General features: G+C 48.3%; 1 protein-coding gene across 2 annotated transcripts; it reads right to left on the bottom strand.

Moving 5' to 3' along the window:
* Window positions 1-1,231: 1,231 nt before the first annotated feature.
* On the bottom strand, window positions 1,232-120,441 carry emc2 (ER membrane protein complex subunit 2). 2 transcript variants are annotated; one of them, XM_038810362.1, is made up of 11 exons: window positions 120,312-120,441; window positions 107,853-107,966; window positions 82,711-82,775; window positions 76,274-76,359; window positions 75,876-75,933; window positions 56,419-56,504; window positions 56,226-56,285; window positions 46,234-46,315; window positions 40,415-40,525; window positions 39,147-39,251; window positions 1,232-1,642 (listed from the first exon to the last, which is right to left on the bottom strand). In XM_038810362.1, the coding sequence occupies exons 1-11, from the start codon at window positions 120,349-120,351 to the stop codon at window positions 1,556-1,558; spliced, it is 894 nt and encodes a 297-aa protein (XP_038666290.1). In that variant the 5' UTR covers window positions 120,352-120,441; the 3' UTR covers window positions 1,232-1,555. The 2 variants fall into 2 exon arrangements, with proteins under 2 accessions (XP_038666290.1, XP_038666289.1); XM_038810361.1 differs by lacking the exon at window positions 1,232-1,642 and adding an exon at window positions 34,351-34,557.
* Window positions 120,442-144,179: the final 23,738 nt, after the last annotated feature.

Consider the following 144,179-nt stretch of genomic DNA (forward strand, 5'->3'; position numbering starts at 1 on the left):
CTCTGGGTCACTGTCCGTGTAGAGTTTGCACATTCTCCCCGTGTTTGCGTGGGTCTCACCCCCCCACAACCCAAAGATGGGCAGGGTAGATGGATTGGCCATGCTAAATTGCCCCTTAATTGGAAAAAAAATAATTGGGTACTCTAAATTTAAAAAAAATAATTACTACTGCAACAGATCAGACTTACGATCGCTACCCATTGCAATTTAAGAGGATAGGGAGTGCAAGCAAGTGACTTCTTATACAATCAGGACATCCAGAAGCTTTACAAGCGGTAACTCTGAACCTGTATCTTTGCTGGAGTACATTAGGATTCACATTCAAGCCTGGAAAATGAAACACTGGGATCGATATATATTCACAAGAGTGGCACTGACAACCTTGTTACGTGCACTGGGCTGCTGTGGGTGACTCACAATGGCCTGAGTCTCGGGACTAGAGAGGAGCTCCGGCTTATCCAGTGAGGAACACATCATCTCCTCAAATGTCCCCCCCGCACTCAAAGTTCTGGCCAGGAAACAGGGTCACCTGGTGAATGTGGCCCCAGTTCAGGCACCCATAGACATAGAACATACAGTGCAGAAGGTGGGCATTCAGCCCATCTAGTCTGCACCGACCCACTTAAGCCCTCACTTCCACCCTATCTCCGTAACCCAATAACCCCCCTAACTTTTTTTTTTGGACACTAAGGGCAATTGATCACGGCCAATCCACCTAACCTGCACGTCTTTTGGGCTGTGGGAGGAAACCGGAGCACCCGGAGGAAACCCACGCAGACACGGGGAGAACGTGCAGACTTGGCACAGACAGTGACCCAGCGGGGAATCGAACCTGGGACCCTGGCGCTGTGAAGCCACAGTGCTAACCACTGTGCGACCGTGCTGCCCATGCAAACTATATATCAGAGGGGACTGTGGGACATGCTGGCTGCAGTGGGGGGGTGGGGAAGGAGACGGCAGGGGAGACATTGCTGAGGGACGGCACACTCCAGCACTATGGCACAGCAGAGAAGCATTTCCACAGTCATATCGAGAGGTAATGGCAATGTTCTAGCCTGGGAGTGCTGTCTTCCGAATTATATCACTGGCCTCGGCAAGTTCCAGTGCGATAGGTGTAAAACGCAGTCTGCAAAGTTCTCAAAGCTACATTCTCAGACTCGGGAATAACTGTCCTCTCAACTGCAACACTGGGTCTGGTATTTCTGTCAATGAGGGAGGTCTCCAAGTCAGAGATCGTCAGGCGTTCACCAGCGACTGGTGAAACACTTTTATTTTGTCAATGTGCTTTTCCATAAAATCATAAATATTTATTTTAACAATTACTCAAACATTACAAGTCTGGAATTGAATGTCAGCTAATTGCCCCCGATGTGAAGGAGCAGTCCCACACGCAGTCAGACACTGAGTTACATAAAGTCCGTCAGCCAAGTTGGCACCATGCTGATGACGGGGGTTGGGTGGGTAGAGGAGAGAGAGAGAGAAAGATGTTCGAGATCCCAAGCGTGCGCCGAAGTGGCCGGTTGAATTGTGGTTGATCCAGACTCGTGCAATGACATCATGACTGCGTGATCTGCAATGCTTCCAGCATATCTTCCACAACTTTGAGCGAGTATTTGGTCTCCTTTCTGCTGCGGCCTGCAAGCTGGAAATCAAGAGGAGGAATTGGGTTTAGCTCCAGGGTGGCACTTAAACTCGAGATCATGGCGTTGAGCTGTTAAACGCAATCACCAAAATCACTCCGTTCCGACCACTGAAATAACTTCTAATGCAGCTTTTAAAAAAAACAATTAAACTTGAGAGTTTGCTTGAACCCGAGTCACACCTTCTGAACACACCTTGCTACAAACTTCCATGTAATTGGGTCCTGGATTTTCACTCAAACTTCGAAGCAACTGTTTTCTATCCACTTGAGAATGGAGGTATTTAATGGGGAGTGCTGGGGGGGGGCAAGGTTAATGTTAATTCCAGAAGTATACATCCATTCTGACAATAAGGTGAAGAGGAACACATTGACACTGCTGACAGCAATCACACAACAATTTGCTCTCACTCCAACTGGGTTTGACTGCCTCACTGAACAGAAGCAGAAAGAGAGATAAAGAAAAGGCTGTGGTTAACTAAAGCTCATCACTTTGTTTGGAAGCACTTGCCATCCATCAACGTGTCATCAAATTTAATTCCAGATTGTACTCAAATGCTAAGCACCCATGGACCACAGGAGTGGATTTTTAATTAAATTTCCCCAAGTTTGGCAGCTCTCTGAATGGGTGAAGTGACACTAGCAAGCACCTCTATCACCCTCTTGCCGTCGAAAGTGGTCACTGGGTTTAAAATACCGTTCAGATGACTGTCCCCCAAAATCACAGGCATTCAAATCCCCAAGCTCATTCAAAGATTTGAAGCTTGGGAAAGCACTGGAGGGGCAGAGGGAGAGAAAACCGCAGTGGATTTAGCCAGCAAGCTTGCTCTGCCGTCAGTTCAAAAAAAAAAACAATCTTGGCTGCGCTCCTAAACTTAATCCATTGGTATTAAATGTGTGTGTTGACAGAGATACTTGACATTCTGTGTTAAGAGATTTATATTTTTTTTTGCAGAGTATGGTGAACTGAGTAGTTAAAAAGCTCTGGATAATGTGATTTAATAACAAACATGAATTAAATTAAAACAATTCACAGCAAAGTTAAAACTTCCAAAACATTTGCGTCTCTTCTGCTTGTATTTACATCCGGTATATTAAATATGCATGATTATAACTGACCTATCACAAGCTTGCGGTGCAGAATGATTAAGTATATTAAAAATGTTTGGTTGTTCACAGAAACCCGTCTTATTTACATCGGTCCCTTTCCAGTTGTTTATTCTATAAATTTGGAACATTTTCCATCGGCCTCCAATTTTGTCTTTTTCTACACATTCTTTCCAAGGTTCATGTCTGGGAAATCCAGCATCTTTACCTGGTTTCCCTCCGCCTGTGATTCCACCTACACACCCTCTTAATTACCTACTGAAGCGTATTAGCGAAAAATTCAGTTATATCAAAGCTGCCACCAGCGAGAGGAGGTCGACAACCAGGGACAGGCAACAAATGTCAGACTTGCCACACTGGCGTCAACATCTCAGCAACCAATAAAAAGACAGCAAATATTTTTACAGAAAATCGCTCTGCTGTTGAATGGATTGAAAACTAGTGTGTAAACTACTTGGGGCGTTGAAGGGAGGAATGTATAATGGCCTAGTGTAGTGAAGACAAACTACCTGCTAAAAGGTGTTAATGCTGCCTTTCATTGTAACTGAGACAGTAATTATTCCTTTATCGCAAGGAGCACCTGGTAGGTTGAGCACTTAAGGTTTCTACTCGAAGGTTCCTTGCTATTTACGAGCATAATCAGTTCCCAGGTTTTTCTCCTCACAGGACCAAAATACTGACTGCTGCCTAAACTACTGCACCCTAAATTCAACAGAACCACCCCCATCCTCACACTAGAAACTGCGACAGGGTATCCACAAAATCACAGCTCACAAGGGCTCAGTACACTTCTCCTTATTTACCAAGAGAGAAAATAAGAGAATTCCTTGTATTGGGCAGCACGGTAGCATACTGGTTAGCAGAGTTGCTTCACAGCTCCAGGGTCAATTCCGGCTTGGGTCACTGTCTGTGCGGAGTCTGCACGTTCTCCCCGTGTCTGCGTGGGTTTCCTCCGGATGCTCCAGTTTCCACCCACAGTCCAAAGATCTGCAAGTTAGGTGGCTTGGCTTTGCTAAATTGCCCTCACTGTCCACAAGAAAATGGTTAGGCGGGGTCACTGGGTTACTGGGATAGAGTGGAAGTGTGGGGTTAAATAGGGTGCTCTTTCCAAGGGCCGGTGCAGACTCGATGGATCGAATGGCCTCCTTCTGCACTGTAAATTCTATGGAATAAGGAGACCAATTCTATCCCACACCTGGAATGTTAACTCTGTTCCTCTCTGCAGATCTTGCCAGGTCTTTCAGTACCACTGGCATTTTCTATTTGTATTTCAGATTTTCCAAGTGTTTTATCTTTTATAACTGTTTCTATTGGTGAAAGTGTAGGAAACAAAGGGCACAGATTTTTGATAGTGAGCAAAGATTTAACACACCGAGTTGTGAAAGAAAAGGGCACGCAATAGTATGTTTCACAGAATCTCACAGTGCAGCAAAGGCCCTTTGAAACATGAAAACACCTGCCCTGCCTACCTAATCCCATTTGCCAACACGGCCCATAGCCTTGAATGTTATGACTTGCCAAGTGCCCATCCAGGTACTTTTTAAAGGATGTGAGGCCTCTACCAACCCCCCCCCCCCCCCCCCCCCCCCCCCCCCCCCGGTCACCACCCTCTGGGTAAAACATTTTTTCTTCACATCCCCCCTAAACCTCCCACCCCTCACCCTGAACTTCTGTCCACTTGTGACTGACCCTTCAACTAAGGGGAGCAGCTGCTCTCTGTCCACCCTGTCCATGCCCCTCATAATCTTGTCCACCTCAATCAGGTCGCCCCTCAGTCTTCTCTGCTCCAGTGAAAACAACCCAAGCCTATCCAACTTTTCTTCATAACTTAAATGTTCCATCCCAGGCAACATCCTGGTGAATCTCTTCTGCACCCCCTTCAGTGCAATCACATCCTTCCTATAATGTGGCGACCAGAATTGCACACAGTATTCACCAAAGTTCTGTACAACTCTCAACATGACCTCCCTGCTTTTGTAATCTATGTCCCAATTGATAAAAATGAGTGACCCATATGCCTTTTTCACCACCCTATTAACCTGCCCTTCTGCCTTCAGAGATCAATGGACAAACATGCCAATGTCCCTTTGTTGCTCAGTACTTCCTAGTGTCATGCCGTTCATTCAACCCTTCCTTGTCACATTACTCCTTCCAAAGTGCATCATCTCACACTTTTCAGGGTCAACTTCCATCTGCCACTTTTCTGCCCATTCGACCATCCCGTTGATATCCTCCTGTAACCCAAGACACACAATCTCACTGTTAACCACCCGACCAGTCTTTGTGTCATCCTCAACCTTACTGATCCTACCCCCATTATAGTCATCTATGTCATTTATATAAATGTCATTGTGGTTAGCATCAATGCTTCACAGCTCCAGGGTCCCAGGTTCGATTCCCGGCTGGGTCACTGTCTGTGTGGAGTCTGCACGTCCTCCCCGTGTGTGCGTGGGTTTCCTCCGGGTGCTCCGGTTTCCTCCCACAGTCCAAAGATGTGCGGGTTAGGTGGATTGGCCATGCTAAATTGCCCGTAGTGTAAGGTTAATGGGGGGGATTGTTGGGTTACGGGGTTACGTGGGTTTAAGTGGGGTGATCATGGCTCGGCACAACATTGAGGGCCGAAGGGCCTGTTCTGTGCTGTACTGTTCTATGTATAAGAATCGTTTATATAAACCAAAAGAGAACTGGACAAATAAATGAAAAGGAAAGAAATGCCAATGGAGAAAGGGTAGAGAACCGGGACTAATTGGAAAGATCTAGCACAGTACAATGGGCTGAAGGGTTGCCTATTGTGCTGAGGTTTCTAGGATTTGTAAGTTGGAGGAGGACAGATGGTGAACATTGTTGCCAGTTAGAAGGTGCTTCCAAAATGACAATTGTTCAATAACACCTCTGGCACTTAATAAATTGAAACTGAAGGTAATGGCTGCAGCAGATTCTTAATAATCACTTTACAAAAAAAAAATGTTTTGCCCATTATTTTGCTTCCCTACAATTACTGGAAGAACACCAGACTTTGCCTGACGTTCTGTACCTTTATCTAATTGAATTATAGATCGACAAGATAGAATTCTACCTGCAGGCATTAGCACTGAGCCCTTGTACCACTGACATACCCAGCTTTACACACACACACTGCTGTTAGAAAAGTTACTCCACACATCATGACATCACTGAGGCTTAATTTAGAACAGAAAGTATTTACAATTTACAAATGCTGTTATACCATAGTTGGCTGGGTGCCAAGTATTCAATTTGCAACCAGAAACAGTGAGCTTTTCTTCCCTAAAATATGTCTACAATTTGACCAATTTGGAAAAATGCATCACAATTTATTAGCTCAAAAGAATATTCGAATCACATGAGCGAGATGAAGCAATTCATGAACATAACCTGACTCCCAATATCTGGATCTTTGTATCACCATAGATTCACACCTGCGTGCAATTCATGCAACCTTTTCGGCGTAACTATGGCTCAGTCGACAGCATTCTCGCTTCTGAGTCAGTGCTTGGCGTTTGAGCCCCATTACACAGACTCAGAGCTCAAAAATCTAGGCTGATGTCCCAGTGCATCGCTGAGAGAGTGCTGGACTCTGGGCTCCAGTGCATCACTGAGGGAGTGCTGCACTCTGGGCTCCAGTGCATCACTGAGGGAGTGCTGCACTCTGGGCTCCAGTGCATCACTGAGGGAGTGCTGCACTCTGGGCTCCAGTGCATCACTGAGGGAGTGCTGCACTCTGGGCTCCAGTGCATCACTGAGGGAGTACTGGACTCTGGGCTCCAGTGCATCACTGAGGGAGTGCTGGACTCTGAGCTCCAGTGCATCACTGAGGGAGTGCTGGACTCTGGGCTCCAGTGCATCACTGAGGGAGTGCTGGACTCTGGGCTCCAGTGCATCACTGAGGGAGTGCTGGACTCTGGGCTCCAGTGCATCACTGAGGGAGTGCTGGACTCTGGGCTCCAGTGCATCACTGAGGGAGTGCTGGACTCTGGGCTCCAGTGCATCACTGAGGGAGTGCTGGACTCTGGGCTCCAGTGCAGTATTTCCTATCCCTGTGATGCCACCTAACTTTCACATCTTTTGGACACTAAGGGGCAATTTATCATGGCTAATCCACCTAACCCGCACATCTTTGGACTGTGGGAGGAAACCGGAGCACCCGGAGGAAACCAACGCAGACATGGGGAGAACGTGCAGACTCCGCACAGTCAACCAAGGTTGGAATCAAACAAGAGTTCCTGGCGCTGTGAGGCAGCAGTGCCCCCCCCCCCCCCCCCCCCCCCACACCGGGACCTGGGATAATATTTATCCATCAACCAACATCTAAAATCAGATTATTATGTTTATTAGTGTGCTTTTTTGGGGCAATTAAGTCTTCCTGAAGCATGAAGGTGCAGCAAACAGTTAGGCAGGCAAATGGTATGGTGACCTTCACTGCAAGAGTACTTGAGTACAGGAGTAAGAATGTCTTATTGCAGCTGGACAGGGCCTTGGTGAGACCAGACCTGGAGTACTGTGTGCCATTTTGGTCTCCATATCTAAGAAAGGATATACTTTCCATACAGGGAATGCAGTGAATGTTCACCAGACTGATTCCTGGGGTGGCAGAAGTGTTACATGAGGAGAGATTGGGGGTCGATTGGGCTGGAATTTAGAAGAATGAGAGGGGAATCTGATTGAACCTCTGACAGGGCTGGACAGGACGTTGCCGGCGGGGACGTTGTCTCCTCTGGATGAGGAGAAGCGGGGAGGTTCTGGAACAAGGGCCCACGGTCGCAGGATATGGAGTAGAACATTTAGGACCGAGATGGAGAAACCCCTTCACTGAGGGTGGCGAACCTGTGGAATTCTCTCCCACAGAAGGCTATGGAGGCCAAGTCACTGAAAATATACTTTTCTAAAATAAATTTAGGAGTGCCCAATTATTGATTTATTTATTTTTCCAATTAAGGGGTAATTTAGCGTGGCCAATCCACCTACCCTGCACATCTTTGGGTTGTGGGGGTGAAACCCACGCAGACACGGGGAGAATGTGCAAACTCCACACGGACAGTGACCCAGGGCCGGGATTCGAATCCAGATCCTCAGCGCCGCAGTCCCAGTGCTAACCACTGCGCCACATGCCGCCCCTCACTGAAAATAGTTAAGAAGGAAATAGATACATTTCTAGACTTTAAAGGTCAAGGGTTATGGGGCGAGCGCGGGCGTACGGTGCTGAGATACAGGGTCAGCTATGATCATATTGAATGGTGGAGTAGGTTCAAAAGGCCGAGTGACCTCCTCCTGCCCCTAGTTTCTATATTTCTGAAGAGTAATAAGTGTTGGAAAGTAAGGTACCCAGCAGCCAATTTGCAGATAGCAAGCTCCCACAAACAGCAATGCGGTAATGACAGGATTATTTAGCGATGTTGGTTGAACGATAAACATTGGCCAGGACATTGTTACAGCATTTAATGTCAGGATTTCATGCAGAGTCAAGAGGCTAATTGCAATAGGAACCCTGACACTTGCCATTGCCGAGGAGCAGAGAGGCTGTGAGATCTTTGTGCCCTGGGCCCCAACATTCTTCACCTGGCTCTGTGCAAGACGCAGAGTAACATTTTTACACTCAGCAAGACTCCAGTGCAAAGCAATAGGCTGGCAGCCCAGAGATGGTCAACCAAATGGCGCTGACAGGAGTTGAGACTCTCACTCTGCAACAACCGAATGAGATCTCAGGTCAGTGAATTCCAATGACTACCAACTTTGGAATAAAACAAGTAACTTCGCATGCTCTGAAATTGCTAGCGTGACCGTGTGAATGCAGAAACTGAAGGGAAGCATGAAATAATATTGTGGTGATATCACTGGATTAGTAAACCAAAGACCAAGGCTGATGCTCCGGAGACATGGGTTCAAATCCCACCATGGCAACTGGAGGAATTTTAATTAATTTAATAAATCTGGAATATGAAGCTAGTCTTACTAATGGCGACCACAAAACTACCATTGATTGTAATAAAAACCCATCTGGTTCACTAATGTCCTTCAGGGAAGGAAATCTGCTGTCCTTACCCGGTCTGGCCTACATGTCACTCCAGACCCACAGCAACGTGGTTGGCTCTTAACTGGCCCCTGAAATAGCCAAACGGGACACTCAGTTCAAGGGCAATTAGGTATGGGCAACAAATGCTGGCATTGCCAGCGATGCCCACAACCCAGGAAAGGAAAAAGAGAAAAGGTTTTCAAAAGGATAAATGCTTGAAAATGAAAGTTTTGGAGGGCGATGGTAAAGATTAGAGGGAGTGCGATTTATTTAAATGAATTAATTTCAAAGAATCTCTCCAGACACAATGGGCCGAATGCTTCCTCCAGTTGATTGAATGGCTTTCTGCTCAGCTTATCTCAGAGTGCCTTTCAAACACAAACAATGAGAAAACCAGCTCCAGGGCCGCTGCAACACTCCAAACTATTGTCATTCGCACCTCTGCAGCACTGTGGGCCCACACTCACTTGCCTCACACCCAACCATGGCTGGAGATTTTACAGTGGCAAGTGAAGACTTCTCCGGACAAGGACTTTAAAAGCACCAGGAAATATTTAACCCACTGCACAGCAAGAGGTCCAACCAATTAAACACTGAACATGTGGGCACGGCCAAATGCTGTGTTAATTTGCAGCAAAGCAAAATATAATTTGTACCACAATTCCCCCAACATTGTACAAACAATCAGCTGCTGTATAATGCAGAATTTGACAGTCCATTTATTACCTTTGACAGACTGTCTTTAGAGCAATTACTGCAAGAGCACTGATCACTCACTTCAATTATACTTTTGTTTATTTGGGCTAAGTAGATCAATCACAAGGCGAAGAATAAATTTAAACAGTCTGACTCAATGCTCAGAAACTTAGTATTTTCCATAATTATGACCGAAAACCGTTGCTCATTTCTATTTTTGCCAATTTTTTGAGCCTGAGCTTGCTGCTTTTCCAATTATTTCTTTCCAACATTTTGTCTTTGGTCATCTCTCATGACGATGCCCTCACGCAGATCACTGGCCCTCACGCAGATCACTGGCCCTCACGCAGATCACTGGCCCTCACGCAGATCACTGGCCCCACGCAGATCACTGGCCCTCACGCAGATCACTGGCCCTCACGCAGATCACTGGCCCCAGACAGATCACTGGCCCCCACGCAGATCACTGGCCCCACGCAGATCACTGGCCCCACGCAGATCACTGGCCCCCACGCAGATCACTGGCCCCCACGCAGATCACTGGCCCCCACGCAGATCACTGGCCCCCACGCAGATCACTGGCCCCCACGCAGATCACTGGCCCCCACGCAGATCACTGGCCCCCACGCAGATCACTGGCCCCCACGCAGATCACTGGCCCCCACGCAGATCACTGGCCCCCACGCAGATCACTGGCCCCCACGCAGATCACTGGCCCCCACGCAGATCACTGGCCCCCACGCAGATCACTGGCCCCCACGCAGATCACTGGCCCTCACGCAGATCACTGGCCCTCACGCAGATCACTGGCCCTCACGCAGATCACTGGCCCCCACGCAGATCACTGGCCCTCACGCAGATCACTGGCCCTCACGCAGATCACTGGCCCTCACGCAGATCACTGGCCCTCACGCAGATCACTGGCCCTCACGCAGATCACTGGCCCTCACGCAGATCACTGGCCCTCACGCAGATCACTGGCCCTCACGCAGATCACTGGCCCCAGACAGATCACTGGCCCTCACGCAGATCACTGGCCCTCACGCAGATCACTGGCCCCACGCAGATCACTGGCCCCCACGCAGATCACTGGCCCCCACGCAGATCACTGGCCCCCACGCAGATCACTGGCCCCACGCAGATCACTGGCCCCACGCAGATCACTGGCCCCACGCAGATCACTGGCCCCCACGCAGATCACTGGCCCCCACGCAGATCACTGGCCCCCACGCAGATCACTGGCCCCCACGCAGATCACTGGCCCCACGCAGATCACTGGCCCTCACGCAGATCACTGGCCCTCACGCAGATCACTGGCCCCACGCAGATCACTGGCCCCACGCAGATCACTGGCCCCAGGCAGATCACTGGCCCCAGGCAGATCACTGGCCCCAGGCAGATCACTGGCCCCAGGCAGATCACTGGCCCCAGGCAGATCACTGGCCCCAGGCAGATCACTGGCCCCAGGCAGATCACTGGCCCCAGGCAGATCACTGGCCCCAGGCAGATCACTGGCCCCAGGCAGATCACTGGCCCCAGGCAGATCACTGGCCCCAGGCAGATCACTGGCCCCAGGCAGATCACTGGCCCCAGGCAGATCACTGGCCCCAGGCAGATCACTGGCCCCAGGCAGATCACTGGCCCCAGGCAGATCACTGGCCCCAGGCAGATCACTGGCCCCAGGCAGATCACTGGCCCCAGGCAGATCACTGGCCCCAGGCAGATCACTGGCCCCAGGCAGATCACTGGCCCCAGGCAGATCACTGGCCCCAGGCAGATCACTGGCCCCAGGCAGATCACTGGCCCCAGGCAGATCACTGGCCCCAGGCAGATCACTGGCCCCAGGCAGATCACTGGCCCCAGGCAGATCACTGCCCCCAGACAGATCACTGCCCCCAGACAGATCACTGGCCCATGTTCTCCAGTATACCACTGGAGAGGTAGCTCATGTTTTCTTTAAAAATTTATTCATGCGATGTAACTATTGCTGACAAGGCCAACATTAATTGTCCATACCGAATTGCAATTAAGGTGGTGCTGCAATTTGTGTTTCAGGTACACCCACAGTGCTATTAGGGAGGGTGTTCTAAGATTTTGATCCAGTGCCAGTGAAGGAACAGCGGTATAGACCCAAGTCAGAGTGGTGAGTGATATACTCGTGCTTCAATTGCTTCTTGGTGGTAAAGATCACTGGTTTGGAAGGTACTTATGAAGAAGCCTAGGTGAGTTGCTGCAGCAGATCTTGTAGCTGGTACACACTGCTGCCTCTGTCCGTCAGCTGTGCAGGTAATTATTTAAGGTGGTGGATGAGATGTCAATCAAGCGGACTGCTGTGCTCTCGATGGTGCTGGGGTTCTCGGGTGATTGAACTGGGTGCATCCAGGCAAGTGGAGAGTATTCCAACGCACTCCTGGCTTGTGCATTGTACATGGTGGACAGGTTTTGGGAGTCAGGTGATGAGTTACCTGCTGCAGAATTCCCAGCCTCTTTTTTGGTTATGTAGCCATAACCCTACGCTGTCCAGGGCAACCCTACGCTGTCCAGGGCAACCCTACGCTGTCCAGGGCAACCCTACGCTGTCCAGGGCAACCCTACGCTGTCCAGGGCAACCCTACGCTGTCCAGGGCAACCCTACGCTGTCCAGGGCAACCCTACGCTGTCCAGGGCAACCCTACGCTGTCCAGGGCAACCCTACGCTGTCCAGGGCAACCCTACGCTGTCCAGGGCAACCCTACGCTGTCCAGGTAACCCTACGCTGTCCAGGATCTCACAGAAAGAACCAGTGGAAGCATCGAAATTAAGTGATGTTGGCTATGTGATAGAAATTTCACTCCAGTCCCACACCTGGGACCTGAATCCATAATGCAGGCTGATGTAATGCAGGGTTGGAGATGCGATCACTCTGATGGCAGAGCAAACTGAGGCCCTGTCTGCCCTTTCAGAAAATGAAAACCACCCCAGAGCAGTACATCAAAGGAGAGCAGAAAACTCCTCTCCAGTGTCCTCACCAATATTTATCCAACACTTTAAAACAAGCCATTTGATCATTAACATATTGCTGTTAATGGGAGCTTGCTTGGTACAAATTGGCTGCCACATTGTCCTACATTACAACAGCGTGGGTTTCCTCCGGGTGCTCTGGTTTCCTCCCACAAGTCCTGAAAGACGTGCTTGTTAGGTGAATTGGACATTCTGAATTCTCCCTCAAGTGTACCCAAACAGGCGCTGGAATGTGGCGACTAGGGGATTTTCACAGTAACTTCATTGCAGTGTTAATGTAAGCCTACTTGTGGCAATAAAGATTATTATTTTACTCTCAGCTGTGGTTTTAGCAATTTCTTTCCCCTGTTTAAGCTTTATTTTCCCCTTGAGCCTTATACCTTTTCCTGGTTTAAACGGAGGGTCAGTGACCCACTGACAAACCTCAACCAAAGTCAGCTTTTTTAGCTGCAAACAGGGAACCCATGTGGACAGGTGCCCAGTGTCTACACCTGTAATCACCACACAAATTTACATCTGGGTGCTGCCTCTTAAACCTGATGTTCATTTTCCTGATTTCCTAGTAAAATCAGAACTTACACACTATGGTACAAGACACATTGTGCTTGATGTGCTTAAACAAGAGTTGACTACTTCTTGCAAATCCACAGTCTGATCGGAGCCGCTCACCTTTGGCCCAATTAATAGGTTCGATATTAGAAGCAGCTCTTTCCTAGTAACTACGACTACTTCTTTTTAAGAACTAAATATGCAAAGTCTACTTCCTGTCGCACCAATGCCAATTTTTAATACTAGTTTCGAGTGAGAGCAAAGTCATGCCTCTCTTCAATCCTAATCAGATTAACAAAGACGTAATGAGTTCTCTTTCAAAAACACTCAAGTAAACATTCAAGAACTATTCAAATCATGGCTCCTTAACGACCACCTTATTAAGCTTTCTGAAATTGTTTCCTTCCCTGTGCAGAGAAGGACCGTGACATTTTAAAAAAATGTAAAATTTCAAATTCTATTAGCTGCATATAAATATGCGGAATAAGAAAAGCTTTAATGATTCTACCCAGCAGTACCTCTGTCATTTTTGACGCCATGTTCGGTGGCGGTCGTCTTTAAACTATAATTTCCTGACTAGATCAATGTTACAGTACCACAGGGTGGTGGTGTTTGGGGGGGGGGGGGTGTGATGATGTTCCTGTCGGGACCCACATCGGTGCATGAGAACCAGCTGTTGGCCTGCAGCTGAACTCTGGGTCCAGCTCTGACCCTTTGCTCCAAGCTCCCACCGTCACATGCCTGAGTACCTTAAAGTGTGCACCTCCCTGAAATGGTGAGGATAATCACCAGGTAGCACTGGCACTGATGTTCTAATGACCAAACGTTGCAGAGGAGGCAACTCTTTGTCACAATCAATCAGCACACCCTGTCCAGCTGTGTCTTTAAGCCAAAGATGACGGCTGTTTCAAAGAAACAGAGCATTTAGAGTAGGCCCAAAGGGCAAAGAAACATGTCCTTTAATTTTCCTTTGCCAGTAGGTGCAGGCACCTTTCACACACTTGGTTCCCACAATGGGTCAGCGTGATAAAAGCTTTCAAGTTGGGCTAGAAGCAGCAGAGGAGATTGCCTGTTACTTCCTTTCCCCAGCTGATAAAGAAAGTTACATTTGTGCTGGAGGAGAACAGAAGCCCTTTCTTCACTGGCCTCCCATTCCCAGGCAAGCCGCAAAAGCCCTAATCAGATGCCAGGGGAGTTACAGTCGCTCCAGGAAGAGCTTTGATGCAGAGTGCGTTTTAACTTGGCTGCAGATGTCAGTTCTTGGGAACCTAGAGATAAAAATCAGACCAACTAGAACATAACTAGGGCTGCTGACCTAGAAACCCAGCATTAGGAGTGAGGAGAGTTTCAGTGGAAGCAGAAACCGTATGATGAGTAAAACATTGCCAGATTTCTAACATTATAAAGCAGCTAATTTCCAAAAGATCATTACTTCACTGAACAGCAAGCTAATTTGAACAACATTGTATCGTTGAGAGATTAAATAAGAACACAAGATTTAGGAATAGGAATAAGCCATTAGGCTCTTCGAGCCTGCGCCGCCATTTGATAAGATCATGGCTGACCTGATTGTGGTCTTAACTCCAGTTCCCTGTCTGCCCCCAATAACCCTCAACTCTATTATCTATCAAAAATTATTCCGGCTTGGCTTGAAAAAAAATCAATGACCCAGCCTCCACTGCTTTCGGGAAGGAGAATTCCACAGACGTAAGTTCCTCCGAGAAAAGACATTTCTCCCCATAGTCAATGTATGTTTAAAACTGTATTCCATCTCCCCCGACAAGAGGAATCATCCTCCTGGTAACCATCCTAATCAAGTCCCCTCAGGATCTTTATGTGTTTCAATGAGATCACCTCTCACTCCAATGGGTATAGGTCCAACCTGCTTAAACTTTCATTCAACGTCAGATCTGACTTGGGGAAAGATGATCAAGTGTCCTTTTCTGAAGCTGGATTCTATACTGAGCAACACAAATCTCCAGCCAAGCACCAGATCCAAAATGTTCCAACACCGTCACCGTGGAAGGGTGCCCAGGCTAGTTATGGGACATTTATTTGGTCTGGATAGGCAGACGAGTGATCATGGTTTTTCTGTGGTGCTCTTAATGCTAAACAGGTGTCCATTTATTTATTTATTTATTAATTAAATTTAGAGTACCCAATTATTTTTTCCAATTAAGGGGCAATTTAGCATGGCCAATCCACCTATCCTGCACATCTTTTGGGTTGTGGGGGTGAAACCCACGCAGACACAGGGAGAATGTGCAAACTCCACACGGACAGTGACCCAGGGCCGGGATTCGAACCCGGGTCCTCAGCGCCGTAGGCAGCGATGCTAACCACTGTGCCACCGTGCTGCCCTAGGTGTCCATTTATAATCAACTCCCTTCAACCAGAACACAGCTCAACTCACCAAAGCAGAACTGCTCGGAAATAAATTGTTTTGTCTTTGGCTAAATTAATTTCTTTAAATTAAACAATGAGGGGGGTGGGCAAACCATAAGCTTTCTCGATTTATTAATACCAGATAACAGTAAAACAAAATCTAACACTGAAAATATGCATGCAGTTTAAACATTGTGCAAAGACTACCCACAATGTTTTAAAAAATGGAAATAGTTGACTATAGTTCCCTTAATTGCAGCAGCAACTGGATTTAACAATGTTGTTTTGACACTTCGAAGTTATCAATCCATTTTAAACTGGTAATACCTTTACCATAGCTCATTGAAGAAAGAAATGCAATAATAAATAACACCATTTTCACCAAGAGAATGCAGCGGCACAAAGCATACTTAACTATGGTGTCTTGTGCTGCAAATTATTCTTAATGCTCTCCAGCTGAAGACATGCTAGTGTGGCAGACAAAACATAACAACTAGCTGCCAAATCACACAAGAAACAGATGACAAATCTCGATTTAGTTTTAGTTAGTTCAGTTTTAGTGAAATGGCAGCATTGCGTGGAGTGATCCTGCTTCCTCTGTTCATATATTAAATTCTGGGGAATGTATTAAAAAGCAGAATTCCTAACTGCGTGGAGGATTCTCCAATTGCATGGGGAAAGCAGAATGTCCGAAAATGGCTGAAGGAAAAGGCAGACGTGTTGTTGCAACTAGACATGGCTCTGAGCTCCGTCATTTCGTTGATAAACTTTTCTGCCACTCTCCGACTTTAAGACAATCTTTGTTACCTATCTCTCCGCCCAAGCTTTCAATCGCTTATTCTAACATCTCCTGTGACTTGGTGGCAAATATTGTTGGGTAATGTTCCTGTGAAGCACGTTGGAATATTTTACGACGTTAAAGGCGAGATAGATACGCCAGCTGTTGTTACTGAAAACTTTCAATAAATCACTACGGTTATCATTCCATTCATACAATTAAAAAAAAATCAGAGGGCCCAATTATTTTTTTCCCTAATTAAGGGGCAATTTAGCGTGGCCAATCCATCTAACCTTGCACATCTTTGGGTTGTTGGGGTGAGACACATGCAAACACGGGGAGAATGTGCAAACTCCACATGGGCAGTGACCCGAGGCCGGGATTGAACCCGAGTCCTCGGCGCCCTGAGGCAGCAGTGCTAACCACTAGGCCACCGTGCAACCCCCCACTATTCATTGAAAATTGTGAAGATTTCGGTTTTCCCTTCACTCCAATGACCACGTGAATTCGGAGCACATATCTGAATTCATCCTTTCCCCTCAGATGTTTGAATGTAATTTAGAAGCTTGGCCAATTATTCATCTTAGAATAATTTTTCTCATAATCAGGACTAGATGACTTGAGCACAAATAATTAAAACTAGGACCAAGGATCATTTAGCTGAGAAATGACCATCAGTGTAGCTGATATTAACAAGATGAAATGCATTTATCAAAGCTGACTGCTCAAAATGTACGAGGGAAATGTTACGCTGGACTGGTGAATTGTGAAGGATGGGGAAACCTTTGCCAGAACTGTACACTGAGTGTAGAAGACATACTGCACGCTTACTGAAGAGTGGAGTATCTTGAATTCAGATTACCCAGAGCGTGCAAACTGCTCATTTGAGTGGTTAGCACAACCGATACCAATAAAACCTATTTTTTCTTTTTAAATTGGAGAAAATACAAGGCCAAGGGAGACTTTTATTATTAAAGTATCATTTTCTTATCAAAACAGACAGCAAGACATTAACCCATCAGCTAAAGGCACGATCTCTCCAATGGGCTTGTAAGACTTAAAATCACACAATAAGTCGCAAAAAGAATCTGACAGTGCTGACGATTTTTCTAATGATCAGATTTTGCCTGGTGATACTTCTCTGAAGCATCCTGTGATGTTTTACTGTCTTAAAGGCAATGTACTTCTGTTGTATGATGACAAGACTTGTTCAGCCTGTTGAAACATTTTCCCCTTGTCTCGCACAGCTTTCTTCAGTTGAGCGGGCGTCCGAGTGAACTGTGCATGCACTCTGCTGACCGTGGTCTTGAGGTGGCCATGTCAGAATGACTGAATTTTCAACATCTTATAACACCTCTATCCTGGCACTTGCTCTTTCACTTGAGGTCAGGGGTTTGCACCCACCCCAACTAATGGCCCACAGTTCCACGGCCTACCTTATCAAAGTGCCAATCTTTCTGCAGCATTTCATTCTAACACAACGTAAAGAGTGGATTAGGAGTTTGATAACTGTCTAGACAACGGCTGAAAGATCTATAATTCTGAGATGACCTGAATTCCAAACATCCATTCAGCCTATGGCTCGCTGTGTAGCCCCAATAAACCCCACACAACTGCCAACGTTTTGCCTGTTTGAAATACATGAAATGCTAGATGCACGGCAGGTTGGTTGGCTTCTGAAACAGAGGGCTAAAGTAAGTCGACAATCTGAAATGCTTCCTTTCTGATCCTCAACAAAACCCACCCGCATTTGGTTTCCATTTCCAGCATTTACACTTAATTTAAGATCAATTTGAAAAACTTGTGTTTAATTTACCCTCGTAGTCCAGCTACATGGTACTATTGCGGTTCGCTTTCTGGGAAACACCTGCAATTTTTTTTCATGGCTATTAATTTTTAAAGGGGCATCGGAAACTACTTGAAAAGGAAAAATTAGAGTGCTATTGGGGAAAGAGCAGCAGGCAGTGAGACGGATTCAACGGCTCTTCCAAAGTATTATCACAAGCACCAACGGCCTTCCTCCTTGTCGGTGTAATTTGATGATTTCAAGTGAACAGAAAAACAAGTGGATTCACTTAAAGTGCATGCACTCATATGACTGATGACTATTTGAGTATATACCGTGGGAACACGGTCCACTCACTGTTCAAAAGCCAACCTTCAACTAACCTCAAGTCGTTCCTGAACACTTGCTGCCAGTTTGAATAGTTTAATTTTGAAAAGAAACTTGTAGAAACAAATCCCATCATCTTTTCCTTGAAAGAGAACTGCAGGGCCCCAGATGGTCCTCGGTAAATTTTATTCCTTCAAGTAGCCGTGCCCAAAGTTGAACCCCGGATCTGTGGCTAAGTGAGCTCATCTCAGTCGAGACGGAGGCTGAATAGTTGGCATCAGCCAATAGGAGTGTGAAGGTCAAACCATAGTAACAGATGCTGACAGCTTCCTAGCAATCTTGTGCTGCAACTCCACACGGACGCACGTCAGGAAAGGCGAGAACCAGAAAGAAAACTGCGGAATTTTGAAAATGTAGTAAAAATCCCAGAAAATGTCATAAACATTCAGCGGTTCAGGCAGCATTGATGGACAGAAGGGAGACCAGGCCAACGTTTCAGGTTAATTACCCGTTATCAGAAACAAATGGTCAACGTCCTCAAATGTGACCCCAACCTTCAGCTCTCCAGGAGGAGAGAGGGTCAGGCACAGCTGCATAACTGCCTAGGTCAAATTGTCCTCTGGTCCTCAGGAGTTGCCACAGGGGCAAAGTGTCTTAGCAAGGAGACAACAGCTTTGTGGAGACGAAAAAAGAAGAATTACATCGTATTTATAACACAGAAACCAGCCATTTGGTCCATCAGATCTGAACTAGGGCTCAAGCTCCACACATGACTCCTCCTATTCTCTACTTCTCACCCAGCCAACATTTATTTTAATTTAGAGTACCCAATTAATTTTTTTCCAATTAAGGGGCAATTTAGCGTGGCCAATCCACCTACCCTGCACATCTTTGGGCTGTGGGGGTGAAGCCCACGCAGACACGGGGAGAATGTGCAAACTCCACACGGACAGCGACCCAGGGCCGGGATCGAACCAGGGACCTTGGCGCCGTGAGGCAGCCGTGCTAACCACTGCACCACGTGCTGCTCTCACCCAACCAACATAATCTTTTATTCCTTTCTCCCGTGTTCATCTAGCTTCTCCTTAACTGCATCTATACTATTCACCTCAATAACTCTATGAATTCTATATTCTCACCATTCTCTGGGGAAAGAAGTTTCTCCTGAATTCCCAATTGGATTTTAGTCACTGCGGCATAAATAGTCCCTAGTTTCAGAGAATAGAATGGAATCCCTAAAGTGCAGAAGCGTATCCCCGCAACCCCACCTAACGATTTGGATATTAAGGGACAATTGAACATGGCCAATGTCCCTAACTTGCACACCGTTGGACTGTGGGAAGAAACCGGAGCACTGGGTGGAAATCCAAAGACACAGGGAGAACGTGTAGACTCCACACAGTCCCCCGAGGGCAGAATTGAGCCTGGGTCCCTGGAGCTGTGAGTCAGCAATGCTAACCACTTTGCCACTGTATCTCACACAAAACATCTTCTGTATGTCTACCCTATCAAACCCGTTTATAATGTTAACGGACTCTGATTTCCAGTGGAAAACTTTATAACCTGTTAAGTTTTTCCTGATAATTCACTCACTTGCCGGGCAAAACACTATTGCAAAAGCCATCGATACACAAGTGCCACACGACTGCCCGGCTAAATTCAGCTGTCATGTACAAGATTTAAATGTCATCACATTGCTAATTCTGGGTGATGAATATAAAAGCGAAGTTTTATTATGTACCTATCAGCTGCGCTCCTGGGAGAGGAGGGTGTACAACGGGCAGCCCACGGATCAATGAGCTTTGTTCTTTAGGCACTATCCTAACAGCCAGCCCTCAGGTTTCCTGGGCATGACAGTTTCTCATGCGTTGGGCGGTTACATACCCTCAGTTTACAAGATATGGTAAAAATGTAGTGAACCTCCCACCCACTGGACCATGATATTTTGTTGAAACTCATTTCCTTCAGATGGGCGAGATCATCAAATCCTTTTAGATAAATTCAGTCTCCCACATAACAGAAGACAATTTGACAAACAGTGCAGCAAATCAATTTTGTGTTCTAGTTCTTGCCAATATATTAAAGACCTGCCTCCATAAAGGTGGGGATTGAGCGGTTTGGAGACTTATCCATTGGGGGCAGCTTCTCGAGCTTGGAGGGGTTGGTAAAGTAATTTGAGCTGTCAGCGGGAATGGGTTCCAGTATTTGGAGGTGAGGGATTATGTTAGGAAGCATTTGTTGTCCTTTCCCGTCCTGCCACCCCCGGGTCTGCAGGACAAGGTGGTGTCGAAAACTGGGGTGGGAGAGGGCAGGGTGTCGGAAATCTATAAAGAGCTAATGGATTGGGAGGGTGTCCCAATAGGAATAGTTTTTTAAAAAAAATACTTTAAAAAAAATTTAAATTACCCAATTCATTTTTTTCAATTAAGGGGCAATTTAGCGTGGCCAATCTACCTACCCTGCACATCTTTTGGGTTGTGGGTGCGAAACCCACGCAAACACGGGCAGAATGTGCAAACTCCATATGGACAGTGATCCAGAGCCGGGATCGAACTTGGGAACACAGCGCCGTGAGACAGCGGTGCTAACCACTGCGCCACCGTGCTGCCCCCCCGATAGGAATAGTTAAGCATAAGTGGGAGGAAGAGCTGGGAGCGAGTTGGTGGCTGGGTTGTGGGAGGAGGCTGAATGCATCCTCATCACGTGCAAAGTTAGCCTTATTCAGTTCAAGGTGGTCCACGGAGCACACACGACAGTGGCCAGGATGGTTAGGTTTTTTGAGAGGGTGGAGGATGGGTGCGGGTGGTGCGTGGGTAGGCCTGCGAACCATGTCCACATGTTTTGGGCCTGTCCGAAGTTGGAGGGATTCTGGCAGGGTTTCGATGATGTGATGTCTGAGGTGTTGAGGGTGAAGGTGGTCCCGAGTCCGGAAGTGGCGATTTTTGGAGTGTCGGAGGATCCGGGAGTCCAGGGGGCGAGAGAGGTCGACGCTTCGGCCATTGCCTCCCTGGTAGCCCGGAGACGGATCCTTCTTGGATGGAGGGACTCGGGGCCCCTGAAACCAGGTGGGCGGCCTCGTGAAATTCCTCAGGCTGGAAAAGATCAAGTTCTGTGGGTGGAGAGTGTTTCAAAAACATTCTTTGGTATTCAGTGATCTATTCTTGACCTCATTCCTATTTCTCATCTAAATTTGGTCCCTTAGTAATATCATTTCGAAACAGGCCATCAGGTTCCAATCTCATCACTTGACTGAACCTCTCCGCTGTCTGTCTCGGAGATTAAACGCAGGGAGAGCTGCATTTTCCTCCGGTTAAATATTGGCAGAATCTTGTCACCAATCCCATTCCCTCACCACGGATCCCAACCATACCTCCCCCACCGGCCACCGTCTCTGGCAGGACAAGGTTGTTCTCAACCTCGGTGTCCAGTTTAATCCTGAGCGGAGGTTCCAACCCCACATGCGCTCCATCACCAAGACCGTCTACCTCCACCTCTCTACTGTCACACCCTCCGCCTCCTAGTCAAAGCCCCTCCCTCAGCTCATGGGCTGCTAAAAGCACATGTGGAGGGTGGGATGACTCTAAACCCACATGAATGGGGTGGGACAAAGAGTAGAGACTATTCTCTACTCACCCACTATGGAAAAACTGAACAATTCGAAAGAAAAATATCAAATTTTCCCAAATTGTCTTCTAATCACACCAGCAACTTACTGCCATGTTCCCAATAACTGGGCCACTCACCAGTACCAAGTCTGCAATTTTGTTTTATTATATAAAGATATATAAAGATATGAACCAATCTGCTCCCAGCTTTGAGCATTTGAAACGAGGATCAACCTGAGCTTTGGAAATGCTGCTAAATAACCAGAACACATTTTCGAGTGTAAGTGTAAAATCATGGAAGTTCTGTCAATGGCAGCACGGTAGAACAGTGGTTAGCACTGTTGCTTCAGTGCCAGGTCCCAGGTTCGATTCCAGGCTTGAATCTGCACGTTATCCCCGTGTCTGCGTCGGTTCCCTCCGGGTGCTCCGGTTTCCTCCCACAAATCCCGAAAGACATGCTGTTAGCTGAATTGGACATTCTGAATTCTCCCTCAGTGTACCCAAACAGGCGCCGGAATGTGGCGATTAGGGGATTTCCCCAGTAACTTCATTGCAGTGTTAATGTAAGCCTACTTGTGACAATAAAGATTCATGTATGTATTTGATTTTAAATCCCCATAAAATACTCTGTAAAGGAATTAATTCTTGGCCTGGGCTGAAAACATAGGTGATCAAATGACAAAGCTTTGACCAACGTTCCCGCTGAGCTACTGGGGTGCGTGACCGTGTAACAGCTGGAAGCTACTGCACAGGCACTATGTGTTAAACACTCCGCACCGTGGATGTGTAATAACTTACAAGCTTTTTAAAAAGTGTGTACAAAAACAACTTTTTGAAAGGGCACACTGGCTTTCTGCACTTCATATTCCTTGATATACTTTAAAAATGCAGAAATATACATCTGATATCTTCAGCTAAATGGCAGCTCACCGGGTCATCCAGATGATAGCAGCAGCAAAGCAAGATCTCACCCATCCATAAATTAGCCCCATTTGAAAACTATTACAATCCTGTGAGCTACTGACACTCGTATATTCTCATCCTCCATGGAGCACCCACTAATCCCCTGATTTACAGTCATGAGCATGGAGTTAATTTAATATATCAGTAATAATGAAGTCCTTATGTTGATAGAACAGATTGGTTTGTGATGAGTTTAATCATTACGTTTATACAACAGCTGACAAAGGACGTGCCCTGCTGTACTTTAAATGATCTATTGTGATTAGTGCAGCTACCTGACAAATACTAAATCTTTTCTGGTCTTCGAACCGGAATGTGGAGGAAACAATCGCCAATTTGGTCAAACAGCTGCCTTGCGGTTAATATAGGGTTGCATCTTCACAAATCACTGTTGCCGCATTATAATTTATCCAGCTGACATTGCATCAAAGCACACATGATACCATTTTGCTGCCCCTTAGGTCCCCACAATGAGTGAAAAGGGATCAGATGTTAACATGATCTCTTTTCAAGTAGCATGGAGAACTTTGGCATCGCATTCGGAAATAAATCACAACTTGGTAGAATGCAAACTTTTCTCAAGAAGCGAGATCCAAAACATGACAATCCAGGCAGATCGTTAAAGTCGCTGAAATGACCAGATTTCAGATGCAATCATCACCCACAAGACCACCTTGCACAGGATCTTCAAATTAATCTGTGGCAGTCAGTGGAGTGCCCGCTTCACTAAAACGTTCAACACAACAGGGAGGGGGCAAATATTTGGGGCCAATTAAATTGCGAGCACCCTCGTGGACTCTGGAATGAATCATTAAAAAGACAAAAGTTCTGTTATTTTCATGAAGGATTTCAGTTTTCTTGGAGCAGTCGAATTGGTGCCATGAACATCTTGTCACAGCAATAAGCCTGTACCACTGCCAAAGCGAGTTCAACTTGAAAACTAAACAAACTAACAACCACTGGAGACAAATGCAACTTATCTTCACATGCGTGCGCCCGTTTTGCTGGTTTGACAGCCCGACCTCACACAGCTGGCAAGGTACAACCAAAAGATTCTGTTCAGGGTGCATTCTTTCAACCGGTTTCACTAATTCTGGCTGTTTCCTTATCTACGGTTTTCATTGAACTGGTTTCAGCTGCTTACACCTCAAACCCTCAAGAATGCCCTCCCTTAACCTCTCTCTCGGACAGCACGGTGGCACAGTGGTTAGCATTGCTGCCTCATGACGCCGAGGTCCCAGATTGATCCCGGCTCTGGGTCACTGTCCGTGTGGAGTTTGCACATTCTCCCAGTGTTTGCGTGGGTTTCGCCCCCACAACCCAAAGATGTGCAGGGTAGGTGGATTGGTCACACTAAATTGCCCCTTAATTGGAAAAAATTAATTGGGTACTCTAAATTTATTGCAAAAAAAAACCTCTCTCTCTTCCTATAAGCTGTTCCTCAAAAACAGGTCCACTTCACCAAGCTTTAGATCGCCTAATATCTCGATGGGGCATGGTATCAGATCGTAACATTGGCGCGAAGCACCTTGGATCTTTTTACCCGTGTAAATGCTGCTATTTTAATGCAAGCTAATGTTGTCCGTTGAATCAGAGAACCTTATGGCACAAATGAAAATCATTCAACTCATCATGTATATGCCGCCTCTTTGAAAGAGCTGTCCGATTAGTCCCACTCTCCTGTTCTTTTCACAGGCCCTGCCAAATTGCTGTTTTCAAGCATTTATTCAATTCTCTTCTGAAAGTCACTATTGAACCAGTTTCCACTGACCTTTCAGGCATCACAACAACTTGCTCCCTTAAATCACTCTCAATTCTTTTGCCAATTATCTTACATCTGTATCCTCATGTTACTGACAGGAAACAGTTTTGTCCTCATTTGCACTATCAAAATCCTTCAGAATATTGAACACCTAATTAAGTCTCCCTTTTGTTTGCACTGGCGTGCTGAACTTGGTGCATTTGAGTGCTACAGTGAGAGTTTGGTGACTGAGGGAGTGCTGAACTTGGTGCATTTGAGTGCTACAGTGAGAGTTTGGGGACTGAGGGAGTGCTGAACTTGGTGCATTTGAGTGCTACAGTGAGAGTTTGGTGACTGAGGGAGTGCTGAACTTGGTGCATTTGAGTGCTACAATGAGTTTGGTGACTGAGGGAGTACTGAACTTGGTGCATTTGAGTGCTACAGTGAGAGTTTGGTGACTGAGGGAGTGCTGAACTTGGTGCATTTGAGTGCTACAGTGAGAGTTTGGTGACTGAGGGAGTGCTGAACTTGGTGCATTTGAGTGCTACAATGAGAGTTTGGTGACTGAGGGAGTACTGAACTTGGTGCATTTGAGTGCTACAGTGAGAGTTTGGTGACTGAGGGAGTGCTGAACTTGGTGCATTTGAGTGCTATAGTGAGAGTTTGGTGACTGTGGGAGTTAGGTGAGGAGGGAGCAAGGTGCTCCTTTCATTTCATTTCCGTAAAGAGCGAGAAGGAAGCCAGGAGTTTACAGAGTGCAGCCGACTGGGAGCAGAGTCGGAGGACGGAGGTCCAGTTGGCCTACAGGGCAGCTATATTCTGTAACGTAAGAGGGGATGGAGGCTAGGGCAGTTGCATGCTCCTCCTGTAGGATGTGGGTGGTGAGGAATACCACCGGTGTCTCCGCTGACGATACCTGCGGGAAGTGCACCCAACTCCAGCTCCTCAGAGACCGTGTTAGGGAACTGGAGCTGGAGGAACTTCGGATCATCCGGGAGGCAGAGGGGGTTATCGAGAAGTTACAGGGAGGTAGCCACACCCAAGGTACTGGACAAGAGTAGCTGGTTACAGTCAGGGGAGAGAAAACTAACAGGCAGACAGTGCAGGGGTCCCTCGTGGATGTTCCCCTTCAAAACAAGTATACCGTTTTGGATGCTGTTGCGGGGGGGGGGGGGGGGGGGGGGGGGGATGACCTACCGGGGGAAGGCCCTAGCGGCCAGGTCTCTGGCACTGAGTCTGGCTCTGGGGCTCAGAAGGGAAGGGGGGAGCATAGAAAAGCAATAGTAATAGGAGATTCAATGTTTAGGGGAATAGATAGGAGATTCTGTGGTCGCGAGCGGGACTCCCGGAAGGTATGTTGCCTCCCGGGTGCTAGGGCCAGGGATGTCTCGGATCGTGTCATCAGGATCCTGAAGGGGGAGAGTGAGCAGCCAGAAGTCGTGGTGCACATTGGTACCAACGACATAGGTAGGAAAAGGGGTGTGGAGGTAATAAACAAGTTTAGGGAGTTAGGCTGGAAGTTAAAGGCCAGGACAGAGAGTTGTCATCTCTGGTTTGTTGCCGGTGCCACGTGACAGCGAGGCTAGGAATAGGGAGAGAGTGCAGTTGAACACGTGGCTGCAGGAATGGTGTAGGAGGGAGGGCTTCAGGTATTTCGATAATTGGAGCGCATTCTGGGGAAGGTGGGACCTGTACAAGCAGGACGGGTTGCATCTGAACCAGAGGGGCACCAATATCCTGGGGGGGGAGGTTTACTAGTACTCTTCGGGAGGGTTTAAACTAATTTGGCAGGGGAATGGGAACTGGATTTGTAGTCCAGCAACTACGGAAGCCGATATTCAGGACGCCAAAGCGTGCAGTGACGCAGTGGGGAAGGTAACACTGACAAAGGAGAGTACTTGCAGGCAAGGAGATGGGTTGAAGTGTGTATACTTCAACGCAAGAAGCATCAGGAATAAGGTAGGTGAACCTAAGGCATGGATCGGTACTTGGGACTACGATGTGGTGGCCATCACGGAAACTTGGATAGAAGAGGGGCAGAAATGGTTGTTGGAGGCCCCTGGTTATAGATGTTTCAACAAGATTAGGGAGGATGGTAAAAGAGGTGGGGGGGGGGGGGGGGGGTGGCATTGTTAATTAGAGATAGTATAACAGCTGCAGAAAGGCAGTTCGAGGGGGATCTGCCTACTGAGATAGTATGGGTTGAAGTCAGAAATAGGAAAGGAGCAGTCACCTTGTTGGGAGTTTTCTATAGGCCCCCCAATAGCAGCAGAGATGTGGAGGAACAGATTGGGAAACAGATTTTGGAAAGGTGCCGAAGCCACAAGGTAGTAGTCATGGGTAACTTCAACTTCCCAAATATTGAGTGGAAACTCTTTAGATCAAATAGTTTGGATGGGGTGGTGTTTGTGCAGTGTGTCCAGGAAGCTTTTCTAACACAGTACGTAGATTGTCCTACCAGAGGGGAGGCCATATTGGATTTGGTACTTGGTAATGAACCAGGGCAAGTGATAGATTTGTTAGTGGGGAAGCATTTTGGAGGTAGTGACCACAATTCTGTGGCTTTCACTTTAGTAATGGAGAGGGATGGGTGCGTGCAACAGGGCAAGGTTTACAATTGGGGGAAGGGTAAATACAATGCTGTCAGACAAGAATTGAAGTGCATAAGTTGGGAACATAGGCTGTCAGGGAAAGACACAAGTGAAATATGGAACTTGTTCAAGGAACAGGTACTGTGTGTCTTTGATATGTATGTCCCTGTCAGGCAGGGAAGAGATGGTCGAGTGAGGGAACCATGGTTTACAAGAGAGGTTGAATGTCTTGTTAAGAGGAAGGAGACAACCTATGTAAGGCTGAGGAAGCAAGGTTCAGACAGTGCGCTGGAGGGATACAAGATAGCCAGGAGGGAATTGAAGAAAGGGATAAGGAGAGCTAAGAGAGGGCATGAAAAATCTTTGGCGGGTAGGATCGAGGAAAACCCCACGGCCTTTTACACGTATGTGCGAAATATGAGAATGACTAGAGCGAGGGTAGGTCCAATCAAGGACAGTAGCGGGAGATTGTGTATTGAGTCTGAAGAGGTGGGAGATGTCTTGAACGAGTACTTTTCTTCAGTAATATTTACAAACGAGGAGGGCCATATTGTTGGAGAGGACAGTGTGAAACAGACTGGTAAGCTCGAGGAGATACTTGTTAGGAAGGAAGATGTGTTGGGCGTTTTGAAAAACTTGAGGATAAACAAGTCCCCCGGGCCTGACGGGATATATCCAAGGATTCTATGGGAAGAAATTAAATTGCAGAGCCGTTGGCAATGATCTTTTCGTCCTCACTGTCAACAGGGGTGGTACCAGGGGTTTGGAGAGTGGCGAATGTCGTGCCCCTGTTCAAAAAAGGAATAGGGATAACCCTGGGAATTACAGGCCAGTTAGTCTTACTTCGGTGGTAGGCAAAGTAATGGAAAGGGTACTGAGGGATAGGATTTCTGAGCATCTGGAAAGACACTGCTTGATTAGGGATAGTCAGCACGGATTTGTGAGGGGTAGGTCTTGCCTTACAAGTCTTATTGACTTCTTTGAGGAGGTGACCAAGCATGTGGATGAAGGTAAAGCAGTGGATGTAGTGTACATGGATTTTAGTAAGGCATTTGATAAGGTTCCCCATGGTAGGCTTATGCAGAAAGTAAGGAGGCATGGGATAGTGGGAAATTTGGCCAGTTGGATAACGAACTTGCTAACCGATAGAAGTCAGAGTGATGGTGGATGGCAAATATTCAGCCTGGAGCCAGTTACCAGTGGCACACCACAGGGATCAGTTCTGGGTCCTCTGCTGTTTGTGATTTTCATTAATGACTTGGATGAGGAAGTTGAAGGGTGGGTCAGTAAATTTGCAGATGGTACGAAGATTGGTGGAGTTGTGGATAGTGAAGAGGGCTGTTGTCGGCTGCAAAGAGACATAGATAGGATGCAGAGCTGGCTGAGAAGTGGCAGATGGAGTTTAACCCTGACAAGTGTGAGGTTGTTCATTTTGGAAGGACAAATATGAATGCGGAATACAGGGTTAACGGTAGGGTTCTTGGCAATGTAGAGGAACAGAGAGATCTTGGGGGTCTATGTTCATAGATCTTTGAAAGTTGCCACTCAAGTGGATAGAGCTGTGAAGAAGGCCTATGGTGTACTAGCATTCATTAGCAGAGGGATTGAATTTAAGAGCCGTGAGGTGATGATGCAGCTGTACAAAACCTTGGTAAGGCCACATTTGGAGTACTGTGTGCAGTTCTGATCACCTCATTTTAGGAAGGATGTGGAAGCTTTGGAAAAGGTGCAAAGGAGATTTACCAGGATATTGCCTGGAATGGAGAGTAGGTCTTACGAGGAAAGGTTGAGGGTGCTAGGCCTTTTCTCATTAGAATGGAGAAGGATGAGGGGCGACTTGGTAGAGGTTTATAAGATGATCAGGGGAATAGATAGAGTAGACAGTCAGAGACTTTTTCCCCGGGTGGAACAAACCATTACAAGGGGACATAAATTTAAGGTGAATGGTGGAAGATATAGGGGGGATGTCAGAGGTAGGTTCTTTACCCAGAGAGTAGTGGGGGCATGGAATGCACTGCCTGTGGAAGTAGTTGAGTCGGAAATGTTAGGGACCTTCAAGCGGCTATTGGATAGGTACATGGATTATGGTAGAATAATGGAGTGTAGATTAATTTGTTCTTAAGGGCAGCACGGTAGCATTGTGGATAGCACAATTGCTTCACAGCTCCAGGGTCCCAGGTTCGATTTTGGCTTGGGTCACTGTCTGTGTGGAGTCTGCACATCCTCCCAGTGTGTTCGTGGGTTTCCTCCGGGTGCTCCGGTTTCCTCCCACAGTCCAAAGATGTGCAGGTTGGGTGGATTGGCCATGATAAATTGCCCTTAGTGTCCAAAATTCTATGATCTATGATTAACCTGGGACAAAAGTTCAACACAACATAGTGGGCCGAAGGGCCTGTTCTGTGCTGTATTTCTCTATGTTAACCTCCACTCGATGGACAACAATCCCAACCCCCTTAACCTCTTCACGTAATCAAGCTCCCACATCCCTGATACTACTCGAGTTAAATTATTTTGGAAAATGGGCAGCCCAGTGGTTAGCACCGCTGCCTCACAGGGACCCGCGTTCAATTCCGGCCTTGAGTGACTGTGTGGAGTTTGCACTTCCTCCCCGTGTCTGCGTGGGTTTTCTTCTGGTGTTCCAGTTTCCTCCCACAAGATGTACAGGTTTGGTGGATCAGCCGTGCTAAATTGCACCTTAAGTGTCCAAAGGTTAGGTGGGGTTAGGGTGGGGAATGAGCCTAGAAGGGTTGTCTTTCAGAGAGTCCATGCAGACTCAATGGGCTGAATGGCCTCCTTCTGCATTGCTGGGACTCTGGATTCTAAAGGGTACACCTTGCACCCTTTCTAGGGCCTTAATATTCTTCCACAATTGGGCACAAAATCCCAACTGATACCTAACCACTGATTGAGAAAGGTTCAGAATTCTTCTCTTTGCACTCTATGTCTCAACTAGTAAAGCCCAGAATCCCATTTGCTGTTTTAACAACTTTCCACCTGCAGCGATTTGTGTCAGTGTACCCTCAGCTCTCTCAATTCCTGCACTGCTTTTAATCTTGTACCTACGGTGACATTGCCTCGCCTCATTCTTCCTTCCAAACTGATTAATCTGCCTTATGTTTGTCCCGTTCATCAGTCCTATCCTTATCATTGTTTAGTACATTCTGCAGATTTGAGATTATGTCCCTTATACCCAAGTTCATGTTAATGATGGGTCAATTATGTTGTTAAAGATATACAGATGAAGGCCGTTGTTTAATTAAAAGGTTCAGCTTATATGAAGAGGCTGTGACATTTTAATTGGATAAGTTTCTGTTGTAGTTTTTGTTACAGTGTACCTTACAGGCTATCACTTCAATTTGATCAGTTGACTTTTTAATTTCCGCATTTATTTTTGTTATTTTGAATTTAGTGTACCGAATTACTTTTTTTCTCCAATAAGGGGCAATTTAGCATGGCCAATCCACCTAGCCTGCACATCTTTTTATGTTTTGGGGGTGAGACCCACGCAGACACAAGGAGAATGTGAATTTCCCCAGTTATTAATAAGAATCTTTGTCACAAGGAAGCTTATATTAACACTGCAATGAAGTTACTGTGAAAATCCCCTCGTCGCCACATTCAGGCGCCTGTTCGGGTACACAGAGGGAGAATTCAGAATGTCCAATTAACCTAACAGCACGTCTTTCGGGACTTGTGGGAGGAAACCTGAGGACCCGGAGGAAACCCACGCAGACACGGGGAGAACATGCAGACTCCGCACAGACAGTGAATCAAGCCGGGAATCGAACCCGGGACTCTGGAGCTGTGAAGCCACAGTGCTAACCACTGTGCTACTGTGCCGGTAGCCTGGGCAACTTCTGTGACTCGTGAGGGCCACGGGGGCTGGAGCCCCCAAACGAACCCGGGACTCTGGAGCTGTGAAGCCACAGTGCTAACCACTGTGCTACTGTGCCGGTAGCCTGGGCAACTTCTGTGACTCGTGAGGGCCACGGGGGCTGGAGCCCCCAAAATAGCATTTTTATACGTTTCTTTCAACGTTTCTGCATTGCCCTTTAGGGGGTTATCAAGGTGTTAGTTTATTTGTTTTATTGGTTTGTTTACAAGAGTATAAAGAGAGCCCTATCCCTTTCAGAGGGTATTAAATTGTTAATTAGTTTATTAGTTAATTTATTCATCTGATTTATACTGAAAAGTGTAAAGAGAGAGCTCACTGTTCCAAACATGGGCAAGAAAACTTCCTGTTGATTATCATCTACCTCCCTCCCCCACCACCGTCAGCTGGTGAATCAGTACTCCTCCATGCTGAACACCACTAAGAGGAAGCACTGAGGGTGGCAAGGGCGTAGAATGTACCCTGGCAATCTTCAACATCCATTACCAAGAGTGTCCCGGTACCATCACTACTGACCGAGCTGGCCGGGTCCTAAAGGGCATCGCTACTAGACTCAGTCTGCAACAGGTGACAACAGATCAATAAGAGGGAAAAATCTACTTGATACTATCATCAATCTACGTGCTGCAGATGCATCTATCCATGACAGTGTAAGTAGGAGTGATCCCTGGAGAGACAAAATGCCATTGGCATACAGAGAACACCATGCTAAATGAGATAGGCTCATCTCGCAGCTTAAAACTGGGCAATCCATAAGGTGCTGTGGGCCATCCGTAGCAGCAGAATTAAATTCAACCACAATTCTGTATCCTCATGGCCTGGTATATCCCCCACTTTACCATTACTATCAAGCTGAGGGCATCAATCCTGGGGATGAGAACGAGGCTTGCCTGAAAATGTAATGTGAACCTTGTGAAGCTATAATACAGGAATACTTACAGGCTGAACTGCAGGGGTTACAGACTGAGCTAAGCGATTCCACTACAGTAAATCTAAGCTCTGTAGTCCTGCCACATCCAGTTGGTAATGGTGGTGGACAATGAAACAACTAACAAGAGGAGACATCTCCGCAAATATCCCATCCTCAATCTTGGGGGAGTCCAGCACATCAGTGCAATAGAAAAGGCTGAAGCATTTGCAACAATCTTCAGCTAAAGTGCTGAGTGGATGACCCATCTCTGCCTCCTCCTCCGGAGGTCCACAGCATCACAGATGCCAGTCTTCAGCCAATTTGACTCCTGTGTCAATTCAAGTCACTCTACACGTATCAAGAAATGGCTGAAGGCACTGGATACTGAAAGGGCTATGGGTCCTGACAATATTCTAGCAATAGCACTGAAGACATGTATTCCAGAAAGTTACCCAAATATGTCCAGGATAAATCCAACCCGGCCAACTACCGTCTCATCAGTCTACTTTCAAACATCAGCAAAATGATGGAAGGTGTTGTTGACAATTCCCTCAACTAGGGCTAACGCAGCAATAATTTGCTCAGTGACATGCAGTTTGGGGTCTGCTAGGGTCACTCAGCTCCTGACCACATTACAGCCTTAATTCAAACATGGACAAAAGAGCTGGAATCCGGAGGTGAGGCGTGAGTGACTGCATTTGACATTAAGGTAGCATTTGATCGAGTGTGACATCAAGGAGCCAGAGTAAAATTGGGAAAAACCTCTCCGCTAGCTGGAGTCATACCTGGCACAAAGGAACATGGTTGTGGTGGTTTCAATCATCTCAGCTCCAGGACATCACTGCAGGGGTTCCTCAGGGTAGTGCCCTAGGCCCAACCATCTTCAGCTGCTTCATCAATGACTTCCCCTCTATTGTAAGGTCAGAAGTGAGGATGGTCACTAATGATTTGAAGTGTTCATTTGCAACTCCTCAGATAGTTATGTAGTCTGTGTCCATGTGCAGCATGACCTGGGCTGAAAAGTGGCAAATAATATTCATGCAGCACAAGTGCCAGGCAATGATCCTCTTCAATGAGAGTGTGTAACCACCTCCCCATGACATTCAATGGCATGACCATCATTGAATCCTTCACCATCAACACCGAGGGGGTCACCAAAAGCCAGTCGCTTAACTGGACCAGCCCCATATTTATGGAGGCCACAAATGCAGGTCAGAGGATGGATATTTCATAGCGAGTAACTCACCTCCTGAATCCCAAAAATCTGTCCACCACCTACGAGTCAGGAGTTCGATGAGATATCCCCCACTTGTCTGGATGAGTGCAGCTCCAACAACAACAAAGTAGCACAATATTGTCCAGGACAAAGCAACCTGCTTGATCTGAAAACTCTCCACCACCTTAACTACTTACGCAGCCAGAACCGGAGCAGTGTCCACCATCAGGATGCAATGTAGCAACTCACCAAGGTTTCTCTAACAGCACCTCCCAGGCAAGCTTCAGCCTACTACTACCTAGAAGGTCAAGGACAGCAGGTGTAGGAGTACACCTTCGCCTCCAAGTGACACATCATCCTGACTTGGAAAGATATCACCATTCATTCATTGTTGTTGGGTCATAATCATGGAACTTTCTCTCTATGGGGAAAACCTTCACCACAGAATGCAGAGGTTCCGCTAATGGCTCAGCACCACCTTTTAATGGGAAATTATTGATAGTCAGAACACATCAGCAACCCCCAATCCTGCAAGTTAATTAAACAGTATAAAAAAAACAAACATTTGTCCACTACTCCAGTACTCAAAAGATGTTTTTAATTCAAAGTATGTGGTAATCCGGATAAACTGCCGGGATTGAGGGGAACTGAAGCTGAATATCTTTTCCAAAGAAGCACGTGGTGGATACGGCAGCTCACTCTTATTTTACTTCAGGTGCCACATGTACACAGAGCAGACAGAAGTGGAAAGCTGCTACTGGCCAGGATAATCCAAAATCAACATGCCAACATTTTACAGATTAAAAATTTCACGAGACAATACATTTTTCATTTGATCAGACCTTCCAAGAAGTTAAAAACAATTCTGGTTGCCAAATGTACAATTACTTGGAACAGAGTGACTCTCAGTGATCACATTGTATCATGTAAAATATACCTTCCCTATCACACGCACACAGGCGATTGTTCTCGGGAAACGATATTAGTTTGAGATTTTATAAAACGTGGCTGTATAAGGATATTTGGATATATCCCAGACAAATCCCATGACAATCTAATACAAGAGCAAAATACGGCAGACGCAGGAAGTCTGAAATAAAAGTAGAAATGCAGAAAACACTCAGGTCTGGCAGCGCAGGTGGAGGTGAAAGGTCACTGACTTGAGACGTTAACTGTTTCTCTCTCCACAGATGCTGCCTGACCTGCGACTATTTCCAGCATTTTCTGTTTATATTTTATAAGAATCCTGCAGTCTGTATTTTTGTTTGGTAACTTCACTAGCTGCAATAATCCTAATAGGCCAATGGCGAAACGATAAGAGAACACACCTGATTTCTCGAAGAACTGTGGAGAAGAATTTGAGATGGTGAAGCTTTCTGCACTGTTAAATAATCATCAATATTCCATCTGCCTAACTTTACAAATCAAGAATCTATTCATAGCACCTAAGGTCAACACTAAATATTCACCTTTTAGTCAATCGCCTGCCAAGTATATTTGTGAACTGTGGCCGAGTAGTTATCACACTGGACCAGCTAACTCTGAAGGTTTAAACTCAATTGCTACCACGCAAGCTCTGAAACTGAAATACTAAACCTGCTAAAATACTAAAATAGTGTACCTGCTGGTACTTCCATGTTTCATTGCAGAGACACTGACTATGCACATTCGGGACAGCAGGCACTCACACCCTGCGAGGGAACATACAAGCGACCTGATGTCCCATTGTGGATTTTAGTGGTGGAAGCCCTCACAAAATCACCCAACAGATTTCTCACACACAATGCTACGCGAGTTACGGTAAAGGGTAAAAATGGCAGGAGATCCCAGACCCGTGTTATGCTCCTCGTGCTCAATGTGGGAGTTCAGGTACGCGGCCGATGCCCCTGACTCCTTCATGTGCGGGAAGTGTGTCCAGCTGCAGCTCCTGTTAGACCGCATGACGACTCTGGAGCTGCGGATGGACTCACTTTGGAGCATCCGCGATGCTGAGGAGGTCGTCGATAGCACGTTCAGTGAATTGGTCACACCGCAGATTAGGATTGGTATGGGAGACAGGGAATGAGTGACCAAAAGGCAGAGAAAGAGCAGGAAGGCAGTGCAGGTACACCCTGTAGCCATCTCCCTCCAAAACAGGTATACCGTTTTGGATACTGTTGGGGGAGATGTCTCACCAGGGGAAGGCAGTAGTAGCCAGGCTCATGGCACCGTGGCTTGCTCTGCTGCACAGAAGGGCAGGAAAAAGACTGTCAGGGCTATAGTCATAGGGGATTCAATCGTAAGGAGGGTAGACAGGCGTTTCTGTGGTCGAAAACGAGACTCCCGAATGGTATGTTGCCTCCCGGGTGCACGGGTCAGGGATGTCTCAGATCGGCTGCAGGACATACTGAAGGGGGAGGGTGAACAGCCAGTTGTCGTGGTGCATATAGGCACCAACGATATAGGTAAAAAACGGGATGAGGTCCTACAATCAGAATTTAGGGAGTTAGGAGATAAGTTAAAAAGTAGGACCTCAAAGGTAGTAATCTCAGGATTGCTACCAGTGCCACAAAACAGACAGAGTAGAAATTTAAGAATCGTCAGAATGAATACATGGCTTGAGAGATGGTGTAGGAGGGAGGGGGTTCAGATTTTTGGGACATTGGAACCGGTTCTGGGGGCGGTGGGACCATTACAAATCGGATGGTCTACACCTGGGCAGGACTGGAACCAATGTCCTCGGGGGTGCTTTTGCTAACACTGTTGGGGAGGTTTTAAACTAAGGTGGCAGGGGGACGGGAACCAGATTAGGAAGTTAGCGGTCAGTAAAGAAGCAGCAACTAAAGCCAGTAAGGTACGAGACAATAAACTCAATGTGACTAAGGGGAAGAGTAGCAAGGGAAGAGATAATGATCACAAAGGGACAGGTGGTCTGAGGTGCATTTGTTTTAATGCGAGAAGTGTAGCAGGTAAGGCAGATGAATTTAGGGCTTAGATTAGTACCTGGGAATATGATGTTATTGGTATTACTGAGACTTGGTTGAGGGATGGGCAAGACTGGCAACTAAATATCCCAGGGTATAGATGCTTCAGGAGGGATAGAGAGGGAGGTAAAAGGGGTGGAGGAGTTGCATTGATGGTCAGAGGTTATATCACAGCTGTGGTTAAGGAGGGCATGATGGAGGATTCGAGCACTGAGGCAATATGGATAGAGCTAAGAAATAGGAAGGGTCCAGTAACATTGTTGGGACTTTACTATAGGACTCCCAAAAGCGAGCGTGAAGTAGAGGTACAAATATGTTGACAGATTATAGAACAATGTAGGAGCAATAGGGTGGTTGTGATGGGAGATTTTAACTTCCCCAACATTGAATGGCACTCATGTAGTGTTGGAGGCGTAGATGGAGCAGAATTTGTAAGGAGCATCCAGGAGAGTTTTTTAGAGCAGTATATAAATAGTCCAACTCGGGAAGGGGCCATACTGGACCTGATATTGGGGAATGATCCCGGCCAGGTGGTTGACGTTTCAGTCGGCGAGTACTTTGGGAATAGTGATCACAATTCCATAAGTTTTAGAATACTCATGGACAAGGACGAGAGTGGTCCTAAAGGAAGAGTGTTAAATTGGGGAAAGGCCAACTATAACAAAATCCGGCAGGAGCTCGGGAATGTGGAAGTCTTTTAAGGAAAGGTTGATTAGTGCGCAGGACAGACATGTTCCTGTGAAAATGAGAGATAGAAATGGCAAGATTAGGGAACCATGGATGACGGGTGGAATTGTGAGACTAGCTAAGATGAAAAAGGAGGCATACGTAAGATCGAGGCGACTCAAAACTGATGAAGCTTTGGAGGAATATCGGGAAAGTAGGACAAATCTCAAATGCGCAATAAAGAGGGCTAAAAGGTGTCATGAAATATTTTTGGCTATCAGGGTTAAGGAAAATCTCAAAGCCTTTTATTTGTATGTAAGGAGCAAGAGGGTAACTAGAGAAAGGATTGGCCCACTCAAAGACAAAAGAGGGAACTTATGCATGGAGTCAGAGGAAATGAGTGAGCTTCTTAATGAGTACTTTGCATCGGTATTCACCAAGGAGAGATACATGATGGATATTGAGGCTAGGGATGGATGCTTAAATGCTCTAGGTCAAGTCGGCATAACGAAGGGGGAGGTTTTGGGTATTCTAAAAGGCATTAAGGTGGACAAGTCCCCAGGACCGGATGGGATCTATCCCAGGTTACTGAGGGAAGCGAGGGTCGAAATAGCTGGGGCCTTAACAGATACCTTTGCAGCATCCTTGAGCACGGGTGAGGTCCCGGAGGACTGGAGAATTGCTAATGTTGTCCCTTTGTTTAAGAAGGGTAGCAGGGATAATCCAGGGAATTATAGACCTGTGAGCTTGACGTCAGTGGTAGGCAAACTGTTGGAGAAGATACTGAGGGATAGGATCTACTCACATCTGGAAGAAAATAGACTTATCAGTGATAGGCACCATGGTTTTGTGCAGGGAAGGTCATGTCTTACAAACCTAATAGAATTCTTTGAGGAAGTGACAAAGTTAATTGATGAGGGAAGGGCTGTAGATGTCATATACATGGACTTTAGTAAGGCGTTTGATAAAGTTTCCCATGGCAAGTTGATTGAAAAAGTGAAGTTGTATGGGGTTCAGGGTGTACTAGCTAGATGGATAAAGAACTGTCTGGGCAACAGGAGACAGAGAGTAGTGCTGGAAGGGAGTGTCTCAAAATGGAGAAAGGTGACGAGTGGTGTTCCACAGGGATCCGTGCTCAGACCACTGTTGTTTGTGATATACATAAATGATCTGGCCGAAGGTATAAGTGGTCTGATGAGCAAGTTTGCAGATGATACTAAGATTGGTGGAGTTGCAGATAGCGAGGCGGACTGTCAGAGAATACAGCAAAATATAGATAGATTGGAGAGTTGGGCAGAGAAATGGCAGATGGAGTTCAATCCAGGCAAATGAGAGGTGATGCATTTTGGAAGATCTAACTCAAGAGCGGACTATATGGTCAATGGAAGAGTCCTGGGGAAAATTGATGTACAGAGAGATCTGGGAGTTCAGGTCCATTGTACCCTGAAGGTGGCAACGCAGGTCGATAGAGTGGTCAAGAAGGCATACAGCATGCTTGCCTTCATCGGACGGGGTATCGAGTACAAGAGTCGGCAGATCATGTTGCAGTTGTATCGAACTTTGATTAGGCCACATTTGGAATACTGCGTGCAGTTCTGGTCGCCACATTACCAGAAGGATGTGGATGCTTTAGAGAGGGTGCAGAGGAGGTTCACCAGGATGTTGCCTGGTATGGAGGGTGCTAGCTATGAAGAAAGGTTGAGTAGATTAGGATTGTTTTCATTGGAAAGACGGAAGTTGAGGGGAGACCTGATTGAGGTCTACAAAATTATGAGAGGTATGGACAGGGTGGATAGCAACAAGCTTTTTCCAAGTGTGGGGGTGTCAATTACAAGGGGTCACGATTTCAAGGTGAGAGGGGAAAAGTTTAAGGGAGATGTGCGTGGAAAGTTTTTTACGCAGAGGGTGGTGGGTGCCTGGAACGCTTTACCAGCGGAGGTGGTAGAGGCGGGCACGATAGCATAATTTAAGATGCATCTGGACGGATATATGAACGGGTGGGGAACAGAGAGAAGTAGACCTTGGAAAATAGGCAACAGGTTTAGATAAAGGATCTGGATCGGCGCAGGCTGGAAGGGCCGAAGTGCCTGTTCCTGTGAATTTTCTTTGTTCTTTTGTGAAGCCACACTGTACACCAGCCCATCCCAGTATCCGAAGCAACTTCTCTTTACCATCTCCCTTGTGCACAGTTGAAAGTTTTTACCTCTTTCTATCATTACTCCTCATCATCTCAACGAAGTTCAACCAGAATGGGACTGGGGCAAAGGTGATTAAATTAGCACATAGTGTTATTTTCTTACTCACCTGATAGGCTTTGTTGATCTGTGTAGCTGCCCAAGTAGCATACCTCAAATTGTCCTTTTTCATTTTAGCATTAGCCTTAGGGTTAGATGCAATATGACTTGCCGACTGCAAAGGAAGGGGAGAAGAAAAACATCATTTCAACTTATTCCTGCATTGGGTGTGTATTGTGCAAAATAACATTTTCCATTTTACTGTGCTAGAGTACACCTTAGCACGAGGTGGGATATTGCTTGGATTTTGCCATTGACCATCCAGAGCTTTCACTGGCAAAACAGAGATCGTGCAAACTAGAAGCACAAAGAATCTATTTCATTCAAAATCCCCAAGTGGAAACACGTTTCAGAATGTTCCAACAGCATTGCGTTACTGTTTAGTGCAAAGAAAATGTACGTAATACAGGTGAAATAAAGGCATCAAATTCTGACAGACCGCTTCTTCCAACTCTTCAACGCACATGGAGAGACCGGAGAAGTCGGGATTGTTCTCAAGAACAGAGAAGGTTAAGGGAGAGTTAATTGAGTGTTCAAAATGATAGAACAGACACGGAGAAATTGTTTTCAATGTCAGGATTATCAGTGATCAGCGGCGACAGATTGAGGGTATTTTGTTTTAAATAGTGAATTGTGATCTGGAACGGGATGCTTGATAGAAACCAGATTCAATAATAACTTCCAAAAAGAAATAGAATAGGAGGGAGTCACAGAGGCACAGTGGTTAGCACAGTTGCTTCAGAGCTCCAGGGTCCCAGGTTCGATTCCCGGCTTGGGTCACTGTCTGTGCGGAGTCTGCACATTCTCCCCGTTTCTGCGTGGGTTTCCTCCGGGTGCTCTTGTTTCCTCCCACAGTCCAAAGATGTGCAGGTTAGATGGATTGGCCGTGATAAATTTCCCCGTGTCTAAAAAGGTTGGGTGGGGTTACGGGTATTGGGTGGAGGTGTGGGCTTGGGTAGGGCGTTCTTTCCACGGGCCGATGCAGACTGGATGGGCCGAATGGTCTCCTTCTGCACCATAAATTCTATGAATTAGCTAAGAAATAAAACAGAATTGCAGGGCTCTCGGGAACGAGCAGAGGAGTGGGACTAATGGGATAGTTCTTTCAAAGGGCCAGCAGAGACATGATGGCAGAATGGTGTCGATCTGTGCTGTATCATTCTATCACTCTGTCATGGTTACTATGGTTATGAATGAAAAGCGATCTAACTTCTCCACTGAGCTACCATATGACGTTACTGTACGAGGGGAAAATTCACTCAACATGTTCCAGCTTACCATGTAAAGCCCAAACAAAGCACGCATGTTTCTGTTGTTTAGTTTCAGTGCCTGGGAAAAATACTTCCGAGAAATTTCCAAGCTTTCCAATCCACCTTGGGTGTATTTCACCTGCAAGACACAGAAGCTTATAAGAATAATGAAATGTAATGACTGGGTTTGCAATACACCTTGAAGCCATGCACTGTGCTCTTGGATTAGAAGCACGCAGTTCTTGATGAACTATTTACATTTGTCTTGTAAAATCTGAAGTGCCTTCTCGTGATCCAGTTAGAACAACTTTGGAATGGTTTTGGCATTGTGGTTAGGTAGATTTTACCACAAAAAAAGCAAGCCATTCAGCCCAATTGGGCCTTTTTAAATGTTTATTAAAACATTTTATATCATAATTAATACAAACCAGAAGCAAAAAGAAAAAAGGGCAAAACATCACAAAAGAGAAAAACACACATCTAATTAATTTAAATACAAAAACTAACCTAAACCCCCTAACTTCTGATGGTGAATAAATCCTGAAAATAGGAAATAAATGGCTGGCATCTTAGATAGAACCTCTCCACTGACCCTCCGATGGTGAACTTGGCCTTCTCCAAAAGCAGGAATGGCATTAAGTCACTCAGCCAAGTAGAGACACAGGGTAGAGTGGGAGACCTCCAGTCGGCAATATTCGCCTCCGGGTTATCAATGAGGCAAAGGCGACAACATCTGCCTCTACCCCAGAGTGAATCACCAGCGAATCCACCATCCACATGGAATATCTCCAACATGGTATTAAGGAATGAAGCCTAAAGCCCATCAGTCTGGGGCAGGACAGAACACATGCGTATGGTAAGCCGGCCCACGAGAACAGCGTGTCCTCAACACTCATCCTTGCTGAGTGTCCTCAACATTCGCAAAGAACCCGCTCATCCTTGCCTTAGTCAAGTGCCTCCTATGCAATACCTTAAACTGAATCAGGCTCAGTCGAGCACATGAGTTGACCCTATGATGGGCCTCACTCCACACCTCATTAGTCAGAATGGGACCCAATTCACCTTCCCATTTCACCCTCACACCACTCAACGGTGCAGAATCCAAATGATCTGACCATATAGGTACAAAATAGGCTCCCCATCAGGCCAAGCCAGAGGCAGAATCTTCCTCATCAAGGAAGAAGGTGGCGCCAAAGGAAAGAAGGGAAAATCCCTCCCTGACTAATCCCCCTCTACTTACCAGAAGGCCTCAGTGCCATAGCGAGCGGCTCTATTGCAAGAGAGAACAGGAGTGGGGACAGTGGACAGCCTTGTCTAGTGCCCCTATTCAAGGGAAAATACTCAGAATTCAAGGCATTCGTGTGAACACTGGAAGTGGGGGCCTTATACAACAGATGAATCCAAGAAATACATTTATGGCCAAATCCAAAACTCCCAAGAATCTCAAATAAATACTCCCATTCCACTTGTCAATGCCTTTTGAGCATTGAGAGATACTATCACCTCCGGTTCAAGCATTGGGGAGGGGCAGCAGACAACATTTAACAGGCAGGAAGCAGGGGAAATAGAGACTTGAGTGAGGGGGGGAGGGGGGGGGGAGAGGGGGAGAGAGAGAGAGAGAGAGAGAGAGAGAGAGAGAGAGAGAGAGAGAGAGAGAGAGAGAGAGAGAGAGAGGGAGACAAGATTGGCACCCAAATTGAGTATGGATGTGATCTCCAGGGAGGCTGCCAGCTGTTTGGGGCGGGTGTGATCTCCAGGGAGGCTGCCAGCTGTTTGGGGCTGGTGCGATCTCCAGGGAGGCTGCCAGCTGTTTGGGGCTGGTGCGATCTCCAGGGAGGCTGCCAGCTGTTTGGGGCTGGTGTGATCTCCACGGAGGCTACCAGCTGTTTGGGGCGGGTGTGATCTCCACGGAGGCTGCCAGCTGTTTGGGGCGGGTGTGATCTCCACGGAGGCTGCCAGCTGTTTGGGGCGGGTGTGATCTCCACGGAGGCTGCCAGCTGTTTGGGGCTGGTGCGATCTCCAGGGAGGCTGCCAGCTGTTTGGGGCTGGTGCGATCTCCAGGGAGGCTGCCAGCTGTTTGGGGCGGGTGTGATCTCCACGGAGGCTGCCAGCTGTTTGGGGCGGGTGTGATCTCCACGGAGGCTGCCAGCTGTTTGGGGCGGGTGTGATCTCCACGGAGGCTGCCAGCTGTTTGGGGCGGGTGTGATCTCCACGGAGGCTGCCAGCTGTTTGGGGCGGGTGAGCCAGTCGGGGACAGGTCTTCTCCCCGCATTCATAAAAACTACCCCTGGAACGCTGCAACTGACTTACCGCTCTGCCCGTTGACAATAGTTCCAACTGGATCTATAGGCTTTTGTCTACTTGCCAATAGCTCTGGTGTAGGATCAAGCGAGTCCTGGTGATCACCCTCGAGAATGGAATCCACCACCCTCTACTGCTCCAACCTCGATTTCCTGAACAAATTTGCTCTGTTAGAGATAATGTCCCCACTGAGGACTGCCTTCAGAGCCTCCCAGGGTGGAAGGCGAGATTGAATCGGAACTGTTAGATTTTATATAGCCGTCTATGGAGGTGGACAACAGCTCACAACATTTTTTATCAGCTAACAATGTAGTATCTAATCTCCACGGTGGACGTTGAGTAGGGCCAGACTCTAGAAACAAATCAGTAAAGTGCGAGGCATGTTGTGAAATAACAATTGCCGAGTACTCGGCTGCCATCAGTGAAGGGAAGAGAGCCGTGTCTAAAACAAAAAGACCAATACGCGATTATTGGACAGGTGAAAACAATACAAGGTCTTTATTGCTTGGGTGTAAAAAGCAAGGATCCACCCCCCCTATCCGAGTCATGAAAGATGGCAATGCTCTGGCCATCCTGGATGGAACAAGAGATTTAGGCTTGGAACGATCCAATCTAGGGTCCAAAACACAATTCAGGTCCCCATCGAAAATACACTGATGTGAATCTAGATTAGGGAGGGAGGCCAACAGGAAGTTAATGAAATTTGTATCATGCAGCTCTGATCCACACGTGGGTCTCTTGAAAAACACTTCATTGGAGTTTAAAATCTTGAGACGAACAAATGCCCTCATCTTTTCACTGGGATGTTCAAACCCCTAACCTTCCACGTGACCAAACAAATTGGAGGTCTCCCACTCTTCAACCAGGAGAGGTGAACCAAGGGGCACTGAAAAAGGAAAGCAAAAAGATTCCCCCAGACCGGCCACCAAGCCAAGTCAAAGGAAAAACCCACAGACACCGTCAGTAAACTACCTCCACACCCCCATTTCCCCTCGCAACAACACCATCACCATTCCAGTGCGACCACACCCAAATACAAATAGGAGCAAAGCAAATAAAAACTTACCCTAAACCTAAAACCTACATTTAACAAACCCAAACAAAAAAAAATCTAAGCTCATTATCTAAAAAAACACTGAGCTGCACTCCGGCAAGCACGGTAGCACAAGTGGATAGCACTGTGGCTTCACAGTACGAGGGTCCCAGGTTCGATTCCCCGCTGGGTCACCGTCTGTGCGGAGTCTGCACGTTCTCCCCGTGTCTGCGTGGGTTTCCTCCGGGTGCTCCGGTTTCCCCCACCACTCCAAAGAGGTGCAGGTTAGGTGGATTGGCCAGGCTAAATTGCCCTTTGTGACCAAAAAAAAAGGTTAGGAGGGGTTATTGGGTTACGGGGAGAGGGTGGAAGTGAGGGCTTAAGTGGGTAGGTGCAGACTCAATGGGCTGAATGGCCTCCTTCTGCACTGTATGTTCTATGTTCTTAATCAACAATTCGGAGATGTTGCCTTCTGGACCTGTTTTCCTGTTGGTGCTTTTCAAATTCTTTCACCCAGGTAGGGTTAGGGTTAGGGTTAGAGAACCTCGACCGTTAGTGGGTGGACGGAGAAACAGAAACCGACTCCGCCATCCCACTTGAACTTTGAGAGGCATCAGACTCCATCGAAGGGTTTCTGCTCCAAGCTTTCTTTTCCCTGCTTTTTTTGGCCATTTCAGTAACAAAAGGCCTCCATTCCGATAACTATCATAAGTTTTCAAGGAATAAACAGCCCGTGGAACCAAGAAAAGGAGCAAAATGTATTCCAGCATGAGCCACGTTGTGAGTGTCATCCCCTACATTACGCCACTGAAGGCCGGTCCAATTGTCTTGCCGGTGTTAATGCTATACATACACCTCCTTCCATAACCGTCTATCATTGTTTCTCTCAGGTTTAGCTAGCTTCATCTGAGTCTATTTCACATTGTGGCAGGTTCCATATTCTCACCACTCTCTTGACTGAAGAGGTTTCTCCTGAATTCATTATTAGATTTATTAGTGACTATCTAATCAAAAGTAGATTCACAGCTAGGAGCTGAATGCTCTGTATGTCCTTCTGTATCCAGGCTCAGCGTTTCAATACCTGGCCTATTTTGGATTGGCTACTCTCTCAACTCAATAATGCACCATAGAATCAGAGTCTCTACAGTGCAGAAGGAGGCCATTCGGCCTATCGAGTCTGAGCCGACCATTCGAAAGACCACCCTACCTAGACCCAATCCCCCGTCTTATTCCTCCAACCCCACCCTATGGGGCAATTTAGCATGGCCAATCCACCTCACCTGCGCATCTTTGGACTGGGCCATGACGATAGCTTCACAACATATGCTGCACATTTCCATACATTCGCAGGAAATATACTGCACACAACCAATCGGCTGCTACATCTCTAACATTTTCCAATTTTGACACAAGATCATGGACCTGAAACCCTAATTCCATTTCTCACCACAAATGCTTCCAGGCCCTCGGAGTAATTCCAGCTTTTTCAGTTTTTACGTTTTCCTGAAGTCTGGCACTATCCTTCCCACTGTTTATAACATTTCTCAGTTTCATGTCCTCTGTAAGGCAATGTGTGTGCGGGAAGGTTCCACAAACAGTTATCTGGATATTACCACTAGGCCGTTTTGGGAATTTTCTGTTTGCGAATAGGCCATCAAATTTGCTACCTTACAACGGTGACTACACGTCAAAAGTACTTAACTGGCTGAAACATGTTATGGGATGTCCTTAGGGCATGAAAAGCACAGGGCAGCATGGTGCCGCAGTGGTTAGCCCTGCTGCCTCACGGCGCTAAGGTCCAAGATTCGATCCTGGCTCTGGGTCACTGTCCGCGTGGAGTTTGCATATTGTCCCTGTGTTTGTGTGGGTTTCGCCCCCACAACCAAAAGATGTGCAGGTTAGGTGGATTGGCCATGCTAAATTGTCCCTTAATTGGAAAAAATGAATTGGGTACTCTAAAAAAATTTTTTTTAAAAGAAATGAAAAGCACTACGTAAATGTAAGCCAACCTTTCATTCAATTGGGGGAGAAAAGACTTGTGCTTCTAAAGCACCTCTCATGACATCAGGATATCACAAAGCACTTTACAGTCAATTGTAATGTTAGGAAACAGAGCAGCTAATTTACACAATGCAAGGTCCCATAAACTAAACAGCAGTGTGATAATGACTTTATCACCCGTTTTTGTGATATCGGTTGAGGGATAAATATTGGTTAGGGTGCTGGGAGAACTCTTTCTTCAAAATTGTGGTCCATCTTGAGAGTGCAAGTGGGGACTCAATTTAACATCACATTTGAAAGATGACACTTCTGGCAGTGTAATGTTCCCTCAGTACTGCTCTCGACGGTCAGCTTGGATTACGTCTCCTGTGTGGGACTTGAACTCTCAAACTCAGAGGCAAGGTGGCTACTCGCGGATCACAGCTGACACTCAGACCCAGGTCAATGTTGTCAAACAGGACATGATCAGATTAATCCCAAGACATCCATGAGAATGCTCATCTCGCACTTACCTCTGCATAGTGTTGACAGTACAAGTGATTGTGAGGGTTCGTCATCATAAGCTCCTCTAAGCAAAATGCTGCTTTTCCATAGCTGTGTAAAGGAAGACAAACAGAAGAATTGTATTTTAAAATCTAGTTTTAGAAATTCACTGCATCAAGTATGTTACAGTTGCAGATGGCCTGAAGTTGTGAATGACGCTGTATAATGCAGGTCAGTTAATGCCTACCTTCTGTCACATACTTGATGGGCAGAGGCCGGCTTCTGTGTTGCACGCTTCTGATTCTACGCCTTGTGTCATGTAGCACCCAGTAACAAAACCTAGTTTCCTGCTACAATGCATTGGAAAAACTGGTTATGCTGCGAGTCTTAAAGGAAATGTGGTCCTCTTTTCAGTATTAGCAGAGTGATTAACACCATTTTGCACACTGGCCTCTTTCTGAAGCTGTCATGGGCCTTCCCCTTGGAACACTGTTGAACAAGCGATGGTTCAGAGTTCACCCAGAACAGGCAAAAGTTCCATGGAAACAACAAACCAATGGACGCCACTGAGGATGCAACCTGTTTAACTTGTATAATCCTCAAAATTCATATATGGCAACGGCATCTGCCTCGCAACTCAAATCCCTGACTTCAAAACCTTGGACCCACCCCTGAACAAGGACTTGTCAAAACTTGAACAATATTGAAACACATGGCGACTCAAGCCAAGCTCTGCAAATACAGTATCCAGCTTGTTGCATCTTTACAATGCAAAAGCCAATAAACAGCTTATCAAAATGAATGATTACAAGTTAAAGCACCACCCAACTCCAACACACACCACGCACAGAGTTGACATCCAGCTGAATGATACCATGCGTATCATTACTGGAACACTACGCTCAACTCCACTCCCTTGGCTCCCTGTCCTGGCAAACCTCACTCCTCCACATGTCTGCCGACTTGCAACAACCCACAAAATGATGGGAAAAGTTTGCAATGCCCCCTCACTTGCCACTTCATGCTGATCTATTCAGCCTATCCAAGGTATAACTCCCACCAAGGCAGCTGATCTGAAGAAACCCTCCCACACAGAACTTCTATTCAAACCCCACCTGGACAAATGAATGGCAATTATTGGACATGACAAACAAGGTTCTGGTCTTAAACCCAACCCAACCACTGCCTGGAGTGGTCCATTCTTAACAGGTTCAGTGCTAGCCACGGCCCCTGTATGGCCAACCTTCACAGATAGGGCATTAGTGCCAGCCCCCTATGTGCCTGTGGGAAAGAGCAAACTGTACACCACATCATAGAAGAATGTCCAATCCACAGACTCAGCGGAGGCCAATCCACACTCAACACAGCAGGCCCAGAAGAAATTACTTGGCTTAGGGACTTTGCATTCACTAAATAAATAAAGTGTGCACCTCAGTGTTTCTAACATTCATTGATCATTAACTTGGCACTTCCTTCAAATTATATGCTGCCCTCCATTAAAATGGAAACAAGCCCCGATGGACAAGCCCTCCATATACACAGGATTTGCTAAGACGAGGAGAGTAACAGACGTCTACAGCTGAAAGATGCCCTTGTACGAATGGGATATGGCGCTCGACTCATCGATCGACAGTTCCGACGCGCCACAGCAAAAAACGGCAATGACCCTCTGAGACAAACATGAGACACAACCAACAAAGTACCCTTCGTCGTCCAGTACCTCCCCAGAGCGGAGAAACTACGATATCTTCATCACTGCCTTCAACACGTCATCGATGAAGACAAACATCTTGCCCCACAGCCCCACTACTTGCCTTCAAACAACCGTGCAACCTCAAACAGACCATTGTTTGCAGCAAACTACCCAGCCTTCAGAACAGCGACCAAAACATCACACAACCCTGCCATGGCAATCTCTGCAAGACATGCCAGATTATCGACATGGATACCACCATTCACGTGAGAACACCACCCACCAGGTACGCGGTACATACTCGCGCAACTCGGCCGACGTTGTCCACCTCATACGCTGCAGGAAAGGATATCCCGAAGCGTGGTACATTGGCGAGACCATGCAGACGGTTCGATAATGGATGAACAGACATTGCGTGGCAATCGCCAGGCAGGAATGTTCCCTTCCGGTCGGGGAACACTTCAGCAGTCAAGGGCATTCAGCCTCTGATCTTCGGGTAAGCGTTCTCCAAGGCGGCCTTCAGGACGTGCGACAACGCAGAATCGCCAAGCACAAAATTATAACCAAGTTCCACACACGTCTACGGCCTCAACCGGATCTTGGATTCACGTCGTATTACATTCATCCCTCACCATCTGGCCTAGGCTTGTGAAATCCTACCAACTGTCCTGGTTTGAGACAATTCCCACCTCTTTAACCTGGCGTTACCCCCATATCTAGGACCAGTAAAGACTTAATTACCAGCAAAGACTCGCATTCAAAGCGTCGTCTTGCATCACTGACTTTGTCTATATACATGTTTCTGGAACCCACCTCTTCATTCACCCGAGGAAGGACCTGTGCTCCGAAAACTAGCGATTCGAAACAAACCTGTTGGACTTTAACCTGGTGTTGTAAGACTTCTTACTGTGCTCCATTAATATTTGAGAGGGAGATGTTGGGATATTCTGTCTGAAGCATATAACCTGCAGTACACCAGGTCAAAAAATACTTGAAGCCCTTTCAATGCCTTTGAATAGGTGGCCGAGAGGTCAATAAATTTTAGTTGAGTAAGGATATCAAAAGATACAGTGCAAAGCTAAGTTAATGAAGCACAGACTTGAGGAGCTGAATGGTCTCCTCCTGTTTCTGTTCTTGCTTGCCGCTGCAATTTAGGACCGCCTCTTTACTGGGATGCAGACCGTCTGACATGGAGGCAAGTACATTGCGCCTTTGTAAAGCAGGCGATCGATGGCAGCCTTTGTGCCTTTGAGGCACCTGGCTTGCTATCTGCCTCAGAGTTTAAGATGGCCAATGCCCATCACAGGACAGCAGTCTGCAGTGGTGAACATCAATTTTGAAAAAAGTTGGTGATCAAATGCTGGAAGCTAATTTACCGGCTCGTCTTGTTATCAACCCATTGGCCAACAAAATCACCCATAACATTCTGAATCACTCTACTGCCTAGAACAAGTGAATTAAACTGTTCACACTGCAAACACTAAACTGCAGGAGTGGGAAACAATGCACAAAGCACATCTCAGGAGATGAAGAAAACATGTTTAATCACCAACTAGTTGGTTAGCACGGGGAGAAAATTAAATATAATTTCACAATTTAAGTTTATAATCAAGCCCTTAATTACTGGTTTTGTTTGATCTTCATACATTTCTTTAAGGAAACTTTTGGAATATTGGCTTGCGATTCTCAGTTTACTTTTGCATTCACTATAATTATCCCTCATGATTTCTTCTATTGCTCTGAAATGTTTAGATGCTTCTAATTAGATTCAGCTTTGTACTTACAACCTCACTGACTGGTTTGAAAATTACGCACTTATCCATTGAATATATTGTAATTAAAACAGAGTTTATTCAAATAGTCAATGTGACCATTGCAATTTTTCAAAAGGAGAACAGAGTGAATAGAAAAATGTCATGTATGTGTGGGGGTGGCAGGGACGGTCAACCACAGAGGGGAACATCCCACCTTCTCTAGACTGTGTTGGAGGAGCAGGGCACATTTATATTCATCCATGGGATACGAGCATCACTGGCTCGACCAGCGCTTGATGCCAATCCCAATTGTCCTCTAGAGGGTGGTGATAAGCCGCTTCTTGGATCGCTGCAATCCATGTGGTCTGGGCACATCCATGGTGCTGTTAGGAAGGGAGTTCCAGGATTCTGACCCAGCGACAAGGAAGGAGCGGTGATATATTTCCAAGTCAGGATGGTGTATGGCTTGGAGAGGAACCTCCAGGGGGTGGTCGTGTTCCTAGGTGCCTGCTGCCCTTGTCCTTCCAAGTGGTAGAGGTGACAAGTTTGGAGGGTGCTGTCGAAGGAGGCTTGATGAGTTGCTGCCGTACATCTTGTAGACACTGCTGCCACTGTGTGCTGGTCGTGAAGGCAATGAATGTTTACGGTGGTGAAAGAGGTCCCAATCAATTGAGCCTGGGGCTGCGATGGTAGCAGCTTGCAACCACTGCCTCAAACACTCCCTGTGACAAAGCTCCAACAAATGCTAAAGAAAAGTGGTTACTTTAACTCCCTTCCTCACTCAGTGATGACCCCAATGTTGCTGACTCCTTAACCTGAGTAAATAACATTTTCCGACTCACTCAGACTAAACCTGCAATAATTTCAAATAAAAACTCCACAAAATCGCTTTGCTTTCTCTGTTCTAGTAAAAGCAGTCCCAGTTTCTCACATTCTGGGCATCATGCATAAAGTTCACATAAACAAGTTTTGTATTCCCTGCAATCTGGAAAGTTAAGGGTGATGTGATGGAGATTTTTAGGATTTCAAAAGGAATTGATCGTGTAGTTCAGGAGAAGCATTTTCCACTGGTGGGAGAATCTAGGACTACTGGAATTCAGAGCTGGCCCATTCAAGAGAAAAGATAGGAAAGACTCCTTCACAAAAATGATGGAAAGCAGTAGTTCAATTAATAATTTTAAATGGGAGATCGACAGATTTTCGCTAGACTAAAGTATAAAAAGGAAATGAAGCCAAGGCAGTTAAATGGAGCTAAGATACAGATATGCCAAGATCTCATTGAATGGCAGTACAGGTTCAAGGGGCTGAATGGCCTTATCAGACTTATGTCCCTCATCAAACCAGATTTCCAACTCTGACATCATCCTGTTTAACCTACACTTTCAATTACTTTAATGTTCGTTCAATAATGGGCTGTTTGTAATCGTGCACAGTTTGGCATGCCAGACACAAATGTTACATTTCTGTTAATTTCTCCTGGGTCTAGAATGTAGTAATAATAATCTTTATTAGTGTCACAAGTAGGCTTACATTAACACTGCAATGAAGATACTGTGAAAATCCCCGAGTCGTCACATTCCAGCGCCTGTTCGGGTGCACAGAGGGAGAATTCAGAATGTCCAATTCACCTAACAGCACGTCTTTCGGGATTTGTGGGAGGAAACCGGAGCACCCGGACAAACCCATGCGTGTCGCTATTTCCCATTATCCTGAGCTCTGTAGTCTCCCCCGGCTACAGAGTCTAATGACTGAACGATGACACCCTGGGAGCACTAACGTTTCTTTATAACATTGGATCGTAACTGCTAACTCCGAGTGACAGGCTGCTCCATTGTCTTCCAAGCCACTCTATTCTTTTTAACTGGTTGATTCCAATCGAGAGAGTTCAGAGATTGGAAAATTCAGTGCTCAGCTGTGATTTAAAGTTCCAGTCTCAGATGTTGTTGGTTAGAGTCGAGGCAGATGTCAATCAGCACAGCACATTATAGAGCCCATTGCTCCAGAGGTACCTTGAATCACATGAGGCAAATAGTACAGGAGATGAATTAACCGCAGTCCCACATCCCACATTATGTTAAGACGTCCTATTAAATATGTTTAAGCAAAAACACATGCCCTGTCACTGAAACTATTAAGCAGATCGAATGGCGCTATTGTAGGTCTTGCAAGTCATTGCTCGGAATGAAATCACTCAGTCAGAAGCTGGTGTGTAATCCTACACCAAGGTCATTTAGGGACTTGTATATAAGCAGAATACATTTGACTTCTACATGACTAAACACAGTTCCATCTGGATTGACTTACTTTTTTCACATATAAAATACCTGCAACATCACGTGAGTAGTTGGCATCTGTTTTTGTGCTGTGCGTCTACCAATTCCATGACACCGTTTTCCACTTCACCGTCTCTTTTTTGGGGGCGGAGGGTTTTTTTTAAAAGTAGCAAGCCAATGCTCTAAGCTCTTATTCAAATTATAGCTTGACAAATTGCTGCATTAATTTCTCTTCCAAACCGTACATATTACAGTCTCTCCAAGGAGACCCAAATCCAACAGAGCACTGACCTACAAATAATCCCTTACTAAAGTTCTGCTTGTGAGGCCAAAATAAGGTTAACACGAGGCACTAATTGCAAACAGGGAATCATCTGTACACAGTTTTTTTCAGATAAAACCACCTCTGTTGAAACATTCCCACCAGGAATAATGGACTCAATACTAAGCACTAAATTAAAGATTCCAACATCACTTTTCACGTCCAAATATATTAATATCAGTTTACTCATTTATCCAAACATGGTTAATAAATAGCTCTTCACTCCAGTTTCATACTGCAATGAAACCGTTATCAGACGCTCCCCAGAACTAGATCTTTCTCAGGCCCCACAAGTTCCGCTTCAATCAGTCGAGGGGGTTCAACCTCAGGAACTACTTTTCAAGTGTTCTTTTCGGGTTTTGCAATGAGGGAGTTTGGCTACATTTTACACCTCTTGCTCCTGAAGACTGATCAAAATGTACGGGTTGCTGGCATGGTCGCACAGAAACCTAGCAACGTTTGGAACGTGTAATGGTCTTGAAAGTTCATTTACACTGAAATTCAGATCTGGTTTCAAATAATGGGAAACAAAATTGCCATCAGCTGCACAAACACAAGATTTTGCACATACTTGGATTGGATTGGATTTGTTTATTGTCACGTGTACCGAGGTACTGTGAAAAGTATTTTTCTGCGAGCAGCTCAACAGATCAGTAAGTACATGGGAAGAAAAAGGAATAAAAGAAAATACGTAATAGGGCAACACAAGGTATACAATGTGACTACATAAGCACCAGCATCGGATGAAGCATACATGGGTGTAGTGTTAATGAGGTCAGTCCATAAGAGGGTCATTTAGGAGTCTGGTAACAGTGGGGAAGAAGCTGTTTTTGAGTCTGTTTGTGCGTGTTCTCAGACTTCTGTATCTCCTGCCCGTTGGAAGAAGTTGGAAGAGTGAGTAAGCTGGGTCGGAGGGGTCTTTGATTATGCTGCCCGCTTTCCCCAGGCAGCGGGAGGTGCAGATGGAGTCCATGGATGGGAGGGAGGTACGTGTGATGGACTGGGCGGTGTTCACAACTCTCTGAAGTTTCTTGCGGTCCTGGGCCGAGCAGTTGCCATACCAGGCTGTGATGCAGCCAGATAGGATGCTTTCTATGGTGCATCTGTAAAGGTTGGTATGGGTTAATGTGGACATGCCGAATTTCCTTAGTTTCCTGAGGAAGTATAGGCCCTGTTGTGCTTTCTTGGTGGTAGCGTCGACGTGGGTGGACAAGGACAGATTTTTGGAAGTGTGCACCCCTAAGAATTTGCAACTGCTAACCATCTCCACCTCGGCCCCGTTGGATGCTGACAGGGGTGCGTACAGTACTTTGCTTCCTGAAGTCAATGACCAGCTCTTTAGTTTTGCTGGCATTGAGGGAGAGATTGTTGTCGCTCCACCACTCCACTAGGTTCTCCATCTCCCTCCTGTATTCTGACTTGCCGTTATTTGAGATATGGCCCACTATGGTCGTATCGTCAGCAAATTTGTAGATGGAGTTGGAACCAAATTTTGCTACGCAGTCGTGTGTACAGGATGTATAGTAGGGGGCTAAGTACGCAGCCTTGCGGGGCCCTGGTATTGAGAACTATTGTGGAGGTGGTGTTGTTGTTCATTCTTACTGATTGTGGTCTGTTGGTCAGAAAATCGAGGATCCAGTTGCAGAGTGTGGAGCCAAGTCCTAGGTTTTGGAGCTTTGATATGAGCTTGGTTGGGATTATGGTGTTGAAGGCGGAGCTGTAGTCAATGAATAGGAGTCTGATGTAGGAGTCCTTGTTGTCAAGATGCTCCAGGGATGAGTGTAGGGCCAGGAAAATGGCGTCTGCTGTGGACTTGTTGCGACGTTATGTGAATTGCAGTGGATGAAGGTGTTCTGGGAGTATGGAGGTGATGCGCTTCATCATCAACCTCTCGAAACACCATTAAGACTGAAGTCAGGGCCACCGGACGGTAGTCACTGAGGCATGTTGCCTGGTTCTTCTTTGGTACCGGTATAATGGTGGTCTTCCTGAAGCAGGTGGGGACCTCGGAGTGGAGGAGGGACAGGTTAAAGATGTCCGCGAATACCTCTGCCAGCTGGTCCACGCAGACTCTGAGTGCACGACCAGGGATCCCATCCGGGCCCATCGCCTCCCAAGGGTTCACTTTCACTTAAACTGAAGTTTGTGAAGTTCAAGAATGTCGTTTCCGTTCATCAGTTCGTTTTGGTGAGAAGGCTTGAACCATTATGCTACAAAATCCTTTGAGCTGCTACGTGACATCAATCTCACAGTGGTTGACTCAAGAGGAGCAATGCCAACTGCTGTTTTTCCGCCGGGTGAAAAAGTTCACTCCTGTCAAAGACAGACTGCATGCCAGTCTGGCAACACCCCCAGGACGATTAACACAGCCGTGCCATTGATGAGCTGGTGATGCCAGTGAGGAGCAGCGGCAGAGCTGGGCAAACAGCAACAACTGGACTGAGTGTCTGCTCGTCATCTCCACACCATCCAAGAGGGAAGAGATCCTCCAACATTCTCGCTGCTATCATAATTGTCACCCAACGGGCAGCACGGTGGCACAGTGGTTAGCATTGCTGCCTACGGCACTGAGGACCCGGGTTCGAATCCCGGCCCTGGGTCACTGTCCGTGTGGAGTTTGCACATTCTCCCCGTGTCTGCGTGGGTTCGCCCCCACAACGCAAAGATGTGCAGGGTAGGTGGATTGGCCACGCTAAATTGCCCCTTAATTGGAAAAATATAATTGGGTACGCTAAATTTTTAAAAAATAAAATAATTGTCACCCAACGTCAAATGGGACACGCCATCCAAAAACCCATTTCGCTGGTCTGAGAGATTTTAACAGCCTGAGAGTTCCATCTTCACCAAGTCTTGAAAACCACCTCCAATAATGTAGTGAGATTGAGCACACTGGTTAGAATGTACCGCGCTATATTACAGGGAGGAAACACTCAGGATCGCAGGTAAACATTCTGTTATTGCAGGGTAGTGTCTGCCAGATGTACTGTACTACATGGCTATTGTTGCTTCCAATTTTCTTCCTTGTGTAACTGTTTTGCCGCGCAACTTGTCAAAGAATTAAGTTCATGTTCAACAAGAGCTTTGGAAACTCATGGCACTTTTGATAAGGTAAGTCCTTCACAGAGATTGGAAAAAACTGTTAAAAAGGCAAAATAAAGGGATACGATAAAGCGTGCAAAAACATTATGTCCAACTTTTCCTACTTCTCCGATTTGGAAACAATCTTTTCCTCTTTTGCTTTTTCTTTCCCCCAAACAGATGCTGATGATACTAACCTAGTTGCTAACCCACCAACATCCACTGGGAATTTGTGGTTGGCGCAATTTGTTTCTTGGCAATATTACGGGAAGCAAGGAATGAGGTGATATAATCTAGTCTGGACAGAGAAAAAAAATTGTGACAAAAGTGACAAGGGCTTTATAGAAAGGGGTGGAAAATGCTGTGATATTAAAAGACTTATTAAGCTCGAAACTAATCCTCTCACATTGGGATTTCCTCTTTCCACTGCCACAACAAATGCAGCTAACAAAACCATAAATATCCAATAAACAGTTTTTGTGCCACGACTGGGATTCCTGGGCCAGCTGCTTTTTCACCCTGACAACAGACTGCACAGTCTGAACTCCTAATTCTCATCCCTTAACAATAATATGGCATAGATGTGACAGAAACCAAATGATTTTTCCATCACCCTCACGCCACAGCCTATTCTCCTAGCAACACAGTCACCAGTGAGGATATGGAAGTGCTTTCTTCTCCCGCAAGTGAGGGGGGCTTACAGTTAAATCCTATTAAAGTCTGATTCCATGAAACAAACAACAGCAATGTTCAATCTTGCCCCAGGAGACCTTGGCATTTTGTGAATCATTGTGATCGTCTTGGAACCTCGGATGGATCATGCTTTCTACTCTTGTGGTAAAATGAAGCGCAGTAACTTGTAAAAGAAACACAAGCATATTCAGACAGATAACATACTTACTCATGCTCGTTGATATAAAGCTCTGCTAGTTCGTGCCAAGCCTCCTGGTCCCCAACAAACCTGTAGATAAGAGAACAGGTACTTTAAACAAATGCATGGGGGAAAAAGGGGGCCTGAATTAGAATGCAAATTCCCTTTTAATTAAAAATGGTTTATCACAGGGCATAGCTCAATCCCCTTGTAAAACACTCACTGTTCCAGATACTCATTCAGTTCCCTGATGGCTTCAGTGGTTTTCCCGAGGGCTTTCAGAATGGCAATCTTACGCTTCCGTGCTGCCTGTGGATTGACATTAATGGAGGATTATGGTCTCATAATTCCTCAAGTGTTTGTAAAGAAGGTAATTTGACTGTGCAAATTATTATCTCAATGCCAGAAAATTCCATTGCAGAGTGAGTGCATGACTGGAGTTTATCAACATCCCCTTGTGAATTCGAAAAACCTGCCTGTACAATCACACTGCACTATGCTGTGCTTCTGGTGCTAACAGTACATGCATCATTTCATCTTGATAAATGATTTTACTGCTTTCCATAAGGACAGAACAGCAGGATCCCCAAATCTTTACCTAAGAGATGTTTATGTCATTCATAGGATTTGTATCTTAGGGATAAATTGTATTGAAGGATTAAAGTATCCCACTGTGTTATCTCCTTGTCAGTTGAACAATCTCGCTGACAGCAGTTTGGATGGATTTTCTTTTACCGTGCTTTACTTGACATGAAAAACAGCGGTAAATAGCAGACTGTTTTACATGTGGAACAACACACATTTTCACTGAAGACAGGGTCAGAACCATAGTGCAGTAATACTACACTATACAAATACTTGATACACTTTATACAATGTTCAAAACTGACAACCATGTTTAAAAGTTATTATTTAGGGAGCCACTGGCACTCAGTAAGTGAAGGAATTTACCCAATGCAGCACTGAGCTTCACAAATCAGACGGTCTGAGATTCAAATTCTGGTCAGTAACCTGTTAGCCAATTTCATGAGTGGCAGTGCAGGTTAGGGAGCCTCTGGAAGGGCGGAAGTGGGGTAGCTATTGATCATTAACAACGTGCATGTGTGTGCGTGGATACAATGGGGACTGTGATAACCTCGACAATTAAATTGCCTTCGGAAACTCACCACCTAGGCCCATACTTGGTCATGAAATCATAAACCTGCCAGAACACACTGAACAAGACCCGAGGGTGAGGCTGGACCCATGGAAGTAGACCTCAGGGTGAGGCTGCAACCGATGGAGCAGGGTAAGTATGGAGAAATGAAACCTCTTCTTGATCAACTTGACTGAGCAGCACTTGAGGGAGATGGGAGAAAAGAGGACATAATGTATTATAAATAATATTTCCAGGTAATGACATCATTGTAAAAATGCCAGTTTTATTTTATGCATCAAATTCTATGATGCTGTCTCTCCCTATTGGGCCAACCCAAGAACGAATGCAAGTCCCCCAATTAGCAGTGGAGTTTCTGGGGGTCCCACACCTCTGGAATGTCTCCCAGACCTCTTGGAATTCTGAAACCTAGTCCTTTTCAGGGCACACTGCTTGTTTAAAGTATTATGTTTCTATAATTGTTTTATGCAAAAAGTACTCCTGTCTTGCTTAACCCCAAGGCTTGCCTTCCCCTTTCGAGACTAACCCGAGTCTACAGTACCATAACTTTGCATTTTCAAGTTATATTTGAAGAAAATAACTAATAAAGCTTACTTAAACAGCTAATCCTTTCCCACACAACTGACATTTATAAGGTCAACTGCATGCCTGCTTTCTCTCCAACAATGGCCATCATGGCACCTTTGTGTGTTTAAAATTATCTCGAGATTCTTCGGAGTTCCATTGTAAAATATATCACAGAAGGAACAAGTATTGTCTGCCATGGCATTTAAATGACTTATGTAATAAAGCTGTTGTATGAGGAAAAGATTTGTAGGTTTCATTAAGCACTCTTAATATGTTGCTACTGCCATATCTTCTCTTAGTGGGTCAGGAGCTCAGAGGGCCTCGGCAAATCAAGCTTACACTTTCTTTGTCCTCATAGGACTTCAGACTCACTCAGACAGATATAACCTGAATTACCTCAATTGTGCCCCATCCTTCCATCAAACAAGCACAATCCCTTCCATCCCAGTTTACGTTCTAAGTGTGTTACGTCCACACAAACAGCTGTTTCCTTGGCCACAAGTGTTCTGAACCGCGCTTAAAAAATTCTGCTGGGCTTTGTTTGTCTATGTGAAACCTACACAAACATTTTCATCTCCGAGTAAGGGGCAACTCTAAAACTGCAACGTGGGAATGGCTGTCTGGTCAGTGAGATACAGGAAATGCAGCAACCACCCTGAAAAATGATAGTGATAAGAGTGACGAGCTTAAAAAGTTCAGACACAAGTTATCTAAAAGGGCTCTGTAACAACAGGAATAAATTGTTCAAAAGCCCTTCCTCTGTAGCTCTTGGAATTTTTATGTTAAGACTGATTTGTAATTTTGCGGTAAAGGGACTCTTTCACCCTTTAATTACACTTGTTCCAATACACTGAATGGAATGCCTGTCTGTGCTTTAAATTAATTACACCCATACAGACAGCAACATCCCTGGTCACAACATTCCTAAGCTCGGCTCAAAAAACTTGATAGATTTTTGTATAAACGTAGACCATTATCCAATTGTAAGGACCAGAAAAAATTCTCTGCAATAAGGTCTTTAAAAAAAGGTGCATTTTTAAAAATAGACAATCATTTCGCCCACAAGTATTAATCAGTTGTTATGATTTTCTAAGACCACTTTTGAAAAAATGTATCCTTCATTTGGGGGCAAAGCTGGTACTCATTGCCCGTCACCAGCTGTCCTTAAGAACATGGAAGTAAAGAAAACAGCTGGCTCACCCATTCTGTTCATTCCTGACATGGTGCAGTTGCCCACCCAACCCCACCCCCATAAAACAATCAAAACCCAGGAACCAACAGAGATCGGTGACAACGTTCAGTGATCTAGCTGTCCTCTGTAGAGATATTTACCACAATGGGAGCTTCCTTATGAAGATACACTCGCTGTGCAAGCCAGTACTTGACCCAACGGCCAACAGCTCTCTGTGAAAAGTGCTGCCTGCTAACCCGAGGGCCTTTCCCCTGATTCCCACACCAAGATTCCTGAACAACCCTTCTCTTGCAAGCTAGCTGCAAAATACATTTCATGATCTCTGGAAGAAACTTGCCCACAAATGGGGCTATAGTTTCTGCTTTTGACTTTGTGCTCTTTTTAAATATTGGCATTATATGGGTCTCCCTCGAGCCTGCAGGAACAATCATAAGCTATCAAATAACTCAGCAAGTTACCCGAGAGCATAACTCACCATTTCTGTGAGCACCTTAGGGTGAATACAATGAGAGTCAGCTGCTCAAGCTGTTTGAAGGTCACTAATTCTAGCAAGGGCTCAATTAAGTCTGTGCTATCTTATGTTTTATACAAAAAACAGGTTTGAAAAACATTCTAAAACTGTTTGGGGAAATATAATTTTCGAATATTTCAATGGAAGGGGCAGGGCTTGCAAACAGCAAGTCCCTGCATGCTACCGGAATGGCCAGTCAATGTAGACCAGTACCCCAGTGCACAATGGAAACTGCAACCATCTCGCTTGTGGGTATGTTCTTCTCAGAATAATTGGTCACTCTAAGGGCCAAGCACTTGCAATAGAAAGTAACAAACATTTCTAATTTATTTGAAAGATTCTAAGCTGCTTTCCCACATCTTTGTGTTACACAATATTAGCACGGTGGCATTCTCGAGAAACTATCTGGAAGGATTTGACTGGTTTCCACTTGAGGATGTGTAGCTGTTGCCAACTGCTGATTCACTTTTTTCCCTCTGTAATTTGTAATTGGTAGTTTTCATGCCTGCTCGCTACTTGTCGATTTATGATATTGCGTGTTATTTTGTGAATTTTGAAATCTGACATTCGTTGAAGTTTCATCACACACAACATACTGTCTATGACCGTCGAATTGGGGAAGATAATGTGCTCTCCCTCTACCCAAAGGAGAAAGAGTTCACGCTTGACTGTGAGCAGACTCAGTGGGGAAGTGGGAGCAACATTAAATTAATGCCTGGCTGCTTTAACAAACACAAATTGCATTCAAAAAAATCCGCCAGCCATAAATATTCTGCTGTTAATTTGAATTGAGACTGTTCTGTGCTACACAGTCTAATGGTACTCTTATAAGGTTCAAACACACTGCTTTAGCGAGATTACTGTTCCAAGTGAGGTCACTTTGAGTTTAACTGCCCTTCACACCAAATGTCAAAAACCTTGGTAGAAAATATTCAGCTTTCTGCCTGTGTTTTTTTAAGCGACCAAGCATTGTGTAAGTCAAGGCTAGAAAAATGTAGTCTCGCGAGTTAAGGAGTTTCTGCTGGGTACAGTACACAAGAGCTTCGTTACTCGCCTTTATTTTATTTTTTAAAACTGAAGAAATTTGGATCAGGATAAATTTCACCATAATGTGTCAAATCGTATAGTGATTGGCAGGAAATGTAAGCCTTATATACCACTCTCATTCTTATCCTGGCACCTCCCCACAGCACATAGCGGGTCAGAAGAAATTGTCTCTTTTTAAACAATTTTCTGTTAATGAAGTGTGCTGAGCAACAAGTTCTAGAGCGGTGCACACAAAATTACATGCACGTCCACCAGTTCTGTGGAGATGTATATTAATCTGTGAAAAGCAAGGGTCACAAATCGTTCCAGCTCAAAAGTACTTCTCAGCATCGCAGATCCACAGTCCCTAATGCTAATGGAGATGTTTATGGTGATCATTTGTTCAAGGGCTCAGGCAAGAACAGGCAGCTAAGTAATGACACTCTGCAGTGAGAGGGCAAAAGAAAACGCACGCCAGCAAAGGCGGCAAAAAACAATAAAACACATTTCTTTAAAGCGTACCGGACATGTGTCACAAGAAAACTATACTGGAAATGAGGAAGGAAAGTACTGGCGAGCATCAGAGTATTTTGTTAATTCGCTCTCATAACCAAACCTTTTATAAAGACTGACATTGTACGTGTGATAGTTTCAACATGATACATTCTTTTACCTGCCAATTATTTTGGAAGGCCATAACATATCTGCGTTCAGAATTAATCCTCTATTGTCAAAACAAGGTTCCCTTTACCTAAATTAAAGAGACCTATGTATACGGATGGGCAAAGCTTTCAATGCCCTCTTGTTCAGTATTTATAATTTTTTAAGCTTTCCAAAGCTTGCCTTTTAAAAAAATGCAGCTGAGCAAGGCCAGTGGGACATTTCAGCTCCTGCTGTCTCGAAAGATCTTGGGTGTCCCTCGTTCATCACATCCAATTTGCTTCCCAAACAACTACAGGATATTTACCTCCAATGTTTCCACTCACCAGCCCAATCTGTGAGCTGATCATTTTGTGGAAAGGATTTTCCCACACCAATCCTCAATGTGTCTTTTCCTAAAATGAACCATGCAATCACGGCTGGAGCAGAGGCAGAAATTGTATGGGAACAGGCCAAGCATTTGGTGCAGGAGCTATTAGCTCTGTGAGGGGTATACACCAACATGACAAGTTTCCATGCTACAGCTCTGACACAATTAAACCTACACTTGGGGTGACATTTTAGTTATTTTCCAAACATTGCTCTCCACACTGTTACTTTGCAGATACACATTTTTATATTTATATGCAAGATCTATCTCAGGTCACTTTCACCTGCTTCCGTAGAAGTCCTTCCCACACCCATATTTCACACCTGAAAACCCAGCGAATCTCTCCATGAATACTAGAGACAGACAGAGTCAGCATTTGACAATCCATAACAGTTATAGATGAATCAACAGATCCCCTTAGCTGCCAATGATTTCCATTAACTCTGAAAGCTGGACCGTTTCCCCCAACAACATAGACTCTGAGGCTGGACTTGCACCCAATTCTATAAATGCTAATATTTCCTTTGTAAAGCCCCCCCCCCCCTAAACCCCCCATGGGGTGAGTGGTGGGACCAGGCTTTCTAAGTGTGCTTGCCAGTACTACTTTGAGCCACATTGCTACTTTGGCACTGCTGCAACACTGATTTGTATCCATGTAAAAACTGGCAGTACAAATGCATCCTAAGAGACTTTTGAGAATTAACTTTGGGAAGAGATTGGGGGGAATTAAGGAGACATTACAGTCAGGCTGCTCTATGGCCTCATAGCAACAAGCTTCCTCACAAATTCACTGTACTTGAGCCACAATTAAAATCCTTGTTCGCAATGTGCTACTTCACTGATGAACTTCTGTTTGCCATCACAATCAGTCAGGTTACCAAAATGGCAAACCGCTAACAGTGCAGACAAAATGATATATGCTCAATCCCCAGTTGTGTGTAAGTAAACTGGAATATTTCTATTCTTTACTATACGAGGATTGTCTTTTGGTTACAACATGTTGACAAGCGTTACATCCCCGGTATATAATACAACCCAGAGCAGTACACTGGGCACCCAGTGCAGTACACTGGGGATTGGAGTAATAAGTGAGCTACACTCAGTGTCACAGTTTGTGGGAATCCTGTTAACTCTTGGCTGTGCTTTGCGGGATGGAACATAATCCAGGTATAACTCAGGTGGAGGCTGCCACTGACGGCAGGTCTGGACCAGGGATAAATCTTGGTTTAGCCTCGCCTCACAAAGTAGGGACCACCCCTGGACTATGCTGACTTCCTTTGGGATTCTGTTGACTCTAACTACTTGTTTGGCATGTGGGGTGTGGTTGGGCTGGGGGAGGTTGAAGCTAATGGGAAAATAGAAGTCTCCATCTGTCACCTCATTGAGATTCACCCGAGTGAGACCAATGAAATCCAAGTGGGCAGCACGGTAGCACAAGTGATTAGCACTGTGCCTTCACAGCGCCAGGGTCCTAGGTTTGATTCCTGGCTTGGGTCACTGTCTGTGCGGAGTCTGCATGTTCTCCCCGTGTCTGCGTGGGTTTCCTCCGGGTGCTCCGGTTTCCTCCCACAGTCCAAAGATATGCAGGTTAGGTGGATTGGCCATGATAAATTGCCCTTAGTGACCAAAAAAAGGTTAGGAGGGGTTATTGGGTTACGTGGGTCGGTGCAGACTCGATGGGCCGAATAGCCCCCTTCTGCACTGTATCTTCTTAAAAAAAAAGAGCCTATTGATCTGAGGAGGCAGGGGTTCACAATGGAGAACCTAGTAAGTGTGCTAGATCTGAATTCCATCGGCACCAAACTTGAACAGGAAAAGAAAGCTACAACTGTCAATGCATCCGGTGAGGAAGTAGGAAAAGTTTCTTCTGACATATGGCGGACAAGGCACCTCCCTTCTCTGCGAATATTTGTTATCAGCAACAGTTCAGTAGCAGCTGAACACTCAACTTCTGGGTAGACAACCCCATGTTCCATGCCTAATGGACAGCAAGTTGTTCCCAGTCACCAGACAAGCAATTCAGAGGGTCGAACTAAGAATCTGGGGACAAGAGTTCAAATCTTGCTACATCTGGGAAATTGAAGCGTATTGAATTTATTAAATCTGGCATCAAAACCTAGTACTAATGATGGCCACAACTACAAGATTGTTGTAAAAAGCCACCTAGTTCAATAGTGTCTTTTGGGGAAGGAAATCTGCAATCCATACCCAGTCTGGCCTGCATGCCAGTCATTGGTGACTCCTAACTCCTCTCAGAAGTGGTCTACATTCTGTTATCAAGGCAGCAGCTTGTCACCAGCCTCGAGGGCAACAGGAGATGGGTAAATAAATGCTGCGCCTGCCAGCGATGCCAGCACCATGTCAATGAATTAAAGAAACACCAATTCAACGAGTGGCAAATGTTTAATGTAGATGGTGCTAAGTAATCCCTTGCCATGTATCTTAGGCAGGCCCTGTAGCAGGTTAACTGAGGGGCAGTTATGACAGCACTCAGAAATCCATGGGGTCAAAGCTAAACAGTACAAATGAAAGATGTTTAATTAAGTAAGAAGGAAGGGAAAGCGTGTCTTCCCCCCTGAAAGGAGAACATAATTTACTGCATTTGAAAGCATTTACTGCAAACTCATCTGTTTTGAGTGAAATTTGTGGCACTTTCAAAGGAGTATTTCTTCACACAATGGTGCATGTCAGTCATGTGAAACAGCACATAATCAGTGTTAAACCACTGTTAAATAGCTATTTAACCAGGAACGGGCCAACTTCAGATTTGCAGAAAGAAGTCAAAATGTGCCAAAGGAACATTCAAAGCATTCTGACAGAAGCCCCTCCTGACCACACACCAGATCAGGCTGATGGCAGGCAGCACTGAAGTTACCCAGCAGGACAACATTCCCTTAGTGAGACATCAAGTTCTGATTCCCCAGTAATGTTGCCTATATTTATGCATTTTGAAGCTGCCATCCTCTACATTTACCAGAGAGCCAAAATCCCTGCAGTTTGCAAAAGACCACCACCACAAACTTAAAACTACACTCAACTCTTCATATTTTAAGAACGTTTTCCCCCCACATATCTGTTGGCATTTTAGCTATTTGGAGAAAAACACAGCGGCTGTACTTTTCTGTGGAGATGTGCCCATTGCATTTCTATTCCAAGAAGTCTAGACAAATATTAATTTATAAAATACTGCAAATACCCATTTAATATAACAAATGCTATCAGTTTTTATATCTCATTCCATTCCACAGTGCAACAGAGATGAATACATTTGCCAAGGCAAAACATGTGTCTTTTATTAATTTTTCAATATTACAAGACGTATTTTACATTGCGAGATATTGAAAATACGTTTTTAGTGGAGACATGATTGATAATTATCTTCCACATTATCTGGATCTGTCGCATCCACCATTTAAAGGCATGTCACCATCTTCAAAGGTTCCTCTAGTGATTCAGCAAGTTTGAACAGAGGAGCTGACCGAGGGACCAATAAAGGCTCAAGTCCTGATGTGCGCTGGTAAAGCTGAACCGTTTATAGGTCGGTGGTAGGGCATTAAGAACGTACATGGTCAAAAAGGATACTGCAGCCCATCTGGTCAGTCGCAACATGTGCAACTAGTTCAGGAAAGAGAGAGAGAGAGAATTACAACCCCTGCTGGAAGGGTGGTCCCAGAATACTGAGGACAGTATTGTGTTGTCTAATAACTGGTAGGGAGGTCAACCAGTCCCTGTGGAACACAGTACCCTAGTAATGTGTGGGGAGTAGGACAAAGGGAAACTGGGCTATAGAATGGCAACTGAATGCAGCCAAACTTCACACCACCTCCACAGTACTGCGACGTGTCAGAAATCTGCCTCAATTTTTTCCTGTTTGGGCTTTTTGTGCAGCTCGTGGAAGACACTGGAACCGGCTTGCCCCAGTGGGGGGGGAGGAGGACGGGGGAACAAGGGGAATGGGACAGGAACGCGCCGGAGTGTTGAGTCACCGGGCTAGCAGATTGGCTAGTCAAGGAAGTCAGATGGGGGGGGAAGTTACAGCCAGTAGATGGCGGGGGTGGGGGGTATCGGGGGATGGGGTTAGGGGAGGGGGGGGTTGTTCTGCTGACGGGAGAGGGACTTGAAATAGGCACTGGAAAGGAGGTCGAGGGTGGAGGCAGCCAAAGGGCGGGCCAGGAATGGCGCGACGCACGGGTCAGGGACCGGCCCGAGAAAGGCTATGGCTGACCGGCGGGGTGGGGGGGGTGGGATGTGCCCCCCGACCAGGCTGATCACCTGGAACGTCAAGGGACTGAATGGGCCGGTTAAGAGGGCGCGGGTGTTCGCGCACTTGCGGGCCCTGAGGGCGGACGTAATTATGTTGCAGGAGACACATCTGAAAGTGTCAGACCAGACCAGGCTAAGGAAGGGCTGGATTAGCCAGGTCTTCCACTCGGACTTGGACTCGAAGTCCAGAGGGGTGGCAATCATGATCAACAAGCGCGTGCAATTTGAGGCAGAGGGCATATCTGCAGACAGGGGGGGCAGATACCTGATGGTACGGGGCAGACTGGAGGGGAGAAGGGTGGTGCTGGTGAATATATATGCCCCGAACTGGGATGACGTGGACTTTATTAAAAGAGTGCTGGGGAAGATCCCGGACTTGGATTCTCGCAAGCTAATAATGGGAGGGGACTTTAACATGGTCCTTGACCCGACTTTGGATCGGTCGTGTCCCAGAACGGGTAGACTCTCAGCAATGGCAAGGGAGCTGAAAGGGTTTATGGGGCAAATGGGGGCAGTGGACCCCTGGAGAGAGGGACAGCCAACAGGAAGGGGCTACTCGTTTTACTCGCACGTCCATAAAGTATATTCCAGGATAGATTTCTTTGTAATAAGCAGGGACTGTATGGGGGAGGTAAAGAACACGGAATACTCAGCAATTACCATTTCAGACCATGCCCCGCATTGGGTGGACCTGCAGTTCGGGGGAGCGAGTCATCAACGCCCGCAATGGAGGCTAGATGTGGGACTGCTGTCGGAGGAGGGGATCTGCGAGAGGCTTCGGAAATGTATAAAAAATTACCTGCAGGTGAATGACACTGGGGAGGTCTCAGCGGCGACCGTGTGGGAGGCGCTAAAGGCAGTAGTTCGGGGGGAGCTGATTTCAATTGGGGCCCACAAAGCCAAGGCAGACCGGGCAGAGATGGATAGATTGGTCAGGGAAATGGGCCGGATAGATGAAGAGCACGCGGAGTCCCCGGGGGAGGTTTTACTCAGGGAAAGGCGGAGGCTACAGGCGGAACTGGGGGCACTATCCACGAGCAGGGCCGTGGAACAGCTTAGGAAGGCGAGGGGAGTGGTGTACGAGTATGGGGAAAAGGCTAGCAGACTGTTAGCGCAGCAACTCAGGAGGAGGGAGGCGGCCAGGGAAATAGGTAGAGTGAGGGACGAGGGGGGGCGCAAAGTGGAGGATCCGGCAGAATTGAATAGGGTATTCCGGGACTTCTATCGTAAGCTGTATACTTCGGAGCCGCCGGAAGAACCGGAGGGGATGAAAAGGTTTCTGGACGGGTTAACATTCCCAACAGTTGGGGGGGGGCAAGTGGAAGAGCTGGGCGCCCCGATTAGAGTAGAGGAGGTATTGGGGGGCCTAAAGGCCATGCAGTCGGGGAAGTCCCCGGGGCCGGATGGATACCCAGTAGAGTTTTATAGGAAGTTCTCTGAGCTGGTGGGCCCGGTCTTGGCGAGGGTTTTCAATGAGGCAAGGGACAGAGGGACCCTGCCGCCGACAATGTCACAAGCCACCATATCTCTGATATTGAAGCGGGGTAAAGACCCGGAGGTGTGCGGGTCCTACAGGCCAATCTCCCTGATTAATGTAGACGCCAAGCTCCTGGCAAAGGTACTGGCGGGGAGAATGGAGGACTGTGTACCGGAGGTGATTGGGGAGGATCAAACGGGGTTCGTGAAAGGTCGGCAGCTGGCGGCCAATCTGAGGAGATTGCTCAACGTGATAATGATGCCCCCGGCGGGTAGAGAGGTGGAGGTAGTGGTGGCAATGGACGCCGAGAAGGCCTTTGACCGGGTGCAGTGGGACTATCTATGGGAGGTGCTCGGACGGTTTGGGTTCGGGGAGGGATTGGTGGATTGGATCAAATTATTATATCAGGCCCCGAGGGCCAGCGTCAGGACCAACAGAGAAGTGTCGGAGTACTTTAGGTTGTACCGAGGGACCAGGCAGGGCTGCCCGCTCTCCCCGCTGCTGTTTGCGCTGGCCATAGAGCCGCTGGCGATGGCGCTGAGAGCCGCAGAGGGTTGGAAGGGGATGGTGAGGGGCGGGGTTGAACACAGGGTTTCTCTTTATGCAGACGACCTGCTCCTGTACGTGTCGGACCCAGTGGCCGGGATGGGAACTATACTGGGAATGCTGAGGGAGTTCGGCCAGTTCTCAGGATACAAATTAAATACGGTCAAGAGTGAAATGTTTGTGGTCCAGGCAAGGGGCCAGGAGAACAGATTGAGAGGGCTACCGTTTAGGCTGGTTGAGGAAAATTTCCGGTATTTGGGAATCCAGGTGGCACGAGACTGGGGCAGGCTGCATAAGTTAAATTTGGCCAGGGTGGTGGAGCAAATGAAGGGAGAGTTTCGGAGATGGGATGCACTCCCGCTGTCGCTGGCAGGGAGGGTGCAGACTGTAAAGATGACAATCCTCCCTCGATTTTTGTTTATTTTTCAGTGCCTCCCGATCTTTATCCCACAGTCCTTCTTCAAAAGAGTTAACGGGCTGATCATGAGCTTTGTCTGGGCGGGAAAGTCTCCGCGGGTAAAGAAGGCGATGTTGGAGAGGAACCGCAGCGAGGAAGGGCTGGCTTTGCCGAGTCTGGTCAATTATTACTGGGCGGCCAACATCGCTATGATAAGGAAGTGGATGGTGGGTACGGGGGTCTATTTGGGAGCGGGTGGAGGCGGCTTCGTGCAGGGGCTCCAGTTTGGAAGCCCTGGTCACGGCTCCTCTACCGCTGCCGCCGGCCAAGTACACCACCAGCCCGGTAGTGGTGGCGACCCTGCGGATATGGGGCCAGTGGAGGAGGCATGTGGGGGAGATGGGGGCGTCTGTCTGGGCGCCAATCTGCGACAACCATCGGTTTGCCCCCGGCAGTATGGATGGGGGGTTCCGAGTATGGCGGCGAGCAGGGGCGGGAAGGGTGGGTGATATGTTCCTGGAAGGGAGCTTCGCGAGTTTGAGGAGCTTGGAGGAGAAATTTGGGGTGGTAAGGGGAAATGATTTTAGATACCTACAGTTGCGGGACTTTGTTCGTAGACAGGTCCCATCTTTCCCGCGCCTCCCGCCAATGGGGATCCTAGACAGAATAGTCTCTGGGAGGGATGAAGGGGAGGGTAGAGTCTCGGGTATTTATACGGTGCTCATGAGGGAGGAAGGGTCCCAGACAGAGGAACTGAAACTTAAATGGGAGGAGGAGCTAGGCGGGGAAATGGAGGATGGGCTGTGGGCAGAGGCCCCGAGTAGGGTAAACTCGACCGCGACATGTGCTAGGCTCGGGCTGATCCAATTTAAGGTCGTTCACCGGGCCCATATGACGGTGGCTCGGATGAGCAAATTCTTCGGGGTAGAGGACAAATGCGCTAGGTGCGCGGGAGGACCAGCGAACCATGTTCACATGTTTTGGGCATGCCCTGAGCTGAGGGGGTACTGGGAGGGATTTGCGGGGGTCATGTCCCAGGTGCTAAAAACAAGGGTGGTGATGAGCCCAGGGGTGGCAATTTTTGGGGTTTCGGAAGACCCGGGCGTCCAGGGGGAGAAAGAGGCCGATGTGCTGGCCTTTGCTTCCCTGATAGCCCGGCGACGAATATTATTGGCGTGGAGGGACTCAAAGCCCCCGAAGACGGAGTGGTGGCTTGCGGACATGTCGAGTTTCCTGGGGATGGAAAAAATCAAGTTCGCCTTGAGGGGTTCTGTGCAGGGGTTCACCCGGAGGTGGCAACCATTTATTGACTTCTTTGCGGGAGAGTGAGCGTCAGCAGGGGGGGGGGGGGGGGGGGGGGGGGGGTTTAGAGTAGAGTAGGAGGGAAAATATGGCGGGTAGTACCGGTGGGAGGGGAGCGGGCTTGTGCAATATGTTACGGTGGAAGTATTGAAAGTACGTGGATGTTTGCACATTTTTGCCTTTTTTGCTTCCTTTCTGATGATGTCTGTAACTGTTTATAAAGCCAAAAACTACCTCAATAAAATTGTTTATTAAAAAAAAAAAGAAATCTGCCTCAAACTTAGACATTTTGTACACCATTGCCAAGGTCAATTTATATATCTATAGGGGCTAACGATGGAAGATTGGTTAGCTAACAGGAAGCAGAGAGTAGGCACAAATGGGTCTTTTTCAATGTGATGTGACGAGAAGTGTGCCACAGGGATCAGTACTGGGACCTCAACTTCTAACAATTTATATAAATGACTTGGATGGAGAGATAGTTCCCAAATTTCCCGGTGACTCAAAGATGGATAGGAAAGTAAGTTGTGAAGAGGACAAAAGACGGCTAAAAAGGACATAAATGGGTCTGGAAAACAGAATAAAATCTAGGAAAATGTAAATCTTTTGGCAGGAAGAACAGAGAAGAAGCTGATTATGTGAATGGTGAGAGATTGCAGAGCTCGGAGATGCAGAGGGATCTGGGTGGCTTAGTGCATGAATCACAAAAGGTTATTACGTAAGTCGAGCAAGTACTGAGGAAAGCAGAAATAATGTTATTGTTTATTGCAAAGGGAATTGAATACAAAAGTAGAGAGGCTGTGCTTCAGTTGTCCAGGACACTAGTGAGTGAGATCACATTTGGAATATAGTGTAGACTTTGGGCTGGATTCTCCGTTTTGGAGATTACCGGTGTGGAAACAGTGGTCATTTACGCCAGGACAATTGGAGTAAAACGGCCACTGATTCCCCGTTTTGCTGGGGACTAGCAGAGAGGCAGTATAGAGCTCGCAGATCTAGCTGCCGATAAAGCCCTGAGCACTTCCGGTTCCGTGGCCACACATGCGCACGATGGCGGCCTGCAGCGGCCGCGCCGTGCTCCATGGCGGACTCAGCCCATGGACACGGACCTCAAAAGTAGTGCCCCTTTCAGACACTTGCGCGTTCTGGACCGCCCGCCCACAGTGCCTCCAGCCCAGTATGAAGACCCCCCCCTGCCCGCGGATCGGCCCTCCTCCGACTGTGGTGGCCCCGGATTGAGTCGTCATCCGCCACGCGAGGCTCCCAGACGGTGTGAGCAGATGTCACCCATGCCGTCGGGAATTTGGCCGGTCATGGACGGAGCATCGCGGGGCGGGCCTCAGGACGTGGATAATCGGCACTGCGGCTTTTCAGGGGACGGAGAAGACAAAAACCAGCACCGCTCCAGATATTGGCATTAAAACAGATACTCCACCGCATCGTGAATGCGATTTCGCCGTCGGGGATCGGAGAATCCAGCCCCTTATATTTAAGGAAAGATATTAGTTGGTTGGAAACAGTTCAGAGAAGGTTTACTAGACTAATACCAGGAACGGGCGGGTTGTCTTATGAGGCAAGTTTGGACAAATGAGGCTTGTACCCACAGGAGTTTAATAATTTTTTTATTGTCACAAGTAGGCTTACATTAACACTGCAATGAAGTTACTGTGAAAAGCCCCTAGTCGCCACATTCCGGCACCTGTTCGGGTACACAGAGGGAGAATTCAGAATGTCCAAATTACCTAACAAGCACGTCTTTTGGGACTTGTGGGAGGAAACTGGAGCACCCGGAGCAAACCCACACAGACACGGAGAGAACGTGCAGTCTCCGCACAGACAGTGACCCAAGCCGGGAATCGAACCTGGGACCCTGGCGCTGTGAAGCAACAGTGCTAACCACTGTCTACCGTGAGTAAGAGGCAACTTGATTGAAACATATACCATTCTGAGGGGTATTGAGAGGGTGGATGTGAAGAGGATGTTTCTTCTTGTGGGTAAGGCTTATGGCTCCCTCTGAGCTGCACAAACAGGCTCACACAAGCAATGTTCCCTCGAAGATAGATGCATGCATTGCCGATACGTGGAGTGTTACTATTCGTATCTAAGCCGGACGTTTCTGTTCCGCTATTGCTAATGTGGTGAGTAGATTTAGCCTTTTGTCGGGATTATAAAATTGACGTTACGAAGTCTGAGACTTCGCCACTGGGAAGGCTTAAGAGGGAGACCTAACCCTTTGTCAATTTCCCAATTATGTGGTCCCCTTCAGGGTTTACTTCCTTGGGTGCTGTGGTTACCCCTTCCTTTAAACATTTCTATGTGGCAAACGTTTTTCCACCCTCGCCGCTCTTGCTCATGTCTACGCAGCACCATCTTGAACTTGGCCATTCAGTCTCTCCAGCCTGTCCCGCTACACGTGATGGTGTGCATCATATTACCATGTTTTCATGGCTTTATCCTTTTCTTCCCCCATTCTCTAGCTTATCTGTTCATTGTGAAGGAACGGTGATATATTTCCAAGTCAGGGTGGTGAGTGACTTGGAGTGGAACCTCCAGGTGGTGGTGTTCCCATGTGTCTGTTGTCCTTATAGATGGTAGTAATTTTTAATTAATAATCTTTATCGTCACAAGTAGGCTGACATTAACACTGCAATGAAGTTACTGTGAAAAGCCCCTAGTCGCCACATTCCGGCGCCTGTTCGGGTACACAGAGGGAGAATTCAGAATGTCCATTTCACCTAACAGCACGGCTTTCGGGACTTGTGGGAGGAAACCGGAGCACCCGGAGGAAACCCACGCAGATACGGGGAGAACATGCAGACTCCACACAGTGACCCAAGCCGGGAATCGAACCTGGGACCCTGGTGCTGTGAAGCAACAGTGCTTACACTGTGCTACCGAGCTGCCCCTCATGGGTGATGGGTTTGGATGGTGCTGCCTAAGGAGCCTTGGTGAGTTGCGACAGTGCATCCTGCAGATGATACACACGGCTGCGATTGTTGGTCACCGCTGGAGGGAGTGTATGTTTGTGGAAGGAGCCAATCAAGCGGGGCTGCTTTTTCCTGGATGGCGTTGAGCTTCTTGAGTGTTGTTGAAGCTGCACTCACCCAGGCAAGTGGAGAGTATTCCATCACACTCCTAACTTGTGCCTTGTAGATTGTGGACAGACTTTGGGGAGTCAGGAGGTGAGTTACTTGCTGCAGGAGCCCGGACCTCTGACCAGCTCTTGTAGCCACAATATTTATACAGTTAGTAGAGTTCAGTTTCTGGTCAATGGTAACTCCCAGGATGTTGATAGTAGGGGTTTCAGTGATGGTAATGCCATTGAATGTCAAGGGGCAATCTTTTGTGTGTACGGGACATACTCCACATTGCCGGATAGATGCCAGTGTTGTAGCTGTACTGGAACAACTTGGCTAGGGGCACAGCAAGTTCTGGAGCACAAGTCTTCAGTACTATTGCCGGGATATTATCAGGGCCCATAGCCTTTGCAATGTCCAGTGCATTCAGCTGTTTCTTGATATCGAAGAAAGTGGTGTGAATCGAATTGGCTAAAGACTGACATCTGTGATGCAGGGGACCTCCAAATGAGACAGAGATGGATCATCCACTCAGCACTTCTAGCTGAAGATTTTCTTGCGAATTCTTCAGCCATGTCTTTTGCACATATGTGCTGGGCTCCCCCACCATTGAGGAAGGGGATATCAGTTCTGATGAATACTCACTGACCTGAAACGTTGGGAATGATTTTGCTGCAGCGAGAATGGCAACGCAAAACCTTGCGGCAATTGGTGAACGGGATTCTCGCTTGCGGGATTGCATATCCTGATTTTATGTTACATCCTGATGCTGTAACAAGGTTCCCACTCACAAAGGAAGAGAACCTCACTGTAAAAAAACGGGGTGTGGTGGTGGTTGGCTGCAGGGGAGAGAGCCCCTGATACCTTCATGGTGGGTGGGAAGTGTTGGAGGAAGTATTAACTCTCTGCTGATAGGGGGGACCCTTTAACGCTGGTGCCCTGATCTCAGTGCAGTCAGTCCTGCCGGCTCCATCAGCCCCACCCCACCAGACTGATGCACAACCCACACCCCCAGGTTTCTATTTCTCAGAGAGGCTCAAGATCTGGTGTAAAATACTCGGCAGTGCTTCTGGAGACGCACACCGGCTTTCAGACACAGCCTGACACTCTGAAAAATGATGGTAAAATTCTGTCCCTTAACTCTCTCCAGACCACAGTATTTCCAACACTGTCTCTTTTCATAACTTGTTCCATGTCTTGTGCAAAAATATTATTTATCGCACTAATCATAAGCTATCAAAACAGAGTCTGTTTCTGATGATGGCATTCTCTTCTTATATACTGGTACAAAGAAAGACAATTTAAAAGTTGCAACTAGCTACTTTAAAAAAAAAATTCAACACTGCAAAGTTCTCAATGAAAGAAATACTGTTACCCCAGCTAAAGATACTGGCTTCATTGTCAGCCTGTGTAAAATGGCTCAGTTGCTGTTTTTAAAACTGCATTTAAAAAAAGAACATTTTGCACGAACTGAGTGTATCTAACAGGCCCACTGATCTCCGGTGAGATTAAAACATGTTGAATCCCAAAAAGTAGACACACAACTAAATGCGTTAACACATTTACTGACACAGAGTTAACTATTGGACCTTTTATTAAAAGGGCTTTTTTTTTTGGCAAACGACTTGCCAAAACATAATCAAGGGATTGCAGGCTGCAAATGGCTTTTATTAGTGGCATTTTCCTCGTTTCCTGAAGCACAGGATTATTTTCCCCCCTCAAATCTGTCTATTTACCTTGTAGCAGCTGCCAACGTGGAAAGTTAATATTCCGAGGCAGCACCCTGCACTGGCAAACTGACTCATCAGAAGAAACCATTACAAATTTCTCACTATGCCAAAGTAAACAAGGCAAAAGGCCTCTGTTTAAAATCGGGCAGTATATTATTCTCCTATTACGGCTTCATGGCCCTGTGGAAATGATTACCAGCAGGTACCTAACGTCTGAAGAATTTCCAACACTCAATAATTTATTAAACAAATCTGAAGTTAACTGCGTACGAAGGAATCCACAAAAACAAGAGTCTGTGATTTCACAGATTAAATTGACAAGATTGAATAAGGGGGCATTTTGCCTGCTGCACTCACAAGGTAGCTGACACACCATTAGATGTTGCCCACCTGCAGATCAGAAAGAATACCAGGAGGTAATCTGTCTTCCTATAATTCCTGGCCCATAACACACATTTCATGCCACTTTTGAAGTGCTGTGTTTTATTTGGCAGTTGGTTTGATCTCTTAATCTCTTCGCATCTATTTAATCAGCCTACACTCCGCAAACCCGACAGGTAAGCAAGCTAATCCGAGAATGCAAAGTTCAATCTCTTTTTGCCCCTCACCAATCACTTGGGCTCAAACGATGACTTAAAAAAATGAAACACTCGCTTGCAAGCAACATCAATGTCCTACTTTTTCTTACCCAAATTAGTCGCAGAGAGCAGAACCGTAGTCACTTGAGAATGATAATTGAACAGCCTCCGCATCGTGCAAGCACTATTTGAATCAGCAACCCTGGATTATTGCAATCACTTGGGACTGGAAACGGAGAAACAATCCCTTATTCATGCTACATTCACTATCCTTATATTTTTCCAGCAGTTTTGACCCGACCACAATGTGAACATGAGACCAGAAGTCCTAACGTCCAAGGTGCTGCGGTTAGGAATAGATTTTACACCATTTGTGAAGGAAGAAAGAAACAACATATTTAATTTTTTGGGGAGTAGTTGTATTGTGAGCCAGTTTCCATTAAAGCCCCAAAATTAATCTCCCAAATCAATCTTGCCTGTGTGCTTAGCCCAGAGGGTGGGGAACTTCCACTGTAGCTGTCTCAAATAATGGTACTGACTGCTCTTGTGGGTGTCTCAGACTCTGGGCAGAAGCATCATTAATAATCACACTTCAGACACTAACTGACCAAGAAAAAAAACAAGAACGTTAATGAAGGCCACGTTAAACTTCAAATAATCTGAACTATTTCAGCATTGCAGTAACAAACATCTCACCAGTTTAAATACAATATGAATCAGTTAATACCAAAAGTGTTTTCTAGTCTCCATTAACCAGCAGCTGACACTGGCCATTAAACATGTTGAGACTCATTCCCCCAAAATGCACTGAAAAGCATTTTTACTTACTGTGTTTGTCGCATCTTCCTGCAAAATTGCATCATACATCTTGTTGGCATCTTCATACCTTGTGGAAGAACAAAGCACGCAATAGCTGTCTTGTTATATGATCAAGTGCTTAAATGCAGCAAACGTTCTCAGTTACTTAATGACAGGCTCCGATCACAAGTCAATACACGAACCTGCACGAGATGACAAATGTGCAACACCTTTCCTTTGCCAATTACCTTCTTCAAAGGGTTGAAAAACAATTATGGACCCACTAAATAGCAATCTTGGTGGTGGGAAAAAAGATTTCACACCAAGATGAGCAAAAACATTCAAAAAATGAAGTGCGAATCTTCCAGATGTTTGTCAAATTTCTGACTCTTACCCAACAGTAGCAAAATGAAGAAGTTTTTCAGTACCTTTCCAGGGATTCGAATCGCATACCAGTCAATCGCTTCACACGGTGGCTACCTGGAAATTGTTTGCGGAGTTCGTGAAGACACAGCTGTGAACAGAGTAACCCATAAAAATTAAGTTTTGCAGATGCCATATTCATGCTGCTGATGGTCTACTCGGAAGGACCTTCAATTATCTGCATGACCAGTGACAAATGACCCCATCTGTTCTCAGTAAACCAGGCACAAACTAACATAGCAACAGGTCATTCAGCCATTCCACGAATGAGATCATCGCTGATCTGCGACCTAACTCCGTATACCTTTGGTTAACAAAAAACCTATCACCCTCAGAGAGAATTCACAAGTTTCCATTTTTGGAAGAGAGTTCCAAACTTCCACCATCCTCCGTGTGTACGTGTTTTCACGAACTTAGTTCCTGAAAAGTCTCACTGGAATTTAAAAAATTTTCCCCCTAGTCCTGGACTCCCCAAGCAGCAGAAATAGTTTCTCACGATCTAGTTCGGGGGTTTTCAAACTCAGGGTCGCGACCCGCGGGTGGGTTGCAGGCAGGGTTCGGGAGGGTCGCAGGAGAGGCTGCAGCCAGCTTTTAAGAATGCTGGCCACAACAGACTTTTGACATTGCCAGCCATGTCGTGCATGCGTGCCGTATCAAACAGTGCGCAGGCCCTGAGCCCAGCAGGGTGAACCCCCTCCTCCTGATGTCAGCACGCTGTCCAGAGCCAGTTCTTTTAAGTATACAATGGAGTCCTCCCACCAGAACCGGCGGCAGAGCACAGGTAAGGCTCCCCATGCACTGACGCCACATGTTCTGGGCGCGAGAGAGATTCCTCCATTTTGCAGCTGCCTTCGGTGCTGATGTGAGCTCCAGAGCCTATGGCGAACAACCCATTAAGAAGCTGAAAACAGAGCAGCACAGTGGCACAGTGGTTAACATTGCTGCCTCACGGCGCCAAGGTCCCAGATTCGATCCCGGCTCTGGGTCACTGTCCGTGTGGAGCTTGTACATTCACCCCGTGTTTGTGTGGGTTTCACCTCTACAACCCAAAGATGTGCAGGATAGGTGAATTGGTCACACTAAATTGCCCCTTAACTGAAAAAAAAAAATGAAATGGTTACTCTAAATTTATTTTTAAAAAGCTGAAAACAGGAACAAAGCAGAATAACGGTGATTACTTGATGTTGGGTTCATTAACTGTTGCCCTGCAAATCAAGATGTGTGTTATATGCAGGGATGCACTGGCAAATGAAAGTTTAAAACCTTCAAAACTTGAAAGGTATTTGAAGACTAAACATGGTGAGTTCGAGGACAACCCTCTTCATTTTTTTCCAACCGATGCAATGAGATCTCAAATCACCAGCTGATGGTCGCAAAGGTCAGCCGGCGTGGGTCGCAAAGGTCAGCCGGCGTGGGTCGCAAAGGTCAGCCGGCGTGGGTCGCAAAGGTCAGCCGGCGTGGGTCGCAAAGGTCAGCCGGCGTGGGTCGCAAAGGTCAGCCGGCGTGGGTCGCAAAGGTCAGCCGGCGTGGGTCGCAAAGGTCAGCCGGCGTGGGTCGCAAAGGTCAGCCGGCGTGGGTCGCAAAGGTCAGCCGGCGTGGGTCGCAAAGGTCAGCCGGCGTGGGTCGCAAAGGTCAGCCGGCGTGGGTCGCAAAGGTCAGCCGGCGTGGGTCGCAATGGTCAGCCGGCGTGGGTCGCAAAGGTCAGCCGGCGTGGGTCGCAAAGGTCAGCCGGCGTGGGTCGCAAAGGTCAGCCGGCGTGGGTAGAGGAGGTACAAAATTTTTCAATAAAAATTATTTTTTAAAAAAAGATGGTGGGGTCCGAACATTCAGCAAGGAATACATCTTCACCCACTCCAGCAGTCTGATGCCATATTACGCCCTAATGCCATATTACGCCCTAATAAGCATTGATTGGCATAAGTCGGGATTTCTGCCCCTCACTCGGGAGTGCTACGAACAATCAGATTGGCTGAGAGCTTTCCAGCCCCTCAACCAATAAACGCTTCAGTGGCCAGAAGAGGCACTGCAAGAGAGCTGTATGGCACCAAGTCCCAGGAATTGGAAGACAGGTAAGACCATAAGAAATAGGAACCGGATAGCCATTCAGACCTTTCAGCCTGTTCCTCCATTTAATAAGATCGTGGCTGATCTAGCACTCATTAAGTCCACTTTCCCTCCTCCTCTCTGTAACCCTAAATTCTCCAACTGATTAAAAACTAGCGATCTCAGAGTTGAAAACGTTCAAGGACTCGTCCTCCACAGCTTCCTGGGGTGAAGTATTCCAAAGAGTAATCATACTTTGAGTGAAGAAATTCATCTGTACTGCCTCCAATAATAATATCTTTCCTTCAACAAGGGGACCAAAGCTGTACTCAGTATTCTAAATAAGGTCTCACTGGAACCGTGTACAGCTGCATCAACACCTTTATTTCTATACTCCAGCCCCCTTTCAAATAAAGCCAGCCAGGTAAGTGGCGGCAGTCCCAAGGTGGGGAGGGTAGGGAACCCCTAAGGGGGGGGGGGGGGGGGGGGGGGGGGGGATCAAATACTGGTCATAGAACCCGTACATATACTGTACGCACATATTTACCATGACTGTCGATGCATTTGATCGGACGGATTTCAACTCCAGTTTATTCTGCCCAACCAATCTATCAACTGAGCTTTGCACCAGAAAAACAAAATTCCAAAGGTATAGATTGTGGAGGACTTTTATTTCACAAATAAAGCTAACAATAAATGAACAAAATAAAAAACATTTAAAAAAAAACAAAGCAGAGCATGTGAAATTCTATTGTGCACGGTTGGAGGACTCCGGTGCTGACAGTTAAACACACTGCATAAAAGTGCAGCCTTGCCAAAGTCATCCAGACTCGAAACGTTAGCTCCATTCTCTCTACACAGATGGTGCCAGACCTGCTGGGAGTGTCCAACCTTTTCTGTTTTTGTAGCATTTATTATACTTCTGGATGAAGGTGCATAATTTTACCGTTTTGCTTCTTTACACTACACTGATAGAACATAACACTAGCTAAAAACGTTAGGGTAAAATGTTGCACATCAAATCAGCAGAGTGAAATCTGGCTGAGAAAGTATCTAGCTGAAAATATGGCAGCAATTTCACTCTCCCCACTTCCCCTCCCATTAACCTTATTTAAGCTGCAAGATTTTCCTGCACCTGCAAGTTTTCTTGGGAGGTTCAACCATGCTCGTAGCAACTCGCCAATGGCACATCAAAATAGAAACATTAGACAGGCTGCATTGTTTTTGTGAAATGAACATACAAGTATCAGTACTTGACCTTCTGATGGTGGCGCAGTGGTTAGCCCTGCTGCCTCACGGCGGCGAGGACCCAGATTCGATCCCGGCCCCGGGTCAAAGTCCGTGTGGAGTCTGCACATTCTCCCCGTGTCTGCGTGCATCTCACCCCCACAACCCAAAAAGATGTGCAGGCTAGGTGGATTGCGCTAAATTGCCCCTTAATTTAAAAAAAAGAATTGGGTACTTCAAATTTATTTATAAAAATACTTGACCTTCTGGCCATGGCAGAGCTAATGAAATTGTTACTGAAACAAAACGCACTGATTTCAGTTTTAGTCAAGCCACGAGTTTGCTTTGGTGAAAGATCATTGAGCTGAAACATTAATTCTGTTTCTCTCTCCACAGGCGCTGCCAGACCTGCAAAACATTTCCAGCATTTCAGTTTTTATTTCAGATCTTCAGCATTCGCAATATACTGCTTTTGCACTAGTGCTGATGACAGATTATCGTCCACTTATGTCCATCTTTGACCCGTACTCTGGGATTCCCTGAATGGCAGCCAGCAAGCTTTTGAGGTGGGCCAAACTCCTCGTAAGATATCAAACACAGTCAGAGCAGCTAACGCAGATGCATTGTCTAGGCTGCACCTGCCCTCGAGTGGAGAGCAATTCAGTAGGGGTTAAAGATTCTCTCCACCCTATGGACGAACCCTCTTCACCTACGGTCGCAGTATCCCCAAGATGAGGAACAATCCTGTACCAGCAGTAAGGAGTCAGCCGGTCAGACTCTCTTATTACGTGTGCATCAAGTTTGTGCAAAAATTGGAGCTGTTTGCTATCGGAGAAGTTTCAAAGTAAAGGGGGAGGGGATGTTAAGTATTCTATGTTATGTTGGGGCAGTGTCCCTTTAGGAAGTGAGTCACGTGAGCACTGGCGACGTCAGTCAAACGCACAGGCTTTAGACGCGGTCTTGTATTTAAGCCTGTGAGAGTGCACAGCATAAATAATAAAAACCTACCTGTTGAGTTACAGCGATCCACGAGTTATTTGTTCTTTGTTCCGTCTGCGGCCCAGTAATTGGCCCAGTACAGAACCATACCTGCCTGACCCACTGGCGCCCTTATGACTCGCTGGATGCGGAGGGCACCCAGCAGTTGCAGCAAAGTCTCTGGTTCGCTCAGCCCTCCGGGCTTCTTCAGTCCAGAAATGAAGGAAGTTCACAACCCCTCTGAACCGCGTGTGTCAGTCACAAGCTTGACGCAGCTGTGTACAGCTAATTGGGAACACCACACAGATCCCCCACTGTCCGCCCCACCCCGCCGGAAAGAATCAGAGGTGAAAAAGTTCAGGGCCATTGTAACCTTAAGAGCCACTGGCATATGGTGGCTACTGAAACAGTTTCAGGTGATTGCTGAGCCAATCACCGGGTATATGGAAGTCAGTGTGTCTGTGGAGGGGCAGAGCCACCACGGGCACTGGACCGCGGACCTGCCCTGGTAGTGAAAGTGCTGCTTGCAGCCTCTTCGGTGGACCCTTCTGCCTTGTAGCTCCTGCTGTCATGTGAGAGTACCTTTAAGAAATGGGTGTTTATTACTGCAGTGATGTCAGAGAGTGGGTGGAGCTGGGCTGTCTGCCAGCTTTTTACTTTCGCTTTAGGCTTTTTGCTGCAGGGTGGGTTTGGTTTCATTTTAGTTTTGGAGAAGCTGCAATCACAGCAGGATGTGTATGAATCTCTGCAGGCTTATGAATGACCATTTGCTGATTTCAACGTGGTAACTGTTCTCAGCAGTGAAGTTAAACCCGAGGTCCTTCTGTTAAAGATTTTGTTTTTAAGTCTTATGGATGTGAAAATGAAAGCTTAAAGGATTACTTAGTGTTGCATTCTTTGGGGGTTGCATTTGAATTGATGGTTGCTAAGATGTTCACTGTATGTTTTAAAAAGGTTAACTTGAGTTCATAGAATAAACATTGTTTTGCTTTAAAAAAATACTTTTCCATTTCTGCTGTACCACACCTGTAGAGTGGGCCGTGTGCTTCCCATACCACAATCTATTAAAGGTTGTGGGTCAGGTGAACTCCATGATACACTTTGGGGTTCTCTAAACCCTGGCCCATAACACTGCTGACCCTGGTACCCCTCTGGCTGCGCCTATCTTTCTACAGGTCGGTCTTTGGGAGACCGACTGCAGACACCAGCCCCCCTCTCCCTTCTGGCCCAGTCCTCCACTTTGGAGGAGGTTCCTCCAGCAGAGTAGACAATCCCCATGTGCTGAAATCCAGATGGCACAGGATATGATGCACTGAAGGGGACACTTGGCAGAAAGCCGGTGATCTAAAAAAAAAGAGAATTCAGAAACTACAATGAAGTGTCTGTAAACCTCCTCCAACCAACCCACACCCAAACTCCTGTTACCACGGCTCTGGTTGACTTTTTTTATTGATTAGATGTGGGCGTCGTTGGCTGGGCCAGCATTTCAATTTTAAAGAAATAGGGGAATGTTCAAGAAGCCAAAGGAATTAGTGGAGCCCCGGCATAATGGAAGGCTGGAGGAAGTGGTTGCAAAGATAGAGGGGCACGGCTGTGAAAGGATTTGAGCAGGAGGATGGAGAGTTTTAAATGAGAGATGCTGGTGTGCCAGGTGCCAATGTGTGCCCGAGTTTGTGTAAGTTAGAACACTGGCGGCAGAGATTTGAATGAGCAAGTGATCATAATGAATGGCGGAGCAGGCCTGAATCATAGAATTTACAGTGCAGAAGGCCATTCGGCCTATCGAGTCTGCACCGGCCCTTGGAAAGAGCACCCTACTTAAGCTCTCCTCCTGCTCGTATTTTCAATGTTTTTATGTATTCATAGGTGAGGTGGGACATTGGGAGGGGGTCCGGAGGCTGCGGTGTGGGGTCTACAGATCAGGTTGCCATTTAAAAATGCCGCCTCAATCTCTCCCTTCACTGGCGAGCGGAGCTGATTAGCGCAGGAAAAGGGACAAAGTGCAGCCTCGACTGGGCGTTCCTCGCCAAGGCCCCAAAATGAAGCAATATCCCGTTTTATAGCGGGGGTGTTCTCGGCGCTGACACGGGACTCTTGCATTTCCGTCAAATCGCACCCATAGTAAATGTTAAAATCAAAGTTTAAAACAGCACGAAGAAAACTGTAAAACTGTCAAAATAGTATCGGTACTTACCACTGCCAAGTCATCACGACTGCAGTCGAGGGCAGCGACCGTTACTTGTTCATAAATTATCCAAACTGAATGCAGCATAAATTTAAACAAGGAGAAAAACATAATTACAACACTAATTAAAACGCACATGCTACACAAGCTGCAATTTTCTGCACCTTTATAATAAAATAACATTTTAAACAGCAAAGTCTGTATAAAATTAAGAGTAGGAGACAAAGAAAGTAAATAAAAGTGAGCGAGAGAGCAAGAAATTTGGGCAGCAGGGTAGCATGGTGGTTAGCATAAATGCTTCACAGCTCCAGGGTCCCAGGTTCGATTCCCGGCTGGGTCACTGTCTGTGTGGAGTCTGCACGTCCTCCCCCTGTGTGCGTGGGTTTCCTCCGGGTGCTCCGGTTTCCTCCCACAGTCCAAAGATGTGCGGGTTAGGTGGATTGGCCATGCTAAATTGCCCGTAGTGTCCTAATAAAAGTAAGGTTAAGGGGGGGTTGTTGGGTTACGGTTATAGGGTGGATACGTGGGTTTGAGTAGGGTGATCATAGCTCGGCACAACATTGAGGGCCGAAGGGCCTGTTCTGTGCTGTACTGTTCTATGTAAATAGAAGAGCCAGAGCAAAGGAGAGACAGCAAAATAGAATGGGCGAAGGGAATAGAGGACAAGAGAAAAACATTAAGTGAGCAAGAGGAGAAAGAGTGAGAGAGAAGGAAAGACTGAAAGAGAGAGGCGGGCTCAAAAATTCGCCTCAGTGTGCCTCAAACACTTAGAACATAGAACATACAGTGCAGAAGGAGGCCATTCGGCCCATTGAGTCTGCATCGACCCACTGAAGCCCTCACTTCCACTCTATCCCCGTAACCCAATAACCCCTTCTAACCTTTTTGGTCACTCAGGGCAATTTATCTTGGCCAATCCACCTAGCTTACACGTCTTTGGATTGTGGGAGGAAACCGGAGCACCCAGAGGAAACCCAGATATGGGGAGAACGTGCAGACTCCGCACAGACAGTGACCCAGCCAGGAATCAAAGTGGGACCCTGGCGCTGTGAAGCCACAGTGCTATCCATTTGTCCTATGTGCTGCCAGGTAACTCTTGAACACCGAAACATTATACAGTATCCTTTATCCAGACATCCAAAAACCAAACACATTTAAAAACCACACTTTATTTTAACCTCATTGGCCTTTACTTCAGGAAGTTTAGGTATTTGTCTGCACTGCTATTGTATTGTACGTTTATGTGCAGTGTCCGAAAACTGAAATGATCTAAATGCGACAGGCCCCGAGAATTTCAGATAAAGGATACTCCACCTGGAATTTCCATGCCAGGGCAGCTACAAGTATTTCATGTACTTTGAAGTATTTCCCTGCTCTAATCTCTAACAAGTGCCTGGACACTGCAATATTTCTCAAACGTGAGAAGATAATTTTACAGAGGCCACAGATCGAACAAAACTGCTACTGTGCAGACAACGATGGCTGAAACAGAGTAGAAAAACAAGGGTGCTCCACAATAAGATTTTATCCTGACAGTGGGGCTTTTGTTCAACATTCACTTTGGAATAATTGCCATATGAGAAGTGAGGCAATACACGGTCCTTGCTACGATAGCATGATGTGTAACAATCACTCAATTTACTACCGTTATTGTGTGTGTGTGTGTGTGTGTGTGTGTGTGTCTGTGTGTCTGTGTGTGTGTGTGTGTGTGTGTCCTCACCACAAGAGGCAGTGTGAGCTGCTTCACATTGTGGTGCTTCTGTAGACTGCAGGACTGTAATGAGAAACGGGAAACTATTCTCCACAGCTTCTTTATCTCAAGTCCGATTCCATGCTTGAAAAATTGTAAATGCTGATATTCTCATACAGAGCTGGAGCCCAGGGGCTCGGGCGGGGAGTTATGAGACAAATACCTGTCACAGAGTCACAGATCGTTGTCACCAATTCACAAGTTGACAATCCTCCTTTTCTTGTCGTGTAACCCATGCGCTTCACAATCAAGAATAAAATGTGTATCCTGCCCACTTTCAGTCTCCACAACAGATTCACTCCAAATTATGCAAAGACTATATAATTAATAGCAATAATAAACTCAACTGGACCCAGGGACTTCTGGTTTTGTCTGCCAATTAATCTGCCAACTCTCCAATTCAACCAATGTTTAAAAACATATCATTTACAGATGCCGCATCAAAGACCAGTTTGGGTATTCATGGCTGGTGTGATTTCCACAGGAACCTGTATCTTATTTCACAATCTTTATAGAGTCTGAGGAGACGTTTACGCTCTACTTGGAGAATATTCCGCATAATGCATTAAACTATAAAGTGAGACAAAATACTCAAAGAGGCATCTTAAAGAGTTAATTACATTAAGAGACCAGACGAACCCCCTGGTATTTTTCTTTATTCTTTCCTAGGATGTGGATGGACATCATCACTTAACACACTTATCACACATGTGAAATTTGAACATTTGAAAAATTTTCAAGTGGGTCACACAGAAATGATTGATGCTGAACCGGCTGGTCTCGGTGACAAAGTGGGTATCAGTTAGAGGAAGCTCGTGAAAAACCACAGTCCTTTCATCTAACCTCTGGGGTCCTCATAATTTGTAATCTTATTTACAATCCTGATCAAATTATCGATTCCAGTAATCTGCTCCCCAGTACGGGCAGTAATTCCTTATGTCAAAGACAATGATCTTCTAAAACCCCGGCAAAAAATAGAAATGAGACCCAAGAGGGCGGGGGGGAAAGGGGGAGGCGGGGGGGAAAGGGGGAGGCGGGGGGGAAAGGGGGAGGCGGGGGGGGAAAGGGGGAGGCGGGGGAAAGGGGGAGGCTGAGGCGGGGGAAAGGGGGAGGCTGAGGCGAGGGAGGCGGGGTGGAGGCGGGGGAAAGGGGAGGCGGGGTGGAGGCGAGGGAGGCGGGGTGGAGGCGAGGGAGGCGGGGGTGGAGGCGAGGGAGGCGGGGTGGAGGCGAGGGAGGCGGGGTGGAGGCGAGGGAGGCGGGGTGGAGGCGAGGGAGGCGGGGTGGAGGCGAGGGAGGCGGGGGGGAGGCGAGGGAGGCGGGGTGGAGGCGAGGGAGGCGGGGGTGGAGGCGAGGGAGGCGGGGTGGAGGCGAGAGGGAGGCGAGGGGGAGCGGGGTGGAGGCGAGGGAGGCGGGGTGGAGGCGAGGGAGGCGGGGTGGAGGCGAGGGAGGCGGGGTGGAGGCGAGGGAGGCGGGGTGGAGGCGAGGGAGGCGGGGTGGAGGCGAGGGAGGCGGGGTGGAGGCGAGGGAGGCGGGGTGGAGGCGAGGGAGGCGGGGTGGAGGCGAGGGAGGCGGGGTGGAGGCGGGGGAGGCGGGGTGGAGGCGAGGGAGGCGGGGTGGAGGCGAGGGAGGCGGGGTGGAGGCGAGGGAGGCGGGGTGGAGGCGAGGGAGGCGGGGTGGAGGCGAGGGAGGCGGGGTGGAGGCGAGGGAGGCGGGGTGGAGGCGAGGGAGGCGGGGGTGGAGGCGAGGGAGGGGGGGGGGTGGAGGCGAGGGAGGCGGGGTGGAGGCGAGGGAGGCGGGGTGGAGGCGAGGGAGGCGGGGTGGAGGCGAGGGAGGCGGGGTGGAGGCGAGGGAGGCGGGGTGGAGGCGAGGGAGGCGGGGTGGAGGCGAGGGAGACGGGGTGGAGGCGAGGGAGGCGGGGTGGAGGCGAGGGAGGCGGGGTGGAGGCGAGGGAGGCGGGGTGGAGGCGAGGGAGGCGGGGTGGAGGCGAGGGAGGCGGGGTGGAGGCGAGGGAGGCGGGGTGGAGGCGAGGGAGGCGGGGTGGAGGCGAGGGAGGCGGGGTGGAGGCGAGGGAGGCGGGGTGGAGGCGAGGGAGGCGGGGTGGAGGCGAGGGAGGCGGGGTGGAGGCGAGGGAGGCGGGGTGGAGGCGAGGGAGGCGGGGTGGAGGCGAGGGAGGCGGGGTGGAGGCGAGGGAGGCGGGGTGGAGGCGAGGGAGGCGGGGTGGAGGCGAGGGAGGCGGGGTGGAGGCGAGGGAGGCGGGGTGGAGGCGAGGGAGGCGGGGTGGAGGCGAGGGAGGCGGGGTGGAGGCGAGGGAGGCGGGGTGGAGGCGAGGGAGGCGGGGTGGAGGCGAGGGAGGCGGGGTGGAGGCGAGGGAGGCGAGGGAGGCGAGGGAGGCGAGGGAGGCGAGGGAGGCGGGGTGGAGGCGAGGGAGGCGAGGGAGGCGGGGTGGAAGCGAGGGAGGCGGGGTGGAGGCGGGGGTGGAGGCGGTGGTGGAGGAGGAAGCGGGGAGGAGGTGGAGGAGGCAGGGGAGGTGGAGGAGGCAGGGGAGGTGGAGGAGGCAGGGGAGGTGGAGGAGGCAGGGGAGGTGGAGGCGGCGGGGGTGGAGGCGGGGGTGGAGGCGGGGGCGGAGGCGGGGGTGGAGGCGGGGGTGGAGGCGGGGGTGGAGGCGGGGGCGGAGGCGGGGGTGGAGGCGGGGGTGGAGGCGGGGGTGGAGGCGGGGGTGGAGGCGGAGGCGGAGGCGGGGGCGGAGGCGGGGGCGGAGGCGGGGGCGGAGGCGGGGGCGGAGGCGGGGGCGGAGGCGGGGGTGGAGGCGGGGGAGGTGGTGGAGGCAGGGGCGAAAGCAGGGAGGAGGTGGAGGAGGCAGGGGAGGTGGAGGTGGAGGCAGGGGAGGTGGTGGAGGCAGGGGCGGGGGCGAAAGCGGGGAGGAGGTGGAGGAGGCAGGGGAGGTGGAGGCAGTGGAGGCGGGGGCAAGGAAACACAGGGGAAGGAAGGAAATGCAAGTGGACACTGGGGGCTGGAGGGTAAGAGGATGTTAACGAGTGTTTTAGTTGTTGCAGACAGAACAACACGAGTCTGTGGCTGGTTGAAAATATTCTGCCGAGGCAGATTAATGTATGATGGGATGTCAACCGATCCAGTGCGTGAGAGGCAAGGGAAAGTTTCTGCTACTGTTCAAGACAGTCAATAATTTTTGACGGCTACTGAAAAGACAAGGTCACAGCTCTGAGAGCCAGGGAGCAGAGAGTGGAAAGTCTCAGCTGGCAGGTTCATCCTTCAGTCTGATCTGTTTATCATCAGCTCTCCCTCCAAAAAGGAGCAGCCACTTGGTCATCATTACTTAAGTATACTAGGAACAGAATTATAGATGGTTAGGGCTGAGTGATGAGCTTTACTTTACCCTGAGACTTCAGAAGACATCATAAACCATGAAAGATAATCTCAAGTGGTTATGGAAATCATCCGAACACCGATTAAATTACTGCCTTGCTGTCAGCGCTGATGCTTTTCTCAATTTATAATATTTCTTGAGAGCATTAAAACTAACGTGAAACGATGGAACAGTGTAGGCTATGGCGCAGATGAGGCCATCACAGCAGAACGCTGTAAAATTTACATTAGAAAATGAAATGCTTCCAAGTGATCATTGAACAATGAGCGGTTTACCAGAATTTAACCAAGTTCCACTGAATGTTTTAATAGAAGGGAAAGTAAGACCTTGCATTTCCATTGGACCTTTAATGAACTCCGGTCTGCCCAAAGTGTTTTAGAACCAATGAAGTATTTCTGACATGTAGTTATCATTGTAAAGTGGGAAAAGCAGCAGCCAATTTGGCCATCGCAAGTTTCCAGCTTGCTTGATCGCTGAGATGATGATCTGTTTTTGGTGGCCCAATCACAGGCCTTCGACTTGACCTGTTAACTCTGCCGTTTTTGTTTTTGGTGCTTGTTGAGGGACGTGTCCACCCACGTCCCCATTCTATGGGAGGCACAGTGCTGGGCACTACCGCATCACAGTGCCAGGGGCCCAGCTTCGATTCTGGCCTTGAGTGACTGTGTGGAGTCTGCACGCTCTCCCCGTGTGTGCGTGGGCTTCCTCCCGGTGCCCTGGTTTCCTCCCACAGTCCAAAGATGTGCCGGTTAGGTGGGGTTATAGGAATAGGGAGGGGGAGCGGGCCTTTCGGAGGGTCGATGCAGATTCGATGGGTCGAATAGCCTCGATCTGCACTGAAGGGGTTATATGCCCAAACTTACCTCCTACTGCATCTGTCTGTGGAAACATGGATCCCCGGATTCACTGACAATTACATTTTCAAAATCCAACCTGTCCAGCTACTGACCCTCCATTTGCCATATTTTTGCAGCTGCTGCTTTGCCCCACCACACCATGCCTCAATCCTTGTCCCTAATAAAACCATTCATCTTGGTCACCTTTATGGTCCTTATTTCCGCTCACTGAATTCTCAGGGTCGCAAATCTGAAAGGATATGACAGACAAATGGTTTAACCATCCACTCCGAGATCTAGCACATAGAGCACTACTATATCCAGCCCTCGTCAGCGAGAACCACTCACTAGTCCGACATCGCCCTAGAATGCAAAGATAGCCCCCGGCTTCTTTTCTTTGCTGAAAACCACCTTCTAAAACCCCTTTCCCCTGTCCCCTCCACCCCCATCAACAATAAGTGCAATCAGCTCATGAACATCTTTGTTACTAAGATTGAGAGCCTGATCAGTTGCCATGGGCCCCCATCTCTATCAGCCCACCAGATCAAATGTCCCTGAAGTTCTACTCTGCCCTTGCCCTGAACTTGCATATTTCTCTCGTTTCTCTCCTGTCTCCCCTCAAGCTTATTTCTGCTCATCTTGTCCGTGAGGCATATCACCTACCCCCTTGACCCTATTCTCACTGACCTGCAGACCAACATCTTCCCCTCCCAGTCCCCACGTTAACCAATACAGTTTACAGCTTGCTCCCTTGAGGTTCTGTTCCTCTTTCCTTTAAATCTGCCATCAGCACACCTCTCCTCAAAGCAATGTTCTTGAACCCACCATCCCTGCAAATTATTGTCCATCTCCAACCTCTCTTTCCTCTGCAAAGTCCTTGAATGTGATAGCATCACCCAAATTCATGCCAATCTTTCCCACAACTCAGGTCTGAATCCCTCCAATCAGTTTTTCACTCTCCACAGTCCTGAATCAGCTCTCAACAAAGTCACAGATTACATCTTGGAAACTGTGACAATGGTAAACTTCCCCTCCTTGACCCATCTTCCGCCTTTCACACAATTCATGACGCCAACCCCCTCCGACGCCAGCCCCTTCCTGACGCCAGCCCCCTCCCGACGCCAGCCCCCTCCCGACGCCAGCCCCCTCCCGACGCCAGCCCCCTCCCGACGCCAGCCCCCTCCCGACGCCAGCCCCCTCCCGACGCCAGCCCCCTCCCGACGCCAGCCCCCTCCCGACGCCAGCCCCCTCCCGACGCCAGCCCCCTCCCGACGCCAGCCCCCTCCCGACGCCAGCCCCCTCCCGACGCCAGCCCCCTCCCGACGCCAGCCTCCCCCCGACGCCAGCCTCCCCCCGACGCCAGCCTCCCCCCGACGCCAGCCTCCCCCCGACGCCAGCCCCCTCCCGACGCCAGCCCCCTCCCGACGCCAGCCCCCTCCCGACGCCAGCCCCCTCCCGACGCCAGCCCCCTCCCGACGCCAGCCTCCCCCCGACGCCAGCCTCCCCCCGACGCCAGCCTCCCCCCGACGCCAGCCTCCCCCGACGCCAGCCTCCCCCCGACGCCAGCCCCCTCCCGACGCCAGCCTCCCCCCGACGCCAGCCCCCCTCCCGACGCCAGCCCCCTCCCGACGCCAGCCTCCCCCCGACGCCAGCCTCCCCCCGACGCCAGCCTCCCCCGACGCCAGCCTCCTCCCGACGCCAGCCCCCTCCCGACGCCAGCCTCCCCCCGACGCCAGCCTCCCCCCGACGCCAGCCTCCCCCCGACGCCAGCCTCCCCCGACGCCAGCCTCCTCCCGACGCCAGCCCCCTCCCGACGCCAGCCTCCTCCCGACGCCAGCCCCCTCCCGACGCCAGCCTCCCCCCGACGCCAGCCTCCCCCCGACGCCAGCCTCCTCCCGACGCCAGCCTCCCCCCGACGCCAGCCCCCTCCCGACGCCAGCCCCCTCCCGACGCCAGCCTCCTCCCGACGCCAGCCTCCCCCCGACGCCAGCCTCCCCCGACGCCAGCCTCCTCCGACGCCAGCCCCCTCCCGACGCCAGCCCCCTCCCGACGCCAGCCTCCTCCCGACGCCAGCCTCCTCCCGACGCCAGCCCCCTCCCGACGCCAGCCTCCTCCCGACGCCAGCCTCCTCCCGACGCCAGCCTCCTCCCGACGCCAGCCTCCTCCGACGCCAGCCTCCTCCCGACGCCAGCCTCCCCCCGACGCCAGCCCCCTCCCGACGCCAGCCCCCTCCCGACGCCAGCCTCCTCCCGACGCCAGCCTCCTCCCGACGCCAGCCTCCTCCCGACGCCAGCCTCCTCCTGACGCCAGCCCCCTCCGACGCCTCTCCACTGTCGTCCAGCTGGGTGGGGATGCACTCGCCTGATTTCATTCTCATCTATCTAATCGCAGCCAGAGAATCATTCACAATGGCTTCTCTTCCAAATCGCGTATAGTTTCCTTTGGTGTCCCAAGGATCAATCGTTGGTCCCTCCTGTTTCTCATGTACACGCTGCCCCTCTGCAACATCATCCGAAGGTACAGCGTCAGTTTGCACATGGACATTGATGGCACCCAGCTCTACCTCACTGACACCTCTCTCGATTTCTCCATTGTTGTTATTATCAGGCTGCTGACATCCAGTACTGGATGAGCAGAAACTTCTTCCAATTAAATTCGGGAAAGACTGAAGTAAGTTTTTCTGGTCTCTTTCCAAGCTCCGATTCTTAGCTACCAACTCCATCCCTCTCCCTGGCAACAGTCTGAGTCTGAAAAACAGTCTGTCAATAACATTGCTGACACATTTGCCACCAGGATGAGCTTCTGACCACATATTTGTACCATCATTAAGACTGCCCATTGTCCAATTTCACTCATCTGCTGCCGAAACTTTCATTCTTCCTTTGCTACCTCTAGGTTTGACCATTCAAATACTTTCCTACTGGCTTCACACATTTTAGCTTCTTAAGCTTGAGATGCAAACTCTGCCACCCGTGTCCTAACTTTTCCCAGGTCCTGTTATCTATCGCCCTAACTCCGCACGCTGAACTACACTGGCTCTCAGTCAAGCGACGTTGTGATTTTAAAATTCTCAGCCTTGTTTTCAAATCCCTCCATGGCTTCATCCCACCCTGTGTAATCTTCACCCACACCACAACCCTTTAAGATATCTCTGCATCTTGAATTCTGGCTGCCCGAGTATGCCAGATTTTAATCGGTCCTCCAGCAAGCTCTGAATTCCCTCCGTTACGCTCCCCATCTCACTTTGCTCCTTTAAGTTGCTGCTTAAAACCTAAACCTTTTACCAAGATTTGGGCCATCTGACCCAAAACCTCATAATATCATACTTTGTTATATATTTCTCCTGAGAAACATTTTGGGGACATTTTATTATGTTAAAGGTGCCATATAAATTGTTGTTATATCATGGGTTTGGTTGGAAATACTTATTCTCAAATAATTGGGATGCTCAATAAGGGCGCCACGGTAGCACCATGGTTAGCACTGTTGCTTCACAGCTCCAGGGTCACAAGTTCGATTCCCGGCTTGGGTCACTGTGCGGAGTCTGCACGTTCTTCCCGTGTCTGCATGGGTTTCCTCCAGGTGCTCCGGTTTCCTCCCACAGTCCAAAGACGTACAGGTTAGGTGGATTGGCCATGCTAAATTGCCCGTGGGGTTACGGGGGCAGGGTGGAGGTTTGGGCTTCAGTGGGGTGCTCTTTCCAGACTCGATGGGCCAAATGGCCTCCTTCTGCACTGTAAATTCTCTGAATTTCAGGCAATAGTGCACGATGGGAATTTGGATGTCATAGTAACAGCTCTGATGTGATGTTAATTTAACATGGTCACTGAACCCAAGAAACATGATACATGATACACCGGCATTATCTTGGGATTTAAGGTCTCCGCAATGAAATCTAGAGTGGGCGTAATATCGGAGATGTTACCAAATGTGCAATTCATGATCCATTAAAAAACCCGGCAATAAATCTATTACCGATGCATGGAAAGAAAGTTATTACTGTTACGTTTATTGGGACTCTGTGATAGAAAAGAATTGCTGGATAAGTTTAGGTCTTGGCTTGCAGAACGTACAGCTATTCTTTGTGATAATGATAACTGGAGTCAAAGATCCTGCATTAAATAACCTTTTAAACCGGATACTAAATTCTGCAGAAATTAGCAAACAGCACTCATCAGCAGCAGTATTATTATTTGAAACAGAGGAGGTGTGACTCACAGTCTCTCCCCAGGCTGGCCCGTGCTTCTCTGTGTGACCCCAAGATGCGAAATGAAGCAAGAAACTCAAAGATGCATAGAAGCAGCCCTTCGATGGTAAATGTATTGACTGCTTGGTGTGAAATCAAGCAATTCCTGTTCTATGATGACTAATTCTGTCTCAACTTGTGCTACATGTGGATTTGAATAGTGTTATGGGTCAGGGTTTAGAGAACCCCAAAGTGTATCATGGAGTTCACCTAACCCACAACATTTAATAGATTGTGGTATGGGGAGCACATGGCCCACTCTACAGGTGTGGTAAAGCAGAAATGGAAAAGTATTTTTTAAAGCAAAACAATGTTTATTCTATGAACTCAAGTTAACCATTTTAAAACATACAGTGAACACCTTAGCAACCATCAATTCAAATGCAACCCCCAAAGAATACAACACTAAGTAATCCTTTAAGCTTTCCTTTTAACATCCATAAGACTTAAAACACCTTTAACAGAAGCACATTAGGTTTACATTCACTACTGAGAACTTTCATAATTCTGAATTCACCAAATGATCAAGAGATAGTCTTTTTATGGCAGAGAGATCAACAGTACACCTGCTCTGTCTGGCTTCAGCTCCAACACTGAAAATGAAACTAAAATACACACTGCAGCAAACAGCCTAAAACAAAAGTAAAAAGCTGACAGACAGCCCAGCTCCACCCATTCTGACATCACTGCAGAAATAAACACCCCTTCCTTAAAAGGTACTCACTACAGATACTTATTTACAAACCCATTTATAAACACCCATTTCTTAAAGGTACTCTCACATGACAATAGGCTTGAGATAGGGAAATGCAGTGGATGAGCTTCAATAAAACGCAGGAAGGGACTATGAGTTAAATGGGATGCAAGTATTGGACATGAAAAATGAGATCGATCGCAGGGATCCTGATTGACAATAAGTCTGCTGCTTTTTCCTACTGTCAGTTTTTCGCTCGCTTTTTCCACTCTTTCCTTCCCCCTCCATTTCTCTTTCTGGAATGGATTGGACTGTAATTCACCTAATTTCCTTCTGCATGTTTCTGCTGTTTCTTTCTCAATCCTTAAATCTCAGGGTCAAGGAGACAGACGGCTGGTTCTGTTGTCTGCCAAGGTCCCAGGCTGCCCTGTTGCCTCTGCCAGGCAAGTTACAGTGCAAAGCATTTTGAAGGGCGAGAGAAAGGTGTCCAATTAGCGGGCTATGTCACATGATCCTCCACTCCAACAAGATCGATCCGTCAGCTTTCTTCAGAATTCAAATTTCTTTGGGAAAACAGAAGTGCCACTATATGATGAAAGCATACGCATTCACCCGCACTCACCCGCAAGCACTCTAACTTCTTTAAAAAAACACATTATAAATATTACCTCGGCAAAGCCTTTGGAATTTGCGCTCGTTATCTGAAGAATGAAAAGATCCCACCACTGGAGTGAATGGAAAGGTTCTAATGCATTTTTGGAACTTTTGAATGTTCAGACTCCACAATCTAAATCAGCTCTGTGGTGCCGCTCTGGGCAAAAGGAACAAGCCTGCGATGAGGCTTTAGGAAGCCTCTGAGGCCTGAAATAACTTTAATGAAGGCATTGAAACACATGAAAAGCAATCTGTGGATAAATTCAATCTTCGTTGGACAACAGAAAGTTCAGTGATGGAGGGAAAAACTGGACAAAAGGCGGTGAAGAGCAGCGAAAACGTCAAATATTAAGGTCAAAATGTCCAATCACAGAGTGACACATACTCCCATGGTAAAACAGCAAGCAGTGTGCAGAAAGCAACTGTCACAACAACTGCAGGAATGTGTTACTAGTCTAGTAATATGGACTAAAGATACGGAGATGCAAGTTCAAGTCCCACCATGGCACCTGGGAGATTGAAATTTGGTCAATTAAATGAATCGGGAATGGTGCCTTTGTATCTGTCGGATTGCTGTCAAAAACTCAACTGGTTTGTTCGTGTCCTTTCAGAAAGGAAACTTGCATCTTTACACAGATTGGCAGACCCACAGTAATATGAGGGACGCCGCATCTCCCACATTACAACACGTCTACATTTGAGAAGTAAGTCTTCAATGACTGTAAAACTCTTTAAGATGTCCGAAAGTTGTGAAAGGTGCTACAGACGTGCCAGCTTCTCATTTCTCTGCGAATCAAGATCAACTTCCAAGACCTGTCCTGGTCTTCCACTCCTGCTGAACTGCTCCACTTTAACAGACTAACTCAATCTGAAATGGTGAGGAGGGGCGTCCAGTTCCCACGGTGAACGTTGACTTTCAACAAAACCAATTTAAAATTTAAAGCTCTGTTAAAAACTTACAGATGAAAACCATATATCGGTAAATGTGGATGGAAGCATGAAGTCTCAGTTTAGAGTATCAACCAGCCCAGAGCCATGAGCAATCAACCAGACTACAGTTAAGATTCAGGCCAGCTTCCAAAAACAAAACTAAGCTTCTATTAAAGTCGTATCGGCTTTGGTAGCTGACTGCAAAAATGGCATTGGTATAAAATGTTGTTGTGCTGCTCTTTCAAAACTGACCAATAGTGAGGCATGGTACAAGAGATCAGAATTGGAGGGTTGCTGACAGCTCGGAGGTTGGTAGCGTTGGAGGACGTGATAAATATACAAAATAGTGAGGCCATAGAGGGATTCAAACACAAGGGTGTGAATTTTTTTTTTTTTTTTTTTTGCATAAATTTAGTGTACCCAATCATTTTTCCAATTAAGGGGCAATTTAGTGTGGCCAATCCACCTAGCTTGCACGTTTTTGGGTTGTGGGGGCGAAACCCACGCAGACACGGGGAGAATGTGCAAACTCCACACGGACAGTGACCCAGAGCCGGGATCGAACCTGGGACCTCAGCGCCGTGAGGCGGTTGTGCTAACCACTAGGCCACCGTGCTGCCAAGGGTGTGAATTTTAAAATCCAGATGTTGCTGGGCCAGAAGCCAATGCAAGTCAGCGAACACTGATGAGAGATAGGGTTGCGTAAGCAGGCACATGTAACAATTCCCATGTGAACGTTGCAGTTGAAAACTGAGGGGTTGCAGAGACGGGTATCTGAAAAATTTACAGCTACTCAGAGGCAATGACTGTAGGTGAGAACGGAGATCATGGGTGGCACGGTGACCCAGCAGTTAGCACTGCTGCCTCACCGCACCAGGGACCCGGGTCGATTCTGACCTTGGGTAGCTGTGTGCGCGGAGCCTGCACGTCCTCCCCGTGTCTGCATGGGTTTCCTCCCACGGTCCAAAGACATGCAGGTTAGGTGGATTGGCCATGCTAAATTGCCGTGTCCAGCAAAGTGCGGCTGGGTTACGGGGATAGGGTGAAATTGTGGGCTTGGGTAGGGTGCTCTTTCCGAGGGCTGATGTAGACTCAATGGGCCGAATGGGCTCCTTCTGCACTGTAAATTCTATGATTCTGTACTGCAGAAATCGCAGTTTTTATCAGGAGATATTGCTGTTTTTTCAGTCACAAGTTCTATTTGCTGTCGTTTGCACAGATTCTTTTTATAGAGACCCTATTTGTTAAGTAGACTTTGCAGTAATTAAATAGTTTCCTTAAAGTCCTGTCCCTCCTCCAACACAGGGCAACCTGTTGGCTGATACAGAGTTGGCAACAGACACTCTATATTACCAATTTGATTTAATCCTGGATATTAAAGTGGAGCAAATAAAAACAGAAAATGTCAGAAATGTTCAGCAGGTCTAGCCAACATCTGTGGTGGGAGAAATGTTTTTGTTTTATTATTGGCTCCAGAGATGTGTCCTCGAGGGCATTTAAGAGTCAATCACATTGCTGGGGGTCTGGAGTCACATGTAGGCCAGATAAGGCAAGGACGACAGATTTCCTTCCCTAACCGACATTAGGGAACCAGATGGGTTTTTACGACAATCGATAATTGTTTCATAGTCATGGGATTGGATGCAAAACATTAACTATGGTTCTCTCTCCATAGATGTTGACCAAAGCTGCTGAGTATGCCCACCGCTTTCTCCTTCTATATTCTAGCATCCGTGGTATTTTACTTGAAACTAAGCATTTATTTTCAGGGCAACTGCTTTAAGCCTTGGGCCAAAAAATACTTTATAAATTGTTATTAATGCCAGGAATGCTGCTGTACAGTGCCAATGGAAAGGTTGGCTTGAACGTTCAGTATATTTGCAGACATTTCCTGACTCTAGGGCATAGCTAACTAACATCACCATCATCGGATTAACTTGCATGACATTTCTCAATGCAATGATGAAACGTTTCAGGAACAAAAATACCTAAATTAATACCACAAGGAATATGATAACTCAATACATGATTTTATTTCGGTGAAAGTGCCACCAGTAAACCAAAGGAAAGAACTTCTCAGCTTTGCCAAATAAAATCTCAAAGTTGTTTTACCAGACCCATTATTAGTTACAGTAACTGTTAACATAATTTAATTGACTCTGAGGTCACATACACAAGGATTAAGTATTTCCTGTACACGATAAATTTATGTATGGGAAGCTGGTAATAACAATGATTTTAACTCGTGAATACAAGTTATTGTATGCACGACCACATGTTTAGATCATTTAAACAGTACCTGCAGAGTGTTCAGTTTCCAAACTCTGCCAACCCATCACACTAATTTGGAAATCAACTCAGGCCTCAAGATTCCTGTCGATCACTCACACGGAATATGTCTGGGGTTCTGACAGGACTCGAATCCACATTGAGCAGTCAGTCTTGGTTTAGTGAGTCAGCGAGTGCTCTTCTCACCATTGAGTTTGAATGTGATATTATCTCAGAGTCCAACAGTGCCTGGGGTATTGGAAAAAACTCCAATATTTTCTTCTAATTTTATAAGAGGAGAAAGGATTCTTTGCTCCAGGATTGATTGCATGAAAAATAGGGATTATGGCATATTAGAACAAAATTTATTACTAAAGAGTATTAAAACGTCTTCAACATCACACCAGAAAATATCTTACAATTACCCTCTGAACAATGCGAATCAGTACAGTTGTTACAGCACCCTGAACTGCTATCTTTATTCCCACTTAAACAAGAAATAAGACCCATCTCAGCTATCAACCTACTTTAACTACCAATGGCACATAAGAATACTTGCTTGATAAGAAATGTTCTTTGAAAAAGAGATCTTGTGATACTGCTTGAAAGATCTGACTCCTGTCAGACCCATGCATAAACTCTGACTGTATTTCTTCAGAAGATGCTTCTCAGCTGGTTTCAGCTCCCCCTTGTTCTCAGACAAGTCTGTACTGCTTTAAACACTGTCAATCTCTCAACTGAACTGCAGTGAGAGCAAAACTGCTTGATTTCTGGACACAGCTTCATTCAGCTCAGAACTGAACTGCTTTCTGCAAAATACCTGATGCCTCAGCTCCACCCAGTAACGATATCACCTTACCGAGCTGAAATCTAATTAACTCCATGGGGAATCCCCTTAATCAAACAACATTCTATCAGCCCAAGTGTTTTACGATGGTTCAATTGCAACCCTGGCTCCCAAAATATACTTGCCTTTCTCACACACACACACTAACTCATGTATTTGGTGTCGTAAGGGTTAAAAGCCTATAATACAATACAACTGAAATCCCAACATTCATTACAGAGATGCATTCAAGTCCCACTCCAGAAACATTAGCACATAATCTGGGCTGTCACCCTTGGGAAGTACTGAAGGAGAGCTGCACTGTCAGAGGTGCAGTCTTTAAGATGAGACATCAAACTACAGCACGGTGTGCCCTCCCAGTGGATGTAAAAGGTCCCACAGCACTATTTGCAGAAGTGGCAGTCAGTTCTCCCTGGTGTTCTGGCCAATATTTATCCCTCAACCAAAATGGCGAAAGCATTCCTATCTGTGGGAACATGCTGTTCAAAATTAGCTGCCACATTTCCTACATTGCAGAAATAACTACACGTCAATTATATTTCTTGGTTGTAAAGCAGGGTGTCCTGAGATTGTGAAAGTTGTCACATAAATCCAAGTTCTTCCTTCCCTCGTAAAAAAGAATGAATTATTCCAATGTTCTGTTCATATTGTGATCAATTCAAACTTTTCCAGCCCATCTGTCTTGACACTGTCTATGGCAAGTTAAAAATTATTACTGAGGGAGTGGTTGCCAGGTTAAGCAACTGGGGGAATAACGTATCTCTATTGAAAAAGCTTGTAAATAATTTTGAATGCAATCACACCAGTGGGAGCAGAGTAAGTGTTTGTTCAGTGGTGTGTGGAAAATAATATCCTTGCAGATACACACATTTGCTCCCTTTCGTACAAGACTTATATAACAAGCAAACAAACCTTTGCATGGAAGAGAGGGGAGCAGTTATTTACCGTCTGGGGTATGACATTTTACAGCAAAATGGAACTCATTTTCCTTAATTTAATTATTCCTTGTTTACAAAACAGCTCTCCCAACTGTACAATGTCAACCTTCCCCAGCTTAAATATAGTGCATTCAGGACTTAACTGTTCCTATCGCCAACTGATTTTGAGCAGAGTTTAAACAGAAATGGTACCAGGATTTAAAATCCACTTTTAAGCAAAGATTCAGAAACGTTCAAAATTGTCTCACTTTTTACAATGCTTCAACTATTCCTTACGTGCTACTAGTGACAGAAGTTTTGAGAAACTGCCTAAAAATTACTACACAGCATTTCTGCTGTCTTATATATTTAAATATAAACTCTAGTGATTTTCATATCGTAGAAGTAATTTCTGAATAAGCAGAAGCACATGTTAAAATTTGCATCCCCCAGGTGCAATGCTCCATTCTCAGCTTCGCTGTTTCATACTGTCAGCAAGAATGAAGAAAGACAGCTGCAAACGAGATTGTTAGATTCCAGCACAGAATTTCAATGCTGTTTTCTTATTTCTGCACAGATCAAATTCAAAATTGGGAATGACTGCTCGTCACTGATAAAACACTAGTAATTTCCAGCCAATCTGCATTTAATCCAATTTTGCTGGTTAAACTGACACGAGTCATCTCCCCTCGCTAGAAGAATGGCACTTGGCAGCTGAGTAAAGCAATCCATGCAGAAGTTAATGAGCAGGTCACAGTGCAGACAGTCTGAGGCAGAGACGGCACAAAAGAGCAAGCATGATAAATGTGAATCAAAACTGATTTCTAATAGTCTCACGATAAATACAATACAACCTGATTAGGCAACTCTACTCTTGATGCCTCGCTAGTCACACACAGAAACCCAGTTACAATGATCCATTAACTGTCTCTCTCACACCTGTAACTTGTTCTCCTTTACTAAAAGTACCAAGAAAATCATTGTTATGGAACAGCGTGTTGTTAGATCTCCAGCTCTGATCACAATAATACCCTGCTAGAAATGGTGAGCAAATTCATCTGCCTGGGTCCATGATAACAGATAATCTGTTTCTTGAAGCAGAACACGGTAGCACAGCAGTTAGCACTGTTGCTTCACAGCTCCTGGATCCCAGGTTCGATTCTCGGCTTGGGTCACTATCTGTGCGGAGTCTGCACGTTCTCCCAGTGTCTGCGTGGGTTTCCTCCGGGTGCTCTTGTTTCCTCTCAAGTCCTGAAAGACGTGCTTGTTAGGTGAATTGGACATTCTGAATTCGCCCTCAGTGTGCTTGAACAGGTGCCGGAGTGTGGCAACCAGGGGCTTTTCACAGTAACTTCACTGCAGTGTTAATGTAAGCCTACTTCTGACAATAATAAAGATCATTATTATTATTATAGCTCAATACACACTGAAGGAAAGCAGCTACCGATTTTGGGCTGATTCACGAAACGTGCATGAAAAATCAAGATTCTCTTAGGATCAAGATCTGTGCCCTCAGCACCTTGTTTATATGGCTGCAAAACATGGATGACTCACAGCTGGCAAAGAAGCTCAACAGGTTTCATCTTTGTTGTTTGCAACTAATTCTTAGCATCTCGTGGAAGGGCAAAGTCACAAACACAACAGTGTTCAACGGCAAAGCTCCAAAATACATCGGCACTCATCAAGCAGAAGTGACTTTGCTTGCTTGGGCATGTTCACAGGGTAGAAGGCGGATGCTCACCCAAGGATTTTCTGTTCGGAGAGGTAGCTGGAGCCAGGGAACCAATAGGAAAGCCAAAACTCAATTTCCAGGATGCTTGCAATCATGACGCAAAGATTCTTTACACGATTTTCATACTTGGGAGACACTAGCCAATGACGGAGGGAAATGACAATATGTGAGCCTGCATGTTGATCGGCTTCACAACAGGCACCAAAACCAAAAACAACCCGTAATGCCACCTGATAACCACCTTGTACGTGGCAATTGTGGTACAACCTGCCTTTCAGGAATTGGTCTCTTCAACCAGCAGCAAAAGTACATTATTTGAATATATCCCATCCTCAGGAACTTACCACATTTCCATCACCTTACATAGATGGAAGGATACCAAAAACAAGATAAAACAAATCTGACAACAGTGAAACTTATATATTTTATGTGTATATATGTGAATGAGCAGAGGCTTGCCTAGAATTGTTGATTCATAACTAGAATTATTTTTAGAAAGGCGAGGAAAAAGACGGAACGGGTGTGGAACATTTTTGAAGGGCAGAAACAGAGGAACAGCATAAAGGATGAAGACAGTTGTGAGTCTGTGGCTTGCACCAACAGTTAAAGTGTTTGAAGCGAGTACCATTGCCATCATTTAACAGCGGGTTCAATAGTTGGGTGAAGGAAAGGGGGATAAATGGATCTGAGAACAGGACGAGTAGACTGGATTAGGTTATTGTGTGTGTGAAGGATTAATGCCAGCTGGCTGGGCTGAGTAACCTGTTTCCATGGTGTCATTTTGCTGTGTAATGTAGTTTTTTGGTTAACTGCAGGAATTGGTGAGGCAGCAGCACGCTGTGCCTTCTTTTGCTACATTTGATTTGTAATGGTACGAAGATCAGATGGCAGGAGAAAATGCCAGACACTGAGGTACTCATTGCCAAGCATCCACAACATACCGAGACTGTCACAACCGAGTTGGGCTGGTCATGTGGCCAGAATTCCTGACACTCGCTTACCAAAGCAATACTTCTCTGGAGTGCACTCTCTGAAGGTTTCACTTAAGAGTTTTGCTATCAACTTGGGAGTCCTGGGAGAAGCTTGCCCAGATTCATTCACCGCACCTGGCACTACCAATTAAAAAATGGGGCCTCCTTCAAAAGCAAGCACACATCAGAGGCACAGATAAATTGCAAGGAAGGAAATCCTGAGCTAGGAGCTCGTCCAAAGCTCCAACGTCTGTAGTATCCTGTCCTATTTGCAGCTGAGCGTTTTGAGCAGAACAGCCCGAGCAGTTACCTACATACGCACTGTAATCCTACCAAACTTCTGTCCCAGCCCCCCAACCCTTGCATCTCTAACATTACCCTGATGAAACATTAACTCTGTTTCTCTCTCTCTCCACAGACGCTGTCTGACTTGCTGAATGTTTCCAGCATTTCCTGCTTTTACCCTAGATGATGAACATGGCCACCTTCACCTCGATGGAAGAACCAGAAGAACAATTGTGACGACAGCCTGGGCCAGTACGCTGTCAATCCCAACCCCACTTTATCCAAAGTCGTAACACGGTTCAAATTGACTTTTATTTTAAAACACCCGAGGTCTTCGGCTGCCCAATAATTAGTCACCATTTTTGTAAATTTAAATACAACTAACTTTTTATTATTAACAGTAATTATAAATAAGCAACAAATACAACTGGTTAACTACGATCTAATCTCTAACCCCCCCTTTTAACGTAACACACACACACACACACACAGGGGAAAGAGGGGTGTAAAATAATGATGAAAGTAAAAAGGATAGTGTTATTGTTTCAACGGATGTTATCTTTTCTCCCAGCGTGTCACGGCTTTCACCGCACTCAAATAGCAGACAGCCCACATTCGAAAGAGAGAGAGAGGGAGAGTGACAGTTTCTTCTTTCAGTGTCTCGAAGCTTCTACCTTAAAACAGCTGGCATCGTAGCAGAGAGCTGCTTCCACCTTTAGGATCCAATGGCTTCTCCTGGGTTCTCTCGGAAAAATCCCAACCGACAGGAACCAATCGCTATCAATTGTCAGGCAGAATAGTATCCCTGACCAATCCATTGGCCACCAGTTAATCAATAAAAACAAGCCCCCCCCCCCACCCCAATCTCTTTGAGAACCATAAAGTCTGGGTCCTTCTGCCCAAAATACAAAACTTTATAACACAGTGAACTATTTTGACACTTTGTTCCTTACTCCCTCAGCTCAACTTAAAGGTCTGTCTTCGTGGGCAGTGCGGTGGCGCAGTGGTTAGTACTGCTGCCTCACGGCCCCGGGTCACTGTCCTTGTGGAGTTTGTACATTCTCCCAATGGCTGCGTGGGTCTCACCCCTACAACCCAAAAAATTTGCAGGCTAGGTGGATTGGCCACGCTAAATTGCCCCTTAATTGGGATAAAAGAATTGGATACAATACACTAAATGTTAAAAAAAGGTGCGTCTCCATTAATGATCCATGGACCAAAACCGATAAAGACAAAATAAGAGAAATAGGAACTAAGGAAATCAACTGCAAGGGCCCTTACACAATGAACAACAATGTCATCTCAATGAGGCATATATTCACAAGAATATACCAATCAGTTGGATTGTTCAAATAACAAATAAAAATCAGGAAACAAAACTGTCAGTTTCTTCCTGAAACAGAAAAGGACTCTAGCCAAAACTTGTTATTTTTGTGTAATCATTTCCTCGCTGGAATTGGTAATGTTCGTCTAGCAGCAATCATACAAACATAATCTTAGAAGCTTTATAAATATGGAACTACTGTAATAAGCTGAGTGCAGCTGCAAACCCTTTCAAAGTAATGCCTGTAAAATATAATATTACTTCTTGCAAATGCGAGCATCTGTCCTGTCAAAGATTCATTTCCCTATCTGCAGTCTAACGCACACTGCTTTCTAATATAATACAGCACCAAACATTATGCCATGGTCCCTGGGAGAGAACAACAGCCTTGTTTAATTTAATTGTGGTGCAATAAAGTACTGTCATACCGTAGACCCAAAAAGATGATTGGCTTCCAGATGTTTGGCTTGCTTATGTAGACATGAAAATCATTAGAAAACAATTATTTCTGCTATAAAATACTATAAGCCTGAAATTAAGCTCCAGATGATGAGGTAATGTAATTATGCAAAGGAATTTCCTCTTCCAAGGATTTCCTGTGGGTCGTAGCGGGAAGTAGAGAAAGAGATTTGGAAGTTCCAAGTTCACTCTTTTCTGAGTTCATAGTTCAGACTTCAGCTCACCCACGTTTTATTTGCCTGTGTTTTCTCCACATAATAAGAAAAACAAAGTTGTTTTATTTTACAAATTTACAGTACCCAATTATTTTCTTTTTCCAATTAAGGGGAAAATTAGCGTGGCCAATCCACCTACCCTGCACATCATTGGGTTGTGGAGGTGAGACCCAGGCAGACTCGGGGAGAACGTGCAAACTCCACACGGACAGTGACCCAGAGCCGGGATCGAACCCGAGTCCTCGGCGCAGTGAGGCAGCAGTGCTAACCACTGCGCCACAGTACAGCCCTTAAGAAAAGCAAAGTTATAGCCAATAAAGACACGGTCCTACACAACTGATTATTAACTGTTGGTTCATGCTCACTGTTACATTGTGTACGCCCTCAATTACTGTATTTCCAGCCATCTCCCAGAGCAGATATTAAACAGAGACCTGTCTGGCCTCATAATAGGATCTCATGGCAACCATTTCCAAGAGCAGGGACCTTTCCCCATTATTCTGACCAATATTTATTACTCAATTAACATCACTAAAACAAAACACATGAGCAGGCCATAATCGTATTGCTGATGGCGGCAGTTGCTATGTGCAAATTAGTTGCCATGTTTCCCACAGCAGTGACTGCACTTCCTAAGCACTTGGATTGTAAAGCGCTTTGGGACAACCTGGGTTCTTGAAAGACTCTGTAAACATGCAAATCTTTATTTTTCCTTTTCAAACATTTGAAAGATGTCAGAGGACGATGACCAGTCAGTCCATCTGACCTGTCCTACAGCAAGGTAAAACCCGGCTATCTTACCCACAAAACCCAGCACACCCACAACTGACACACAAGCTCCTGGGGCGCCCCAAACTACCCATCTCTCCCACCCCTAGTGTCAATTTAAAGAATAATAATTCTCAGGGAAATTCCTACCTGATCATTGTGGGCAACCGGGCAAACCTGAAATTCCACTCGACAACTTGAGAAAGTGTCTGAAGATTCATTTCTCTCTGCCATACACCTGAAACTACCCATTCGCTCCCTCAGCAGCCACCAACTGCAGCGCATCGCAAACAGTCATCACACATACTGCGAATGCTGTTTGTCGTTCCACGTTATGAAGATGGCTATTTTTTGACTAAACACAACAGATGGAGAAGACTCGCATCCTTGTTTTCAAATCCCTCTACGGTCTCGCATCCTCCCCATCTCTGTAACCATCGCCCACTGCACAATCTACCGGGAATTCTGCACGCTTCTAATCCTGGCCTCTTGCACATCCCCAAATTTAATCAGTCCACCTGTCGGCAAAGCCTTCAGCTGCCAACCTCGCACTCCGGAATTCTCTCAACCTCTCCACTCCTGAAGATAATCCTTTCAACCTGCTTCTAACCAAGCCTTTGGTCATATGTCCTTCCATCTCCTTATGTGGCTCAATGTTAAATTTTGTTTAATAATGCACCTCAGGATATTTTGCTATGTTAAAGATGCTTTACAAATGCAAGTTGTTGTTGCGGGAAGGTAAGTGACGCAGAGAATGCTGGAAAAACTCAACAGGTCTGGCAGTGGGGAGAGAAATGGAGTTAAAGTTTTGAGTCCAATGTGACTCTTCTGTGGTCATATTGGACTCAAAATGTTAGCTCTGTTTCTCGTTTCACAGAAGCTGCCAGACCGGCTGAGATTTTACAGCATTTTCTGCTTTTCTTACAGAAAGAGCATTGTGGCCCACTAAAAGCTGAAAATGGAGATATTGCCAGGGATAATGGGGAAATGGTAGACATGTTGGACAATTACTTTGCCTCAGCATTTACTGTTTAAAAGGAGGATAACTTCCAAAGTTCCAAAAAAATTAATAGTCGATAGAGGACAGGGATTTAATACAATTAAACTAAGTACAGCATGGTCTTGCAAAAGGTTTACTTTCAACTATTGTAAGGGCCCTTCCTATTGATTCCCTTACTTCCCATTTATTTTATTTTGTCGTTATCATTTTTGATCCATGGATATTTCAGGCACAGGCCATTTTCTTGCCGGATCAAAAATAGTTAATAGTCAACAAAAGATTAAGTTAATATTAGAGGTTAATCGGTTAAGCACATCACTGGGTGACCGGTGGGCATCGCAGGGTCTGGGGTACATCGCTGACACGCAGAACCACATTTTGCTTTGATTTGGAAAGTTCCCATTTTGATCTTGGTCTTAATTAATGTACCTTGTTTAATTTTGCCTAATTTGTTCATTTGACCCTCAAAGGCATATAAACAGTGGGCACCATGGGGACTGGGGTGTATCATTGACCCAAGAACCATATTTTTGAACTTCAGACCATAAGACCACAAGACATAGGAGCAGAATTAGGCCACTCGGCCCATCGAGTCCACCATTCAATCATGGCTGATATTTTTCTCATCCCCATTCTCCTGTCTTCTCTCCACAACCCTTGATCCCCTAATAATCAATGACCTATCTGTCTCTGTCTTAAAGACACTCAGTGATTTGGCCCCCACAGCCTTCTGCGGCAAAGAGCTCCACAGATTCACCACCCTCTGGCCGAAGAAATTCCAACTCATCTCTGTTTTAAAGGATCGTCCCTTTAGTCTGACATGATGCCCGCTGGTTCTAGTTTTTCCTATAAGTGGAAACATCCTCTCTACGTCAACTCTATCCTGACCTCTCAGTATCCTGTAAGTTTCAATAAGATCTCCCCTCACCTTTTAAACTCCGAGTACTTTCCTTTTGAGTTTTTTCTTTTCGTTAGTGCCCCTTTAAGGGATTAACATAGAACATACATACAATGCAGGAGGCCGCCTTTCGGCCCATCAAGTCAGCACCGACCCACTTAAGCCCTCACTTCCACCCTATCCCTGTAACCCAATAACCACTCCCAACCTTTTTTTTGGTCACCAAGGGCAATTTATCATCACCAATCCACCTAACCTGCACGTCTTTGGACTGTGGGAGGAAACCGGAGCACCCGGAGGAAACCCACACAGACAAGGGGAGAACGTACAGACTCCGCACAGACAGTGACCCAGCCGGGAATCGAACCTGGGACCCTGGCGCTGTGAAGCCACAGTGCTAGCCACTTGTGCTACCGTGCTGCCAGTGAACCCAACCCCCCCCCCCCTTTAAATCTGTTAATTAGCTAATGGTTAATTTGTTCATTCAAATCTATTGTTGCCCTAAATTGTAAAAAGGGGAATCCCTCCGTGACCAGTGGGTACCAGGGGGTGTTTGAATGCACCATTAAAATACATTTTAATTTGAAGTTTTGTAAGTTTACTTTGTGACTTTGTCTTTCATTGGTTTAAAGGACACCCCCCCCCAATTCAATTTGTTAATTTGGTTAATCTATTGTTTGTTGGATTGCCCCAAAGTCTATAAAGGGGAAACAGGTTTAGGAGTGGGAATAAAGCTCGGCCGAGAAGAATTGGTTTTTCCTTTCCAACCAACTAGCCACTGGGTTTATACATTTATATGTTATGAAATATTGGTGGCTTCACAGATATGAAGCCAGCATACCATCATCCTTGAGGAGAACCAATCTTTTTTGTGGTCTTTGGGGTCATTTACTTGTTCAGTTCAGAATGAATGCCATCATTGATATGAGGGAAGCACGATTTCTATCCTCCATCCTATAATTCCACACTCACTGTCATCTCCAAGTTTTGATGCATAGTCACTTATGAGTTCTTCTCCGACTTCCACTATCTGCTCACTGTTACGGTAGTTTTCATCTCGCCATTTCCTCAGTTTGTCACGCATGTCTGAAAAATTAGAAAACATACTTTTGAGGAAGGAGCAAAGGAAGAAATTTAATTCATGCAAAATATATAATAACCAGGAAATTTGGCGATTTGAAGTTGTGTGAAGTATGAGGATGACAATTTTCTCATCAGTTTCTCAAAAAAATTAATATATGCATGTCAGTAAACGACCTGAGGAATGTCAAGTTGCAAGTTTGATTGATGCATGTTACAGGCTGGGAACACCCTGACCCTTCTCTTATGAACTGCAGTGGGCATTTTGCATATCAACACAACAGGTATCACAGTCACAACAGCAAATTGGGCAGAGGCAATACACCAAAATGGAGATTTTTATAGGGGCACCAGCATTCGAATATAGAGCCTTAAACCTGCTGCATCTCTTCCCACCCAAAATCCAGACCGAGAGAGTTCCCAATCAAAAGAGAACAGCAATTTCTCGGTCACTGTTGCATGCCTCTAATTACTGCATGAAGAGCAAAAACGATGGGAGATTCAGCAATGCTTTTTTGGGTGTGGGTATCAATGGCAAGTTGAGCATGTACTGTCCACCCGAACACTGTGTTGGTGGTGGAAGGAGTGATTCTTAAAGCTGGTGGAAGGAATGCCAATCGTTCAACCCTTTCAGCTTTATGAGCCCAGTAGGTGAGATGACACATTTCATAGTCAAACTAAAGTGTCCACTCCAGAGACCTGATCACATAATCCAGGCTGGCACTCCTACTGCAGTACTGAGGGAGTACTGCAGTGTCAGAGGTGTTGTCTTTCAAATGAGACATCGAACCACGGTTCAGTCTGGTCTCTCAGGTTGATGTTGAACATTCTGTGGCACCGTGTCGAAGAGCAGAGAAATTCTCACTCGTGCCCAAGTCAATACCCATCCCTTTATAAACATCACCAAAAACAGATTGGCTGCTGGTCATGCCATAATACAGCAGGAGCTACAATTCAAAAGTATTTCTTTCATTGTAAAGCACTTTAGAATGTCAGGAGGTCGTGAGAAGAACTATAGAAATGCAATTCTTTCTTTAATGCACTGTATCTTACGCAAGAGTAAAATTGATAGCGTAGTTTGTGCCAGATCTATAAGAAAGCATTTGCCTTGCATCCAATGCCTAAACTTGAATCCAGCAAGTGTTTGGCTTGGTGAAGAAAGGTACAACATTCCGTCAAGGTCATGTTGCAGCAGAATCCATAGGCATGCTAATAAATCTTTTTAAAGCTTTTATGGAATGTTCAAACTTAAAACAGAATAGCTTGCGAGGATAATGTGCTTTGCAATAATATAAAAGTTATGAGTAATAGCATCACGGTAGGAGATCTTCAGACAAAAATTGTTGGAGTGAGGGCTGAGCTATAACTCAGGCCACTGATGAGAAGGTTGCAGAAACAGTTACAGCTTCCAGCACATGGAATGCACAAACTGATTTAGGCACAGCCAGTCTGGAGACTGCCAATGAGTAGGCGACGCCACAGGGACTTCACCTTGCTTGACATGAAAATGGTCACGGCAGGACAAGTCTTATCTATTATTGATCTTTATACGGAGATTTCAAAATCTGGCCTGCAAGGCTTGCTTCAGCCAATTTTTCTCATCTTCAAAATGGAGGCCAGCACCAGGGCCTGATAATCTACATCCTAGAGTGCTTAAGGAAGTGGCTCCAGAAATAGTGAATGCATTGGTGGCCATCTTGCACGATTCTTATGGACTCTGGAACAGTCCCTGCAGTTTGGAGGATAGCTATTGTCACTCCAATATTCAAAAAGGGAGGTAGAGAGGAATTAGGGAATTGTAGACGAGTCTGACGTCGAAGTGGGGAAAATTTTAGAATCCATTATCAAAGGTTTTGTAGCAGAGCACTTGAAAAATAGTGGCAGGATCCGACAGAGTCAGCATGGATTTAGGAAGGGGGAATCATGCTTGACCAATCTACTGGAAGTCATCGAGGATGTAACCAGTAGAGCTGATGAGGGGGAGCCAGTGGATGCGGAATATTTGGACTTTCAGAAGGCTTTTGGCAAAGTCCTGCATAAGAGATTAGTGTGCAAAATTAAAGTGCATGGGATTGGGGGTAGCGTATTGAGGTGGATAGAAAACTAGTTGGCAGGCAGGAAACAAAGTGTAGGGATTAAGAAGCCTTTTTGAAATTGGCAGGCAGTGACTAGTGGGGTACCACAGGGACCAGTGCTAGGGCCCTAGCTATTCACAATATATATTAATGATTTGGATGAGGGAACTAAATGTAATATTTCCAAATTTGCAGATGACACCAAGTTGGATGGTAGGGCGAGCTGTGAGGAGGATGCAGAGATCTATCAGTGTAACTTGGACAAGTTGAGTGAGTGGGCAAATGAATGGCAGATGCAGTATAATTTCCAGAAATGAGGGGTTAACCATTTTGGTACCAAAACCAAGGCAGCAGACTATTATCTGAATGGCCATAAATTAAGAGAGGGGAATGTGAAACGAGATCCGGATGTCCTCGTACACCAGTCACTGAAGCATGCAGGTACAACAGACGGTAAACGAGGCAAATGGTATGTTGGCCTTCATTGCGAGAGGATTCGAGAGAAGCAGGGATGTATTGCTGCAATTATATAGGGCCTTGGTGAGGCCACACCTAGAATATTGTGTGCAGTTTTGGTCTCCATATCTGAGGAAGGATGTTCTAGCTATAGAGGGAGTGCCTTGAAGGTTTACCAGACTGATTCCTGGGATGGCGGGTTTGAAGCATGATGAGAGATTGAATCAGTTAGGATTGCATTTGCTGGGATTCAGAAAAATGAGGGGCAATCTCATGGAAAACTATGTATGTTCCCGATGGTGGGTTTGTCCAGAACCAGGGGTCACAGTCTGAGGATAGGCGGTAGACCATTTATGGCAGAATTTCTTCACCCAGAAAGTGGTCGGCCTGCAGAATTTCTTCCCACAGGAAGTAGTTGAGGCCAAAACATTTCATATTTTCAAGAAGCAATTGGATATAGCACTTGGGGTGAAGGGGATCAAAGTATATGGGGAAAAGCGGGATTAGGCTATTGAGTTGGATGATGAGCCATGATCAAAACGAATGGTGGAGCAGCTCAAAGAGCCGAATGGCCTCCTCCTGTTCCTATTTTCTATGATAGGCATAGACAAGGTGGGCTGAAGGGCCAGTTTCTGTGCTGTATGACTACTGTATCCTGGACTATGAGCAATCTGCAGGAATGAGGACCATGTAGATATATCTCAAGATATATCACTCTCGAGAAGTCCCTATTGTCACTTCACTCCATGCATTGGACATCACAAATGTGAGCATCGACAGTTCTCATCTGCCTCCAGTATTATTCCACAGAAGTGTTTTTAATTTCAGAAAAATCTTCTCAGTAATTAAAAGGCAAATGGTTTTGATCCTTTACTTTTTATTATGACAGCTGTCCCACTCATGTCACAAGTACAAATCGAGGGAGTGCTGCTCAGAGGAATCATCCTCTGAATCAGATGTTAAACCGCAGCTCCATGTGCCTGCTCGAGTGAAAGATCCCACAGCACTCATCTCCAGAACAGCACAATATTTATCTCTTAAATCAACATCACAAGAACAGATTACAAGTGACTGCGCATTAAAAAGTGCTCCAAGTAGCAACCACAGGACATGCCAAAGCACTTCGCAGCTGAAGACTTTTACCGTGTTGTCAATGTAAGAAATGCACTGGCCAATTGGCACATAGGTAGATCCCCACAAACAACATCACCACCGAAACAAAAACAGAACATGCAGGACAATCTCAGCAGGTCTAACAACATCAGTGAAGAGAGAACGGAGCTAACGTTTGGAGTCTGGATGACTCTTTGTAAACTACATCACTGAGATTCTTAATTCAGAGGTGTTGTGAATCTGGGGAATTTGTTACCCCAGAGGGCTCTGGATGCTCCACCAATGAATATATTCGAAGCCGAGATGGACAGAATACTCATCTCTCAGGGAATCAAACGGTCATAGGGAGCAGTGGGAAAATGGAGTTGAGGCAGATGACCAGCCATGACCATATGGGATGGAAGAGCAGGCTCGAATGGCCGACTCACCCTAGCCCCTCCTCACCACACACTCTTTCCCCCCCCCCACCACCACTCCTTTCCTCCCTCCTCCTCACCCTTCCCTCTCGTCGCCTTCACCATCCCCAAAGATTCCCTACAATGCAGGAGGTCGTCATTCGGTCCATCGGGTCTGCACCGACGACCCAAAGAGTACACTACATAGGCCCACTCCCTCACCTATCCACGTAACCTCGCACATCGATCATGGCCAATCCACCTAAGCTGCACATCTTTGGACTATGAGATGAAACGGGAGCAGACACGGGGAGAATGTGCAACGCCACAGTCACCCAGGGCCGGAATTGAACCTAGGTTTCTGGTGGTGTGAGGTAGCAGTGCTAACCACTGTTCCACCCATCCTTTACCTCCCCCCACCATTCCCATCCTTTCATCACTCCCCCCCAGTCTCTGTAGCTGCACACTCTTCCCCACTGTCTCTATCCCCTCGACTCTCTCTCTGCCTCATTCTCTCTCATCTTCCCCGCTCCCCATCTCTCTCTCCCGCCTCACTCCTCCCCAGTCTCTCTCCCCCTTTGTTCCCTCCCACTCCGTCTCTCCTGTCTCGCATTCCGCCCCACTCCTCTTTCTCCCCCGCCACTCTTGCCCTTCCACGTCTCACCCCCCACCACTCTCGCCCCTCCCCTTCGCTCTCTTCCTGCCACTCACACCTCCCCATATCTCTCTTTCCCCCCCCCAAATCCCTGCTGCTCTCTACCTTCCATGACACTTTCCCCCACCCCGTTCTCCCCAACCCCCTGTCCTTTTTCTCTCAGCTCCATTCTTCCATCTCTTCCCCCCCCCTCCCCCATTGCTCCCCCGGCTCTCTCCCTCCCTCACCCCCACTTCCTATTCCTTGCCCGGCCACTCCCTCACCTCACGTTCTTCCTCTCTCTCACATAGATACATAGAAAATAGGAGCAGGAGGAGGCCTTTTGACCCCGGCGCTGAGAAGCAATAGCGCTATCCACTGTGCTACCCTTTGTTTCCTCTCTGCCAACAGTTTTCTATCCCCCAAAATACACTTCCCCAATCCCAGGCGCTTTAAACTTGCACAATAATCTCTTATGCAGGGGCAACACGCAGCACAGTGGGTAGCACTATTGCTTCACAGCGCCAGGATCCCAGGTTCGATTTCCGGCTTGCTTCACTATCTGTGCGGAATCTCACATTCTCCCTGTGTCTGCATGGGTTTCCTCCAGGTGCTCTGGTTTCCTCCCAAAAGACGTGCTGTTAGGTGAATTGGACATTCTGAATTCTCCCTCTGTGTAGCCGAACATACGGCGGAGTGTGGCGACTAGGGGCTTTGCAAAGTAACTTCATTGCAGTGGTGGATGGCGAATCTGTGGAACTCTTTGTCGCAGAAGGCTGTGGAGGCCAAATCACTGAGTGTCTTTAAGACAAAGATAGATAGGTTCTTGATTAATAAGGGGATCAGGAGTTATGGGAAAAAGGCAGGAAAATGGGGATGAGAAAAATATCAGCCATGATTGAATGGCTGAGCAGACTCGATGGGCCAAGTGGCCTAATTCTGCTCCTATGTCTTATGGTCTACGTTTATGGTTAATGTAAGCCTACTTGTGACAATAAAGATTATTATTATGCAGGACTTTGTCAAATGCCTTCTGAAAGACTAAACATACCACATTGACTGGCTGCCCCTTGTCACCTGTACTTGTTACATCTTCAAAAAATATCAACAGATTTGTCAAGCATGATTTTCCCTTCATAAATCCATGCTGACTCTGACTGATACTGCCACTGCTTTCTAAATGTTCCGCTATAAAGTCCTTGATAATGGATTCAAAAATTTTCCCTACTACCGATGTTAGGCTTACTGATCTACAATTCCCTGTTTTCTCGCTACCTCCCTCTTTGAATATTGGAGTGACATTAGCTACTCTCCAATCTGCAAGGGCTGTTCCAGAGTCTATAGAAGCCCAGAAGATGACCACCAATACATCCACTATTTCCAGAGCCACCTCTTTAAGCCCTCTGGGATGCAGATTATCTGGCGATTTATCTGCCTTCAAACCCATCAATTTTCCCAGCACAATTTCTCTCCTAATATTGATCTCCCTCAGTTCTTCCCTCTCACTAAACCTTCCATTCTTCAATATTTCTGGTATCTGATTTGAGTCCTCTTTTGTGAAGACAGAACCAAAGTATGTGTTCCATTGTTCAGCCATTTCTTTGCCCGTTACTAAACATTCCCCTGTTTCTGTCTGTCTGTAAGGGACCTACATTTCTCTTTACCAATCTCTTTCTCTTCACATATCTATCAAAACGCTTAGTGTCAGTCTTTATGTTCCCTGCAAGCTTACTTTCGTACTGTACTTTCCCCTTCTTAATCAATCCCTTTGTCCTTCTTTGCTGAATTGGTTTTTAAAAAGATTTTAGAGTACCAATTCATTTTTTCCAATTAAGGGGCAATTTACCGTGGCCAATCCACCTACCCTGCACATCTTTGGATTGTGGGGGCGAAACCCATGCAAACACGGGGAGAATGTGCAAACTCCACACCGACACTTTGCTGAATTCTAAACTGCTCCCAATCCACAGACCTATTAATTTTCTTGGCCAATCTGTCTGCTTCTTCCACGGATCGGATACTATTTCTAATTTCCTTTGTAAGTCATGGATTGGCCCTCTTACCCATTTTGCTTTTGTGCCAGACAGGAATTAACAGTTGCTGCAGTTTCCCCATGCATTCCTTGAATGTTTGCCATTGCCTATCCACTGTCATCCCTTTAAGTAACTCTCCCCAATCTATCAAGGCCAACTCATAGCTCCCTTTATTAAGATTCAGCACCCGTGTCTCCAAATCAACTACTTCACTCTCCATCTCAGAAAGGGCTAAATAGCTGGCTTGGAAAGCAGACCAAGGCCAGCAACACGGTTCAATTCTCGTACCGGCCTCCCCGAACAGGCGCCGGAATGTGACGACTAGGGGCTTTTCACAGTAACTTCATTGAAGCCTATTTGTGACAATAAGCGATTTTCATTACATTTCACCTTGATAAAAAATTCTGTCATATTACGTCACGCATCCCCAAGGGGTCATGGACAGCCAGATTGGCAATGATTCCCTTCTCATTACACAGTACCCAGTCTAAGAGGCCTGCTCTCTAGTTGGTTCCTCCACATATTGGTCAAGAAAACTATCCCGTATACACTCCAGGAATTCCTCCTCTACGGTATTGTTACTGATTGATTTGCCCAATCTATATGCAGATTAAAATCACCCATAATTGCAGATATTCCTTTTTTTTGCATCTCTAATTTCCTGTTTCATGCCATTCCCAACATCACCACTGCAGTTTGGGAGTCAATATATGACACCTACTAATGTTTTTTTCCCCTTGGTATTTCTCAACTCTACCCATACAGACTCCACATTGTCAGAGCTAAGATCCTTTCTCACTATTGTGTCAATTTCTTCTTTAACCAGCAGTGCCACGCCACCACCTTTTATTTTATGCCTGTCCTTCCTAAATACTGAATACCCTGGGACATTAAGTTCCCATCCCTGGTCACCCTGCCACCATATCTCCGTAATCCCAATTATATCACACCCATTTATATCTATCTGCGCGATTAGTTCATCCACTTTATTGCAAATGCTCCGTACAATAAGGCACAGAGTCTTTAAGTTGGTCTTTTTCACATTGTTCGTCTTGCTCCCAATATTTTCCTCTTTTGCCCAGTTTGAATTTTGCCCTTGGTTTCTTCACCTATCAATTTTCGTATTCCCTTTTCGATCTTTTGTTTGTGTCCTTGCTCCCTCTTTCTCTAACTACTTACATAGGTTCCCCTCCCCCTGGCATATTAGTTTAAACCCTCCAATATCCCAAAAATCTGAATCCCTCCCTCCTGCACCATCTCTCAAGCCACGCATTCATCCTGTCCATCCAGAGGCTCATCGAGACTTGTGCACATCTGCAGAAACACCTGTCTATTCCCCTTACAATCGAATCCCCTATCACTACAGCACCACCATTTTTCCCCTGCCCCCCAGCGCAGCAAAGCTAGCCACGGTGCCACAAACCTGGCGACTGCTGCCTTCCCCTGCTGAGCCATTAGCTACCAACAGTAGCCAAAACGGCATACCTGTTTTGGAAGGAGATGATCACAGGGTACCCCAGCACTGCCTTCCTACTCTTCCTCTGCCGATTGGTCACCCATTTCCTATCTTCCTCAGTACTTTTATCTGCAGTGCAACATGTTATCCACAACTTCCTCAGCATCGTGGATGTTCCAAAAGGAGTCCATCCGCAGCCCCAGAGCTGTCAAGCGGTCGAACAGGAACTGCGGCTGGACACACTTCCTGCATGTGATTCTCCCCTCCATGATTCCATGTTTCTCCCGTACCCGGCTCCCCCATCACTTTCTCCCCACCCCCAAACAGTCACCTGTCTCCACCCATACCCATTGCCCCATTTCTACCCCCCACACTCATTCCCGCATCGCCACCCCGATTCCCAGTCTCTACCCCGCACACCCATTCCCCCATCTCCAACCCCCACATCTCTCTCCCCACACTCACTCCCCCGTGTCCACCCCCCACATCTCTCCCCATCTCCATTCCCCATCCCCCATCTCCATTCCCCCGTCCCCCCATCTCCATTCCCCCATCCCCCCCATCTCCATTCCCCCATCCCCCCCATCTCCATTCCCCCATCCCCTCCATATCCATTCCCCCATCCCCTCCATATCCATTCCCCCATCCCCTCCATATCCATTCCCCCATCCCCTCCATATCCATTCCCCCATCTCCTCCATCTCCATTCCCCCATCTTCAACCACCACATCTCTCTCCCCACACTCACTCCCACGTGTCCACCCCCCACATCTCTCCCCATCTCCATTCCCCATCCCCCCATCTCCATTCCCCCCATCCCCCCACCTCGATTCCCCCATCCCCTCCATCTCCATTCCCCCATCTTCAACCACCACATCTCTCTCCCCACTCACTCCCCCGTGTCCACCCCCACATCTCTCCCCATCTTCATTCCCCCACATATCTTCATTCCCCCATCCCCATCTCCATTCCATCCCCCCCATATCTCCATACCCCTATCTCCTTTCCCCCATATCTCCATTCCCTCATCCCCATATCTCCATTCCCCCATCCCCATTCCCCCATCCCCCCATATCTTCATTTCCCCATCCCCCCGTCTCCATTCCCCATCCCCCCCGTCTCCATTCCCCATCCCCCCCATCTCCATTCCCCATATCTCCATTCCCCCATCCGCCCCCATATCTCCATTCCCCCATCCGCCCCATATCTCCATTCCACTATATCTCCATTCCCCCACCTCCCATTCCCCCATCCCATCTCTATTCCCCATCCCCGTCTCCCCCATCCTATCTCTATTCCCCCATCCCCCCGTCTCTATTCCCCCCGTTCCCCGTCTCTATTCCCCCATCCCCCCATCTCTATTCCTCCATCCCCCCCCCGTCTCTATTCCCCCATCCCCCCGTCTCTATTCCCCCATCCTCCCCCGTCTATTCCCCCATCCCCCCCCGTCTCTATTCCCCCACCCCCCCGTCTCTATTCCCCCATCCCCCCCGTCTCTATTCCCCCATCCCCCCCGTCTCTATTCCCCCATGTCTCCATTCCCCCATGTCTCCATTCCCCCATCCCCCCAATCTCCATCCCCCCAATCTCCATTCCCCCAATCTCCATTCCCCCAATCTCCATTCCCCATCCAACCTGTCTCCATTCCCCCATCCCTATTCCCCCAACCCCATCCCCCCGTCTCCATTCCCCCATCCCCCCGTCTCCATTCCCCCATCCCCCCGTCTCCATTCCCCCATCCCCCCCGTCTCCATTCCCCCATCCCCCCCGTCTCCATTACCCCATCCCCCCCCCGTCTCCATTCCCCCATCCCCCCCGTCTCCATTCCCCCCCCCCCCGTCTCCATTCCCCCACCCCCCCCGTCTCCATTCCCCCATCTCCCCCCCCGTCTCCATTCCCCCATCCCCCCCCCGTCTCCATTCCCCCATCCCCCCCCCGTCTCCATTCCCCCATCCCCCCCCGTCTCCATTCCCCCGTCTCCATTCCCCCATCCCCCCCCCCGTCTCCATTCCCCAGTCTCCATTCCCCAGTCTCCATTCCCCCCCCCCCATCTCCATTCCCCAATCCCCGTCTCCATTCCCCATCCCCCGACCCCGTCTCCATTCCCCCCCCCCGTCTCCATTCCCCCATCCCCCCGTCTCCATTCCCCAATCCCCCGTCTCCATTCCCCCATCCCCCCCGTCTCCATTCCCCCATCCCCCCGTCTCCATTCCCCCATCCCCCCCGTCTCCATTCCCCCATCCCCTACCCCCGTCTCCATTCCCCCACCCCCCCCCCCCGTCTCCATTCCCCATCCCCCCGTCTCCATTCCCCCATCCCCCCGTCTCCATTCCCCCATCCCCCCGTCTCCATTCCCCCATCCCCCCCGTCTCTATTCCCCCATCCCCCCCGTCTCCATTCCCCCATCCCCCCCGTCTCCATTCCCCCATCCCCCCCGTCTCCATTCCCCCATCCCCCCCCGTCTCCATTCCCCCATCCCCCCCCGTCTCCATTCCCCCATCCCCCCCGTCTCCATTCCCCCATCCCCCGTCTCCATTCCCCCATCTCTATTCCCCCATGCCCCATCTTCTCTCCCCCCACACTCACTCCCGTCTCCGCCCCCCCACACTCACTCCCGTCTCCGCCCCCCCCACACACACCCACTGCCCCCCCACACACACACACACTGCCCCCCCCACACCCACTGCCCCCCACTCCCCTGTCACTCATCCCCCCCCCAAATCTCCCACCTGTCACGTCCACATCACCTCCTCCGCACAATCCCCCCATTATCGTGTCCCCTCCCTCATCTTAAGCCGCAATCATTGTTTCTTCCCCATGTTGATGTCTCCCGGCTGCGCTACCCGGGTCATTGAGGCTGGGTCCCTCAGGCCGGGTCTCCCAGGCCGGGTCTCCCAGGCCGGGTCTCCCAGGCCGGGTCTCCCAGGCCGGGTCTCCCAGGCCGGGTCTCCCAGGCCGGGTCTCCCAGGCCGGGTCTCCCAGGCCGGGTCTCCCAGGCCGGGTCTCCCAGGCCGGGTCTCCCAGGCCGGGTCTCCCAGGCCGGGTCTCCCAGGCCGGGTCTCCCAGGCCGGGTCTCCCAGGCCGGGTCTCCCAGGCCGGGTCTCCCAGGCCGGGTCTCCAGGCCGGGTCTCCCAGGCCGGGTCTCCCAGGCCGGGTCTCCCAGGCCGGGTCTCCCAGGCCGGGTCTCCCAGGCCGGGTCTCCCAGGCCGGGTCTCCCAGGCCGGGTCTCCCAGGCCGGGTCTCCCAGGCCGGGTCTCCCAGGCCGGGTCTCCCAGGCCGGGTCTCCCAGGCCGGGTCTCCCAGGCCGGGTCTCCCAGGCCGGGTCTCCCAGGCCGGGTCTCCCAGGCCGGGTCTCCCAGGCCGGGTCTCCCAGGCCGGGTCACCCAGGCCGGGTCACCCAGGCCGGGTCACCCAGGCCGGGTCACCCAGGCCGGGTCACCCAGGCCGGGTCACCCAGGCCGGGTCACCCAGGCCGGGTCACCCAGGCCGGGTCTCTCAGGCCGGGTCACTCAGGCCGGGTCACTCAGGCCGGGTCACTCAGGCCGGGTCTCCCAGGCCGGGTCTCCCAGGCCGGGTCACCCAGGCCGGGTCACCCAGGCCGGGTCACCCAGGCCGGGTCACCCAGGCCGGGTCACCCAGGCCGGGTCTCCCAGGCCGGGTCTCCCAGGCCGGGTCTCCCAGGCCGGGTCCGGGTCTCTCAGGCCGGGTCTCCCAGGCCGGGTCCGGGTCCCTCAGGCCGGGTCCGGGTCCCTCAGGCCGGGTCCGGGTCCCTCAGGCCGGGTCCGGGTCCCTCAGGCCGGGTCCGGGTCCCTCAGGCCGGGTCCGGGTCCCTCAGGCCGGGTCCGGGTCCCTCAGGCCGGGTCCGGGTCTCCCAGGCCGGGTCTCCCAGGCCGGGTCTCCCAGGCCGGGTCTCCCAGGCCGGGTCTCCCAGGCCGGGTCTCCCAGGCCGGGTCTCCCAGGCCGGGTCTCCCAGGCCGGGTCTCCCAGGCCGGGTCTCCCAGGCCGGGTCTCCCAGGCCGGGTCCGGGTCTCCCAGGCCGGGTCCGGGTCCCTCAGGCCGGGTCTCCCAGGCCGGGTCTCCCAGGCCGGGTCCGGGTCCCTCAGGCCGGGTCCGGGTCCCTCAGGCCGGGTCTCCCAGGCCGGGTCTCCCAGGCCGGGTCCGGGTCCCTCAGGCCGGGTCTCTCACTCACCCTCCCAGCTCACATCGAACATCTCCGCCACTGACGCCATTTTGCCTCCACGGTCACCTGACCAGCCGCCGACGTCATATCCACCGCTCTCCTCCAATCAGAGCAGGCTGGGAGCGGGGCCAGCGGGATGGGGGCGAGGCTGGTGGCTGGGCTGGGGGCGGGGCCAGCAGGATGGGGGTGGGGCCAGCAGGCTGGGGCAGCAGGCTGGGGGCGGGGCCAGCAGGCTGGGGGCAGCAGGATAGGGGTGGGGCCAGCAGGCTGGGGGTGGGGCCAGCAGGATGGGGTTGGGGCCAGCAGGCTGGGGGTGGGGCCAGCAGAATGGGGGTGGGGCCAGCTGGCTGAGGCAGGGCCAGCAGGATGGGGGCAGGGCCAGCAGGATGGGGTTGGGGCCAGCAGGATGGGGGCGGAGCCAACTGGCTGAGGCAGGGCCAGCAGGATGGGGCGGGGCCAGCAGGATGGGGGCGGGGCCAACTGGCTGAGGCGGGGCCAGCAGGATGGGGGCGGGGCTAACTGGCTGAGGCGGGGCCAGCAGGCTGGGGCGGGGCCAGCAGGATGGGGGCAGGGCCAGCAGGATGGGGGTGGGGCCAGCTGGCTGAGGCAGGGCCAGCAGGATGGGGGCGGGGACAGCTGGCTGAGGCAGGGCCAGCAGGATGGGGTTGGGGCCAGCAGGATGGGGGCGGGGCCAGCAGGATGGGGTTGGGGCCAGCAGGATGGGGACAGGGCCAACTGGCTGAGGCGGGGCCAGCAGGATGGGGGTGGGGCCAGCTGGCTGAGGCGGGGCCAGCAGGATGGGGGTGGGGCCAGCTGGCTGAGGCAGGGCCAGCAGGATGGGGTTGGGGCCAGCAGGATGGGGATGGGCCAGCAGGATGGGGTTGGGGCCAGCAGGATGGGGGTGGGGCCAGCTGGCTGAGGCGGGGCCAGCAGGATGGGGGTGGGGCCAGCAGGATGGGGGTGGGGCCAGCTGGCTGAGGCGGGGCCAGCAGGATGGGGGTGGGGCCAGCTGGCTGAGGTGGGGCCAGCAGGATGGGGGTGGGGCCAGCTGGCTGAGGCGGGGCCAGCAGGATGGGGGTGGGGCCAGCTGACTGAGGCGGGGCCAGCAGGATGGGGGCGGGGCCAGCTGGCTGAGGCAGGGCCAGCAGGATGGGGTGGGGCCAGCAGGATGAGGGTGGGGCCAGCTGGCTGAGGCGGGGCCAGCAGGATGGGGGCGGGGCCAACTGGCTGAGGCGGGGCCAACAGGCTGGGGGCGGGGCCAGCAGGATGGGGGTGGGGCCAGCTGGCTGAGGAAGGGCCAGCAGGATGGGGGTGGGGCCAGCTGGCTGAGGCGGGGCCAGCAGGATGGGGGCGGGGCCAACTGGTTGAGGCGGGGCCAACAGGCTGGGGGCGGGGCCAGCAGGATGGGGGTGGGGCCAGCTGGCTGAGGAAGGGCCAGCAGGATGGGGGCAGGGCCAGCAGAATGGGGTTGGGGCCAGCAGGATGGGGTTGGGGCCAGCAGGATGGGGGCAGGGCCAACTGGCTGAGGCGGGGCCAGCAGGATGGGGGTGGGGCCAGCTGGCTGAGGCGGGGCCAGCAGGATGGGGGTGGGGCCAGCTGGCTGAGGCAGGGCCAGCAGGATGGGGCGGGGCCAGCAGGATGGGGGTGGGGCCAACTGGCTGAGGCGGGGCCAGCAGGATGGGGGCAGGGCCAGCTGACTGAGGCAGGGCCAGCATGATGGGGCTGGGGCCAGCATGATGGGGGTGGGGCCAGCAGGATGGGGGCAGAGCCAGCAGGCTGGGGGCGGGGCCAGCATGATGGGGTTGGGGCCAGCAGGATGGGGGCAGGGCCAGCTGACTGAGGCAGGGCCAGCATGATGGGGTTGGGGCCTGCAGGATGGGGGCGGGGCCAGCAGGATGGGGGCGGGGCCAGCAGGATGGGGTTGGGGCCAGGTGACTCAGGGGCTGCTCTGAGCCTCACATTAGCAGCAAGCTGGTAGCTTCCTCCCCCCCCCCCCCCCCCCCCCCCCCTTTCCAGCTCAGCTAGGCACAGGCCCTGCCCCCGAGGGGAAAGTCCTCAGAGTTTTACAGCATAGAAAGAGGCCCTTCGGCCCATCATGCCTGCGCTGCCCATCAAGCACCTACCAACTCTAATCCCATTTTCCTGTACTTGATCCATAACCTTGCATGCGACGGCATTTCAAATGCTCAACACTTAAATGTTGTGGGGGTTCCCGCCTTTGCCATAGTTTCAGTCATTGAGTTCCTGATTCCCACCAGCTCTGGGTGAAAAGGTTATTCATCAAATCCCCCCCTAAATCTCCTGCCCCTTAACTTAAATATATTCTTCCTCAACTCCACTTTCCTTCCTCTTCTCCAGAACCCTTCAGCCCATTACGAATTAAAAATCTATCTGTCTCTTCGTTAAATATGTCTGTCAGCCCCACATAACCCTCGACTCCCTTGTGAATCAAAAATCAGTCTAACTCAGCCATGAATATATTCCATAACGCAGTCTCCACAGAAGGAAATTCCAAAGATTTAACAATCCTCTAATAGAAGAAATTCCTCCTCATCTCCATCTTAATGTATTTTGAACCCAGATCTCTCTGTACTGCGGCGTCCTATTGCCTCTCTCCATTTAAATAATATTCTGTGTTTCTATTGTTCCAGTTACAGTGGACAACCGCACATTATCCCACATTATGCACCATCTGCCAAATTTCTGTCCACTCATTTAACCTCTGTCCCTTTTCAGACCCTGTGAATCCTCACACAACTTGCTTTCCTGCCTATCGTTATATTATTAGCAAATTTGACTACAATACAGTCAGCCCCTTCAACCAAGTCATTAATACAAATCATAAATAGGTGAGTTCCCAGCTCTCCTCCCCATGGCATTCCACTGGTTATAGTTGTCCAACCTAAAAATCACCAATAAATTGATGGCATAAATAGAAGTCAACAGGTATGATCTAATTGCCATTACGGAGATGTGGCTGCAGGGCGACAAAGGCTGGGAACTGAAAGTTCAAGGGCATTCCGCATTTAGGAAGGATAGGAAAAAAGGAAAAGGAGGTGGGGTAGCACTATTAATGAGATCAGTACACTAACGAGGGAAGATCTTAGATCAGAAGATCAAGATGTTGAATCACTTTGGGTGGAGCTAAGAAACAGCAAGAAACAAACATTGGTAGGAGTTATTTATAGGTCACCAAGCAGTCATGGTAATGGAGGGCATGCAATGGATAAGGAAATTAGAGGTACATGTAGCAAGGATGTAACACAGTTGTCATGCGGGAACTTCAATCTACATGTTCACTGGGCAAACCTAAGTAGCAATAATGCTGAGGAGGACAAATTCCAGAACAGTATGTTGAGGATCCAACTAGTGAATGGGTCATTCTTGATCTAATACTGTGCAATGAGAAAAGGCTCATTGATAATCTCATTGTAAAGGTGCCTTTGGGGAAGAGTGACCATAATATGAGGAATTTAGCACTAAGTTTGAAAGTGACATAGTTCAATCTGAAACTAGGGCCGTAAATCTAAACAGATTTGTGAGGGGCAAATTGGTTGTCGTAGATTGGGAAGCAAAATTAAAAGGCTAAATGACAGAAGACAGGCAATGGCTAGCATTTAAATAAATACTGCATGGTTTACAACACATTTACATTCTTTGAGGCACAAAAGCCCAACAGGAAAGATGATCCAAGAATGACTAACAAAAGTAGTTATAGATTATATCAAATCAAAGAAAGAAGTTTTTAAAGATGCCAAAAAAGATAGCAAGCTTGTGGATTGGAATTCAGCAAAGGAACACCAAGAAACAAATAATAATAATAATCGCTTATTGTCTCAAGTGGGCTTCAATGAAGTTACTGTGAAAAGCCACTAGTCGCCACATTCCGGCGCCTAATAAAGGAAAATAAAATATGAAAATAAACTAGCGAAAAACATAAAAAATGACTTTAAATGTCCTGTAGGTATGTATAATGTAAAAGGTTAGTAAAGATAAATGTGGGCCCATTAAAGGCTGAGAATGGAGAAATTATAATGGGGAATAAGGAAACGGCAGAGAAACTATGTCATCATGGAAGAAAATATGAAACCTCCCAGGAATACTAGAGGGCAAAGAGGCTGGCAAGAATGGGAAACTGAAAGAAATTAATGCCTGTAAAAATGTAGTATTAGAGAAATTAATGGGATGCAAGATGAAAAATCTGGCCTGATAATCTACATCCTAAAGTGTTGAAATAGGTGGTTGTAGATATAGTGGTTGCATTGGTGGTCATCTTCCAAAATTCTATAGATTCTATAGTTGGAGGGCAGCAAATGAAAGTCCACCATTTACCAAAGGAGAGAGAAAACAGGAAACTACGGACAAGGTAGCCTAACATCAGTAGCAGGGAAAATGCTAAAATCTATTACAATAGGACACTTAGAAAATAATGAGGTGGGCAGCACGGTGGCGCAGTGATTAGCACAGCTGCCTCATGGGTTTGAATCCGGCTCCGGGTCACTGTCCGTGTGGAGTTTGCACATTCTCCCCGTGTCTGCGTGGGTCTCACCCCCGCAATCCAAAATGATGTGCCGGGTAGGTGAATTGGCCATGCTAAATTGCCCCTGAATTGAATAAAAAGAATTGGGTACTCTGAATTTATTTTAAAAAAAGAAAATAATGGGGAGATTGGACCGAGTCAACATGGATCTATGAAAGGGAAATTATGATTCGCAAAACGGTTGGAGTTTTCTTAGGAAGTAAATAGCAAAATAGATAAGGGGGAACCAGTGGATATGGTATATTTGGATTTGTGAAGGCTTTCAGTAAGGTCCCATATAAGAGGTTGGGAAACAAAGTTAGAGTACGTGGCACAAAATGCTGGGCAATCTTAGCAGGTCTGATAGCAGCTGTGGAGAGAGGATGGAGGTAATGTTTCAAATGTGAGTTCCCTTCTCTCTCCGCAGACACTGACAGACCTGCTGAGATTGTCCAGTATTTTCTGTTTTGTTTCAGATTCCAGCATCCGCAGTAATTTGCTTGTATCTGAGAGCACATGACATTGGGAGTAATATACAGGCATGAATTGAGAATTGGTTAAAAGGACAGCAAACAGTGTCGGAATAAGCAGGTCATTTTCAGGGTGGCAGGCTGTGAGGGGTATCACAAGGATCAATGCTTGGACTCCAACTACTTACAATCTATATCAATGTTTTGGGTTTTTCTTTGGAATTTTCTACCCCAGAGGGCTGTGGAGGCTCAATCATTAAGTACATACAAGACAAAAATCGTTAGATTTCTACAAATTAAAGATATCAAGCTATGTGGGGGAATTGAGGTAGACGACCAGCCATGATCTAGTTAAGTGGCAGAGCAGGTTCGGGGTCTACACCAGCTCCTAGCTCCTGTGGTCTTCTGGCCCATTTATCCTCACTCAGTTTTCTGGTAGTTAGTCAATTCTCTATATTTACTAATTATTAGCCCCAATACAATGAGGTTTTATCTGGTGCAGTAATCTTTTATGTGGCACCTTATGAAATACCCTTAGGAAATCTAAATATGCTACAACCACCAGTTCCCCTTTATCCACTCTGCTTGTTTTTTTTTTAAATTTAGATTACCCAATTATTTTTTCCAATTAAGGGGCAATTTAGCGCGGCCAATCCACCTACTCTGCACATTTTTGGGTTGTGGGGGCGAAACCCACGCAGACACGGGGAGAATGTGCAAACTCCACACGGACAGTGACCCAGAGCCGGGATCGAACCTGGGACCTCAGCGCCGTGAGGCGGTTGTGCTAACCACTAGGCCACCGTGCTGCCTTCCACTCTGCTTGTTAACATTCTCAAAGAACTCTAATAAATTTGTCACAAACAATTTCTCTTTGACAAAACCAGGTTGACTCTGTCTGAGAATATGACGATTCTCCAGGATTTTGACCCAGCAATATTGAAGGAACGGTGATATATTTCCAAATCAGGGTGGTGTGTGGCTTGGAGGGGAACTTCTCCAAGGCCGGGGACCACGCCATCCACATCTTCAACTCTCTCACCTTTGCTGATGGTGAAGACAAATCAAAATTCAAGACGGTCCCCCTCAAATTTGACAGTCACTGAGACATCGAGGTGAATGAAAGTTTCGAGCGCCATGTCTTCCAACAGCATTTGCAGGGTAAGGATGAACCTTTCCAGTCCTTTCTCACCCACCTCCGCATCCTGGCGCAGTCCTGTAACTGCGGGTCCACCTCCGACTCCATGGTATGCGACCAGATAGTTTTCGGTGTTCAGTTGGACCCCCTTCGCCAGCAGCTCCTCAAGGTAAAGCAGCTCACCCTAGCGATTGCCATCGAGACCTGCGTGCTGCACGGACATGCCACTAATTGGTATTCACACATCCAAGCGGCTGAAACGGCGCGGCAAGGTCCCCACGAGGCAGAACGGGTACAGGCAGTCGAGCAACTCCAGGGCCTCAGCCTGGATGAGGGCGGCCATTTCGCGCGCTTTTCGCCGACTCCCGCGCATGCGCGCACTGAACGAGGGGACGGTGATGTCGACAGACGCACTGCGCAGGCGCGCACCACGTACGACCGCACCGCACATGCGCGGTGGCGCAGCGAGCATACTGACGCTACAACATGCGGCAACTGTGGCTCCGCCCACTTAAAGCGGCAATGTCCTGCCAAATCCCGACGCTGCCTACAATGTGGCAAACTTGGCCACTATGCTGCTTTATGCAGGTCAGCTCAGCCTGCCAACTCTCGCCGCTCCAGCCAGCCTCGCAGGGATGTCTGTGCCATTCAACCCACGGTCACCGAGCCCGATTCTGACCTGCTGCCCGATATTGACACCGAGGACCCAAAGGCACCTTTCCGAGTCGGTATCATTACCAAAAACAGGGTGTCCCCGAAGCAAAATGTCCAGCCTCTCCCGGGACACAGCATCGATCCGGATGATGAATGGCCTGCCACCCTTACGGTCAACCGATCCCGAATCCGATTCTGCCTGGACACCGGTGCCTCCGCCAATCTCATTGCGCGGTCGGATCTCCAAAGCCTCCGTGTCAAACCAGCCATCCTGCCGTCAGCCTGCCAGCTATTAGATTATAATGGCAATGCCATTGCTGCCAGTGGCTCATGCCAACTTGACGTGACGCACAGGTCACACAAAGTCATCCTTCCCTTTGAAATCGTGGTCTCGTCGAAAGCCTCCCGGCTTGGTACGCAGGCATGCAAGCTGCTGACCCTAGTTCAGAGGGTTCACTCCCTCTCTCCTACTGACGCGTCTGCCTTTCAGGACACTGATTTTAGGGCGCAGCTCGGCACCATCATTAACCAATACCACAACGTCTTCGAGGGCATGGGCACTCTCCCGTACATCCTCCGCCTCAACAGGGCCAAATGCTCCTTTAGTCAACTAGAATTCGTTGCCCACCTCAGAGACTAAATTTATGAACTTTTCGAATTTATGGACTCTCTGAATTGTTTTGTTGCTTTGTTTGATCATTTCCCTGGTTTGTATATAATGTTGATCTTGTTACTCTTTTGTTGCATACTGTTTATCTGCACCGGACACCTTCCCTTGTAAATATCTTAGTTCTTATGTACATAGTCTTGTAAATATGTCTTCGCACTCCACACGTAGTTAGGAACATTCTTACCACACATTATTTATTGCCCCAAACATACACTTTTTTATAAAAGGGGGATGTCATAATATACACCAGTATATCATGGTGCAGACACACACTGATGGACACACAGCAAGACCAATCAACACACACAACACCGCAGCCAATCACCAGTTAGAGCACACTCACTACAAAGACAGAGGGCATCAGTTTTCCCGCTCATTCGGGATGCAGCCTCTCAGAAGGACAGAGCTGACAGCTTTCAGCACAGATCCTCACCATGTGCTGAGTGCATAGACTGGTTAGGATAGGCACAGGTCTTCAGTTTAATCTAACATAGTGTCGCCCCACAGTGAAAGTATGTTTAACAGTTTCTAGCTGAATAAAATAGTGTTGTACTATTTCAAGTGTTGGTAGCCTGTATGTGTTACTGCTGAGGTAAACGCAGTCTCCACAGATCGAGAGTACCCAACACATCAGAAACTGGGGAGAAATCTCTGCTCTTTTTCAATATCATGCTTTTTTTGTCCATCTGAGTGAGCTGGTGGATCCTTGCTTTCATGCCTTATCTGAAAGACGGTATTCCTGATGCAGCGCTCTCACAGCACAATGCTGTGACTAGAAATCTGTGCTTGTGCTCAAGTGCCTGGAGTGGCATTTGAACACAACCTCTTGACTCAGAGGCAAAAGTGCCACCCACTGAGTCACAGCGAACACATCAAAGCCTTTCTAGTTTTGGGGAATGAACTATGCATGATAACAGGGAGTTTCACTGGTCAGAGTCTGATCTGTGCTAAGAGAAAATCAGTGCAGGTACTAAAGAGCTTGTTGTTAGTTGTTGTGATGAACATCACTCCTGAGTCGACAACCATCCGACATACTGTTCTGGGACAGAATTCTCCCAGGGCCCCACCGGTGGGTTCAATGGTGGCCGTGGTGATATGCTTGTAAGCAATACCGTGGATGGATGGTGTGTGACCTCCAACCAACAGGTGGCGGTGCAGACACACCATGCGGTATCAAGACCATGGGCAGGTGACCAGCTACTCCCATATAAGCGGAGACATATCCGGCCATCACTTGTTGGTTGCAGATGGTAGTAAGACATACATGTCAGAGGGCAGCACGGTGGCGCAGTAGTTAGCAATGCAGTCTACGGCACCGAGATGCCAGGTTCGATCCCGGTTCTGGGTCACTGTCCGTGTGGAGTTTGCACATTCTCCCCGTGTCTGCGTGGGTTTCACCCCCAGAACCCAAAGATGTGTAGGGTAGGTAGATTGGCCACGTTAAATTGGAAAAACATAATTGGGTACTCTAAATTTTTTTTAAAGGTTCATTAATGTCTAGTTACCTATAGAGTTTGGGTTGATCTAATTTACTCTCGCCCCTTATCAATGAAGTTGACTCTTAATGGACAGCACGGTAACACAGTGGTTAGCACTGTTGCTTCACAGCTCCAGGGTCCCAGGTTCGAATCCCGGCTTGGGTCACTGTGCGGAGTCTGCACGTCCTCCCCGTGTCTGCGTGGGTTTCCTCCGGGTGCTCCGGTTTCCTCCCACAGTCCAAAGATGTGCAGGTTAGGTGGATTGGCCATGATAAATTGCCCTTAGTGTCCAAAATTGCCCTTAGTGTTGGGTGGGGTTACTGGGTGATGGGGGTAGGGTGGAGGTGTGGGCTTGGGTAGGGTGCTCTTTCCAAGAGCCTGTGCAGACTCGATGGGCTGAATGGCCTCCTTCTGCACTGTAAATTCTATGAAATGATATCCAAAGTAGCCGGAAATGAGAGGGAAACCAGTAATGGGTAGTGACTATCAGACTGGTCAGTGACATCCATAACCCGAGAACAAATACAACAAGAAATGATCTGAGTGATGAATTAGGGAATCTGACATTAAATTGCCAAAGACAGCAAAATATCAAATGGCTTCTTTATTTTTTTAATTGTTTCATGGAGCTCTGCTTTTTGCAGGCTGTTCCGTCCACGAGAACTCCAAAATTCTAATGAAACCCATGAATGTTAACTTGCCGTCCTCACTCGCCAGAGACTGACGCTAACTGACACTGGCAGTGCAGTGATAAAGGAGCACTGCAGTGTTGAAGGTGCTGTCTTTCCAATGAGACATTAAACCAAGGCTCCGTCTGCCCACTGAACCAGATGTAAAAGATTCCAGTGCACTATCTGAAGAAGCACAAGGGAGGTCTCCTCAGTGTCCTGGTCAATATTTATCCACCAACCAACATCATCATTTCGCATTGCTGTTCGTGGGAGCTTGCTGTGCATGCTGGCTACCACATTTCCTCCATTCCCACAGTGGATACACTTCAGAAAGTATTTCACTGGCTGTGGTCTGCTTTGAGATCTCCAAAGCCACCCACCAGCCTCATAAATCCAGAACAACAAAAAGACAGGAGTGTGAAAGTTGCCCCGAGCATCCCTATTATTTGGAGTTGATTGAGATTTTTCACAGAGGGCCAGAATTAGTGGGTCTCAAAAAAGACACTTTGAAAATAACAACCAGTCTAAAGATTGTTCAGCTGACATGAAAGATGACCTTCGTGATTGTGGAATAGGAATGTTTTGTAAAGATTTTGTTTCAAACCACAGGTCAATCATTGACCACCCCCCCGTATATTCAGGGGTCAGGAACTGAAGCCAGATCTCATGTTTAAAAAATAAAGACGGACTTGCATTGACACAGTATCCTCACAACCTCAGGGTGTCCCGAATACTCGACAGCCAGTGAGGTTCTTTGAAGGCCAGCCACTGTTGACATGTAGGAAACACAGCAGCCATTTTGCACATAGCGAGACCGCACAGAGCGATAATGACCACCTCATCGGTTTTAGTCATGTTGCTTGAGGTTTAAATATTGAAGGTACAACGTAGAACATAGAACATACAGTGCAGAAGGAGGCCATTCGGCCCATCGAGTCTGCACCGACCCACTTAAGCCCTCACTTCCACCCTATCCCCCTAACCCAATAACCCCTCCTAACCTTTTTAGGACACTACGGGCAATTTAGCATGGCCAATCCTTCTAACCTGCACATCTTTGGACTGTGGGAAGGAACCGGAGCACCCGGAGGAAACCCACGCAGACACGGGGAGAACGTGCGATTCTCTCTCGGGGGCTTCTTCTTATACCCAAAGGGGGCTTCGCGCACTTTTGGGTGGGCCTTGAACTTGGCCCCGATTAATTGGACCGCATCTTGATCACCCGTATTAATCTTGACCAATAAAGGGGTGGGTGCCCTGATGGCTGGGCGTGTCCAAGGTGGCCATTGGCCTTGCTTTGTTTGTGTCTTTCTGGCTGCCTTAGTATCAGTTACTTGAATGTTATTCCTTTGTTCCCGGAGATGGGCCATCAATATGCTAATTGACCTACAGTTTCAGTCTCGTCTGGGAGTTGCCTTCTCAATACGCATCCAGGCTCTGTGCCTGCCGGCTTTCTGAGCATTGTCCATGTTTCCCTATAGCCTTTGCAAACATCCATTTTGTATTCTGGAAGTGGCCATCCCAGATGGTGACAAGACTCCGCACAGACAGTGACCCAGGGGAGAATCGAACCTGGGACCCTGGCGGTGTGAAACCACAGTGCTAACCACTGTGCTACCGTGCTGCCCCTGCACCAGCAGTTCCAGGGTACCACCCAACCCAAAGGGCATGCAGCTGGGGACTTCCGATCCCCCTGAAGACCCCCACGCGCGCCATTCCATCTGGTTCCCAATTGTGGAGACTGAACAGCGTCGCCCAAGGCCTGAACAGCGTCGCCCAAGGCCTGAACAGCGTCGCCCAAGGCCTGAACAGCGTCGGCCAAGGCCTGAACAGCGCTCACCCAAGGCCTGAACAGCGTCGCCCAAGGCCTGAACAGCGCTCACCCAAGGCCTGAATAGTGTCGCCCAAGGCCTGAACAACGCTCGCCCAAGGCCTGAACAGCGCTCGCCCAAGGCCTGAACAGCGCTCGCCCAAGGCCTGAACAGCGATCGCCCAAGGCCTGAACAGCGCTCACCCAAGGCCTGAATAGTGATCGCCCAAGGCCTGAACAGCGCTCGCCCAAGGCCTGAACAGCGTCGCCCAAGGCCTGAACAGCGCTCGCCCAAGGCCTGAACAGCGTCGGCCAAGGCCTGAACAGCGTCGGCCAAGGCCTGAACAGCGTCGGCCAAGGCCTGAACAGCGTCACCCAAGGCCTGAACAGCGTCGGCCAAGGCCTGAACAGCGTCGCCCAAGGCCTGAACAGCGATCGCCCAAGGCCTGAACAGCGTCGCCCAAGGCCTGAACAGCGTTGCCCAAGGCCTGAACAGCGCTCGCCCAAGGCCTGAACAGCGTCGCCCAGGGCCTGAACAGCGTCTCCCAGGGCCTGAACAGCGTCGCCCAAGGCCTGAACAGCGCTCGCCCAAGGCCTGAACAGCGTCGCCCAAGGCCTGAACAGCAATCGCCCAAGGCCTGAACAGCGTCGCCCAAGGCCTGAACAGCGTCGCCCAAGGCCTGAACAGCGCTCGCCCAAGGCCTGAACAGCGTCGCCCAAGGCCTGAACAGCGTCGCCGAAGGCCTGAACAGCGCTCGCCCAAGGCCTGAACAGCGTCGCCCAAGGCCTGAACAGCGTCGCCAAAGGCCTGAACAGCGATCGCCCAAGGCCTGAACAGCGTCGCCCAAGGCCTTAACAGCGCTCGCCCAAGGCCTGAACAGCGTCGCCCAAGGCCTGAACAGCGTCGCCCAGGGCCTGAACAGCGTCGCCCAAGGCCTGAACAGCGCTCACCCAAGGCCTGAATAGTGATCGCCCAAGGCCTGAACAGCGCTCGCCCAAGGCCTGAACAGCGCTCGCCCAAGGCCTGAACAGCGTCGCCCAAGGCCTGAACAGCGTCGCCCAAGGCCTGAACAGCGTCACCCAAGGCCTGAACAGCGATCGCCCAAGGCCTGAACAGCGTCGCCCAAGGCCTGAACAGCGTCGCCCAAGGCCTGAACAGCGTCTCCCAAGGCCTGAACAGCGTCGCCCAAGGCCTGAACAGCGTCGCCCAAGGCCTGAACAGCGTCTCCCAAGGCCTGAACAGCGTCGCCCAAGGCCTGAACAGCGCTCGCCCAAGGCCTGAACAGCGTCGCCCAAGGCCTGAACAGCGTCGCCGAAGGCCTGAACAGCGCTCGCCCAAGGCCTGAACAGCGTCGCCCAAGGCCTGAACAGCGTCGCCAAAGGCCTGAACAGCGATCGCCCAAGGCCTGAACAGCGTCGCCCAAGGCCTGAACAGCGTCGCCCAAGGCCTGAACAGCGATCGCCCAAGGCCTGAACAGCGTCGCCCAAGGCCTGAACAGCGTCACCCAAGGCCTGAAAAGCGATCGCCCAAGGCCTGAACAGCGTCGCCCAAGGCCTGAACAGCGTCACCCAAGGCCTGAACAGCGTCGCCCAAGGCCTGAACAGCGTCACCCAAGGCCTGAACAGCGATCGCCCAAGGCCTGAACAGCGTCGCCCAAGGCCTGAACAGCGTCGCCCAAGGCCTGAACAGCGTCGCCCAAGGCCTGAACAGCGTCGCCCAAGGCCTGAACAGCGTCGCCCAAGGCCTGAACAGCGCTCGCCCAAGGCCTGAACAGCGTCGCCCAAGGCCTGAACAGCGTCGCCCAAGGCCTGAACAGCGCTCGCCCAAGGCCTGAACAGCGCTCGCCCAAGGCCTGAACAGCACTCGCCCAAGGCCTGAACAGCGTCTCCCAAGGCCTTAGCAGCGCTCGCCCAAGGCCTTAACAGCGCTCGCCCAAGGCCTGAACAGCGTCGCCCAAGGCCTGAACAGCGTCGGCCAAGGCCTGAACAGCGTCGGCCAAGGCCTGAACAGCGTCTCCCAGGGCCTGAACAGCGCTCGCCCAAGGCCTGAACAGCGATCGCCCAAGGCCTGAACAGCGTCACCCAAGGCCTGAACAGCGTCGCCCAAGCCCTGAACAGCGCTCGCCCAAGGCCTGAACAGCGACGCCCAAGGCCTGAACAGCGCTCGCCCAAGGCCTGAACAGCGTCGCCCAAGGCCTGAACAGCGCTCGCCCAAGGCCTGAACAGCGTCGCCCAAGGCCTGAACAGCGTCGCCCAAGGCCTGAACAGCGCCGCCCAAGGCCTGAACAGCGTCACCCAAGGCCTTGGGGCACGCAGAGGGGAGAACTCCCCTGCTCTTCTTTACATAATGCCCAGGGATATTTCACATCCACCTGACAGGGCAGCTGGATACAGCTCAGCTTCATCAAGAGCAGCAGGAGCATTCACCTCAAATTGCTGCTCAAGGAGCACCGCACTGTCGGAGGTACAGTACGGAGGGAGCACCGCACTGTCGGAGGTACAGTACGGAGGGAGCACTGCACTGTCGGAGGTACAGTACGGAGGGAGCACCGCACTGTCGGAGGTACAGTACGGAGGGAGCACCGCACTGTCGGAGGTGCAGTACAGAGGGAGCATCGCACTGTCGGAGGTGCAGTACGGAGGGAGCACCGCACTGTCGGAGGTGCAGTACTGGGGGAGGACCGCACTGTCGGAGGTGCAGTACGGAGGGAGCACCGCACTGTCGGAGGTGCAGTACGGAGGGGGCACCGCAATGTCGGAGGTACAGTACGGAGGGAGCACCGCACTGTCAGAGGTGCAGTCTGGAGGGAGCACCGCACTGTCGGAGGTGCAGTACAGAGGGAGCACCGCACTGTCGGAGGTGCAGTACGGAGGGAGCACCGCACTGACAGAGGTGCAGTACTGGGGGAGGACCGCACTGTCGGAGGTACAGTACTGGGGGAGCACCGCACTGTCGGAGGTGCAGTACTGGGGGAGGACCGCACTGTCGGAGGTGCAGTACGGAGGGAGCACCACACTGTCGGAGGTGCAGTACGGAGGGAGGACCGCACTGTCGGAGGTACAGTACGGAGGGAGCACCGCACTGTCGGCGGTACAGTACAGAGGGAGCACCGCACTGTCGGAGGTGCAGTACTGGGGGAGGACCGCACTGTCGGAGGTGCAGGACAGAGGGAGCACCGCACTGTCGGAGGTGCAGTACGGAGGGAGGACCACACTGTCGGAGGTGCAGTACAGAGGGAGGATCGCACTGTCGGAGGTACAGTACGGAGGGAGGACCACACTGTCGGAGGTGCAGTACAGAGGGAGGATCGCACTGTCGGAGGTGCAGTACTGGGGGAGCACCGCACTGTCGGAGGTACAGTACGGAGGGAGCACCGCACTGTCGGAGGTGCAGTATGGAGGGGGCACCGCACTGTTGGAGGTACAGTACGGGGGGAGCACCGCACTGTCGGAGGTACAGTACAGAGGGAGGACCGCACTGTCGGAGGTGCAGTACAGAGGGAGGACCGCACTGTCGGAGGTACAGTACTGGGGGAGCACCGCACTGTCGGATGTGCAGTACGGAGGGAGCACCGCACTGTCGGAGGTGCAGTACAGAGGGAGGACCGCACTGTCGGAGGTGCAGTACTGGGGGAGGATCGCACTGTCGGATGTGCAGTACGGAGGGAGCACCGCACTGTCGGAGGTGCAGTACAGAGGGAGGACCGCACTGTCGGAGGTACAGTACGGAGGGAGCACCGCACTGTCGGAGGTACAGTACGGAGGGAGCACGGCACTGTCGGAGGTGCAGTACTGGGGGAGGATCGCACTGTCGGAGGTGCAGTACTGGGGGAGCACCGCACTGTCGGAGGTGCAGTACAGAGGGAGGACCGCACTGTCGGAGGTGCAGTACGGAGGGAGCACCGCACTGTCAGAGGTGCAGTACTGGGGGAGGACCGCACTGTCGGAGGTGCAGTACGGAGGGGGCACCGCACTGTCGGAGGTGCAGTACTGGGGGAGGACCGCACTGTCGGAGGTACAGTACAGAGGGAGGACCGCACTGTCGGAGGTGCAGTACGGAGGGAGCACGGCACTGTCAGAGGTGCAGTACTGGGGGAGGACCGCACTGTCGGAGGTGCAGTACTGAGGGAGGACCGCACTGTCGGAGGTGCAGTACGGAAGGAGCACCGCACTGTTGGAGGTGCAGTACTGGGGGAGCACCGCACTGTCGGAGGTGCAGTACGGAGGGAGCACCGCACTGTCAGAGGTGCAGTACTGGGGGAGGACCGCACTGTCGGAGGTGCAGTACTGAGGGAGGACCGCACTGTCGGAGGTGCAGTACGGAAGGAGCACCGCACTGTTGGAGGTGCAGTACTGGGGGAGCACCGCACTGTCGGAGGTGCAGTACGGAGGGAGCACCGCACTGTCAGAGGTGCAGTCTGGAGGGGGCACCGCACTGTCGGAGGTGCAGTACTGGGGGAGGACCGCACTGTCGGAGGTGCAGTACTGGGGGAGGACCGCACTGTCAGAGGTGCAGTACAGAGGGAGCACCGCACTGTCAGAGGTGCAGTCTGGAGGGAGCACCGCACTGTCGGAGGTGCAGTACGGAGGGAGCACGGCACTGTCGGAGGTGCAGTACTGGGGGAGGACCGCACTGTCGGAGGTGCAGTACGGAGGGAGCACCACACTGTCGGAGGTACAGTACTGGGGGAGCACCGCACTGTCGGAGGTGCAGTACTGGGGGAGCACCGCACTGTCGGAGGTGCAGTACGGAGGGAGGACCGCACTGTCGGAGGTGCAGTACAGAGGGAGCACCGCACTGTCAGAGGTGCAGTCTGGAGGGAGCACCGCACTGTCGGAGGTGCAGTACTGGGGGAGGATCGCACTGTCGGAGGTACAGTACAGAGGGAGCACCGCACTGTCGGATGTGCAGTACTGGGGGAGGATCGCACTGTCGGAGGTGCAGTACAGAGGGAGCACCGCACTGTCGGAGGTGCAGTACAGAGGGAGCACCGCACTGTCGGAGGTGCAGTACAGAGGGAGCACCGCACTGTTGGAGGTGCAGTACTGGGGGAGCACCGCACTGTCGGAGGTGCAGTACAGAGGGAGCACCGCACTGTCGGAGGTGCAGTACAGAGGGAGCACCGCACTGTCGGAGGTGCAGTACAGAGGGAGCACCGCACTGTCGGAGGTGCAGTCTGGAGGGAGCACCGCACTGTCGGAGGTACAGTACAGAGGGAGCACCGCACTGTCGGAGGTGCAGTACGGAGGGAGCACCGCACTGTCGGAGCTGCAGTACTGGGGGAGGATCGCACTGTCAGAGGTGCAGTACAGAGGGAGCACCGCACTGTCGGAGGTGCAGTACTGGGGGAGGATCGCACTGTCAGAGGTGCAGTCTGGAGGGAGCACCGCACTGTCGGAGGTGCAGTACTGGGGGAGGATCGCACTGTCGGAGGTGCAGTACTGGGGGAGCACCGCACTGTCGGATGTGCAGTACTGGGGGAGGATCGCACTGTCGGAGGTGCAGTACGGAGGGAGGACTGCACTGTCGGAGCCGCAGTACAGAGGGAGCACCGCACTGTCGGAGGTGCAGTCTGGAGGGAGCACCGCACTGTCGGAGGTGCAGTACAGAGGGAGCACCGCACTGTCGGAGGTGCAGTACAGAGGGAGCACCGCACTGTCGGAGGTACAGTACGGAGGGAGCACCGCACTGTCGGAGGTGCAGGACAGAGGGAGCACCGCACTGTCGGAGGTGCAGTACAGAGGGAGCACCGCACTGTCGGAGGTGCAGTCTGGAGGGAGCACCGCACTGTCGGAGGTGCAGTACAGAGGGAGCACTGCACTGTCGGAGGTACAGTACAGAGGGAGGACCGCACTGTCGGAGGTACAGTACGGAGGGAGGACCGCACTGTCGGAGGTACAGTACAGAGGGAGCACCGCACTGTCGGAGGTACAGTACTGGGGGAGGACCGCACTGTCGGAGGTACAGTACTGGGGGAGCACCGCACTGTCGGAGGTACAGTACAGAGGGAGCACCGCACTGTCGGAGGTACAGTACAGAGGGAGGACCGCACTGTCGGAGGTGCAGTACGGAGGGGGCACCGCACTGTCGGAGGTGCAGTACAGAGGGAGGACCGCACTGTCGGAGGTGCAGTACGGAAGGAGCACCGCACTGTCGGAGGTGCAGTACTGGGGGAGGACCGCACTGTCGGAGGTGCAGTACAGAGGGAGCACCGCACTGTCGGAGGTACAGTACGGAGGGAGGATCGCACTGTCGGAGGTGCAGTACGGAAGGAGCACCGCACTGTTGGATGTGCTGCTTTTAGATGAGACATTGAATCGCCAGTCCATCTGCCCTGTCAATTGGACATAAAAGATCCAACATCAAAGTTCAAAGAAGAGCAGGTGGAGATCTCCCCGGTGAACTGGTCAATATTTAAACCTCAGCTATCTTCAGTAAAACCAATATTTGGGTCATTATTGCGTTGCATCTGTGGGGTATTACTGTACATAAATTGACCACATTTCCGACAGTTCAGAAGAACGTGCTTGGTTGGAAAGCACTACGTGATGTCTTGAAATGGGGACATGACCAATGAAATACAATAGAGTTTGATTTAATTGAAGAATCAGAGGGCAAGATAGAAAGATAAGGCACTGAAACTGATAGGGATGAAGATCAGTGAGTTAATAAATTAAATGTATTCTCATTCGGCAAAGGGGACTGGATCAAGTAAATGAGGTCCATCCTAAATAGCGTGATCAAAGTTCATGTGAAACACAAAGGTGAGGTTCATGATAAAACAAGGCTTAATGTACTAAAGATAGCCATGAATCCTGAATGTGTTGGGAGCAAATCAGATTAGACCCAAGATGAAAAAATGAACAGATATTATGAAAATGTGTAGTCCGGACATTTGTAATGGACTATAGGTTATCACCAGTGAGGGATGATAGAGAGTGTTTTATTGCGGAGGATAGAATGTCATGGAGATATTTGATAAGGTTTTCCCGTGTTTTTTTTACTAATGATGCTGGAAATGAGAACGTTAGTGTACAAAAGGGAGATCTGAAGCAATTGATTACGATAGCTCGGGAAGTGGAATTGATTTTCAATCAGATTAATCAGAACTAAAGATGGACAGACCACTGGGCCATGATTGCAGAGATGATTAAACTGTTTGACCAAATTCTGAGAATCCAGAATTCAAGGTAAAGTTTGTAAACATTGAAAAGTTGATGTGTGAACCAATAAAGGCAAATGGATTTCTCAGAAGCAGCATGGTAGCACAGTGGTTAGCGCTGCTGCCTCACAGTGCCAGGGACCCCGGTTCAATTCTGGCCTTGGGTCACTGTCTGTGCGGAGTCTGCACGTTCTCCCCGTGTCTGCGTGGGTTTCCTCCGGGTGCTCCGGTTTCCTCCCACAGACCAAGGATGTGCAGATTGTGTGGCGGTGCGTAGACAGGGCGGGAGGAGTGGGCCTGGGTACGATGCTCTTTCAGAGGGGCGGGAAAGACAGGATGGGCCGAATGGCCTCCTTCTGCACTGTCGGAATCCTGTGGACAAATCTTATCAAGTCTTTGGGAAACGTGACTAATTGATTTGGTGGAAGGAATGCTGGGGATGTAGTCCACTGGGTTTGTTGGATGGTTAAAAGAACATTATGAAAATATAAAGAATGTTCCATGCACAGATGCAGACTATTTGATGCTTGATCTTAAATAAAGGGAAGAGCAGAAGTCTATTTTTCAGTGGATTATCTGTCTGTCTGGCCACATGTGTGTTACGCAATGCCAGTGGCTGGTATAATGACAAGCCTGGTACCACAAGAAGATGAAAGAGACACATGGAGCACATGCATTATTGGCAGGCACAAAACGGTTGACAGTGCAGACACTAACATTTGGCTCTATCACACAGAAAAACAGAACGAATCACAGCACAGGAGAAGGCCACTTAGTCGATGGTGACCATGCTGGCCAAGAAAGAGTTATCCAGCCTGTTCCACTTGATCCATTGCCCTGTAGGTTCCTGGATTTCAAGTGCTAATCCAAGTATTTTTTTAATGGGGCTGAGGGTTTCTGCTTGTACCAGCCTTCCAGTCAGTGAATTCCGGATCTCCCCCCTGCTCCACCTCCGGGTGAAAAGATTACTTTTCTCCTCTCTAATTCTTCCATCAATTACTTGAAATCTATGCCTCCCGGTTATTGATCTCTGCTGACAGAAATAGGCCCTTCGTTCCTGCCCACTCTATCATCGTTTCATACACTTGCTCAGTGACAATACTGCTCCTTACATTTCTCTCAACTGTTTCCAGTTAAGATTAATCTCCCCTGCCACCCCAACATCCTTCCCGCAATCCCCTGAAGAGGTGCCATCAATGACAATAATCTTTTCTAACCTGTGTGGCTTGAGAGATTGATAGATTTAGATCAGGTTCAGAACTTAAAACAGGAACAAGATACCCCCTGGTGATCTGTTTCTCGGAGATTGTGTACTATTCCTTCAAACTATTCAGTGGCCCACTTCCTTTCCCATTGAGACCTCTGACAAACCACCTTCCCTCACAGCACAGACTAACAGGGGAAAACCTGTGTGCAGCTACAATAGAAACAAAAATAGAAGCAGGAGGAGGCCATTCGGCCCTTTGAGCCTGCTCCACCATTCATTATGATCATGGCTGATCATCAAGTTCAATACCCTGATCCTACCTTCCCTCCCATATCCCTTGATCCCTTTAGCCCCAAGAGCTATTCCTTCTCAAAATTACACAACGTTTTGGCCTCAACTACTTTCTGTGGCAGTGAATTCCACAGAATCACCGCTCTCTGGGTGAAGATATATTTCTTCTCACCTCAGTCCTAAAAGTACCTTATCCTCAAACTCTAACCCCTAGTTCTGGACTCCTCCACCATCGGGAACATTCTTTCTCAATCTACCCTGTCTAATCCTTTCAGAATTTTATAAGTTTCGATGAGATCCCTTCTCAATCTTCTAAACTCCAATGACTATAATCCCAACCGACTTAGTCTCTCCTCATATGACAGTCCTGCCATCCCAGGAATCAGTCTGGTAAACCTTCGCTGCTCTCCCTCCATAGCAAGAACACCCTTCCTCAGATAATGACACCAAAACTGCACACAATACTCCAGGTGTGGCCTCACCAATGTCCTAGACAATTGCAGTGAAACATCTCTATTCCTGTACTCAGATCCTCTCGCTATGAAGGCCAACATACCATTTGCCTTCTTTACTGCCTGCTGCACCTACTTTCAGCAACTGGTGCACGAGGACATCAAGGTCTCGCTAAGTATCCACCTCTCCCAATTTACACCCATTCGAATAATAATCTGCCTTCCTATTTTTGCTATCGAAGCGGATAACCTCACATTTATCCACATTATACTGCATCCGCTACGCATGTACCCACTCACTCGGTTGGGGAGGGTTTAAACTAATGTGGCAGGGGGGATGGGAACCGAAGCAGGAAGTCGGAAGGTAGTAAAACAGGGACAGAAACAAAAGGCAGTAAGGGGGAAAGTGTAAGGCAGAGAAGCTATAGTCAAAAATCAAAAAGGGCGACAGTACAAGGTACAGTGACTGAGGGGAGCTCAGTGAATAGGCCCAGTAACACTAAAAGGAATAAAACGGGAAGTAAAAACATAAATGGAAAGTGACGCGGCTGGTTGTTACATGAAGATATGAGATTAGAGAGAAGAAGGTTAAGAGGTGACTTAATTGAGGCATACAAGATGATCAGAGGATTAGATAGGGTGGACATTGAGAGCCTTTTCCTCGGATGGTGATGTCCAGCACGAGGGGACATAGCTTTAAATTGAGGGGAGATAGATATAGGACAGATGTCAGAGGTAGGTTCTTTACTCAGAGAGTAGTAAGGGCGTGGAATGCCCTGCCTGCAACAGTAGTGGACTCGCCAACACTAAACACATTCAAATGGTCATTGGATAGACATATGGACGATAAGGGAATAGTGTAGAGGGACTTTAGAAGGGTTTCACAGGACGGCGCAACATCGTGGGCCGAAGGGCCTGTACTGCGCTGTAATGTTCTATGTTCTATGTTCTATGATATGGGTTCAACGATGAGGAAAATTAGGAGAAAAGTTAAGAGGAAAAATAACTTAGGAGAGGTTACTGATCACGGTGTTAAGATTCAAAGCAGAGGTATAAAAGCCAACGTAAGTGTACTTTACATGAATGCTCGTAGTATTCGGAATAAGGTAAATGAGTTGATGGCGCAAATCATCGTGAATGACTATGATTTAGTGGCCATTACTGAAACATGGTTAAAGGATGGTCACGACTGGGAGTTAAATATCCGAGGGTATCAAACTATACGGAAGGACAGAGTGGATGGTAAGGGAGGTGGTGTTGCTCTGTTATTTAAGGATGACATCCGGGCAATAGTAAGGGATGACATTGGTGCTATGGAGGATAAGGTTGAATCAATTTGGGTGGAAATCAGGAATAGTAAGGCGAAAAAGTCACTGACAGGAGTAATCTACATGCCACCAAATAGTAACACTATGGTGGGTAGGCAATAAACAAAGAAATACTGATGCATGTAGAAATGGTACAGCAGTTATCATGGGGGATTTTAATCTACATGTCGATTGGTTTAACCAGGTCGGTCAAGGCAGCCTTGAGGAGGAGTTTATAGAATGTATCCGTGATAGTTTCCTTGAACAGTATGTAATGGAACCTACGAGGGAACACGCGGTCCTAGATCTGGTCCTGTGTAATGAGGCAGGATTGATTAATGATCTCATAGTTATGGATCCTCTCGGAAGGAGCGATCACAACATGGTGGAATTTAAAATACAGATGTAGGGTGAGGAGGTAAAATCAAACACTAGTGTTTTGTGCTTAACAAAGGAGATTACAATGGGAAGAGAGAAGAGCTGGCTAAGGTAGACTGGGAGCAAAGACTTTATGGTGAAACAATTGAGGAACAGTGGAGGACCTTTCAAGTGTTTTTTGCAGTGCTCAGCAAAGGTTTATACCAACAAAAAGGAAGAACGGTAGAAACAGGGAAAATCAACCGTGGATATCTAGGGAAATAAGGGAGAGTATCAAATTGAAGAAAAAGCATACAAAGTGGCAAAAATTGGAGACTAGAGGACTGGGAAATCTTTAGGGGGCAACAGAAAGCTACAAAAAAATCTATAAAGAAGAGTAAGATAGATTGTGAGAGTAAACTTGCTCAGAATATAAAAACAGATAGTAAAAGTTTCTATAAATATATAAAATAAAAAAGAGTGGCTAAGGTAAATATTGGTCCTTTAGAGGATGAGAAGGGAGATTTAATAATGGGAGATGAGGAAATGGCTGAAGAACTGAACAGGTTTTTTGGGTCGGTCTTCACAGTGGAAGACACAAATAACATGCCAATGACTGATAGAAATGAGGCTCTGACAGGTGAGGATCTTGAGATGACTGTTATTATTAAGGAGGTAGCGATGGGTAAGCTAATGAGGCTAAAGGTAGACAAGTCTCCTGACCCTGATGGAATGCATCCCAGAGTACTAAAAGAGATGGCTAGGGAAATTACAAATGCACTAGTGATAATTGACCAAAACTCACTAGACTCTGGGATGGTTCCGGCGGATTGGAAATTAGCAAATGTGACACCACTGTTTAAAAAAGGAGGTAGGCAGAAAGCGGGTAATTATAGGCCAGTGAGCTTAACTTCGGTAGTAGGGAAGATGTTGGAATCTATCATCAAGAAAGAAATAGCATCTGGATAGAAATTGTCCCATTGGGCAGACGCAGCATGGGTTCATAAAGGGCAGGTCGTGCCTAACTAATTTAGTGGAATTTTTTGAGGACATTATCAGTGCAGTAGATAACGGGGAGCCAATGGATGTGGTATACCTGGATTTCCAGAGAGCTTTTGACAAGGTGCCACACAAATGGTTGCTGCATAAGATAAAGATGCATGGCATTAAGGGTAAAGTAGTAGCATGGATAGTGGATTGGTTACTTAATAGAAAGCAAAGAGTGGGGATTAATGGGTGTTTCTCTGGTTGGCAATCAGTAGCTAGTGGTGTCCCTCAGGGATCAGTGTTGGGCCCACAATTGTTCACAATTTACATAGATGATTTGGAGTTGGGGACCAAGGGCAATGTGTCCAAGTTTGCAGATGACACGAAGATGAGTGGGAAAGCAAAAAGTGCAGAGGATATCGGAAGTCTGCAGAGGGATTTGGATAGGTTAAGTGAATGGGCTAGGGTCTGGCAGATGGAATACAATGTTGACAAATGTGAGGTTATCCATTTTGGAAGGAATAACAGGAAAAGGGATTATTATTTAAATGATAAAATATTAAAGCATGCTGCTGTGCAGAGAGACCTGGGTGTGCTAGTGCATGAGTCGCAAAAATTGGTTTCCAGATGCAACAGGTGATTAATAAGGGAAATCGAGTTTTGTCCTTCATTGCTAGAGGGATGGAGTTAAAGACTTGGGAGG

The sequence above is a fragment of the Scyliorhinus canicula genome, chromosome 10 (genome assembly GCF_902713615.1).
Source record: "Scyliorhinus canicula chromosome 10, sScyCan1.1, whole genome shotgun sequence".
Lineage (NCBI taxonomy): Eukaryota > Metazoa > Chordata > Chondrichthyes > Carcharhiniformes > Scyliorhinidae > Scyliorhinus > Scyliorhinus canicula.

Excerpts from the sequence above, each read along its gene's own strand:
- emc2 (XM_038810361.1), bottom strand. The coding sequence starts at position 120,351 with ATGGCGTCAGTGGCGGAGATGTTCGATGTGAGCTGGGAGG. Across the intron at positions 75,934-76,273 it reads CGATTCGAATCCCTGGAAAG|GTATGAAGATGCCAACAAGA; the intron begins GTACTGAAAAAC and ends TTCTTCCACAAG. Across the intron at positions 34,558-39,146 it reads AGATCAACAAAGCCTATCAG|TTCTTCGAGAAATCAGGTGT; the intron begins GTGAGTAAGAAA and ends TCTTCTCCACAG.